This window comes from Ptiloglossa arizonensis, unplaced genomic scaffold, assembly GCF_051014685.1.
Source record: "Ptiloglossa arizonensis isolate GNS036 unplaced genomic scaffold, iyPtiAriz1_principal scaffold0020, whole genome shotgun sequence".
NCBI classification, from domain to species: Eukaryota; Metazoa; Arthropoda; class Insecta; order Hymenoptera; family Colletidae; genus Ptiloglossa; species Ptiloglossa arizonensis.
In genome coordinates, this window is record NW_027478390.1 from 601,282 (window position 1) to 745,460 (window position 144,179).

The window sequence follows — 144,179 nt, forward strand, 5'->3', positions numbered from 1 at the left end:
TACCGTTGTAATCGGGCGAGTTTCTACTTTCAGACGCAACAGGAATATTTGGGTTTGGTCAATCCGTTCGCGAGATATGGGAGTCTGAAGCTAAGAAATGGTAGAGAAGACATCAAATTTTTCGCACTTCTGCTGCTGCAAACGCTTAACCAGAATGGCCTAGGGAAAAAATACACATTCCGTTGTAATCGGGCAAGTTTCTATTTTCAGACGCAACAGGAATATTTGGGTTTGGTCAATCCGTTCGCGAGATATGGGAGTTTGAAGCTATGAAATGGTTGAGAAGACAACAAATTTTACGCACTTCTGCTGCTCCAAACGCTTAACCACAATGGCCTAGGGAAAAAATACACATTCCGTAGTAATCGTATGAGTTTCTAATTTCAGACGCAGCAGGAATTTTTGGGTTTGGTCAATCCGTTCGCGAGATATGGGAGTCTGAAGCTAAGAAAGGGTTGAGCAGACAACAAATTTTTCGCACTTCTGCTGCTCCAAACGCTTAACCAGAATGGCCTAGGGAAAAAATACACATACCGTTGTAATCGGGCAAGTTTCTACTTTCAGACGCAACAGGAATATTTGGGTTTGGTCAATCCTTTCGCGAGATATGGGAGTCTGAAGCTAAGAAATGGTTGAGAAGACATCAAATTTTTCGCACTTCTGCTGCTGCAAACGCTTAACCAGAATGGCCTAGGGAAAAAATACACATACCGTTGTAATCGGGCAAGTTTCTACTTTCAGACGCAACAGGAACATTTGGGTTTGGTCAATCCGTTCGCGAGATATGGGAGTTTGAAGCTATGAAATGGTTGAGAAGACAACAAATTTTTCGCACTTCTGCTGCTCCAAGCGCTTAACAAGAATGGCCTAGGGAAAAAATACACATACCGTTGTAATCGGGCGTGTTACTACTTTCAGGCGCAACAGGAATTTTTGGGTTTGGTCGATCCGTTCGCGAGATATGGGAGTTTGAAGCTAAGAAATGGTTGAGAACACAACAAATTTTTCGCACTTCTGCTGCTCCAAACGCTTAACCAGATTGCCTCATGAAAACATACACATAGCGTTGCAATCGGGCGAGTTTTTACTTTCAGACGCAACAGGAATATTTGGGTTTGGTCAATCCGTTCGCCAGATATAGGCGTTTGAAGCTAAGAAATGGTTGAGAAGACCACAAATTTTTCGCACTTCTGCAGCTCCGAACGCATAACCAGAATGGCCTAGGGAAAAAATACACATACCGTTGTAATCGGGCAAGTTTCTACTTTCAGACGCAACAGGAATATTTGGGTTTGGTCAATCCGTTCGCGAGATATGGGAGTTTGAAGCTATGAAATGGTTGAGAAGGCAACAAATTTTTCGCACTTCTGCTACTCCAAACGCTTAACCAGAATGGCCAAGGGAAAAAATTCACATACCGTTGTAATCGGGCGAGTTTCTACTTTCAGACGCAACAGGAATTTTTGGGTTTGGTCAGTCCGTTCGCGAGATATGGGAGTCTGAAGCTAAGAAAGGGTTGAGCAGACAACAAATTTTTCGCACTTCTGCTGCTCCAAACGCTTAACCAGAATGGCCTAGGGAAAAAATACACATACCGTTGTAATCGGGCGAGTTACTACTTTCAGGCTCAACAGGAATTTTTGTGTTTGGTCAATCCGTTCGCCAGATATGGGAGTTTGAAGCTAAGAAATGGTTGAGAAGGCAACAAATTTTTCGCACTTCTGCTACTCCAAACGCTTAACCAGAATGGCCAAGGGAAAAAATTCACATACCGTTGTAATCGGGCGAGTTTCCACTTTCAGACGCAACAGGAATATTTGGGTTTGGTCAATCCGTTCGCGAGATATGGGAGTCAGAAGCTAAGAAATGGTTGAGAAGACATCAAATTTTTCGCACTTCTGCTGCTGCAAACGCTTAACCAGAATGGCCTAGGGAAAAAATACACATTCCGTTGTAATCGGGCAAGTTTCTACTTTCAGACGCAACAGGAATATTTGGGTTTGGTCAATCCGTTCGCGAGATATGGGAGTTTGAAGCTATGAAATGGTTGAGAAGACAACAAATTTTACGCACTTCTGCTGCTCCAAACGCTTAACCACAATGGCCTAGGGAAAAAAAAAACATTCCGTAGTAATCGTATGAGTTTCTAATTTCAGACGCAGCAGGAATTTTTGGGTTTGGTCAATCCGTTCGCGTGATATGGGAGTCTGAAGCTAAGAAAGGGTTGAGCAGACAATAAATTTTTCGCACTTCTGCTGCTCCAAACGCTTAACAAGAATGGCCTAGGGAAAAAATACACATACCGTTGTAATCGGGCGAATTACTACTTTCAGGCTCGACAGGAATTTTTGGGTTTGGTCAATCCGTTCGCCAGATATGGGAGTTTGAAGCTAAGAAATGGTTGAGAAGGCAACAAATTTTTCGCACTTCTGCTACTCCAAACGCTTAACCAGAATGGCCAAGGGAAAAAATTCACATACCGTTGTAATCGGGCGAGTTTCTACTTTCTGGCGCAACAGGAATTTTTGGGTTTGGTCAATCCGTTCGCCAGATATAGGCGTTTGAAGCTAAGAAATGGTTGAGAAGACCACAAATTTTTCGCACTTCTGCAGCTCCGAACGCATAACCAGAATGGCCTAGGGAAAAAATACACATACCGTTGTAATCGGGCGAGTTTCCACTTTCAGACGCAACAGGAATTTTTGGGTTTGGTCAGTCCGTTCGCGAGATATGGGAGTCTGAAGCTAAGAAAGGGTTGAGCAGACAACAAATTTTTCGCACTTCTGCTGCTCCAAACGCTTAACCAGAATGGCCTAGGGAAAAAATACACATACCGTTGTAATCGGGCGAGTTACTACTTTCAGGCTCAACAGGAATTTTTGTGTTTGGTCAATCCGTTCGCCAGATATGGGAGTTTGAAGCTAAGAAATGGTTGAGAAGGCAACAAATTTTTCGCACTTCTGCTACTCCAAACGCTTAACCAGAATGGCCAAGGGAAAAAATTCACATACCGTTGTAATCGGGCGAGTTTCTACTTTCAGACGCAACAGGAATATTTGGGTTTGGTCAATCCGTTCGCGAGATATGGGAGTCTGAAGCTAAGAAATGGTAGAGAAGACATCAAATTTTTCGCACTTCTGCTGCTGCAAACGCTTAACCAGAATGGCCTAGGGAAAAAATACACATTCCGTTGTAATCGGGCAAGTTTCTATTTTCAGACGCAACAGGAATATTTGGGTTTGGTCAATCCGTTCGCGAGATATGGGAGTTTGAAGCTATGAAATGGTTGAGAAGACAACAAATTTTACGCACTTCTGCTGCTCCAAACGCTTAACCACAATGGCCTAGGGAAAAAATACACATTCCGTAGTAATCGTATGAGTTTCTAATTTCAGACGCAGCAGGAATTTTTGGGTTTGGTCAATCCGTTCGCGAGATATGGGAGTCTGAAGCTAAGAAAGGGTTGAGCAGACAACAAATTTTTCGCACTTCTGCTGCTCCAAACGCTTAACCAGAATGGCCTAGGGAAAAAATACACATACCGTTGTAATCGGGCAAGTTTCTACTTTCAGACGCAACAGGAATATTTGGGTTTGGTCAATCCTTTCGCGAGATATGGGAGTCTGAAGCTAAGAAATGGTTGAGAAGACATCAAATTTTTCGCACTTCTGCTGCTGCAAACGCTTAACCAGAATGGCCTAGGGAAAAAATACACATACCGTTGTAATCGGGCAAGTTTCTACTTTCAGACGCAACAGGAACATTTGGGTTTGGTCAATCCGTTCGCGAGATATGGGAGTTTGAAGCTATGAAATGGTTGAGAAGACAACAAATTTTTCGCACTTCTGCTGCTCCAAGCGCTTAACAAGAATGGCCTAGGGAAAAAATACACATACCGTTGTAATCGGGCGTGTTACTACTTTCAGGCGCAACAGGAATTTTTGGGTTTGGTCGATCCGTTCGCGAGATATGGGAGTTTGAAGCTAAGAAATGGTTGAGAACACAACAAATTTTTCGCACTTCTGCTGCTCCAAACGCTTAACCAGATTGCCTCATGAAAACATACACATAGCGTTGCAATCGGGCGAGTTTTTACTTTCAGACGCAACAGGAATATTTGGGTTTGGTCAATCCGTTCGCCAGATATAGGCGTTTGAAGCTAAGAAATGGTTGAGAGGACCACAAATTTTTCGCACTTCTGCAGCTCCGAACGCATAACCAGAATGGCCTAGGGAAAAAATACACATACCGTTGTAATCGGGCAAGTTTCTACTTTCAGACGCAACAGGAATATTTGGGTTTGGTCAATCCGTTCGCGAGATATGGGAGTTTGAAGCTATGAAATGGTTGAGAAGGCAACAAATTTTTCGCACTTCTGCAGCTCCGAACGCATAACCAGAATGGCCTAGGGAAAAAATACACATACCGTTGTAATCGGGCAAGTTTCTACTTTCAGACGCAACAGGAATATTTGGGTTTGGTCAATCCGTTCGCGAGATATGGGAGTTTGAAGCTATGAAATGGTTGAGAAGGCAACAAATTTTTCGCACTTCTGCTGCTCCAAACGCTTAACAAGAATGGCCTAGGGAAAAAATACACATACCGTTGTAATCGGGCGAATTACTACTTTCAGGCTCGACAGGAATTTTTTGGTTTGGTCAATCCGTTCGCCAGATATGGGAGTTTGAAGCTAAGAAATGGTTGAGAAGGCAACAAATTTTTCGCACTTCTGCTACTCCAAACGCTTAACCAGAATGGCCAAGGGAAAAAATTCACATACCGTTGTAATCGGGCGAGTTTCTACTTTCTGGCGCAACAGGAATTTTTGGGTTTGGTCAATCCGTTCGCCAGATATAGGCGTTTGAAGCTAAGAAATGGTTGAGAAGACCACAAATTTTTCGCACTTCTGCAGCTCCGAACGCATAACCAGAATGGCCTAGGGAAAAAATACACATACCGTTGTAATCGGGCAAGTTTCTACTTTCAGACGCAACAGGAATATTTGGGTTTGGTCAATCCGTTCGCGAGATATGGGAGTTTGAAGCTATGAAATGGTTGAGAAGGCAACAAATTTTTCGCACTTCTGCTACTCCAAACGCTTAACCAGAATGGCCAAGGGAAAAAATTCACATACCGTTGTAATCGGGCGAGTTTCTACTTTCAGACGCAACAGGAATATTTGGGTTTGGTCAATCCGTTCGCCAGATATAGGCGTTTGAAGCTAAGAAATGGTTGAGAAGACAACAAATTTTTCGCACTTCTGCAGCTCCGAACGCATAACCAGAATGGCCTAGGGAAAAAATACACATACCGTTGTAATCGGGCGAGTTTCCACTTTCAGACGCAACAGGAATTTTTGGGTTTGGTCAGTCCGTTCGCGAGATATGGGAGTCTGAAGCTAAGAAAGGGTTGAGCAGACAACAAATTTTTCGCACTTCTGCTGCTCCAAACGCTTAACCAGAATGGCCTAGGGAAAAAATACACATACCGTTGTAATCGGGCGAGTCACTACTTTCAGGCTCAACAGGAATTTTTGTGTTTGGTCAATCCGTTCGCCAGATATGGGAGTTTGAAGCTAAGAAATGGTTGAGAAGGCAACAAATTTTTCGCACTTCTGCTACTCCAAACGCTTAACCAGAATGGCCAAGGGAAAAAATTCACATACCGTTGTAATCGGGCGAGTTTCTACTTTCAGACGCAACAGGAATATTTGGGTTTGGTCAATCCGTTCGCGAGATATGGGAGTCTGAAGCTAAGAAATGGTAGAGAAGACATCAAATTTTTCGCACTTCTGCTGCTGCAAACGCTTAACCAGAATGGCCTAGGGAAAAAAAAAACATTCCGTAATAATCGTATGAGTTTCTAATTTCAGACGCAGCAGGAATTTTTGGGTTTGGTCAATCCGTTCGCGAGATATGGGAGTCTGAAGCTAAGAAAGGGTTGAGCAGACAACAAATTTTTCGCACTTCTGCTGCTCCAAACGCTTAACAAGAATGGCCTAGGGAAAAAATACACATACCGTTGTAATCGGGCGAATTACTACTTTCAGGCTCGACAGGAATTTTTGGGTTTGGTCAATCCGTTCGCCAGATATGGGAGTTTGAAGCTAAGAAATGGTTGAGAAGGCAACAAATTTTTCGCACTTCTGCTACTCCAAACGCTTAACCAGAATGGCCAAGGGAAAAAATTCTCATACCGTTGTAATCGGGCGAGTTTCTACTTTCTGGCGCAACAGGAATTTTTGGGTTTGGTCAATCCGTTCGCCAGATATAGGCGTTTGAAGCTAAGAAATGGTTGAGAAGACCACAAATTTTTCGCACTTCTGCAGCTCCGAACGCATAACCAGAATGGCCTAGGGAAAAAATACACATACCGTTGTAATCGGGCAAGTTTCTACTTTCAGACGCAACAGGAATATTTGGGTTTGGTCAATCCGTTCGCGAGATATGGGAGTTTGAAGCTATGAAATGGTTGAGAAGGCAACAAATTTTTCGCACTTCTGCTACTCCAAACGCTTAACCAGAATGGCCAAGGGAAAAAATTCACATACCGTTGTAATCGGGCGAGTTTCTACTTTCAGACGCAACAGGAATATTTGGGTTTGGTCAATCCGTTCGCCAGATATAGGCGTTTGAAGCTAAGAAATGGTTGAGAAGACAACAAATTTTTCGCACTTCTGCAGCTCCGAACGCATAACCAGAATGGCCTAGGGAAAAAATACACATACCGTTGTAATCGGGCGAGTTTCCACTTTCAGACGCAACAGGAATTTTTGGGTTTGGTCAGTCCGTTCGCGAGATATGGGAGTCTGAAGCTAAGAAAGGGTTGAGCAGACAACAAATTGTTCGCACTTCTGCTGCTCCAAACGCTTAACCAGAATGGCCTAGGGAAAAAATACACATACCGTTGTAATCGGGCGAGTTACTACTTTCAGGCTCAACAGGAATTTTTGTGTTTGGTCAATCCGTTCGCCAGATATGGGAGTTTGAAGCTAAGAAATGGTTGAGAAGGCAACAAATTTTTCGCACTTCTGCTACTCCAAACGCTTAACCAGAATGGCCAAGGGAAAAAATTCACATACCGTTGTAATCGGGCGAGTTTCTACTTTCAGACGCAACAGGAATATTTGGGTTTGGTCAATCCGTTCGCGAGATATGGGAGTCTGCAGCTAAGAAATGGTAGAGAAGACATCAAATTTTTCGCACTTCTGCTGCTGCAAACGCTTAACCAGAATGGCCTAGGGAAAAAATACACATTCCGTTGTAATCGGGCAAGTTTCTATTTTCAGACGCAACAGGAATATTTGGGTTTGGTCAATCCGTTCGCGAGATATGGGAGTTTGAAGCTATGAAATGGTTGAGAAGACAACAAATTTTACGCACTTCTGCTGCTCCAAACGCTTAACCACAATGGCCTAGGGAAAAAATACACATTCCGTAGTAATCGTATGAGTTTCTAATTTCAGACGCAGCAGGAATTTTTGGGTTTGGTCAATCCGTTCGCGAGATATGGGAGTCTGAAGCTAAGAAAGGGTTGAGCAGACAACAAATTTTTCGCACTTCTGCTGCTCCAAACGCTTAACCAGAATGGCCTAGGGAAAAAATACACATACCGTTGTAATCGGGCAAGTTTCTACTTTCAGACGCAACAGGAATATTTGGGTTTGGTCAATCCTTTCGCGAGATATGGGAGTCTGAAGCTAAGAAATGGTTGAGAAGACATCAAATTTTTCGCACTTCTGCTGCTGCAAACGCTTAACCAGAATGGCCTAGGGAAAAAATACACATACCGTTGTAATCGGGCAAGTTTCTACTTTCAGACGCAACAGGAACATTTGGGTTTGGTCAATCCGTTCGCGAGATATGGGAGTTTGAAGCTATGAAATGGTTGAGAAGACAACAAATTTTTCGCACTTCTGCTGCTCCAAGCGCTTAACAAGAATGGCCTAGGGAAAAAATACACATACCGTTGTAATCGGGCGAGTTACTACTTTCAGGCGCAACAGGAATTTTTGGGTTTGGTCGATCCGTTCGCGAGATATGGGAGTTTGAAGCTAAGAAATGGTTGAGAACACAACAAATTTTTCGCACTTCTGCTGCTCCAAACGCTTAACCAGATTGCCTCATGAAAACATACACATAGCGTTGCAATCGGGCGAGTTTTTACTTTCAGACGCAACAGGAATATTTGGGTTTGGTCAATCCGTTCGCCAGATATAGGCGTTTGAAGCTAAGAAATGGTTGAGAAGACCACAAATTTTTCGCACTTCTGCAGCTCCGAACGCATAACCAGAATGGCCTAGGGAAAAAATACACATTCCGTTGTAATCGGGCAAGTTTCTACTTTCAGACGCAACAGGAATTTTTGGGTTTGGTCAATCCGTTCGCGAGATATGGGAGTTTGAAGCTATGAAATGGTTGAGAAGACAACAAATTTTACGCACTTCTGCTGCTCCAAACGCTTAACCACAATGGCCTAGGGAAAAAATACACATTCCGTAGTAATCGTATGAGTTTCTAATTTCAGACGCAGCAGGAATTTTTGGGTTTGGTCAATCCGTTCGCGAGATATGGGAGTCTGAAGCTAAGAAAGGGTTGAGCAGACAACAAATTTTTCGCACTTCTGCTGCTCCAAACGCTTAACAAGAATGGCCTAGGGAAAAAATACACATACCGTTGTAATCGGGCGAGTTACTACTTTCAGGCTCGACAGGAATTTTTGGGTTTGGTCAATCCGTTCGCCAGATATGGGAGTTTGAAGCTAAGAAATGGTTGAGAAGGCAACAAATTTTTCGCACTTCTGCTACTCCAAACGCTTAACCAGAATGGCCAAGGGAAAAAATTCACATACCGTTGTAATCGGGCGAGTTTCTACTTTCTGGCGCAACAGGAATTTTTGGGTTTGGTCAATCCGATCACGAGATATGGGAGTTTGAAGCTAAGAAATGGTTGAGAGGACAACAAATTTTTCGCACTTCTGCAGCTCCGAACGCATAACCAGAATGGCCTAGGGAAAAAATACACATACCGTTGTAATCGGGCGAGTTTCTACTTTCAGACGCAAAAGGAATTTTTGGGTTTGGTCAGTCCGTTCGCGAGATATGGGAGTCTGAAGCTAAGAAAGGGTTGAGCAGACAACAAATTTTTCGCACTTCTGCTGCTCCAAACGCTTAACCAGAATGGCCTAGGGAAAAAATACACATACCGTTGTAATCGGGCGAGTTACTACTTTCAGGCTCAACAGGAATTTTTGTGTTTGGTCAATCCGTTCGCCAGATATGGGAGTTTGAAGCTAAGAAATGGTTGAGAAGGCAACAAATTTTTCGCACTTCTGCTACTCCAAACGCTTAACCAGAATGGCCAAGGGAAAAAATTCACATACCGTTGTAATCGGGCGAGTTTCTACTTTCAGACGCAACAGGAATATTTGGGTTTGGTCAATCCGTTCGCGAGATATGGGAGTCTGAAGCTAAGAAATGGTAGAGAAGACATCAAATTTTTCGCACTTCTGCTGCTGCAAACGCTTAACCAGAATGGCCTAGGGAAAAAATACACATTCCGTTGTAATCGGGCAAGTTTCTATTTTCAGACGCAACAGGAATATTTGGGTTTGGTCAATCCGTTCGCGAGATATGGGAGTTTGAAGCTATGAAATGGTTGAGAAGACAACAAATTTTACGCACTTCTGCTGCTCCAAACGCTTAACCACAATGGCCTAGGGAAAAAATACACATTCCGTAGTAATCGTATGAGTTTCTAATTTCAGACGCAGCAGGAATTTTTGGGTTTGGTCAATCCGTTCGCGAGATATGGGAGTCTGAAGCTAAGAAAGGGTTGAGCAGACAACAAATTTTTCGCACTTCTGCTGCTCCAAACGCTTAACCAGAATGGCCTAGGGAAAAAATACACATACCGTTGTAATCGGGCAAGTTTCTACTTTCAGACGCAACAGGAATATTTGGGTTTGGTCAATCCTTTCGCGAGATATGGGAGTCTGAAGCTAAGAAATGGTTGAGAAGACATCAAATTTTTCGCACTTCTGCTGCTCCAAACGCTTATCCAGAATGGCCTAGGGAAAAAATACACAAACCCTTGTAATCGGGCGAGTTTCTACTTTCAGACGCAGCAGGTATTTTTGGGTTTGGTCGATCCGTTCGCGAGATATGGGAGTTTGAAGCTAAGAAATGGTTGAGAACACAACAAATTTTTCGCACTTCTGCTGCTCCAAACGCTTAACCAGAATTGCCTAATGAAAAAATACACATAGCGTTGCAATCGGGCGAGTTTTTACTTTCAGACGCAACAGGAATATTTGGGTTTGGTCAATCCGTTCGCCAGATATGGGCGTTTGAAGCTAAGATATGGTTGAGAAGACAACAAATTTTTCGCACTTCTGCTGCTCCAAGCGCTTAACCAGAATTGCCTAGGGACAAAATACACATACCGTTGTAATCGGGCGAGCTTCTACTTTTAGGCGCAACAGGAATTTTGCGTTTGGTCAATACGTTCGCCAGATATGGGAGTTTGAAGCTAAGAAATGGTTGAGAAGACCACAAATTTTACGCTCTTCTGCTGCTCCAAACACTTAACCAGATTGGCCTAGGAAAAAAATACACATACCTTTGTAATCGGGCGAGTTTCTACTTTCAGACGCAACAGGAATTTTTGTGTTTGGTCAATCCGTTCGCGAGATATGGGAGTCTGAAGCTATGAAATGGTTGAGAAGACAACAAATTTTTAGCAATTCTGCTGGTCCAAACGCTTAACCAGAATTGCCTAGGGAAACAATACACATACCGTTGTAATCGTACGAGTTTCTACTTTCAGACGCAGCAGGAATTTTTGGGTTTGGTCAATCCGTTCGCGAGATATGGGAGTCTGAAGCTATGAAATGCATGAGAAGACAACAAATTTTTAGCACTTCTGCTGCTCCAAACGCTTAACCAGAATGGCCTAGGGAAACAATACACATATCGTTGTAATCGTACGAGTTTCTACTTTCAGACGCAGGAGGAGTTTTTGGGTTTGGTCAATCCGTTCGCGAGATATGGGAGTTAGAAGCTAAGAAATGGTTGAGAAGGCAACAAATTTTTCGCACTTCTGCTGCTCCAAACGCTTAACCAGAATGGCCTAGGGAAAAAATACACATACCGTTGTAATCGGGCGAGTTTCTACTTTCAGACGCAACAGGAATTGTTGGGTTTGGTCAATCCGTTCGCGAGATATGGGAGTTTGAAGCCAAGAAATGGTTGAGAAGGCAACAAATTTTTCGCACTTCTGCTGCTCCAAACGCTTAACCGGAATGGTCTAAGGAAAATATACGAATACCATTGTAATCGGGCGAGTTTCTACTTTCAGACGCAACAGGAATTTTTGGGTTTGGTTAATCCGTTCGCTAGATATGGGAGTTTGAAGCTAAGAAATGGTTGAGAACACAACAAATTTTTCGCACTTCTGCTGCTCCAAACGCTTAACCAGAATGGCCTAGGGAAAAAATACACATAACGTTGTAATCGGGCGAGTTTCTACTTTCAGACGCAACAGGAATATTTGGGTTTGGTCAATCCGTTCGCCAGATATGATAGTTTGAAGCTATGAAATGGTTGAGAAGACAACAAATTTTACGCACTTCTGCTGCTCCAAACGCTTAACCAGAATGGCCTAGGGAAAAAATACACATACCGTTGTAATCGGGCGAGTTTCTACCTTTAGGCGCAACAGGAATTTTTGTGTTTGGTCAATCCGTTCGTGAGATATGGGAGTCTGAAGCTAAGAGATGGTTGAGAAGACAACAAATTTTTCGCTCTTCTGCTGCTCCAAACGCTTAACCAGAATGGCCTAGGGAAAAAATACACATACCGTTGTAATCGGGCGAATTTCTACTTTCAGACGCAACAGGAATATTTGGGTTTGGTCAATCCGTTCGCCAGATATGGGCGTTTGAAGCTAAGAAATGGTTGAGAAGACAACAAATTTTTCGCACTTCTGCTGCTTCAAACGCTTAACCAGAATGGCCTAGGGAAAAAATTACACATACCGTTGTAATCGGGCGAGTTTCTACTTTCAGACGCAACAGGAATATTTGGGTTTGGTCAATCCGTTCGCCAGATATGGTAGTTTGAAGCTATGAAATTGTTGAGAAGACAACAAATTTTACGCACTTCTGCTGCTCCAAACACTTAACCGGATTGGCCTAAGGAAAATATACACATACCATTGTAATCGGGCGAGTTTCTACTTTCAGACGCAACAGGAATTTTTGGATTTGTTCAATCCGTTCGCTTGATATGGGAGTTTGAAGCTAAGAAATGGTTGAGAACACAACAAATTTTTCGCACTTCTGCTACTCCAAACGCTTAACCAGAATGGCCTAGGGAAACAATACACATTCCGTAGTAATCGTATGAGTTTCTAATTTCAGACGCAGCAGGAATTTTGGGTTTGGTCAATCCGTTCGCGTGATATAGGAGTTTGAAGCTAAGAAATGGTTGAGAAGACAACAAATTTTTCGCACTTCTGCTGCTCCAAACGCTTAACCGAAATGGCCTAGGGAAAAATAACAATACCGTTGTAATCGGGCGAGTTTCTAATTTCAGACGCAACAGGAATTTTTGGGTTTGGTTAATCCGTTCGCTAGATATGGGAGTTTGAAGCTAAGAAATGGTTGAGAACACAACAAATTTTTCGCACTTCTGCTGCTCCAAACGCTTAACCAGAATGGCCTAGGGAAAAAATACACATACCGTTGTAATCGGGCGAGTTTATACTATCAGACGCAACAGGAATTTTTGGGTTTGGTCAATCCGTTCGCGAGATATGGGAGTTTGAAGCCAAGAAATGGTTGAGAAGGCAACAAATTTTTCGCACTTCTGCTGCTCCAAACGCTTAACCGGAATGGCCTAAGGAAAATATACGAATACCATTGTAATCGGGCGAGTTTCTACTTTCAGACGCAACAGGAATTTTTGGGTTTGGTTAACCGTTCGCTAGATATGGGAGTTTGAAGCTAAGAAATGGTTGAGAACACAACAAATTTTTCGCACTTCTGCTGCTCCAAACGCTTAACCAGAATGGCCTAGGGAAAAAATACACATACCGTTGTAATCGGGCGAGTTTCTACTTTCAGACACAACAGGAATATTTGGGTTTGGTCAATCCGTTCGCCAGATATGATAGTTTGAAGCTATGAAATGGTTGAGAAGACAACAAATTTTACGCACTTCTGCTGCTCCAAACGCTTAACCAGAATGGCCTAGGAAAAAAATACCCATACCGTTGTAATCGGGCGAGTTTCTACCTTTAGGCGCAACAGGAATTTTTGTGTTTGGTCAATCCGTTCGTGAGATATGGGAGTCTGAAGCTAAGAGATGGTTGAGAAGACAACAAATTTTTCGCTCTTCTGCTGCTCCAAACGCTTAACCAGAATGGCCTAGGGAAAAAATACACATACCGTTGTAATCGGGCGAATTTCTACTTTCAGACGCAACAGGAATATTTGGGTTTGGTCAATCCGTTCGCCAGATATGGGCGTTTGAAGCTAAGAAATGGTTGAGAAGACAACAAATTTTTCGCACTTCTGCTTCTTCAAACGCTTAACCAGAATGGCCTAGGGAAAAAATACACATACCGTTGTAATCGGGCGAGTTTCTACTTTCAGACGCAACAGGAATATTTGGGTTTGGTCAATCCGTTCGCCAGATATGGTAGTTTGAAGCTATGAAATGGTTGAGAAGACAACAAATTTTACGCACTTCTGCTACTCCAAACGCTTAACCAGAATGGCCTAGGGAAAAAATACACATACCGTTGTAATCGGGCGAGTTTCTACCTTTAGGCGCAACAGGAATTTTTGTGTTTGGTCAATCCGTTCGCGAGATATGGGAGTCTGAAGCTATGAAATGGTTGAGAAGACAACAAATTTTTAGCACTTCTGCTGCTCCAAACGCTTAACCAGAATGGCCTAGGGAAACAATACACATACCGTTGTAATCGTACGTGTTTCTACTTTCAGACGCAGCGGGAATTTTTGGGTTTGATCAATCCGTTCGCGAGATATGGGAGTTTGAAACTAAGAAATGGTTGAGAACGCAACAAATTTTTCGCACTTCTGCTGCTCCAAACGCTTAACCAGAATGGCCTAAGGAACAAATACACATACCGTTGTAATCGGGCGAGTTTCTACTTTCAGACGCAACAGGAATTTTTGGGTTTGGTCAAACCGTATGCGAGATATGGGAGTTTGAAGCTAAGAAGTGGTTGAGAGGGCAACAAATTTTTCGCACTTCTGCTGCTCCAATCGCTTAACCAGAATGGCCTAGGGAAAAAACACACATACCGTTGTAATTGGGCGAGTTTCTACTTTCAGACGCAACTGGAAAATTTGGGTTTGGTCAATCCGTTCGCTTGATATGGGAGTTTGAAGCTAAGAAATGGTTGAGAACACAACAAATTTTTCGCACTTCTGCTACTCCAAACGCTTAACCAGAATGGCCTAGGGAAAGAATACACATTCCGTAGTAATCGTATGAGTTTCTAATTTCAGACGCAGCAGGAATTTTTGGGTTTGGTCAATCCGTTCGCGAGATTTAGGAGTTTGAAGCTAAGAAATGGTTGAGAAGACAACAAATTTTTCGCACTTCTGCTTATCCAAACGCTTAACCGAAAAGGCCTAGGGAAAAATAACAATACCGTTGTAATCGGGCGAGTTTCTACTTTCAGACGCAACAGGAATTTTTGGGTTTGGTTAATCCGTTCGCTAGATATGGGAGTTTGAAGCTAAGAAATGGTTGAGAACACAACAAATTTTTCGCACTTCTGCTGCTCCAAACGCTTAACCAGAATGGCCTAGGGAAAAAATTCACATACCGTTGTAATCGGGCGAGTTTCTACTTTCAGACGCAACAGGAATTTTTGGGTTTGGTCAAACCGTACGCGAGATATGGGAGTTTGAAGCTAAGAAATGGTTGAGAAGGCAACAAATTTTTCGCACTTCTGCTGCTCTAATCGCTTAACCAGAATGGCCTAGGGAAAAAACACACATACCGTTGTAATCGGGCGAGTTTCTACTTTCAGATGCAACAGGGATATTTGGGTTTGGTCAATCCGTTCGCCAGATTTGGACGATTGAAGCTAAGAAATGGTTGAGAAGACAACAAATTTTTCGCAATTCTGCTGCTCCAAACACTTAACCGGAATGGCCTAAGGAAAATATACACATACCATTGTAATCGGGCGAGTTTCTACTTTCAGACGCAACAGGAATTTTTGGATTTGTTCAATCCGTTCGCTTGATATGGGAGTTTGAAGCTAAAAAATGGTTGAGAACACAACAAATTTTTCGCACTTCTGCTACTCCAAACGCTTAACCGGAATGGCATAGGGAAACAATACACATTCCGTAGTAATCGTATGAGTTTCTAATTTCAGACGCAGCAGGAATTTTTGGGTTTGGTCAATCCGTTCGCGAGATATAGGAGTTTGAAGCTAAGAAATGGTTGAGAAGACAACAAATTTTTCGCACTTCTGCTGCTCCAAACGCTTAACCGAAATGGCCTAGGGAAAAATAACAATACCGTTGTAATCGGGCGAGTTTCTACTTTCAGAGTCAACAGGAATTTTTGGGTTTAGTCAATCCGTTCGCGAGATATGGGAGTCTGAAGCTAAGAAATGGTTCAGAAGACAACAAATTTTTCGCACTTCTGCAGCTCCAAACGCTTAACCCGAATGGCCTAGGGAAAAAATACACATAACGTTGTAATCGGGCGAGTTTCTACTTTCAGACGCAACCGGAATTTTTGGGTTTGGTCAAACCGTACGCGAGATATGGGAGTTTGAAGCTAAGAAATGGTTGAGAAGGCAACAAATTTTTCGCACTTCTGCTGCTCCAATCGCTTAACCAGAATGGCCTAGGGAGAAAACACATATACCGTTGTAATCGGGCGAGTTTCTACATTCAGATGCAACAGGGATATTTGGGTTTGGTCAATCCGTTCGCCAGATTTGGACGTTTGAAGCTAAGAAATGGTTGAGAAGACAACAAATTTTTCGCAATTCTGCTGCTCCAAACACTTAACCGGAATGGCCTAAGGAAAATATACACATACCATTGTAATCGGGCGAGTTTCTACTTTCAGACGCAACAGGAATTTTTGGATTTGTTCAATCCGTTCGCTTGACATGGGAGTTTGAAGCTAAGAAATGGTTGAGAACACAACAAATTTTTCGCACTTCTGCTACTCCAAACGCTTAACCAGAATGGCATAGGGAAACAATACACATTCCGTAGTAATCGTATGAGTTTCTAATTTCAGACGCAGCAGGAATTTTTGGGTTTGGTCAATCCGTTCGCGAGATATAGGAGTTTGAAGCTAAGAAATGGTTGAGAAGACAACAAATTTTTCTTACTTCTGCTGCTCCAAACGCTTAACCGAAATGGCCTAGGGAAAAATAACAATACCGTTGTAATCGGGCGAGTTTCTACTTTCAGAGTCAACAGGAATTTTTGGGTTTAGTCAATCCGTTCGCGAGATATGGGAGTCTGAAGCTAAGAAATGGTTGAGAAGACAACAAATTTTTCGCACTTCTGCTGCTCCAAACGCTTAACCAGAATGGCCTAGGGAAGAAATACACATAGCGTTGTAATCGGGCGAGTTTCTACTTTCAGACGCAACAGGAATTTTTGGGTTTGGTCAAACCGTACGCGAGATATGGGAGTTTGAAGCTAAGAAATGGTTGAGAAGGCAACAAATTTGTCGCACTTCTGCTGCTCCAATCGCTTAACCAGAATGGCCTAGAGAAAAAATACACATACCGTTGTAATCGGGCGAGTTCCTACTTTCAGACGCAACAGGAATATTTGGGTTTGGTCAATCCGTTAGCCAGATATGGGAGTTTGAAGCTAAGAAATGCTGGAGAAGACAACAAATTTTTCGCACTTCTGCTGCTCCAAACGCTTAACAGGAATGGCCTAAGGAAAATATACACATACCGTTGTAATCGTACGAGTTTCTACTTTCAGGCGCAGCAGGAATTTTTGGGTTTGGCCAATCCGTTCGCGGGATATGGGAGTTTGAAACTAAGAAATGGTTGAGAACACAACAAATTTTTCGCACTTTTGCTGCTCCTAACGCTTAACCAGAATGGCCTAGGGAAAAAATACACAAAGCGTTGTAATCGGGCGCGTTTATTCTTTCAGACGCAACAGGAATATTTGGGTTTGGTCAATCCGTTCGCGTGATATGGGAGTCTGAAGCTAAGAAATGGTTGAGAAGACAACAAATTTTTCGCACTTCTGCTGCTCCAATCGCTTAACCAGAATGGCCTAGGCAAAAAATACACATACCGTTGTAATCGGGCGAGTTTCTACTTTCAGACGCAACAAGAATTTTTGTGTTTGGTCAATCCGTTCGCGAGATATGGGAGTCTGATGCTAAGAAATGGTTAAGAAGACAACAAATTTTGCGCACTTCTGCTGCTTCAAACGCGTGACCAGAATGGCCTAGGGAAAGAATACACATACCGTTGTAATCGGGCGAGTTTCTACTTTCAGACGCAACAGGAATTTTTGGGTTTGGTCAATCCGTTCGCGAGATATAGGAGTTTGTAGCTAAGAAATGGTTGAGAAGACAACAAATTTTTCGCACTTCTGCTGCTCCAATCGCTTAACCAGAATGGCCTAGTGAAAGAATACACATACCGTTGTAATCGGGCGAGTTTCTACTTTCAGACGCAACAGGAATATTTGGGTTCGGTCAATCCGTTAGCGAGATATGGGAGTCTGAAGCTAAGAAATGGTTGAGAAGACAACAAATTTTGCGCACTTCTGCTGCTCTAACCGCTTAACCAGAATGGCCTAGGGAAAAAATACACATACCGTTGTAATCGGGCGAGTTTCTACTTTCAGACGCAACAGGAATTTTTGGGTCGGGTCAATCCGTTCGCGAGATATGGGAGTTTGAAACTAAGAAATGGTTGAGAAGACAACAAATTTTTCGCACTTCTGCTGCCTCTAACGCTTAACCAGAATGGCCCAGAGAAAACAAAAACATACCGTTGCAATCGGGCGAGTTTCTACTTTCCGACGCAACAGGAATTTTTGGGTTTGGTCAATCCGTTCGCGAGATATGGGAGTCTGAAGCTAAGAAATGGTTGAGAAGGCAACAAATTTTTCGCACTTCTGCTGCTCCAAACGCTTAACCAGAATGGCCTAGGGAAAAAATACACAAACCGTTGTAATCGGGCGAGTTTCTACTTTCAAACGCAACAGGAATTTTTGTGTTTGGTAAATCCGTTCGCGAGATATGGGAGTCTGATGCTAAGAAATGGTTGAGAAGACAACAAATTTTTGGCACTTCTGCTGCTCCAAACGCGTGACCAGAATGGCCTAGGGAAAAAATACACATACCGTTGTAATCGGGCGAGATTCTTCTTTCAGACGCGACAGGAATTTTTTGGTTTGGTGAATTCGTTCGCGAGATATGGGAGTTTCAAGCTAAGAAATGGTTGAGAAGGCAAAAAATTTTTCGCACTTCTGCTGCTCCAAACGCTTAACCAGAATGGCCTAGGGAAACAATACACATACCGTTGTAATCGGGCGAGTTTCTACTTTCAGACGCAACAGGAATATTTGGGTTTGGTCAATCCGTTAGCGAGATATGGGAGTCTGAAGCTAAGAAGTGGTTGAGAAGACAACAAATTTTGCGCACTTCTGCTGCTCTAACCGCTCAACCAGAATGGCCTAGGGAAAAAATACACATACCGTTGTTATCGGGCGAATTTCTACTGTCAGACGCAACAGGAATATTTGGGTTTGGTCAATCCGTTCGCGAGATATGGGAGTTTGAAGCTAAGAAATAGTGGAGAAGACAACAAATTTTGCGCACTTCTGCTGCTCCAAACGCGTGACCAGGAAGGCCTAGGGAAAAAATACACATACCGTTGTAATCGGGCGAGATTCTTCTTTCAGACGCAACAGGAATTTTTGGGTTTGGTCAACCCGTTAGCGAGATATGGGAGTCTGAAGCTAAGAAATGGTTGAGAAGACAAAAAATTTTTCGCACTTCTGCTGCTCCAAACGCTTAACCAGAATGGCCTAGGGAAAAAATACACATACCGTTGTAATCGGGCGAGTTTCTACTTTCAGACGCAACAGGAATTTTTGGGTCGGGTCAATCCGTTCGCGAGATATGGGAGTTTGAAACTAAGAAATGGTTGAGAAGACAACAAATTTTTCGCACTGCTGCTGCTCCAAACGCTTAACCAGAATGGCCTAAGGGAAAAATAGACATAACGTTGTAATCGGGCGAGTTTCTACTTTCAGACGCAACAGGAATATTTGGGTTTGGTCAATCCGTTCGCCAGATATGGGAGTTTGAAGCTATGAAATGGTTGAGAAGACAACAAATTTTTCGCCCTTCTGCTGCTCCAAACGCTTAACCGGAATGGCCTAAGGAAAATATACAAATACCATTGTAATCGGGCGAGTTTCTACTTTCAGACGCAACAGGAATTTTTGGGTTTGGTTAATCCGTTCGCTAGATATGGGAGTTTGAAGCTAAGAAATGGTTGAGAAAGCAACAAATTTTTCCCACTTCTGCTGCCTCTAACGCTTAACCAGAATGGCCCAGAGAAAACAAAAACATACCGTTGCAATCGGGCGAGTTTCTACTTTCCGACGCAACAGGAATTTTTGGGTTTGGTCAATCCGTTCGCGAGATATGGGAGTCTGAAGCTAAGAAATGGTTGAGAAGGCAACAAATTTTTCGCACTTCTGCTGCTCCAAACGCTTAACCAGAATGGCCTAGGGAAAAAATACACAAACCGTTGTAATCGGGCGAGTTTCTACTTTCAAACGCAACAGGAATTTTTGTGTTTGGTCAATCCGTTCGCGAGATATGGGAGTCTGATGCTAAGAAATGGTTGAGAAGACAACAAATTTTTGGCACTTCTGCTGCTCCAAACGCGTGACCAGAATGGCCTAGGGAAAAAATACACATACCGTTGTAATCGGGCGAGATTCTTCTTTCAGACGCGACAGGAATTTTTTGGTTTGGTGAATTCGTTCGCGAGATATGGGAGTTTCAAGCTAAGAAATGGTTGAGAAGGCAAAAAATTTTTCGCACTTCTGCTGCTCCAAACGCTTAACCAGAATGGCCTAGGGAAACAATACACATACCGTTGTAATCGGGCGAGTTTCTACTTTCAGACGCAACAGGAATATTTGGGTTTGGTCAATCCGTTAGCGAGATATGGGAGTCTGAAGCTAAGAAGTGGTTGAGAAGACAACAAATTTTGCGCACTTCTGCTGCTCTAACCGCTCAACCAGAATGGCCTAGGGAAAAAATACACATACCGTTGTTATCGGGCGAATTTCTACTGTCAGACGCAACAGGAATATTTGGGTTTGGTCAATCCGTTCGCGAGATATGGGAGTTTGAAGCTAAGAAATAGTGGAGAAGACAACAAATTTTGCGCACTTCTGCTGCTCCAAACGCGTGACCAGGAAGGCCTAGGGAAAAAATACACATACCGTTGTAATCGGGCGAGATTCTTCTTTCAGACGCAACAGGAATTTTTGGGTTTGGTCAACCCGTTAGCGAGATATGGGAGTCTGAAGCTAAGAAATGGTTGAGAAGACAAAAAATTTTTCGCACTTCTGCTGCTCCAAACGCTTAACCAGAATGGCCTAGGGAAAAAATACACATACCGTTGTAATCGGGCGAGTTTCTACTTTCAGACGCAACAGGAATTTTTGGGTCGGGTCAATCCGTTCGCGAGATATGGGAGTTTGAAACTAAGAAATGGTTGAGAAGACAACAAATTTTTCGCACTGCTGCTGCTCCAAACGCTTAACCAGAATGGCCTAAGGGAAAAATAGACATAACGTTGTAATCGGGCGAGTTTCTACTTTCAGACGCAACAGGAATATTTGGGTTTGGTCAATCCGTTCGCCAGATATGGGAGTTTGAAGCTATGAAATGGTTGAGAAGACAACAAATTTTTCGCCCTTCTGCTGCTCCAAACGCTTAACCGGAATGGCCTAAGGAAAATATACAAATACCATTGTAATCGGGCGAGTTTCTACTTTCAGACGCAACAGGAATTTTTGGGTTTGGTTAATCCGTTCGCTAGATATGGGAGTTTGAAGCTAAGAAATGGTTGAGAAAGCAACAAATTTTTCCCACTTCTGCTGCTCCAAACGCTTAGCCAGAATGGCCTAGGGAAAAAATACACATACCGTTGTAATCGGGCGAGTTTCTACCTTTAGGCGCAACAGGAATTACTGTGTTTGGTCAATCCGTTCGCGAGATATGGGAGTCTGAAGCTAAGAAATGGTTGAGAAGACAACAAATTTTTAGCACTTCTGCTGCTCCAAACGCTTAACCAGAAAGGCCTAAGGAACAAATAGACATACTGTTATAATCGGGCGAGTTTCTACTTTCAGACGCAACAGGAATATTTGGGTTTGGTCAATCCGTTCGCCAGATATGGGAGCTTGAAGCTATGAAATCGTTGACAAGACCACAAATTTTACGCTCTTCTGCTGCTCCAAACGCTTAACCAGAATGGCCTAGGGAAAAAATACACATACCGTTGTAATCGGGCGAATTTCTGCTATCAGACGCAACAGGAATATTTGGGTTTGGTCAATCCATTCGCGAGATATGGGAGTTTGAAGCTATGAAATGGTTGAGAAGACAACAAATTTTACGCTCTTCTGCTGCTCCAAACGCTTAACCAGAATGTCCTAGGGAAAAAATACACATACCGTTGTAATCGGGCGAGTTTCTACTATCAGACGCAATAGGAATATTTGGGTTTGGTCAATCCATTCGCGAGATATGGGAGTTTGAAGCTATGAAATGGTTGAGAAGACAACAAATTTTACGCTCTTCTGCTGCTCCAAACGATTAACCAAAATGACCTAGGGAAAAAATACACATACCGTTGTAATCGGGCGAATTTCTACTATCAGACGCAACAGGAATATTTGGGTTTGGTCAATCCATTCGCGAGATATGGGAGTTTGAAGCTATGAAATGGTTGAGAAGACAACAAATTTTACGCTCTTCTGCTGCTCCAAACGCTTAACCAGAATGGCCCAGGGAAAAAATACACATACCGTTGTAATCGGGCGAGTTTCTACTTTCAGACGCAGCAGGAATTTTTGGGTTTGGTCAATCCGTTCGCGAGATATGGGAGTTTGAAGCTAAGAAGTGGTTGAGAAGACCACAAATTTTACGCTCGTCTGCTGCTCCAAACGCTTAACCAGAATGGCCTAGGAAAAAAATACACATACCGTTGTAATCGGACGAATTTCTACTTTCAGACGCAACAGGAATATTCGTGTTTGGTCAATCCGTTCGCGAGATATGGGAGTTTGAAGCTATGAAATGGTTGAGAAGACAACAAGTTTTACGCACTTCTGCTGCTCCAAACGCTTAACCAGAATGGCCTAGGGAAAAAATACACATTCCGTAGTAATAGTATGGGTTTCTAATTTCAGACGCAGCAGGAACTTTTGGGTTTGGTCAATCCGTTCGCGAGATATAGGAGTTTGAAGCTAAGAAATGGTTGAGAAGACAACAAATTTTTCGCACTTCTGCTGCTCCAAACGCTTAACCAGAATGGCCTAGGGAAAAAATACACATGCCGTTGTAATCGGGCGAATTTCTACTTTGAGACGCAACAGGAATATTTGGGTTTGGTCAATCCGTTCGCCAGATATGGGCGTTTGAAGCTAAGAAATGGTTGAGAAGACAACAAATTTTTCGCACTTCTGCTGCTCCAAACGCTTAACCAGGATGGCATAGGGAAAAAATACACATACCGTTGTAATCGGGCGAGTTTCTACTTTCAGACGCAACAGGAACATTTGGGTTTGGTCAATCCGTTGGCCAGATATGGGCGTTTGAAGCTAAGAAATGGTTGAGAAGACCACAAATTTTACGCTCTTCTGCTGCTCCAAACGCTTAACCGGAATGGCCTAAGGAAAATATACACATACCATTGTAATCGGGGGAGTTTCTACCTTTAGGCGCAAGAGGAATTTTTGTGTTTGGTAAATCCGTTCGCGAGATATGGGAGTCTGGGCTAAGAAATGGTTGAGAAGACAACAAATTTTTCGCACTTCTGCTGCTCCAAACGCTTAACCAGAATGGCCTAGGGAAAAAATACACATACCGTTGTAATCGGGCGAGTTTCTACCTTTAGGCGCAACAGGAATATTTGGGTTTGGTCAATCCGTCCGCCAGATATGGGAGTCTGAAGCTAAGAAGTGGTTGAGAAGACAACAAATTTTTAGCACTTCTGCTGCTCCAAACGCTTAACCAGAATGGCCTAGGGAGACAATACACATACCGTTGTAATCGTACGAGTTTCTACTTTCAGACGCAGCAGGAATTTTTGGGTTTGATCAATCCGTTCGCGAGATATGGGAGTTTGAAACTAAGAAATGGTTGAGAACGCAACAAATTTTTCGCACTTCTGCTGCTCCAAACGCTTAACCAGAATGGCCTAAGGAACAAATAGACATACTGTTGTAATCGGGCGAGTTTCTACTTTCAGACGCAACAGGAATATTTGGGTTTGGTCAATCCGTTCGCCAGATATGGGAGCTTGAAGCTATGAAATGGTTGAGAAGACCACAAATTTTACGCTCTTCTGCTGCTCCAAACGCTTAACCAGAATGGCCTAGGGAAAAAATACACATACCGTTGTAATCGGGCGAATTTCTACTCTCAGACGCAACAGGAATATTTGGGTTTGGTCAATCCGTTCGCGAGATATGGGAGTTTGAAGCTATGAAATGGTTGAGAAGACAACAAATTTTACGCTCTTCTGCTGCTCCAAACGCTTAACCAGAATGGCCTAGGGAAAAAATACACATACCATTGTAATCGGGCGAGTTTCTACCTCTAGGCGCAACAGGAATTTTTGTGTTTGGTCAATCGGTTCGCGAGATATGAGGGTCTGAAGCTATGAAATGGTTGAGAAGACAACAAATTTTTAGCACTTCTGCTGCTCCAAACGCTTAACCAGAATGGCCTAGGGAAACAATAGACATACTGTTGTAATCGGGCGAGTTTCTACTTTCAGACGCAGCAGGAATATTTGGGTTTGGTTAATCCGTTCGCTAGATATGGGAGTTTGAAGCTAAGAAATGGTTGAGAAAGCAACAAATTTTTCCCACTTCTGCTGCTCCAAACGCTTAACCAAAATGACCTAGGGAAAAAATACACATACCGTTGTAATCGGGCGAATTTCTACTATCAGACGCAACAGGAATATTTGGGTTTGGTCAATCCATTCGCGAGATATGGGAGTTTGAAGCTATGAAATGGTTGAGAAGACAACAAATTTTACGCTCTTCTGCTGCTCCAAACGCTTAACCAGAATGGCCTAGGGAAAAAATACACATACCGTTGTAATCGGGCGAGTTTCTACTTTCAGACGCAGCAGGAATTTTTGGGTTTGGTCAATCCGTTCGCGAGATATGGGAGTTTGAAGCTAAGAAGTGGTTGAGAAGACCACAAATTTTACGCTCGTCTGCTGCTCCAAACGCTTAACCAGAATGGCCTAGGGAAAAAATACACATACCGATGTAATCGGGCGAATTTCTACTTTCAGACGCAACAGGAATATTCGTGTTTGGTCAATCCGTTCGCGAGATATGGGAGTTTGAAGCTATGAAATGGTTGAGAAGACAACAAGTTTTACGCACTTCTGCTGCTCCAAACGCTTAACCAGAATGGCCTAGGGAAAAAATACACATTCCGTAGTAATAGTATGGGTTTCTAATTTCAGACGCAGCAGGAACTTTTGGGTTTGGTCAATCCGTTCGCGAGATATAGGAGTTTGAAACTAAGAAATGGTTGAGAAGACAACAAATTTTTCGCACTTCTGCTGCTCCAAACGCTTAACCAGAATGGCCTAGGGAAAAAATACACATACCGTTGTAATCGGGCGAGTTTCTACCTTTAGGCGCAACAGGAATTTTTGTGTTTGGTCAATCCGTTCGCGAGATATGGGAGTCTGAAACTAAGAAATGGTTGAGAAGACAACAAATTTTTCGCCCTTCTGCTGCTCCAAACGCTTAACCAGAATGGCATAGGGAAAAAATACAAATACCGTTGTAATCGGGCGAGTTTCTACTTTCAGACGCAACAGGAATATTTGGGTTTGGTCAATCCGTTCGCGAGATATGGGGGTCTGAAGCTATGAAATGGTTGAGAAGACAACAAATTTTACGCTCTTCTGCTGCTCCAAACGCTTAACCAGAATGGCCTAGGGAAAAAATACACATACCGTTGTAATCGGGCGAGTTTCTACCTTTAGGCGCAACAGGAATTTTTGTGTTTGGTCAATCGGTTCGCGAGATATGAGGGTCTGAAGCTATGAAATGGTTGAGAAGACAACAAATTTTTAGCACTTCTGCTGCTCCAAACGCTTAACCAGAATGGCCTAGGGAAACAATAGACATACTGTTGTAATCGGGCGAGTTTCTACTTTCAGACGCAACAGGAATATTTGGGTTTGGTTAATCCGTTCGCTAGATATGGGAGTTTGAAGCTAAGAAATGGTTGAGAAAGCAACAAATTTTTCCCACTTCTGCTGCTCCAAACGCTTAACCAAAATGACCTAGGGAAAAAATACACATACCGTTGTAATCGGGCGAATTTCTACTATCAGACGCAACAGGAATATTCGTGTTTGGTCAATCCGTTCGCGAGATATGGGAGTTTGAAGCTATGAAATGGTTGAGAAGACAACAAGTTTTACGCACTTCTGCTGCTCCAAACGCTTAACCAGAATGGCCTAGGGAAACTATACACATACCGTTGTAATCGTACGAGTTTCTACTTTCAGACGCAGCAGGAATTTTTGGGTTTGATCAATCCGTTCGCGAGATATGGGAGTTTGAAACTAAGAAATGGTTGAGAACGCAACAAATTTTTCGCACTTCTGCTGCTCCAAACGCTTAACCAGAATGGCCAAAGGAACAAATAGACATACTGTTGTAATCGGGCGAGTTTCTACTTTCAGACGCAACAGGAATATTTGGGTTTGGTCAATCCGTTCGCGAGATATGGGAGTTTGAAGCTATTAAATGGTTGAGAAGACAACAAATTTTAAGCTCTTCTGCTGCTCCAAACGCTTAACCAGAATGGCCTAGGGAAAAAATACACATACCGTTGTAATCGGGCGAGTTTCTACCTTTAGGCGCAACAGGAATTTTTGTGTTTGGTCAATCCGTTCGCGAGATATGGGAGTCTAAATCTAAGAAATGGTTGAGAAGACAACAAATTTTTCTCCCTTCTGCTGCTCCAAACGCTTAACCAGAATGGCCTAGGGAAAAAATACACATACCGTTGTAATCGGGCGAATTTCTACTTTCAGACGCAACAGGAATATTTGTGTTTGGTCAATCCGTTGGCCAGATATGGGCGTTTGAAGCTAAGAAATGGTTGAGAAGACCACAAATTTTACGCTCTTCTGCTGCTCCAAACGCTTAACCGGAATGGCCTAAGGAAAATATACTCATACCATTGTAATCGGGCGAGTTTCTACCTTTAGGCGCAACAGGAATTTTTGTGTTTGGTCAATCCGTTCGCGAGATATGGGAGTTTGAAGCTATGAAATGGTTGTGAAGACAACAAATTTTACGCACTTCTGCTGCTCCAAACGCTTAACCAGAATGGCCTAGGGAAAAAATACACATTCCGTAGTAATAGTATGGGTTTCTAATTTCAGACGCAACAGGAATATTTGGGTTTGGTCAATCCGTTCGCGAGATATAGGAGTTTGAAGGTAAGAAATGGTTGAGAAGACAACAAATTTTTCGCACTTCTGCTGCTCCAAACGCTTAACCAGGATGGCATAGGGAAAAAATACACATACCGTTGTAATCGTGCGAGTTTCTACTTTCAGACGCCACAGGAATATTTGGGTTTGGTCAATCCGTTGGCCAGATATGGGCGTTTGAAGCTAAGAAATGGTTGAGAAGACCACAAATTTTACGCTCTTCTGCTGCTCCAAACGCTTAACCGGAATGGCCTAAGGAAAATATACATATACCATTGTAATCGGGCGAGTTTCTACCTTTAGGCGCAACACGAATTTTTGTGTTTGGTCAATCCGTTCGCGAGATATGGGAGTCTGGGCTAAGAAATGGTTGAGAAGACAACAAAATTCCGCACTTCTGCTGCTCCAAACGCTTAACCAGAATGGCCTAGGGAAAAAATACACATACCGTTGTAATCGGGCGAGTTTCTACTTTCAGACGCAGCAGGAATTTTTGGGTTTGATCAATCCGTTCGCGAGATATGGGAGTTTGAAACTAAGAAATGGTTGAGAACGCAACAAATTTTTCGCACTTCTGCTGCTCCAAACGCTTAACCAGAATGGCCAAAGGAACAAATAGACATACTGTTGTAATCGGGCGAGTTTCTACTTTCAGACGCAACAGGAATATTTGGGTTTGGTCAATCCGTTCGCGAGATATGGGAGTTTGAAGCTATTAAATGGTTGAGAAGACAACAAATTTTAAGCTCTTCTGCTGCTCCAAACGCTTAACCAGAATGGCCTAGGGAAAAAATACACATACCGTTGTAATCGGGCGAGTTTCTACCTTTAGGCGCAACAGGAATTTTTGTGTTTGGTCAATCCGTTCGCGAGATATGGGAGTCTAAATCTAAGAAATGGTTGAGAAGACAACAAATTTTTCGCCCTTCTGCTGCTCCAAACGCTTAACCAGAATGGCCTAGGGAAAAAATACACATACCGTTGTAATCGGGCGAATTTCTACTTTCAGACGCAACAGGAATATTTGTGTTTGGTCAATCCGTTGGCCAGATATGGGCGTTTGAAGCTAAGAAATGGTTGAGAAGACCACAAATTTTACGCTCTTCTGCTGCTCCAAACGCTTAACCGGAATGGCCTAAGGAAAATATACTCATACCATTGTAATCGGGCGAGTTTCTACCTTTAGGCGCAACAGGAATTTTTGTGTTTGGTCAATCCGTTCGCGAGATATGGGAGTTTGAAGCTATGAAATGGTTGTGAAGACAACAAATTTTACGCACTTCTGCTGCTCCAAACGCTTAACCAGAATGGCCTAGGGAAAAAATACACATTCCGTAGTAATAGTATGGGTTTCTAATTTCAGACGCAACAGGAATATTTGGGTTTGGTCAATCCGTTCGCGAGATATAGGAGTTTGAAGGTAAGAAATGGTTGAGAAGACAACAAATTTTTCGCACTTCTGCTGCTCCAAACGCTTAACCAGGATGGCATAGGGAAAAAATACACATACCGTTGTAATCGTGCGAGTTTCTACTTTCAGACGCCACAGGAATATTTGGGTTTGGTCAATCCGTTGGCCAGATATGGGCGTTTGAAGCTAAGAAATGGTTGAGAAGACCACAAATTTTACGCTCTTCTGCTGCTCCAAACGCTTAACCGGAATGGCCTAAGGAAAATATACATATACCATTGTAATCGGGCGAGTTTCTACCTTTAGGCGCAACACGAATTTTTGTGTTTGGTCAATCCGTTCGCGAGATATGGGAGTCTGGGCTAAGAAATGGTTGAGAAGACAACAAAATTCCGCACTTCTGCTGCTCCAAACGCTTAACCAGAATGGCCTAGGGAAAAAATACACATACCGTTGTAATCGGGCGAGTTTCTACTTTCAGACGCAGCAGGAATTTTTGGGTTTGATCAATCCGTTCGCGAGATATGGGAGTTTGAAACTAAGAAATGGTTGAGAACGCAACAAATTTTTCGCACTTCTGCTGCTCCAAACGCTTAACCAGAATGGCCAAAGGAACAAATAGACATACTGTTGTAATCGGGCGAGTTTCTAATTTCAGACGCAACAGGAATATTTGGGTTTGGTCAATCCGTTCGCGAGATATGGGAGTTTGAAGCTATGAAATGTTTGAGAAGACAACAAATTTTACGCTCTTCTGCTGCTCCAAACGCTTAACCAGAATGGCCTAGGGAAAAAATACACATACCGTTGTAATCGGGCGAGTTTCTACCTTTAGGCGCAACAGGAATTTTTGTGTTTGGTCAATCCGTTCGCGAGATATGGGAGTCTAAATCTAAGAAATGGTTGAGAAGACAACAAATTTTTCGCCCTTCTGCTGCTCCAAACGCTTAACCAGAATGGCCTAGGGAAAAAATACACATACCGTTGTAATCGGGCGAATTTCTACTTTCAGACGCAACAGGAATATTTGTGTTTGGTCAATCCGTTCGCGAGATATGGGAGTTTGAAGCTATGAAATGGTTGAGAAGACAACAAGTTTTACGCACTTCTGCTGCTCCAAACGCTTAACCAGAATGGCCTAGGGAAAAAATACACATTCCGTAGTAATAGTATGGGTTTCTAATTTCAGACGCAACAGGAATATTTGGGTTTGGTCAATCCGTTCGCGAGTTATAGGAGTTTGAAGCTAAGAAATGGTTGAGAAGACAACAAATTTTACGCTCTTCTGCTGCTCCAAACGCTTAACCAGAATGGCCTAGGGAAAAAATACACATACCGTTGTAATCGGGCGAGTTTCTACCTTTAGGCGCAACAGGAATTTTTGTGTTTGGTCAATCGGTTCGCGAGATATGAGGGTCTGAAGCTATGAAATGGTTGAGAAGACAATAAATTTTTAGCACTTCTGCTGCTCCAAACGCTTAACCAGAATGGCCTAGGGAAACAATAGACATACTGTTGTAATCGGGCGAGTTTCTACTTTCAGACGCAACAGGAATATTTGGGTTTGGTTAATCCGTTCGCTAGATATGGGAGTTTGAAGCTAAGAAATGGTTGAGAAAGCAACAAATTTTTCCCACTTCTGCTGCTCCAAACGCTTAACCAAAATGACCTAGGGAAAAAATACACATACCGTTGTAATCGGGCGAATTTCTACTATCAGACGCAACAGGAATATTCGTGTTTGGTCAATCCGTTCGCGAGATATGGGAGTTTGAAGCTATGAAATGGTTGAGAAGACAACAAGTTTTACGCACTTCTGCTGCTCCAAACGCTTAACCAGAATGGCCTAGGGAAAAAATACACATTCCGTAGTAATAGTATGGGTTTCTAATTTCAGACGCAGCAGGAACTTTTGGGTTTGGTCAATCCGTTCGCGAGATATAGGAGTTTGAAGCTAAGAAATGGTTGAGAAGACAACAAATTTTTCGCACTTCTGCTGCTCCAAACGCTTAACCAGAATGGCCTAGGGAAAAAATACACATACCGTTGTAATCGGGCGAATTTCTACTCTCAGACGCAACAGGAATATTTGGGTTTGGTCAATCCGTTCGCGAGATATGGGGGTCTGAAGCTATGAAATGGTTGAGAAGACAACAAATTTTTAGCACTTCTGCTGCTCCAAACGGTTAACCAGAATGGCCAAAGGAACAAATAGACATACTGTTGTAATCGGGCGTGTTTCTACTTTCAGACGCAACAGGAATATTTGGGTTTGGTCAATCCGTTCGCGAGATATGGGGGTCTGAAGCTATGAAATGGTTGAGAAGACAACAAGTTTTACGCACTTCTGCTGCTCCAAACGCTTAACCAGAATGGCATAGGGAAAAAATACACATTCCGTAGTAATAGTATGGGTTTCTGATTTCAGACGCAGCAGGAACTTTTGGGTTTGGTCAATCCGTTCGCGAGATATAGGAGTTTGAAGCTAAGAAATGGTGGAGAAGACAACAAATTTTTCGCACTTCTGCTGCTCCAAACGCTTAACCAGAATGGCCTAGGGAAAAAATACACATTCCGTTGTAATCGGGCGAATTTCTACTTTGAGACGCAACAGGAATATTTGGGTTTGGTCAATCCGTTCGCCAGATATGGGCGTTTGAAGCTAAGAAATGGTTGAGAAGACAACAAATTTTTCGCATTTCTGCTGCTCCAAACGCTTAACCAGGATGGCATAGGGAAAAAATACAAATACCGTTGTAATCGGGCGAGTTTCTACTTTCAGACGCAACAGGAATATTTGGGTTTGGTCAATCCGTTCGCGAGATATGGGGGTCTGAAGCTATGAAATGGTTGAGAAGACAACAAATTTTTAGCACTTCTGCTGCTCCAAACGCTTAACCAGAATGGCCAAAGGAACAAATAGACATACTGTTGTAATCGGGCGTGTTTCTACTTTCAGACGCAACAGGAATATTTGGGTTTGGTCAATCCGTTCGCCAGATATGGGAGCTTGAAACTATGAAATGGTTGAGAAGACCACAAATTTTACGCTCTTCTGCTGCTCCAAACGCTTAACCAGAATGGCCTAGGGAAAAAATACACATACCGTTGTAATCGGGCGAATTTCTACTCTCAGACGCAACAGGAATATTTGGGTTTGGTCAATCCGTTCGCGAGATATGGGAGTTTGAAGCTATGAAATGGTTGAGAAGACAACAAATTTTACGCTCTTCTGCTGCTCCAAACGCTTAACCAGAATGGCCTAGGGAAAAAATACACATACCGTTGTAATCGGGCGAGTTTCTACCTTTAGGCGCAACAGGAATTTTTGTGTTTGGTCAATCGGTTCGCGAGATATGAGGGTCTGAAGCTATGAAATGGTTGAGAAGACAACAAATTTTTAGCACTTCTGCTGCTCCAAACGCTTAACCAGAATGGCCTAGGGAAACAATAGACATACTGTTGTAATCGGGCGAGTTTCTACTTTCAGACGCAACAGGAATATTTGGGTTTGGTTAATCCGTTCGCTAGATATGGGAGTTTGAAGCTAAGAAATGGTTGAGAAAGCAACAAATTTTTCCCACTTCTGCTGCTCCAAACGCTTAACCAAAATGACCTAGGGAAAAAATACACATACCGTTGTAATCGGGCGAATTTCTACTATCAGACGCAACAGGAATATTCGTGTTTGGTCAATCCGTTCGCGAGATATGGGAGTTTGAAGCTATGAAATGGTTGAGAAGACAACAAGTTTTACGCACTTCTGCTGCTCCAAACGCTTAACCAGAATGGCCTAGGGAAAAAATACACATTCCGTAGTAATAGTATGGGTTTCTAATTTCAGACGCAGCAGGAACTTTTGGGTTTGGTCAATCCGTTCGCGAGATATAGGAGTTTGAAGCTAAGAAATGGTTGAGAAGACAACAAATTTTTCGCACTTCTGCTGCTCCAAACGCTTAACCAGAATGGCCTAGGGAAAAAATACACATACCGTTGTAATCGGGCGAGTTTCTACCTTTAGGCGCAACAGGAATTTTTGTGTTTGGTCAATCCGTTCGCGAGATATGGGAGTCTGAAACTAAGAAATGGTTGAGAAGAAAACAAATTTTTCGCCCTTCTGCTGCTCCAAACGCTTAACCAGAATGGCCTAGGGAAAAAATACACATTCCGTTGTAATCGGGCGAATTTCTACTTTGAGACGCAACAGGAATATTTGGGTTTGGTCAATCCGTTCGCCAGATATGGGAGCTTGAAGCTATGAAATGGTTGAGAAGACCACAAATTTTACGCTCTTCTGCTGCTCCAAACGCTTAACCAGAAAGGCCTAGGGAAAAAATACACATACCGTTGTAATCGGGCGAGTTTCTACCTTTAGGCGGAACAGGAATTTTTGTGTTTGGTCAATCCGTTCGCGAGATATGGGAGTCTGAAGCTAAGAAATGTTTGAGAAGACAACAAATTTTTCGCACTTCTGCTGCTCCAAACGCTTAACCAGAATGGCCTAGGGAGAAAATACACATACCGTTGTAAACGGGCGAGTTTCTACCTTTAGGCGCAACAGGAATTATTGTGTTTGGTCAATCCGTTCGCGAGATATGGGGGTCTGAAGCTATGAAATGGTTGAGAAGACAACAAATTTTTAGCACTTCTGCTGCTCCAAACGCTTAACCAGAATGGCCTAGGGAAACAATACACATACCGTTGTAATCCTACGAGTTTCTACTTTCAGACGCAGCAGGAATTTTTGGGTTTGATCAATCCGTTCGCGAGATATGGGAGTTTGAAACTAAGAAATGGTTGAGAACGCAACAAATTTTTCGCACTTCTGCTGCTCCAAACGCTTAACCAGAATGGCCAAAGGAACAAATAGACATACTGTTGTAATCGGGCGAGTTTCTACTTTCAGACGCAACAGGAATATTTGGGTTTGGTCAATCCGTTCGCGAGATATGGGAGTTTGAAGCTATTAAATGGTTGAGAAGACAACAAATTTTAAGCTCTTCTGCTGCTCCAAACGCTTAACCAGAATGGCCTAGGGAAAAAATACACATACCGTTGTAATCGGGCGAGTTTCTACCTTTAGGCGCAACAGGAATTTTTGTGTTTGGTCAATCCGTTCGCGAGATATGGGAGTCTAAATCTAAGAAATGGTTGAGAAGACAACAAATTTTTCTCCCTTCTGCTGCTCCAAACGCTTAACCAGAATGGCCTAGGGAAAAAATACACATACCGTTGTAATCGGGCGAATTTCTACTTTCAGACGCAACAGGAATATTTGTGTTTGGTCAATCCGTTGGCCAGATATGGGCGTTTGAAGCTAAGAAATGGTTGAGAAGACCACAAATTTTACGCTCTTCTGCTGCTCCAAACGCTTAACCGGAATGGCCTAAGGAAAATATACTCATACCATTGTAATCGGGCGAGTTTCTACCTTTAGGCGCAACAGGAATTTTTGTGTTTGGTCAATCCGTTCGCGAGATATGGGAGTTTGAAGCTATGAAATGGTTGTGAAGACAACAAATTTTACGCACTTCTGCTGCTCCAAACGCTTAACCAGAATGGCCTAGGGAAAAAATACACATTCCGTAGTAATAGTATGGGTTTCTAATTTCAGACGCAACAGGAATATTTGGGTTTGGTCAATCCGTTCGCGAGATATAGGAGTTTGAAGGTAAGAAATGGTTGAGAAGACAACAAATTTTTCGCACTTCTGCTGCTCCAAACGCTTAACCAGGATGGCATAGGGAAAAAATACACATACCGTTGTAATCGTGCGAGTTTCTACTTTCAGACGCCACAGGAATATTTGGGTTTGGTCAATCCGTTGGCCAGATATGGGCGTTTGAAGCTAAGAAATGGTTGAGAAGACCACAAATTTTACGCTCTTCTGCTGCTCCAAACGCTTAACCGGAATGGCCTAAGGAAAATATACATATACCATTGTAATCGGGCGAGTTTCTACCTTTAGGCGCAACACGAATTTTTGTGTTTGGTCAATCCGTTCGCGAGATATGGGAGTCTGGGCTAAGAAATGGTTGAGAAGACAACAAAATTCCGCACTTCTGCTGCTCCAAACGCTTAACCAGAATGGCCTAGGGAAAAAATACACATACCGTTGTAATCGGGCGAGTTTCTACTTTCAGACGCAGCAGGAATTTTTGGGTTTGATCAATCCGTTCGCGAGATATGGGAGTTTGAAACTAAGAAATGGTTGAGAACGCAACAAATTTTTCGCACTTCTGCTGCTCCAAACGCTTAACCAGAATGGCCTAGGGAAAAAATACACATACCGTTGTAATCGGGCGAATTTCTACTCTCAGACGCAACAGGAATATTTGGGTTTGGTCAATCCGTTCGCGAGATATGGGGGTCTGAAGCTATGAAATGGTTGAGAAGACAACAAATTTTTAGCACTTCTGCTGCTCCAAACGCTTAACCAGAATGGCCTAGGGAAACAATAGACATACTGTTGTAATCGGGCGAGTTTCTACTTTCAGACGCAACAGGAATATTTGGGTTTGGTTAATCCGTTCGCTAGATATGGGAGTTTGAAGCTAAGAAATGGTTGAGAAAGCAACAAATTTTTCCCACTTCTGCTGCTCCAAACGCTTAACCAAAATGACCTAGGGAAAAAATACACATACCGTTGTAATCGGGCGAATTTCTACTATCAGACGCAACAGGAATATTCGTGTTTGGTCAATCCGTTCGCGAGATATGGGAGTTTGAAGCTATGAAATGGTTGAGAAGACAACAAGTTTTACGCACTTCTGCTGCTCCAAACGCTTAACCAGAATGGCCTAGGGAAAAAATACACATTCCGTAGTAATAGTATGGGTTTCTAATTTCAGACGCAGCAGGAACTTTTGGGTTTGGTCAATCCGTTCGCGAGATATAGGAGTTTGAAGCTAAGAAATGGTTGAGAAGACAACAAATTTTTCGCACTTCTGCTGCTCCAAACGCTTAACCAGAATGGCCTAGGGAAAAAATACACATACCGTTGTAATCGGGCGAATTTCTACTCTCAGACGCAACAGGAATATTTGGGTTTGGTCAATCCGTTCGCGAGATATGGGGGTCTGAAGCTATGAAATGGTTGAGAAGACAACAAATTTTTAGCACTTCTGCTGCTCCAAACGGTTAACCAGAATGGCCAAAGGAACAAATAGACATACTGTTGTAATCGGGCGTGTTTCTACTTTCAGACGCAACAGGAATATTTGGGTTTGGTCAATCCGTTCGCGAGATATGGGGGTCTGAAGCTATGAAATGGTTGAGAAGACAACAAGTTTTACGCACTTCTGCTGCTCCAAACGCTTAACCAGAATGGCATAGGGAAAAAATACACATTCCGTAGTAATAGTATGGGTTTCTGATTTCAGACGCAGCAGGAACTTTTGGGTTTGGTCAATCCGTTCGCGAGATATAGGAGTTTGAAGCTAAGAAATGGTTGAGAAGACAACAAATTTTTCGCACTTCTGCTGCTCCAAACGCTTAACCAGAATGGCCTAGGGAAAAAATACACATTCCGTTGTAATCGGGCGAATTTCTACTTTGAGACGCAACAGGAATATTTGGGTTTGGTCAATCCGTTCGCCAGATATGGGCGTTTGAAGCTAAGAAATGGTTGAGAAGACAACAAATTTTTCGCATTTCTGCTGCTCCAAACGCTTAACCAGGATGGCATAGGGAAAAAATACAAATACCGTTGTAATCGGGCGAGTTTCTACTTTCAGACGCAACAGGAATATTTGGGTTTGGTCAATCCGTTCGCGAGATATGGGGGTCTGAAGCTATGAAATGGTTGAGAAGACAACAAATTTTTAGCACTTCTGCTGCTCCAAACGCTTAACCAGAATGGCCAAAGGAACAAATAGACATACTGTTGTAATCGGGCGTGTTTCTACTTTCAGACGCAACAGGAATATTTGGGTTTGGTCAATCCGTTCGCCAGATATGGGAGCTTGAAACTATGAAATGGTTGAGAAGACCACAAATTTTACGCTCTTCTGCTGCTCCAAACGCTTAACCAGAATGGCCTAGGGAAAAAATACACATACCGTTGTAATCGGGCGAATTTCTACTCTCAGACGCAACAGGAATATTTGGGTTTGGTCAATCCGTTCGCGAGATATGGGAGTTTGAAGCTATGAAATGGTTGAGAAGACAACAAATTTTACGCTCTTCTGCTGCTCCAAACGCTTAACCAGAATGGCCTAGGGAAAAAATACACATACCGTTGTAATCGGGCGAGTTTCTACCTTTAGGCGCAACAGGAATTTTTGTGTTTGGTCAATCGGTTCGCGAGATATGAGGGTCTGAAGCTATGAAATGGTTGAGAAGACAACAAATTTTTAGCACTTCTGCTGCTCCAAACGCTTAACCAGAATGGCCTAGGGAAACAATAGACATACTGTTGTAATCGGGCGAGTTTCTACTTTCAGACGCAACAGGAATATTTGGGTTTGGTTAATCCGTTCGCTAGATATGGGAGTTTGAAGCTAAGAAATGGTTGAGAAAGCAACAAATTTTTCCCACTTCTGCTGCTCCAAACGCTTAACCAAAATGACCTAGGGAAAAAATACACATACCGTTGTAATCGGGCGAATTTCTACTATCAGACGCAACAGGAATATTCGTGTTTGGTCAATCCGTTCGCGAGATATGGGAGTTTGAAGCTATGAAATGGTTGAGAAGACAACAAGTTTTACGCACTTCTGCTGCTCCAAACGCTTAACCAGAATGGCCTAGGGAAAAAATACACATTCCGTAGTAATAGTATGGGTTTCTAATTTCAGACGCAGCAGGAACTTTTGGGTTTGGTCAATCCGTTCGCGAGATATAGGAGTTTGAAGCTAAGAAATGGTTGAGAAGACAACAAATTTTTCGCACTTCTGCTGCTCCAAACGCTTAACCAGAATGGCCTAGGGAAAAAATACACATACCGTTGTAATCGGGCGAGTTTCTACCTTTAGGCGCAACAGGAATTTTTGTGTTTGGTCAATCCGTTCGCGAGATATGGGAGTCTGAAACTAAGAAATGGTTGAGAAGAAAACAAATTTTTCGCCCTTCTGCTGCTCCAAACGCTTAACCAGAATGGCCTAGGGAAAAAATACACATTCCGTTGTAATCGGGCGAATTTCTACTTTGAGACGCAACAGGAATATTTGGGTTTGGTCAATCCGTTCGCCAGATATGGGAGCTTGAAGCTATGAAATGGTTGAGAAGACCACAAATTTTACGCTCTTCTGCTGCTCCAAACGCTTAACCAGAAAGGCCTAGGGAAAAAATACACATACCGTTGTAATCGGGCGAGTTTCTACCTTTAGGCGGAACAGGAATTTTTGTGTTTGGTCAATCCGTTCGCGAGATATGGGAGTCTGAAGCTAAGAAATGTTTGAGAAGACAACAAATTTTTCGCACTTCTGCTGCTCCAAACGCTTAACCAGAATGGCCTAGGGAGAAAATACACATACCGTTGTAAACGGGCGAGTTTCTACCTTTAGGCGCAACAGGAATTATTGTGTTTGGTCAATCCGTTCGCGAGATATGGGGGTCTGAAGCTATGAAATGGTTGAGAAGACAACAAATTTTTAGCACTTCTGCTGCTCCAAACGCTTAACCAGAATGGCCTAGGGAAACAATACACATACCGTTGTAATCCTACGAGTTTCTACTTTCAGACGCAGCAGGAATTTTTGGGTTTGATCAATCCGTTCGCGAGATATGGGAGTTTGAAACTAAGAAATGGTTGAGAACGCAACAAATTTTTCGCACTTCTGCTGCTCCAAACGCTTAACCAGAATGGCCAAAGGAACAAATAGACATACTGTTGTAATCGGGCGAGTTTCTACTTTCAGACGCAACAGGAATATTTGGGTTTGGTCAATCCGTTCGCGAGATATGGGAGTTTGAAGCTATTAAATGGTTGAGAAGACAACAAATTTTAAGCTCTTCTGCTGCTCCAAACGCTTAACCAGAATGGCCTAGGGAAAAAATACACATACCGTTGTAATCGGGCGAGTTTCTACCTTTAGGCGCAACAGGAATTTTTGTGTTTGGTCAATCCGTTCGCGAGATATGGGAGTCTAAATCTAAGAAATGGTTGAGAAGACAACAAATTTTTCTCCCTTCTGCTGCTCCAAACGCTTAACCAGAATGGCCTAGGGAAAAAATACACATACCGTTGTAATCGGGCGAATTTCTACTTTCAGACGCAACAGGAATATTTGTGTTTGGTCAATCCGTTGGCCAGATATGGGCGTTTGAAGCTAAGAAATGGTTGAGAAGACCACAAATTTTACGCTCTTCTGCTGCTCCAAACGCTTAACCGGAATGGCCTAAGGAAAATATACTCATACCATTGTAATCGGGCGAGTTTCTACCTTTAGGCGCAACAGGAATTTTTGTGTTTGGTCAATCCGTTCGCGAGATATGGGAGTTTGAAGCTATGAAATGGTTGTGAAGACAACAAATTTTACGCACTTCTGCTGCTCCAAACGCTTAACCAGAATGGCCTAGGGAAAAAATACACATTCCGTAGTAATAGTATGGGTTTCTAATTTCAGACGCAACAGGAATATTTGGGTTTGGTCAATCCGTTCGCGAGATATAGGAGTTTGAAGGTAAGAAATGGTTGAGAAGACAACAAATTTTTCGCACTTCTGCTGCTCCAAACGCTTAACCAGGATGGCATAGGGAAAAAATACACATACCGTTGTAATCGTGCGAGTTTCTACTTTCAGACGCCACAGGAATATTTGGGTTTGGTCAATCCGTTGGCCAGATATGGGCGTTTGAAGCTAAGAAATGGTTGAGAAGACCACAAATTTTACGCTCTTCTGCTGCTCCAAACGCTTAACCGGAATGGCCTAAGGAAAATATACATATACCATTGTAATCGGGCGAGTTTCTACCTTTAGGCGCAACACGAATTTTTGTGTTTGGTCAATCCGTTCGCGAGATATGGGAGTCTGGGCTAAGAAATGGTTGAGAAGACAACAAAATTCCGCACTTCTGCTGCTCCAAACGCTTAACCAGAATGGCCTAGGGAAAAAATACACATACCGTTGTAATCGGGCGAGTTTCTACTTTCAGACGCAGCAGGAATTTTTGGGTTTGATCAATCCGTTCGCGAGATATGGGAGTTTGAAACTAAGAAATGGTTGAGAACGCAACAAATTTTTCGCACTTCTGCTGCTCCAAACGCTTAACCAGAATGGCCAAAGGAACAAATAGACATACTGTTGTAATCGGGCGAGTTTCTAATTTCAGACGCAACAGGAATATTTGGGTTTGGTCAATCCGTTCGCGAGATATGGGAGTTTGAAGCTATGAAATGTTTGAGAAGACAACAAATTTTACGCTCTTCTGCTGCTCCAAACGCTTAACCAGAATGGCCTAGGGAAAAAATACACATACCGTTGTAATCGGGCGAGTTTCTACCTTTAGGCGCAACAGGAATTTTTGTGTTTGGTCAATCCGTTCGCGAGATATGGGAGTCTAAATCTAAGAAATGGTTGAGAAGACAACAAATTTTTCGCCCTTCTGCTGCTCCAAACGCTTAACCAGAATGGCCTAGGGAAAAAATACACATACCGTTGTAATCGGGCGAATTTCTACTTTCAGACGCAACAGGAATATTTGTGTTTGGTCAATCCGTTCGCGAGATATGGGAGTTTGAAGCTATGAAATGGTTGAGAAGACAACAAGTTTTACGCACTTCTGCTGCTCCAAACGCTTAACCAGAATGGCCTAGGGAAAAAATACACATTCCGTAGTAATAGTATGGGTTTCTAATTTCAGACGCAACAGGAATATTTGGGTTTGGTCAATCCGTTCGCGAGTTATAGGAGTTTGAAGCTAAGAAATGGTTGAGAAGACAACAAATTTTTCGCACTTCTGCTGCTCCAAACGCTTAACCAGGATGGCATAGGGAAAAAATACACATACCGTTGTAATCGGGCGAGTTTCTACTTTCAGACGCCACAGGAATATTTGGGTTTGGTCAATCCGTTGGCCAGATATGGGCGTTTGAAGCTAAGAAATGGTTGGGAAGACCACAAATTTTACGCCCTTCTGCTGCTCCAAACGCTTAACCGGAATGGCCTAAGGAAAATATACACATACCATTGTAATCGGGCGAGTTTCTACCTTTAGGCGCAACAGGAATTTTTGTGTTTGGTCAATCCGTTCGCGAGATATGGGAGTCTGGGCTAAGAAATGGTTGAGAAGACAACAAATTTTTCGCACTTCTGCTGCTCCAAACGCTTAACCAGAATGGCCAAAGGAACAAATAGACATACTGTTGTAATCGGGCGAGTTTCTACTTTCAGACGCAACAGGAATATTTGGGTTTGGTCAATCCGTTCGCGAGATATGGGAGTTTGAAGCTATGAAATGTTTGAGAAGACAACAAATTTTACGCTCTTCTGCTGCTCCAAACGCTTAACCAGAATGGCCTAGGGAAAAAATACACATACCGTTGTAATCGGGCGAGTTTCTACCTTTAGGCGCAACAGGAATTTTTGTATTTGGTCAATCCGTTCGCGAGATATGGGAGTCTAAATCTAAGAAATGGTTGAGAAGACAACAAATTTTTCGCCCTTCTGCTGCTCCAAACGCTTAACCAGAATGGCCTAGGGAAAAAATACACATACCGTTGTAATCGGGCGAATTTCTACTTTCAGACGCAACAGGAATATTTGTGTTTGGTCAATCCGTTCGCGAGATATGGGAGTTTGAAGCTATGAAATGGTTGAGAAGACAACAAGTTTTACGCACTTCTGCTGCTCCAAACGCTTAACCAGAGTGGCCTAGGGAAAAAATACACATTCCGTAGTAATAGTATGGGTTTCTAATTTCAGACGCAACAGGAATATTTGGGTTTGGTCAATCCGTTCGCGAGTTATAGGAGTTTGAAGCTAAGAAATGGTTGAGAAGACAACAAATTTTTCGCACTTCTGCTGCTCCAAACGCTTAACCAGGATGGCATAGGGAAAAAATACACATACCGTTGTAATCGGGCGAGTTTCTACTTTCAGACGCCACAGGAATATTTGGGTTTGGTCAATCCGTTGGCCAGATATGGGCGTTTGAAGCTAAGAAATGGTTGGGAAGACCACAAATTTTACGCCCTTCTGCTGCTCCAAACGCTTAACCGGAATGGCCTAAGGAAAATATACACATACCATTGTAATCGGGCGAGTTTCTACCTTTAGGCGCAACAGGAATTTTTGTGTTTGGTCAATCCGTTCGCGAGATATGGGAGTCTGGGCTAAGAAATGGTTGAGAAGACAACAAATTTCCGCACTTCTGCTGCTCCAAACGCTTAACCAGGATGGCCTAGGGAAAAAATACACATACCGTTGTAATCGGACGAGTTTCTACCTTTAGGCGCAACAGGAATTTCTGTGTTTGGTCAATCCGTTCGCGAGATATGGGAGTTTGAAGCTATGAAATGGTTGTGAAGACAACAAATTTTACGCTCTTCTGCTGCTCCAAACGCTTAACCAGAATGGCCTAGGGAAAAAATACACATACCGTTGTAATCGGGCGAGTTTCTACCTTTAGGCGCAACAGGAATTTTTGTGTTTGGTCAATCCGTTCGCGAGATATGGGAGTCTAAATCTAAGAAATGGTTGAGAAGACAACAAATTTTTCGCCCTTCTGCTGCTCCAAACGCTTAACCAGAATGGCCTAGGGAAAAAATACACATACCGTTGTAATCGGGCGAATTTCTACTTTCAGACGCAACAGGAATATTTGTGTTTGGTCAATCCGTTCGCGAGATATGGGAGTTTGAAGCTATGAAATGGTTGAGAAGACAACATGTTTTACGCACTTCTTCTGCTCCAAACGCTTAACCAGAATGGCCTAGGGAAAAAATACACATTCCGTAGTAATAGTATGGGTTACTAATTTCAGACGCAACAGGAATATTTGGGTTTGGTCAATCCATTCGCGAGATATAGGAGTTTGAAGCTAAGAAATGGTTGAGAAGACAAAATTTTTCGCACTTCTGCTGCTCCAAACGCTTAACCAGGATGGCATAGGGAAAAAATACACATACCGTTGTAATCGGGCGAGTTTCTACTTTCAGACGCCACAGGAATATTTGGGTTTGGTCAATCCGTTGGCCAGATATGGGCGTTTGAAGCTAAGAAATGGTTGAGAAGACCACAAATTTTACGCTCTTCTGCTGCTCCAAACGCTTAACCGGAATGGCCTAAGGAAAATATACACATACCAATGTAATCGGGCGAGTTTCTACCTTTAGGCGCAACAGGAATTTTTGTGTTTGGTCAATCCGTTCGCGAGATATGGGAGTCTGGGCTAAGAAATGGTTGAGAAGACAACAAACTTCCGCACTTCTGCTGCTCCAAACGCTTAACCAGAATGGCCTAGGGAAAAAATACACATACCGTTGTAATCGGGCGAGTTTCTACCTTTAGGCGCAACAGGAATTTTTGTGTTTGGTCAATCCGTTCGCGAGATATGGGAGTTTGAAGCTATGAAATGGTTGTGAAGACAACAAATTTTACGCACTTCTGCTGCTCCAAACGCTTAACCAGAATGGCCTAGGGAAAAAATACACATTCCGTAGTAATAGTATGGGTGTCTAATTTCAGGCGCAGCAGGAACTTTTGGGTTTGGTCAATCCGTTCGCGAGATATAGGAGTTTGAAGCTAAGAAATGGTTGAGAAGACAACAAATTTTTCGCACTTCTGCTGCTCCAAACGCTTAACCAGGATGGCATAGGGAACAAATACACATACCGTTGTAATCGGGCGAGTTTCTACTTTCAGACGCAACAGGAATATTTGAGTTTGGTCAATCCGTTCGCCAGATATGGGCGTTTGAAGCTAAGAAATGGTTGAGAAGACCACAAATTTTACGCTCTTCTGCTGCTCCAAACGCTTAACCAGGATGGCCTAGGGAAAAAATACACATACCGTTGTAATCGGGCGAGTTTCTACTTTCAGACGCAACAGGAATATTTGGGTTTGGTCAATCCATTCGCGAGATATAGGAGTTTGAAGCTAAGAAATGGTTGAGAAGACAAAATTTTTCGCACTTCTGCTGCTCCAAACGCTTAACCAGGATGGCATAGGGAAAAAATACACATACCGTTGTAATCGGGCGAGTTTCTACTTTCAGACGCCACAGGAATATTTGGGTTTGGTCAATCCGTTGGCCAGATATGGGCGTTTGAAGCTAAGAAATGGTTGAGAAGACCACAAATTTTACGCTCTTCTGCTGCTCCAAACGCTTAACCGGAATGGCCTAAGGAAAATATACACATACCAATGTAATCGGGCGAGTTTCTACCTTTAGGCGCAACAGGAATTTTTGTGTTTGGTCAATCCGTTCGCGAGATATGGGAGTCTGGGCTAAGAAATGGTTGAGAAGACAACAAACTTCCGCACTTCTGCTGCTCCAAACGCTTAACCAGAATGGCCTAGGGAAAAAATACACATACCGTTGTAATCGGGCGAGTTTCTACCTTTAGGCGCAACAGGAATTTTTGTGTTTGGTCAATCCGTTCGCGAGATATGGGAGTTTGAAGCTATGAAATGGTTGTGAAGACAACAAATTTTACGCACTTCTGCTGCTCCAAACGCTTAACCAGAATGGCCTAGGGAAAAAATACACATTCCGTAGTAATAGTATGGGTGTCTAATTTCAGGCGCAGCAGGAACTTTTGGGTTTGGTCAATCCGTTCGCGAGATATAGGAGTTTGAAGCTAAGAAATGGTTGAGAAGACAACAAATTTTTCGCACTTCTGCTGCTCCAAACGCTTAACCAGGATGGCATAGGGAACAAATACACATACCGTTGTAATCGGGCGAGTTTCTACTTTCAGACGCAACAGGAATATTTGAGTTTGGTCAATCCGTTCGCCAGATATGGGCGTTTGAAGCTAAGAAATGGTTGAGAAGACCACAAATTTTACGCTCTTCTGCTGCTCCAAACGCTTAACCAGGATGGCCTAGGGAAAAAATACACATACCGTTGTAATCGGGCGAGTTTCTACTTTCAGACGCAACAGGAATATTTGGGTTTGGTCAATCCATTCGCGAGATATGGGAGTTTGAAGCTATGAAATGGTTGAGAAGACAACAAATTTTACGCACTTCTGCTGCTCCAAACGTTTAGCCAGAAGGGCCTAGGGAAAAAATACACATACCGTAGTAATCGTATTAGTTTCTAATTTCAGACGCAGCAGGAGGTTTTGGGTTTGGTCAATCCGTTCGCGAGATATAGGAGTTTGAAGCTAAGAAATGGTTGTGAAGACAACAAATTTTTCGCACTTCTGCTGCTCCAATCGCTTAACCAGAATGGCCTAGGGAAAAAACACACATACCGCTGTAATCGGGCGAGTTTCTACCTTTAGGCGCAACAGGAATTTTTGTGTTTGGTCAATCGGTTCGCGAGATATGAGGGTCTGAAGCTATGAAATGGTTGAGAAGACAACAAATTTTTAGCACTTCTGCTGCTCCAAACGCTTAACCAGAATGGCCTAGGGAAACAATAGACATACTGTTGTAATCGGGCGAGTTTCTACTTTCAGACGCAACAGGAATATTTGGGTTTGGTTAATCCGTTCGCTAGATATGGGAGTTTGAAGCTAAGAAATGGTTGAGAAAGCAACAAATTTTTCCCACTTCTGCTGCTCCAAACGCTTAACCAAAATGACCTAGGGAAAAAATACACATACCGTTGTAATCGGGCGAATTTCTACTATCAGACGCAACAGGAATATTCGTGTTTGGTCAATCCGTTCGCGAGATATGGGAGTTTGAAGCTATGAAATGGTTGAGAAGACAACAAGTTTTACGCACTTCTGCTGCTCCAAACGCTTAACCAGAATGGCCTAGGGAAAAAATACACATTCCGTAGTAATAGTATGGGTTTCTAATTTCAGACGCAGCAGGAACTTTTGGGTTTGGTCAATCCGTTCGCGAGATATAGGAGTTTGAAGCTAAGAAATGGTTGAGAAGACAACAAATTTTTCGCACTTCTGCTGCTCCAAACGCTTAACCAGAATGGCCTAGGGAAAAAATACACATACCGTTGTAATCGGGCGAGTTTCTACCTTTAGGCGCAACAGGAATTTTTGTGTTTGGTCAATCCGTTCGCGAGATATGGGAGTCTGAAACTAAGAAATGGTTGAGAAGAAAACAAATTTTTCGCCCTTCTGCTGCTCCAAACGCTTAACCAGAATGGCCTAGGGAAAAAATACACATTCCGTTGTAATCGGGCGAATTTCTACTTTGAGACGCAACAGGAATATTTGGGTTTGGTCAATCCGTTCGCCAGATATGGGAGCTTGAAGCTATGAAATGGTTGAGAAGACCACAAATTTTACGCTCTTCTGCTGCTCCAAACGCTTAACCAGAAAGGCCTAGGGAAAAAATACACATACCGTTGTAATCGGGCGAGTTTCTACCTTTAGGCGGAACAGGAATTTTTGTGTTTGGTCAATCCGTTCGCGAGATATGGGAGTCTGAAGCTAAGAAATGTTTGAGAAGACAACAAATTTTTCGCACTTCTGCTGCTCCAAACGCTTAACCAGAATGGCCTAGGGAGAAAATACACATACCGTTGTAATCGGGCGAGTTTCTACCTTTAGGCGCAACAGGAATTATTGTGTTTGGTCAATCCGTTCGCGAGATATGGGGGTCTGAAGCTATGAAATGGTTGAGAAGACAACAAATTTTTAGCACTTCTGCTGCTCCAAACGCTTAACCAGAATGGCCTAGGGAAACAATACACATACCGTTGTAATCCTACGAGTTTCTACTTTCAGACGCAGCAGGAATTTTTGGGTTTGATCAATCCGTTCGCGAGATATGGGAGTTTGAAACTAAGAAATGGTTGAGAACGCAACAAATTTTTCGCACTTCTGCTGCTCCAAACGCTTAACCAGAATGGCCAAAGGAACAAATAGACATACTGTTGTAATCGGGCGAGTTTCTACTTTCAGACGCAACAGGAATATTTGGGTTTGGTCAATCCGTTCGCGAGATATGGGAGTTTGAAGCTATTAAATGGTTGAGAAGACAACAAATTTTAAGCTCTTCTGCTGCTCCAAACGCTTAACCAGAATGGCCTAGGGAAAAAATACACATACCGTTGTAATCGGGCGAATTTCTACTTTCAGACGCAACAGGAATATTTGTGTTTGGTCAATCCGTTGGCCAGATATGGGCGTTTGAAGCTAAGAAATGGTTGAGAAGACCACAAATTTTACGCTCTTCTGCTGCTCCAAACGCTTAACCGGAATGGCCTAAGGAAAATATACTCATACCATTGTAATCGGGCGAGTTTCTACCTTTAGGCGCAACAGGAATTTTTGTGTTTGGTCAATCCGTTCGCGAGATATGGGAGTTTGAAGCTATGAAATGGTTGTGAAGACAACAAATTTTACGCACTTCTGCTGCTCCAAACGCTTAACCAGAATGGCCTAGGGAAAAAATACACATTCCGTAGTAATAGTATGGGTTTCTAATTTCAGACGCAACAGGAATATTTGGGTTTGGTCAATCCGTTCGCGAGATATAGGAGTTTGAAGGTAAGAAATGGTTGAGAAGACAACAAAATTCCGCACTTCTGCTGCTCCAAACGCTTAACCAGAATGGCCTAGGGAAAAAATACACATACCGTTGTAATCGGGCGAATTTCTACTTTCAGACGCAACAGGAATATTTGTGTTTGGTCAATCCGTTCGCGAGATATGGGAGTTTGAAGCTATGAAATGGTTGAGAAGACAACAAGTTTTACGCACTTCTGCTGCTCCAAACGCTTAACCAGAATGGCCTAGGGAAAAAATACACATTCCGTAGTAATAGTATGGGTTTCTAATTTCAGACGCAACAGGAATATTTGGGTTTGGTCAATCCGTTCGCGAGTTATAGGAGTTTGAAGCTAAGAAATGGTTGAGAAGACAACAAATTTTTCGCACTTCTGCTGCTCCAAACGCTTAACCAGGATGGCATAGGGAAAAAATACACATACCGTTGTAATCGGGCGAGTTTCTACTTTCAGACGCCACAGGAATATTTGGGTTTGGTCAATCCGTTGGCCAGATATGGGCGTTTGAAGCTAAGAAATGGTTGGGAAGACCACAAATTTTACGCCCTTCTGCTGCTCCAAACGCTTAACCGGAATGGCCTAAGGAAAATATACACATACCATTGTAATCGGGCGAGTTTCTACCTTTAGGCGCAACAGGAATTTTTGTGTTTGGTCAATCCGTTCGCGAGATATGGGAGTCTGGGCTAAGAAATGGTTGAGAAGACAACAAATTTTTCGCACTTCTGCTGCTCCAAACGCTTAACCAGAATGGCCAAAGGAACAAATAGACATACTGTTGTAATCGGGCGAGTTTCTACTTTCAGACGCAACAGGAATATTTGGGTTTGGTCAATCCGTTCGCGAGATATGGGAGTTTGAAGCTATGAAATGTTTGAGAAGACAACAAATTTTACGCTCTTCTGCTGCTCCAAACGCTTAACCAGAATGGCCTAGGGAAAAAATACACATACCGTTGTAATCGGGCGAGTTTCTACCTTTAGGCGCAACAGGAATTTTTGTATTTGGTCAATCCGTTCGCGAGATATGGGAGTCTAAATCTAAGAAATGGTTGAGAAGACAACAAATTTTTCGCCCTTCTGCTGCTCCAAACGCTTAACCAGAATGGCCTAGGGAAAAAATACACATACCGTTGTAATCGGGCGAATTTCTACTTTCAGACGCAACAGGAATATTTGTGTTTGGTCAATCCGTTCGCGAGATATGGGAGTTTGAAGCTATGAAATGGTTGAGAAGACAACAAGTTTTACGCACTTCTGCTGCTCCAAACGCTTAACCAGAGTGGCCTAGGGAAAAAATACACATTCCGTAGTAATAGTATGGGTTTCTAATTTCAGACGCAACAGGAATATTTGGGTTTGGTCAATCCGTTCGCGAGTTATAGGAGTTTGAAGCTAAGAAATGGTTGAGAAGACAACAAATTTTTCGCACTTCTGCTGCTCCAAACGCTTAACCAGGATGGCATAGGGAAAAAATACACATACCGTTGTAATCGGGCGAGTTTCTACTTTCAGACGCCACAGGAATATTTGGGTTTGGTCAATCCGTTGGCCAGATATGGGCGTTTGAAGCTAAGAAATGGTTGGGAAGACCACAAATTTTACGCCCTTCTGCTGCTCCAAACGCTTAACCGGAATGGCCTAAGGAAAATATACACATACCATTGTAATCGGGCGAGTTTCTACCTTTAGGCGCAACAGGAATTTTTGTGTTTGGTCAATCCGTTCGCGAGATATGGGAGTCTGGGCTAAGAAATGGTTGAGAAGACAACAAATTTCCGCACTTCTGCTGCTCCAAACGCTTAACCAGGATGGCCTAGGGAAAAAATACACATACCGTTGTAATCGGACGAGTTTCTACCTTTAGGCGCAACAGGAATTTCTGTGTTTGGTCAATCCGTTCGCGAGATATGGGAGTTTGAAGCTATGAAATGGTTGTGAAGACAACAAATTTTACGCTCTTCTGCTGCTCCAAACGCTTAACCAGAATGGCCTAGGGAAAAAATACACATACCGTTGTAATCGGGCGAGTTTCTACCTTTAGGCGCAACAGGAATTTTTGTGTTTGGTCAATCCGTTCGCGAGATATGGGAGTCTAAATCTAAGAAATGGTTGAGAAGACAACAAATTTTTCGCCCTTCTGCTGCTCCAAACGCTTAACCAGAATGGCCTAGGGAAAAAATACACATACCGTTGTAATCGGGCGAATTTCTACTTTCAGACGCAACAGGAATATTTGTGTTTGGTCAATCCGTTCGCGAGATATGGGAGTTTGAAGCTATGAAATGGTTGAGAAGACAACATGTTTTACGCACTTCTTCTGCTCCAAACGCTTAACCAGAATGGCCTAGGGAAAAAATACACATTCCGTAGTAATAGTATGGGTTACTAATTTCAGACGCAACAGGAATATTTGGGTTTGGTCAATCCATTCGCGAGATATAGGAGTTTGAAGCTAAGAAATGGTTGAGAAGACAAAATTTTTCGCACTTCTGCTGCTCCAAACGCTTAACCAGGATGGCATAGGGAAAAAATACACATACCGTTGTAATCGGGCGAGTTTCTACTTTCAGACGCCACAGGAATATTTGGGTTTGGTCAATCCGTTGGCCAGATATGGGCGTTTGAAGCTAAGAAATGGTTGAGAAGACCACAAATTTTACGCTCTTCTGCTGCTCCAAACGCTTAACCGGAATGGCCTAAGGAAAATATACACATACCAATGTAATCGGGCGAGTTTCTACCTTTAGGCGCAACAGGAATTTTTGTGTTTGGTCAATCCGTTCGCGAGATATGGGAGTCTGGGCTAAGAAATGGTTGAGAAGACAACAAACTTCCGCACTTCTGCTGCTCCAAACGCTTAACCAGAATGGCCTAGGGAAAAAATACACATACCGTTGTAATCGGGCGAGTTTCTACCTTTAGGCGCAACAGGAATTTTTGTGTTTGGTCAATCCGTTCGCGAGATATGGGAGTTTGAAGCTATGAAATGGTTGTGAAGACAACAAATTTTACGCACTTCTGCTGCTCCAAACGCTTAACCAGAATGGCCTAGGGAAAAAATACACATTCCGTAGTAATAGTATGGGTGTCTAATTTCAGGCGCAGCAGGAACTTTTGGGTTTGGTCAATCCGTTCGCGAGATATAGGAGTTTGAAGCTAAGAAATGGTTGAGAAGACAACAAATTTTTCGCACTTCTGCTGCTCCAAACGCTTAACCAGGATGGCATAGGGAACAAATACACATACCGTTGTAATCGGGCGAGTTTCTACTTTCAGACGCAACAGGAATATTTGAGTTTGGTCAATCCGTTCGCCAGATATGGGCGTTTGAAGCTAAGAAATGGTTGAGAAGACCACAAATTTTACGCTCTTCTGCTGCTCCAAACGCTTAACCAGGATGGCCTAGGGAAAAAATACACATACCGTTGTAATCGGGCGAGTTTCTACTTTCAGACGCAACAGGAATATTTGGGTTTGGTCAATCCATTCGCGAGATATGGGAGTTTGAAGCTATGAAATGGTTGAGAAGACAACAAATTTTACGCACTTCTGCTGCTCCAAACGTTTAGCCAGAAGGGCCTAGGGAAAAAATACACATACCGTAGTAATCGTATTAGTTTCTAATTTCAGACGCAGCAGGAGGTTTTGGGTTTGGTCAATCCGTTCGCGAGATATAGGAGTTTGAAGCTAAGAAATGGTTGTGAAGACAACAAATTTTTCGCACTTCTGCTGCTCCAATCGCTTAACCAGAATGGCCTAGGGAAAAAACACACATACCGCTGTAATCGGGCGAGTTTCTACCTTCAGACGCAACAGGAATATTTGGGTTTGGTCAATCCGTTCGCCAGATATGGGCGTTTGAAGCTAAGAAATGGTTGAGAAGACAACAAATTTTTCGCACTTCTGCTGCTCCAAACGCTTAACCGGAATTGCCTAAGGAGAATATACACATACCATTGTAATCGAGCGAGTTTCTACTTTCAGACGCAACAGGAATTTTTTGGTTTGGTCAATCCGTTCGCTTGATATGGGAGTTTGAAGCTAAGAAATGGTTGAGAACACAACAAATTTTACGCACTTCTGCTGCTCCAAACGCTTACCCGGAATGGCCTAGGGAAAAAAACCATACTGTTGTAATCGGGCGAGTTTCTACTTTCAGACTCAACAGGAATTTTTGGGTTTGGTCAATCCGTTCGCGAGATATGGGAGTCTGAAACTAAGAAATGGTTGAGACGACAACAAATTTTTCGCACTTCTGCTGCTCCAAACGCTTAACCAGAATGGCCTAGGGAAAAAATACACATACCGTTGTAATCGGGCGAGTTTCTACTTTCAGACTCAACAGGAATTTTTGGGTTTGGTCAATCCGTTCGCGAGATATGGGAGTCTGAAGCTAAGAAATGGTTGAGAAGACAACAAATTTTTCGCACTTCTGCGGCTCCAAACGCTTAACCAGAATGGCCTAGGGAAAAAATACACATACCGTTGTAGTCGGGCGAGTTTCTACTTTCAGACGCAACAGGAATTTTTGGGTTTGGTCAAACCGTACGCGAGATATGGGAGTTTGAAGCTGAGAAATGGTTGAGAAGGCAACAAATTCTTCGCACTTCTGCTGCTCCAAACGCTTAACCAGAATGGCCTAGGGAAAAAATACACATACCGTTGTAATCGGGCGAGTTTCTACTTTCAGACTCAACAGGAATTTTTGGGTTTGGTCAATCCGTTCGCGAGATATGGGAGTCTGAAGCTAAGAAATGGTTGAGAAGACAACAAATTTGACGCTCTTCTGCTGCTCCAAACGCTTAACCAGAATGGCCTTGGGAAAAAATACACATACCGTTGTAATCGGGCGAGTTTCTACCTTTAGGCGCAACAGGAATTTTTGTGTTTGGTCAATCCGTTCGCTTGATATGGGAGTTTGAAGCTAAGAAATGGTTGAGAACACAACAAATTTTTCGCACTTCTGCAGCTCCAAGCGTTTAACCAGAATGGCCTAGGGAAAAAATACACATACCGTAGTAATCGTATGAGTTTCTCATTTCAGACGCAGCAGGAATTTTTTGGTTTGGTCAATCCGTTCGCGAGATATAGGAGTTTGAAGCTAAGAAATGGTTGAGAAGACAACAAATTTTTCGCACTTCTGCTGCTCCAAACGCTTAACCGGAATGGCCTAGGGAAAAATAACCATACCGTTGTAATCGGGCGAGTTTCTACTTTCAGACTCAACAGGAATTTTTGGGTTTAGTCAATCCGTTCGCGAGATATGGGAGTCTGAAGCTAAGAAATGGTTGAGAAGACAACAAATTTTTCGCACTTCTGCTGCGCCAATCGCTTAACCAGAATGGCCTACGGAAAAAATACATATACCGTTGTAATCGGGCGAGTTTCTACTTTCAGGCGCAACAGGAAGTTTTGGGTTTGGTCAATCCGTTCGCGAGATATGGGCGTTTGAAGCTAAGAAATGGTTGAGAAGACAACAAATATTTCGCACTTCTGCTGCTCCAAACGCTTAACCGGAATGACCTAAGGAGAATATACACATACCATTGTAATCGAGCGAGTTTCTACTTTCAGGCGCAACAGGAATTTTTGGGTTTGGTCAATCCGTTCGCTTGATATGGGAGTTTGAGGCTAAGAAATGGTTGAGAACACAACAAATTTTTCGCACTTCTGCTGCTCCAAACGCTTAACCAGAATGGCCTAGGGGAAAAATACACATACCTTTGTAATCGGGCGAGATTCTACTTTTAGGCGCAACAGGAAAATTTGGGTTTGGTCAATCCGTTCGCGAGATATGGGAGTTTGAAGCTATGAAATGGTTGAGAAGACCACAAATTTTACGCACTTCTGCTGCTCCAAACGCTTAACCGGAATGGCCTAGGGAAAAATAACCATACCGTTGTAATCGGGCGAGTTTCTACTTTCAGGCGCAACAGGAAGTTTTGGGTTTGGTCAATCCGATCACGAGATATGGGAGTTTGAAGCTAAGAAATGGTTGAGAAGACCACAAATTTTACGCTCTTCTGCTGCTCCAAACGCTTAACCGGAATGGCCTAAGGAAAATATACTCATACCATTGTAATCGGGCGAGTTTCTACCTTTAGGCGCAACAGGAATTTTTGTGTTTGGTCAATCCGTTCGCGAGATATGGGAGTTTGAAGCTATGAAATGGTTGTGAAGACAACAAATTTTACGCACTTCTGCTGCTCCAAACGCTTAACCAGAATGGCCTAGGGAAAAAATACACATTCCGTAGTAATAGTATGGGTTTCTAATTTCAGACGCAACAGGAATATTTGGGTTTGGTCAATCCGTTCGCGAGATATAGGAGTTTGAAGGTAAGAAATGGTTGAGAAGACAACAAATTTTTCGCACTTCTGCTGCTCCAAACGCTTAACCAGGATGGCATAGGGAAAAAATACACATACCGTTGTAATCGTGCGAGTTTCTACTTTCAGACGCCACAGGAATATTTGGGTTTGGTCAATCCGTTGGCCAGATATGGGCGTTTGAAGCTAAGAAATGGTTGAGAAGACCACAAATTTTACGCTCTTCTGCTGCTCCAAACGCTTAACCGGAATGGCCTAAGGAAAATATACATATACCATTGTAATCGGGCGAGTTTCTACCTTTAGGCGCAACACGAATTTTTGTGTTTGGTCAATCCGTTCGCGAGATATGGGAGTCTGGGCTAAGAAATGGTTGAGAAGACAACAAAATTCCGCACTTCTGCTGCTCCAAACGCTTAACCAGAATGGCCTAGGGAAAAAATACACATACCGTTGTAATCGGGCGAGTTTCTACTTTCAGACGCAGCAGGAATTTTTGGGTTTGATCAATCCGTTCGCGAGATATGGGAGTTTGAAACTAAGAAATGGTTGAGAACGCAACAAATTTTTCGCACTTCTGCTGCTCCAAACGCTTAACCAGAATGGCCAAAGGAACAAATAGACATACTGTTGTAATCGGGCGAGTTTCTACTTTCAGACGCAACAGGAATATTTGGGTTTGGTCAATCCGTTCGCGAGATATGGGAGTTTGAAGCTATTAAATGGTTGAGAAGACAACAAATTTTAAGCTCTTCTGCTGCTCCAAACGCTTAACCAGAATGGCCTAGGGAAAAAATACACATACCGTTGTAATCGGGCGAGTTTCTACCTTTAGGCGCAACAGGAATTTTTGTGTTTGGTCAATCCGTTCGCGAGATATGGGAGTCTAAATCTAAGAAATGGTTGAGAAGACAACAAATTTTTCGCCCTTCTGCTGCTCCAAACGCTTAACCAGAATGGCCTAGGGAAAAAATACACATACCGTTGTAATCGGGCGAATTTCTACTTTCAGACGCAACAGGAATATTTGTGTTTGGTCAATCCGTTGGCCAGATATGGGCGTTTGAAGCTAAGAAATGGTTGAGAAGACCACAAATTTTACGCTCTTCTGCTGCTCCAAACGCTTAACCGGAATGGCCTAAGGAAAATATACTCATACCATTATAATCGGGCGAGTTTCTACCTTTAGGCGCAACAGGAATTTTTGTGTTTGGTCAATCCGTTCGCGAGATATGGGAGTTTGAAGCTATGAAATGGTTGTGAAGACAACAAATTTTACGCACTTCTGCTGCTCCAAACGCTTAACCAGAATGGCCTAGGGAAAAAATACACATTCCGTAGTAATAGTATGGGTTTCTAATTTCAGACGCAACAGGAATATTTGGGTTTGGTCAATCCGTTCGCGAGATATAGGAGTTTGAAGGTAAGAAATGGTTGAGAAGACAACAAATTTTTCGCACTTCTGCTGCTCCAAACGCTTAACCAGGATGGCATAGGGAAAAAATACATATACCGTTGTAATCGTGCGAGTTTCTACTTTCAGACGCCACAGGAATATTTGGGTTTGGTCAATCCGTTGGCCAGATATGGGCGTTTGAAGCTAAGAAATGGTTGAGAAGACCACAAATTTTACGCTCTTCTGCTGCTCCAAACGCTTAACCGGAATGGCCTAAGGAAAATATACATATACCATTGTAATCGGGCGAGTTTCTACCTTTAGGCGCAACACGAATTTTTGTGTTTGGTCAATCCGTTCGCGAGATATGGGAGTCTGGGCTAAGAAATGGTTGAGAAGACAACAAAATTCCGCACTTCTGCTGCTCCAAACGCTTAACCAGAATGGCCTAGGGAAAAAATACACATACCGTTGTAATCGGGCGAGTTTCTACTTTCAGACGCAGCAGGAATTTTTGGGTTTGATCAATCCGTTCGCGAGATATGGGAGTTTGAAACTAAGAAATGGTTGAGAACGAAACAAATTTTTCGCACTTCTGCTGCTCCAAACGCTTAACCAGAATGGCCAAAGGAACAAATAGACATACTGTTGTAATCGGGCGAGTTTCTAATTTCAGACGCAACAGGAATATTTGGGTTTGGTCAATCCGTTCGCGAGATATGGGAGTTTGAAGCTATGAAATGTTTGAGAAGACAACAAATTTTACGCTCTTCTGCTGCTCCAAACGCTTAACCAGAATGGCCTAGGGAAAAAATACACATACCGTTGTAATCGGGCGAGTTTCTACCTTTAGGCGCAACAGGAATTTTTGTGTTTGGTCAATCCGTTCGCGAGATATGGGAGTCTAAATCTAAGAAATGGTTGAGAAGACAACAAATTTTTCGCCCTTCTGCTGCTCCAAACGCTTAACCAGAATGGCCTAGGGAAAAAATACACATACCGTTGTAATCGGGCGAATTTCTACTTTCAGACGCAACAGGAATATTTGTGTTTGGTCAATCCGTTCGCGAGATATGGGAGTTTGAAGCTATGAAATGGTTGAGAAGACAACAAGTTTTACGCACTTCTGCTGCTCCAAACGCTTAACCAGAATGGCCTAGGGAAAAAATACACATTCCGTAGTAATAGTATGGGTTTCTAATTTCAGACGCAACAGGAATATTTGGGTTTGGTCAATCCGTTCGCGAGTTATAGGAGTTTGAAGCTAAGAAATGGTTGAGAAGACAACAAATTTTTCGCACTTCTGCTGCTCCAAACGCTTAACCAGGATGGCATAGGGAAAAAATACACATACCGTTGTAATCGGGCGAGTTTCTACTTTCAGACGCCACAGGAATATTTGGGTTTGGTCAATCCGTTGGCCAGATATGGGCGTTTGAAGCTAAGAAATGGTTGGGAAGACCACAAATTTTACGCCCTTCTGCTGCTCCAAACGCTTAACCGGAATGGCCTAAGGAAAATATACACATACCATTGTAATCGGGCGAGTTTCTACCTTTAGGCGCAACAGGAATTTTTGTGTTTGGTCAATCCGTTCGCGAGATATGGGAGTCTGGGCTAAGAAATGGTTGAGAAGACAACAAATTTTTCGCACTTCTGCTGCTCCAAACGCTTAACCAGAATGGCCAAAGGAACAAATAGACATACTGTTGTAATCGGGCGAGTTTCTACTTTCAGACGCAACAGGAATATTTGGGTTTGGTCAATCCGTTCGCGAGATATGGGAGTTTGAAGCTATGAAATGTTTGAGAAGACAACAAATTTTACGCTCTTCTGCTGCTCCAAACGCTTAACCAGAATGGCCTAGGGAAAAAATACACATACCGTTGTAATCGGGCGAGTTTCTACCTTTAGGCGCAACAGGAATTTTTGTATTTGGTCAATCCGTTCGCGAGATATGGGAGTCTAAATCTAAGAAATGGTTGAGAAGACAACAAATTTTTCGCCCTTCTGCTGCTCCAAACGCTTAACCAGAATGGCCTAGGGAAAAAATACACATACCGTTGTAATCGGGCGAATTTCTACTTTCAGACGCAACAGGAATATTTGTGTTTGGTCAATCCGTTCGCGAGATATGGGAGTTTGAAGCTATGAAATGGTTGAGAAGACAACAAGTTTTACGCACTTCTGCTGCTCCAAACGCTTAACCAGAATGGCCTAGGGAAAAAATACACATTCCGTAGTAATAGTATGGGTTTCTAATTTCAGACGCAACAGGAATATTTGGGTTTGGTCAATCCGTTCGCGAGTTATAGGAGTTTGAAGCTAAGAAATGGTTGAGAAGACAACAAATTTTTCGCACTTCTGCTGCTCCAAACGCTTAACCAGGATGGCATAGGGAAAAAATACACATACCGTTGTAATCGGGCGAGTTTCTACTTTCAGACGCCACAGGAATATTTGGGTTTGGTCAATCCGTTGGCCAGATATGGGCGTTTGAAGCTAAGAAATGGTTGGGAAGACCACAAATTTTACGCCCTTCTGCTGCTCCAAACGCTTAACCGGAATGGCCTAAGGAAAATATACACATACCATTGTAATCGGGCGAGTTTCTACCTTTAGGCGCAACAGGAATTTTTGTGTTTGGTCAATCCGTTCGCGAGATATGGGAGTCTGGGCTAAGAAATGGTTGAGAAGACAACAAATTTCCGCACTTCTGCTGCTCCAAACGCTTAACCAGAATGGCCTAGGGAAAAAATACACATACCGTTGTAATCGGGCGAGTTTCTACCTTTAGGCGCAACAGGAATTTCTGTGTTTGGTCAATCCGTTCGCGAGATATGGGAGTTTGAAGCTATGAAATGGTTGTGAAGACAACAAATTTTACGCTCTTCTGCTGCTCCAAACGCTTAACCAGAATGGCCTAGGGAAAAAATACACATACCGTTGTAATCGGGCGAGTTTCTACCTTTAGGCGCAACAGGAATTTTTGTGTTTGGTCAATCCGTTCGCGAGATATGGGAGTCTAAATCTAAGAAATGGTTGAGAAGACAACAAATTTTTCGCCCTTCTGCTGCTCCAAACGCTTAACCAGAATGGCCTAGGGAAAAAATACACATACCGTTGTAATCGGGCGAATTTCTACTTTCAGACGCAACAGGAATATTTGTGTTTGGTCAATCCGTTCGCGAGATATGGGAGTTTGAAGCTATGAAATGGTTGAGAAGACAACATGTTTTACGCACTTCTTCTGCTCCAAACGCTTAACCAGAATGGCCTAGGGAAAAAATACACATTCCGTAGTAATAGTATGGGTTACTAATTTCAGACGCAACAGGAATATTTGGGTTTGGTCAATCCGTTCGCGAGATATAGGAGTTTGAAGCTAAGAAATGGTTGAGAAGACAAAATTTTTCGCACTTCTGCTGCTCCAAACGCTTAACCAGGATGGCATAGGGAAAAAATACACATACCGTTGTAATCGGGCGAGTTTCTACTTTCAGACGCCACAGGAATATTTGGGTTTGGTCAATCCGTTGGCCAGATATGGGCGTTTGAAGCTAAGAAATGGTTGAGAAGACCACAAATTTTACGCTCTTCTGCTGCTCCAAACGCTTAACCGGAATGGCCTAAGGAAAATATACACATACCAATGTAATCGGGCGAGTTTCTACCTTTAGGCGCAACAGGAATTTTTGTGTTTGGTCAATCCGTTCGCGAGATATGGGAGTCTGGGCTAAGAAATGGTTGAGAAGACAACAAACTTCCGCACTTCTGCTGCTCCAAACGCTTAACCAGAATGGCCTAGGAAAAAAATACACATACCGTTGTAATCGGGCGAGTTTCTACCTTTAGGCGCAACAGGAATTTTTGTGTTTGGTCAATCCGTTCGCGAGATATGGGAGTTTGAAGCTATGAAATGGTTGTGAAGACAACAAATTTTACGCACTTCTGCTGCTCCAAACGCTTAACCAGAATGGCCTAGGGAAAAAATACACATTCCGTAGTAATAGTATGGGTGTCTAATTTCAGGCGCAGCAGGAACTTTTGGGTTTGGTCAATCCGTTCGCGAGATATAGGAGTTTGAAGCTAAGAAATGGTTGAGAAGACAACAAATTTTTCGCACTTCTGCTGCTCCAAACGCTTAACCAGGATGGCATAGGGAACAAATACACATACCGTTGTAATCGGGCGAGTTTCTACTTTCAGACGCAACAGGAATATTTGAGTTTGGTCAATCCGTTCGCCAGATATGGGCGTTTGAAGCTAAGAAATGGTTGAGAAGACCACAAATTTTACGCTCTTCTGCTGCTCCAAACGCTTAACCAGGATGGCCTAGGGAAAAAATACACATACCGTTGTAATCGGGCGAGTTTCTACTTTCAGACGCAACAGGAATATTTGGGTTTGGTCAATCCATTCGCGAGATATGGGAGTTTGAAGCTATGAAATGGTTGAGAAGACAACAAATTTTACGCACTTCTGCTGCTCCAAACGTTTAGCCAGAAGGGCCTAGGGAAAAAATACACATACCGTAGTAATCGTATTAGTTTCTAATTTCAGACGCAGCAGGAGGTTTTGGGTTTGGTCAATCCGTTCGCGAGATATAGGAGTTTGAAGCTAAGAAATGGTTGTGAAGACAACAAATTTTTCGCACTTCTGCTGCTCCAATCGCTTAACCAGAATGGCCTATGGAAAAAACACACATACCGCTGTAATCGGGCGAGTTTCTACCTTCAGACGCAACAGGAATATTTGGGTTTGGTCAATCCGTTCGCCAGATATGGGCGTTTGAAGCTAAGAAATGGTTGAGAAGACAACAAATTTTTCGCACTTCTGCTGCTCCAAACGCTTAACCGGAATTGCCTAAGGAGAATATACACATACCATTGTAATCGAGCGAGTTTCTACTTTCAGACGCAACAGGAATTTTTTGGTTTGGTCAATCCGTTCGCTTGATATGGGAGTTTGAAGCTAAGAAATGGTTGAGAACACAACAAATTTTACGCACTTCTGCTGCTCCAAACGCTTACCCGGAATGGCCTAGGGAAAAAAACCATACTGTTGTAATCGGGCGAGTTTCTACTTTCAGACTCAACAGGAATTTTTGGGTTTGGTCAATCCGTTCGCGAGATATGGGAGTCTGAAACTAAGAAATGGTTGAGACGACAACAAATTTTTCGCACTTCTGCTGCTCCAAACGCTTAACCAGAATGGCCTAGGGAAAAAATACACATACCGTTGTAATCGGGCGAGTTTCTACTTTCAGACTCAACAGGAATTTTTGGGTTTGGTCAATCCGTTCGCGAGATATGGGAGTCTGAAGCTAAGAAATGGTTGAGAAGACAACAAATTTTTCGCACTTCTGCGGCTCCAAACGCTTAACCAGAATGGCCTAGGGAAAAAATACACATACCGTTGTAGTCGGGCGAGTTTCTACTTTCAGACGCAACAGGAATTTTTGGGTTTGGTCAAACCGTACGCGAGATATGGGAGTTTGAAGCTGAGAAATGGTTGAGAAGGCAACAAATTCTTCGCACTTCTGCTGCTCCAAACGCTTAACCAGAATGGCCTAGGGAAAAAATACACATACCGTTGTAATCGGGCGAGTTTCTACTTTCAGACTCAACAGGAATTTTTGGGTTTGGTCAATCCGTTCGCGAGATATGGGAGTCTGAAGCTAAGAAATGGTTGAGAAGACAACAAATTTGACGCTCTTCTGCTGCTCCAAACGCTTAACCAGAATGGCCTTGGGAAAAAATACACATACCGTTGTAATCGGGCGAGTTTCTACCTTTAGGCGCAACAGGAATTTTTGTGTTTGGTCAATCCGTTCGCTTGATATGGGAGTTTGAAGCTAAGAAATGGTTGAGAACACAACAAATTTTTCGCACTTCTGCAGCTCCAAGCGTTTAACCAGAATGGCCTAGGGAAAAAATACACATACCGTAGTAATCGTATGAGTTTCTCATTTCAGACGCAGCAGGAATTTTTTGGTTTGGTCAATCCGTTCGCGAGATATAGGAGTTTGAAGCTAAGAAATGGTTGAGAAGACAACAAATTTTTCGCACTTCTGCTGCTCCAAACGCTTAACCGGAATGGCCTAGGGAAAAATAACCATACCGTTGTAATCGGGCGAGTTTCTACTTTCAGACTCAACAGGAATTTTTGGGTTTAGTCAATCCGTTCGCGAGATATGGGAGTCTGAAGCTAAGAAATGGTTGAGAAGACAACAAATTTTTCGCACTTCTGCTGCTCCAATCGCTTAACCAGAATGGCCTACGGAAAAAATACATATACCGTTGTAATCGGGCGAGTTTCTACTTTCAGGCGCAACAGGAAGTTTTGGGTTTGGTCAATCCGTTCGCGAGATATGGGCGTTTGAAGCTAAGAAATGGTTGAGAAGACAACAAATATTTCGCACTTCTGCTGCTCCAAACGCTTAACCGGAATGACCTAAGGAGAATATACACATACCATTGTAATCGAGCGAGTTTCTACTTTCAGGCGCAACAGGAATTTTTGGGTTTGGTCAATCCGTTCGCTTGATATGGGAGTTTGAGGCTAAGAAATGGTTGAGAACACAACAAATTTTTCGCACTTCTGCTGCTCCAAACGCTTAACCAGAATGGCCTAGGGGAAAAATACACATACCTTTGTAATCGGGCGAGATTCTACTTTTAGGCGCAACAGGAAAATTTGGGTTTGGTCAATCCGTTCGCGAGATATGGGAGTTTGAAGCTAAGAAATGGTTGAGAAGACAACAAATTTTTCGTACTTCTGCAGCTCCGAACGCATAACCAGAATGGCCTAGGGAAAAAATACACATTCCGTTGTAATCGGGCGCGTTTCTACTGTCAGACGCAACATGAATTTTTAGGTTTTGTCAATCCGTTCGCGAGATATGGGAGTTTGAAACTAAGAAGTGGTTGAGAAGACAAAAAATTTTTCGCACTTCTGCTGCTCCAAACGCATAACCAGAATGTCCTGGCGAAAAAATACACATACCGTTGTAATCGGAAGAGCTTCTACTTTCAGACGCAACAGGAATTTTTGGGTCCGGTCAATCTGTTCGCGACATATGGGAGTTTGAAGCTAAGAAATGGTTGAGAAGAGAACAAATTTTTCGCACTTCTGTTGCTCCAAACGTTTAACCAGAATGGCCTAGGGAAACAATACACACACCGTTATAATCGGGCGAGTTTCTACTTTCAGACGCAATAGGAATTTTTGGGTTTGGTCACTCCGTTCGCGAGATATGGGAGTTTCAATCTAAGAAATGGTTGCGACGACAACAAATTTTCCGCACTTCTGCTGCTCCAAACACTTAACCAGAATGGCCTAGGGAAAAAACACACATACCGTTGTAATCGTACGAGTTTCTACTTTCAGGGGCAATAGGAATTTTTTGGGTTAGGTCAATCCGTTCGCGAGATATGGGAGTTTGAAGCTAAGAAATGGTTAGGAAGACAACAAATTTTGCGCACTTCTGCTGCTCCAAACGCTTAGTCAGAATGGTCTAGGGAGAAAATACACATGCCGTTGTAATAGTACGAGTTTCTACTTTCAGACGCTCCAGGAATTTCGGGTCTGGTCAATCCGTTCGCGAGATATGGGAGCTTGAAACTAAGAAATGGTTGAGAAGACAACAAATTTTTCGCACTTCTGTTGCTCCAAACGCTTAATCAGAGTGTCCTAGGGAAAAAATACACATACCGCAGTAATCGTACGGGTTTCTACATTCAGACGCAATAGGAATTTTTTGGGTTTGCTCAATCCGTTCGCGAGACATGGGAGTTTGGAGCTAAGAAATGGTTGAGAAGACAACAAATTCTTCGCACCTCTGCTGCTCCAAACGCTTAACCAGAATGGCCCCGGGGAAAAATACACATACCGTTGTAATCGGGCGCGTTTCTACTTTCCGACGCACCAGGAATTTTTGGGTTGTGTCAATCCGTTCCCGAGATATGAGAGTTTGAAGCTAAGAAATGGTTGAGAAGGCAACAAATTTTTCGCACTTCTGCTGCTCCAAACGCTTAACCAGACAGGCCTAGGGAAAAATACACATACCGTTGTGATCGCACGAGTTTCTACTTTCAGACGCAATAGGAATTTTTTGGGTTTGGTCATTCCGTTCCCGAGATATGGGAGTTTGCAGCTAAGAAATGGTTACGAAGACAACAAATTTTTCGCACTTCTGCTGCTCCAAACGCTTAACCAGAATGGCCTCGGGTGAAAATACACATACCGTTGTAATCGGGCGCGTTTCTACTTTCCGACGCACCAGGAATTTTTGGGTTGTGTCAATCCGTTCGCGAGATATGGGAGTTTGAAACTAAGAAATGGTTGAGAAGGCAACAAATTTTTCGCACTTCTGCTGCTCCAAACGCTTAACCAGAATGGCCTCGGGTGAAAATACACATACCGTTGTAATAGGGCGAGTTTCTACTTTCAGACGCAATAGGAATTTTTGTGTTTGGTCTATTTCTTCGCGAGATATGGAAGATTGAAGCTAAGAAATGGTTGCGGAGACAACAAATTCTTCGCACTTCTGCTGCTCCAAACGCTTAACAAGACAGGCCTAGGGAAAAATACACATATCGTTGTAATCGTACGAGTTTCTACTTTCAGACGCAATAGGAATTTTTAGGGTTTGATCAATCCGTTCGCGAGATATGGGAGTTTGAAGCTAAGAAATGGTTGAGAAGACAACAAATTCTTCGCACCTCTGCTGCTCCAAACGCTTAACCAGAATGGCCTCGGGGAAAAATACACATACCGTTGTAATCGGGCGCGTTTCTACTTTCAGACGCACCAGGAATTTTTGGGTTGGGTCAATCCATTCGCGAGATATGGGAGTTTGAAACTAACAAATGGTTGAGAAGACAACAAATTTTTCGCACTTCTGCTGCTCCAAACGCTTAACCAGAATGGCCTCGGGGGAAAATACACGTACCGTTGTAATCGGGCGAGTTTCTACTTTCAGACGCAACAGGAATTTTTGGGTTTGGTCATTCCGTTCGCGAGATATGGGAGTTTGAAGGTAAGAAATGGTTGAGAAGGCAACAAATTTTGCGCACTTCTGCTGCTCCAAACGCTTATCCAGAATGGCCTAGGGAGAGAATACACATACTGTTGTAATCGTACGAGTTTCTACTTTCAGACGCAATAGGAATTTTTTGGGTTTGGTCAATCCGTTCGCGAGAAATGGGAGTTTGAAGCTAAGAAATGGTTGAGAAGACAACAACTTTTGCGCACTTCTGCTGCTCCAAACGCTTAACCAGAATGGCCTCGGGGAAAAATACACATACCGTTGTAATCGGGCGCGTTTCTACTTTCAGACGCACCAGGAATTTTTGGGTTGGGTCAATCCATTCGCGAGATATGGGAGTTTTAAACTAAGAAATGGTTGAGAAGACAACAAACTTTTCGCACTTCTGCTGCTCCAAACGCTTAACCAGAATGGCCTCGGGGAAAAATACATATACCGTTGGAATCGGGCGAGTTTCTACTTTCAGATGCAATAGGAATTTTTTGGTTTGGTCTATCCGTTCGCGAGATATGGGAGTTTGAAGCTAAGAAATGTTTGAGAAGGCAACAAATTTTGCGCAATTCTGCTGCTCCAAACGCTTAACCAGAATGGCCTAGGGAAAAAATACACATACCGTTGTAATCGTACGAGTTTCTTCTTTCAGGCGCAACAGGAATTTTTGGGTCTGGTCAATCCGTTCGCGAGATATGGGAGTTTAACACTAAGAAATGGTTGAGAAGGCAACAAATTTTGCGCACTTCTGCTGCTCCAAACGCTTAACCAGAATGGGCTAGGGAAAAAATACACATACCGTTGTAATCGGGCTAGCTTCTACTTGCAGACGCAATAGGAATTTTTGGGTCTGGTCAATCCGTTCGCGAGATATGGGAGTTTGAAGCTAAGAAATGGTTGCGAAGACAACAAATTTTTCGCACTTCTGCTGCTCCAAACGCTTAACCAGAATGGCCTGGGGAAAATATACACATGCCGTTGTATTCGTACGGGTTTCCACATACAGACGCACCTGGAATTTTTGGGTTTGGTCAATCCGTTCGCGAGATATGGGAGTTAGAATGTAAGAAATGGTTGAGAAGACAACAAGTTTTGCGCACTTCTGCTGCTCCAAACGCTTATCCAGAATGGCCTAGGGAGAGAATACACATACTGTTGTAATCGTACGAGTTTCTACTTTCAGACGCAATAGGAATTTTTTGGGTTTGGTCAATCCGTTCGCGAGAAATGGGAGTTTGAAGGTATGAAATGGTTGAGAAGGCATCTAATTTTGCGCACTTCTGCTGCTCCAAACGCTTAACCAGAATGGCCTCAGGGGAAATACACATACCGTTGTAATCGGGCGAGTTTCTACTTTCAGACGCAATAGGAATTTTTGGGTTTGGTCAATCCGTTCGCGAGATATGGGAGTTTGAAGGTAAGAAATGGTTGAGAAGGCATCAAATTTTGCGCACTTCTGCTGCTCCAAACGCTTAACCAGAATGGCCTAGGGAAAAAATACACATACCGTTGTAACCGTATGAGTTTCTTCTTTCAGGCGCAACAGGAATTTTTAGGGTTTGATCAATCCGTTCGCGAGATATGGGAGTTTGAAGCTAAGAAATGGTTGAGAAGACAACAAATTTTTCGCACTTCTGCTGCTCCAAACGCTTAACCAGAAGGGCCTCGGGGAAAAATACACATACCGTTGTAATCGGGCGCGTTTCTACTTTCAGATGCAATAGGAATTTTTTGGGTTTGGTCAATCCGTTCCCGAGAAATGGGAGTTTGCAGCTAAGAAACGGTTACGAAGACGACAAATTTTGCGCAATTCTGCTGCTCCAAACGCTTAACCAGAATGGTCTAGGTAAAAAATACCCATACCGTTGTAACCGGACGAGCTTCTACTTTCAGACGCAACAGGAATTTTTGGGTCTGGGCAATCCGTTCGCGAGATATGGGAGTTTGAAGGTAAGAAATGGTTGAGAAGGCAACAAATTTTGCGCACTTCTGCTGCTCCAAACGCTTAACCCGAATGGCCTAGGGAAAAAATACACATACCGTTGTAATCGTACGAGTTTCTTCTTTCAGGCGCAACAGGAATTTTTGGGTCTGGTCAACCCGTTCGCGAGATATGGGAGTTTAAAACTAAGAAATGGTTGAGAAGGCAACAAATTTTGCACACTTCTGCTGCTCCAAACGCTTAACCAGAATGGCCTCAGGGAAAAATACATATACCGTTGTAATCGGGCGAGTTTCTACTTTCAGATGCAATAGGAATTTTTGGGTTTGGTCTATCCGTTCGCGAGATATTGGAGTTTGAAGCTAAGAAATGTTTGAGAAGGCAACAAATTTCGCGCAATTCTGCTGCTCCAAACGCTTAACCAGAATGGCCTAGGGAAAAAATACACATACCGTTGTAATCGTACGAGTTTCTTCTTTCAGGCGCAACAGGAATTTTTGGGTCTGGTCAATCCGTTCGCGAGATATGGGAGTTTAAAACTAAGAAATGGTTGAGAAGGCAACAAATTTTGCGCACTTCTGCTGCTCCAAACGCTTAACCAGAATGGGCTAGGGAAAAAATACACATACCGTTGTAATCGGGCAAGCTTCTACTTGCAGACGCAATAGGAATTTTTGGGTCTGGTCAATCCGTTCGCGAGATATGGGAGTTTGAAGGTAAGAAATGGTTGAGAAGGCAACAAATTTTGCGCACTTCTGCTGCTCCAAACGCTTAACCCGAATGGCCTAGGGAAAAAATACACACACCGTTGTAATCGGGCGAGTTTCTACATTCAGACGCGACAGGAATTTTTTGGTCTGGTCAATACGTTCGCGAGGCATGGGAGTTTGAAACTAAGAAGTGGTTGAGAAGACAAAAAATTTTTCGCACTTCTGCTGCTCCAAACGCATAACCAGAATGTCCTGGCGAAAAAATACACATACCGCAGTAATCGTACGGGTTTCTACATTCAGACGCAATAGGAATTTTTTGGGTTTGCTCAATCCGTTCGCGAGACATGGGAGTTTGGAGCTAGGAAATGGTTGAGAAGACAACAAATTCTTCGCACCTCTGCTGCTCCAAACGCTTAACCAGAATGGCCTCGGGGAAAAATACACATACCGTTGTAATCGGGCGCGTTTCTACTTTCCGACGCACCAGGAATTTTTGGGTTGTGTCAATCCGTTCCCGAGATATGAGAGTTTGAAGCTAAGAAATGGTTGAGAAGGCAACAAATTTTTCGCACTTCTGCTGCTCCAAACGCTTAACCAGACAGGCCTAGGGAAAAATACACATACCGTTGTGATCGCACGAGTTTCTACTTTCAGACGCAATAGGAATTTTTTGGGTTTGGTCATTCCGTTCCCGAGATATGGGAGTTTGCAGCTAAGAAATGGTTACGAAGACAACAAATTTTTCGCACTTCTGCTGCTCCAAACGCTTAACCAGAATGGCCTCGGGTGAAAATACGCATACCGTTGTAATCGGGCGCGTTTCTACTTTCCGACGCACCAGGAATTTTTGGGTTGTGTCAATCCGTTCGCGAGATATGGGAGTTTGAAACTAAGAAATGGTTGAGAAGGCAACAAATTTTTCGCACTTCTGCTGCTCCAAACGCTTAACCAGAATGGCCTCGGGTGAAAATACACATACCGTTGTAATAGGGCTAGTTTCTACTTTCAGACGCAATAGGAATTTTTGTGTTTGGTCTATTTCTTCGCGAGATATGGAAGATTGAAGCTAAGAAATGGTTGCGGAGACAACAAATTCTTCGCACTTCTGCTGCTCCAAACGCTTAACAAGACAGGCCTAGGGAAAAATACACATATCGTTGTAATCGTACGAGTTTCTACTTTCAGACGCAATAGGAATTTTTAGGGTTTGATCAATCCGTTCGCGAGATATGGGAGTTTGAAGCTAAGAAATGGTTGAGAAGACAACAAATTCTTCGCACCTCTGCTGCTCCAAACGCTTAACCAGAATGGCCTCGGGGAAAAATACACATACCGTTGTAATCGGGCGCGTTTCTACTTTCAGACGCACCAGGAATTTTTGGGTTGGGTCAATCCATTCGCGAGATATGGGAGTTTGAAACTAAGAAATGGTTGAGAAGACAACAAATTTTTCGCACTTCTGCTGCTCCAAACGCTTAACCAGAATGGCCTCGGGGGAAAATACACGTACCGTTGTAATCGGGCGAGTTTCTACTTTCAGACGCAACAGGAATTTTTGGGTTTGGTCATTCCGTTCGCGAGATATGGGAGTTTGAAGGTAAGAAATGGTTGAGAAGGCAACAAATTTTGCGCACTTCTGCTGCTCCAAACGCTTATCCAGAATGGCCTAGGGAGAGAATACACATACTGTTGTAATCGTACGAGTTTCTACTTTCAGACGCAATAGGAATTTTTTGGGTTTGGTCAATCCGTTCGCGAGAAATGGGAGTTTGAAGCTAAGAAATGGTTGAGAAGACAACAACTTTTGCGCACTTCTGCTGCTCCAAACGCTTAACCAGAATGGCCTCGGGGAAAAATACACATACCGTTGTAATCGGGCGCGTTTCTACTTTCAGACGCACCAGGAATTTTTGGGTTGGGTCAATCCATTCGCGAGATATGGGAGTTTTAAACTAAGAAATGGTTGAGAAGACAACAAACTTTTCGCACTTCTGCTGCTCCAAACGCTTAACCAGAATGGCCTCGGGGAAAAATACATATACCGTTGGAATCGGGCGAGTTTCTACTTTCAGATGCAATAGGAATTTTTTGGTTTGGTCTATCCGTTCGCGAGATATGGGAGTTTGAAGCTAAGAAATGTTTGAGAAGGCAACAAATTTTGCGCAATTCTGCTGCTCCAAACGCTTAACCAGAATGGCCTAGGGAAAAAATACACATACCGTTGTAATCGTACGAGTTTCTTCTTTCAGGCGCAACAGGAATTTTTGGGTCTGGTCAATCCGTTCGCGAGATATGGGAGTTTAACACTAAGAAATGGTTGAGAAGGCAACAAATTTTGCGCACTTCTGCTGCTCCAAACGCTTAACCAGAATGGGCTAGGGAAAAAATACACATACCGTTGTAATCGGGCTAGCTTCTACTTGCAGACGCAATAGGAATTTTTGGGTCTGGTCAATCCGTTCGCGAGATATGGGAGTTTGAAGCTAAGAAATGGTTGCGAAGACAACAAATTTTTCGCACTTCTGCTGCTCCAAACGCTTAACCAGAATGGCCTGGGGAAAATATACACATGCCGTTGTATTCGTACGGGTTTCCACATACAGACGCACCTGGAATTTTTGGGTTTGGTCAATCCGTTCGCGAGATATGGGAGTTAGAATGTAAGAAATGGTTGAGAAGACAACAAGTTTTGCGCACTTCTGCTGCTCCAAACGCTTATCCAGAATGGCCTAGGGAGAGAATACACATACTGTTGTAATCGTACGAGTTTCTACTTTCAGACGCAATAGGAATTTTTTGGGTTTGGTCAATCCGTTCGCGAGAAATGGGAGTTTGAAGCTAAGAAATGGTTGAGAAGACAACAACTTTTGCGCACTTCTGCTGCTCCAAACGCTTAACCAGAATGGCCTCGGGGAAAAATACACATACCGTTGTAATCGGGCGCGTTTCTACTTTCAGACGCACCAGGAATTTTTGGGTTGGGTCAATCCATTCGCGAGATATGGGAGTTTTAAACTAAGAAATGGTTGAGAAGACAACAAACTTTTCGCACTTCTGCTGCTCCAAACGCTTAACCAGAATGGCCTCGGGGAAAATACACATACCGTTGTAATCGGGCGAGTTTCTACTTTCAGACGCAATAGGAATTTTTGGGTTTGGTCAATCCGTTCGCGAGATATGGGAGTTTGAAGGTATGAAATGGTTGAGAAGGCATCTAATTTTGCGCACTTCTGCTGCTCCAAACGCTTAACCAGAATGGCCTCAGGGGAAATACACATACCGTTGTAATCGGGCGAGTTTCTACTTTCAGACGCAATAGGAATTTTTGGGTTTGGTCAATCCGTTCGCGAGATATGGGAGTTTGAAGGTAAGAAATGGTTGAGAAGGCATCAAATTTTGCGCACTTCTGCTGCTCCAAACGCTTAACCAGAATGGCCTAGGGAAAAAATACACATACCGTTGTAACCGTATGAGTTTCTTCTTTCAGGCGCAACAGGAATTTTTAGGGTTTGATCAATCCGTTCGCGAGATATGGGAGTTTGAAGCTAAGAAATGGTTGAGAAGACAACAAATTTTTCGCACTTCTGCTGCTCCAAACGCTTAACCAGAAGGGCCTCGGGGAAAAATACACATACCGTTGTAATCGGGCGCGTTTCTACTTTCAGATGCAATAGGAATTTTTTGGGTTTGGTCAATCCGTTCCCGAGAAATGGGAGTTTGCAGCTAAGAAACGGTTACGAAGACGACAAATTTTGCGCAATTCTGCTGCTCCAAACGCTTAACCAGAATGGTCTAGGGAAAAAATACCCATACCGTTGTAACCGGACGAGCTTCTACTTTCAGACGCAACAGGAATTTTTGGGTCTGGGCAATCCGTTCGCGAGATATATGGGAGTTTGAAGGTAAGAAATGTTTGAGAAGGCAACAAATTTTGCGCACTTCTGCTGCTCCAAACGCTTAACCCGAATGGCCTAGGGAAAAAATACACATACCGTTGTAATCGTACGAGTTTCTTCTTTCAGGCGCAACAGGAATTTTTGGGTCTGGTCAACCCGTTCGCGAGATATGGGAGTTTAAAACTAAGAAATGGTTGAGAAGGCAACAAATTTTGCACACTTCTGCTGCTCCAAACGCTTAACCAGAATGGCCTCAGGGAAAAATACATATACCGTTGTAATCGGGCGAGTTTCTACTTTCAGATGCAATAGGAATTTTTGGGTTTGGTCTATCCGTTCGCGAGATATTGGAGTTTGAAGCTAAGAAATGTTTGAGAAGGCAACAAATTTCGCGCAATTCTGCTGCTCCAAACGCTTAACCAGAATGGCCTAGGGAAAAAATACACATACCGTTGTAATCGTACGAGTTTCTTCTTTCAGGCGCAACAGGAATTTTTGGGTCTGGTCAATCCGTTCGCGAGATATGGGAGTTTAAAACTAAGAAATGGTTGAGAAGGCAACAAATTTTGCGCACTTCTGCTGCTCCAAACGCTTAACCAGAATGGGCTAGGGAAAAAATACACATACCGTTGTAATCGGGCAAGCTTCTACTTGCAGACGCAATAGGAATTTTTGGGTCTGGTCAATCCGTTCGCGAGATATGGGAGTTTTAAACTAAGAAATGGTTGAGAAGACAACAAATTTTTCGCACTTCTGCTGCTCCAAACGCTTAACCAGAATGGCCTGGGGAAAATATACACATGCCGTTGAATTCGTACGGGTTTCCACATACAGACGCACCTGGAATTTTTGGGTTTGGTCAATCCGTTCGCGAGATATGGGAGTTAGAATGTAAGAAATGGTTGAGAAGACAACAACTTTTGCGCACTTCTGCTGCACCAAACGTTTAACCAGAATGGCCTAGGGAAAAAATACACACAACGTTGTAATCGTACGAGTTTCTACTTTCAGACGCAACAGGAATTTTTAGGTCTGGTCAATCCGTTCGCGGGATATGGGATTTTGAAGCTAAGAAATGGTTGCGAAGACAACAAATTTTTCGCACTTCTGCTGCTCCAAACGCTTAACCAGAATGGCCTGGGGAAAATATACACATGCCGTTGAATTCGTACGGGTTTCCACATACAGACGCAACTGGAATTTTTGGGTTTGGTCAATCCGTTCGCGAGATATGGGAGTTAGAATGTAAGAAATGGTTGAGAAGACAACAACTTTTGCGCACTTCTGCTGCTCCAAACGCTTATCCAGAATGGCCTCAGGGTCAAATACACATACCGTTGTAATCGGGCGAGTTTCTACTTTCAGACGTAGCAGGAATTTTTGGGTCTGGGCAATCCGTTCACGAGATATTGGAGTTTGAAACTAAGAAATGGTTGAGAAGACAAAAAATTTTTCGCACTTCTGCTGCTCCAAACGCTTAACCAGAATGGCCTCGGGGGAAAATACACATACCGTTGTAATCGGGCGAGCTTCTACTTTCAGACGCAACAGGAATGATTGGGTCAGGTCAATCCGTTCACGAGATATTGGAGTTTGAAACTAAGAAATGGTTGAGAAGACAACAAATTTTTCGCACTTCTGCTGCTCCAAACGCTTAACCAGAATAGCCTCGGGGGAAAATACACATACCTTTGTAATCGGGCGAGGTGCTACTTTCAGACGCAATAGGAATTTTTGGGTTTGGTCAATCCGTTCGCGAGATATGGGAGTTTGAAACTATGAAATGGTTGCGAAGACAAAAAATTTTTCGCACTTCTGCTGCTCCAAACGCTTAACCAGAATGGCCTCAGGGGAAAATACACATACCGTTGTAATCGGGCGAGTTTCTACTTTCAGATGCAATAGGTATTTTTGGGTTAGGTCAATCCGTTCGCGAGATATGGGAGTTTGAAGCTAAGAAATGGTTGAGAAGGCAACAAATTTTGCGCACATCTGCTGCTGCAAACGCTTAACCAGAATCGCCTAGGGGAAAAAAAACATACCGTTGTAATCGTACGAGTTTCTACTTTCAGACGCACCTGGAATTATTGGGTTTGGTCAATCCGTTCGCGAGATGTGGGAGTTTGAAACAAAGAAATGGTTGAGAAGACAACAAATTTTTCGCACTTCTGCTGCTCCAAACGCTTAACCAGAATGGTCTAGGGAAAAAATACCCATACCGTTGTAATCGGGCGAGTTTCTACCTTTAGGCGCAACAGGAATTTTTGTGTTTGGTCAATCCGTTCGCGAGATATGGGAGTCTAAATCTAAGAAATGGTTGAGAAGACAACAAATTTTTCGCCCTTCTGCTGCTCCAAACGCTTAACCAGAATGGCCTAGGGAAAAAATACACATACCGTTGTAATCGGGCGAGTTTCTACCTTTAGGCGCAACAGGAATTTTTGTGTTTGGTCAATCCGTTCGCGAGATATGGGAGTCTAAATCTAAGAAATGGTTGAGAAGACAACAAATTTTTCGCCCTTCTGCTGCTCCAAACGCTTAACCAGAATGGCCTAGGGAAAAAATACACATACCGTTGTAATCGGGCGAATTTCTACTTTCAGACGCAACAGGAATATTTGTGTTTGGTCAATCCGTTCGCGAGATATGGGAGTTTGAAGCTATGAAATGGTTGAGAAGACAACATGTTTTACGCACTTCTGCTGCTCCAAACGCTTAACCAGAATGGCCTAGGGAAAAAATACACATTCCGTAGTAATAGTATGGGTTACTAATTTCAGACGCAACAGGAATATTTGGGTTTGGTCAGTCCGTTCGCGAGATATAGGAGTTTGAAGCTAAGAAATGGTTGAGAAGACAAAATTTTTCGCACTTCTGCTGCTCCAAACGCTTAACCAGGATGGCATAGGGAAAAAATACACATACCGTTGTAATCGGGCGAGTTTCTACTTTCAGACGCCACAGGAATATTTGGGTTTGGTCAATCCGTTGGCCAGATATGGGCGTTTGAAGCTAAGAAATGGTTGAGAAGACCACAAATTTTACGCTCTTCTGCTGCTCCAAACGCTTAACCGGAATGGCCTAAGGAAAATATACACATACCATTGTAATCGGGCGAGTTTCTACCTTTAGGCGCAACAGGAATTTTTGTGTTTGGTCAATCCGTTCGCGAGATATGGGAGTCTGGGCTAAGAAATGGTTGAGAAGACAACAAATTTCCGCACTTCTGCTGCTCCAAACGCTTAACCAGAATGGCCTAGGGAAAAAATACACATACCGTTGTAATCGGGCGAGTTTCTACCTTTAGGCGCAACAGGAATTTTTGTGTTTGGTCAATCCGTTCGCGAGATATGGGAGTTTGAAGCTATGAAATGGTTGTGAAGACAACAAATTTTACGCACTTCTGCTGCTCCAAACGCTTAACCAGAATGGCCTAGGGAAAAAATACACATTCCGTAGTAATAGTATGGGTGTCTAATTTCAGGCGCAGCAGGAACTTTTGGGTTTGGTCAATCCGTTCGCGAGATATAGGAGTTTGAAGCTAAGAAATGGTTGAGAAGACAACAAATTTTTCGCACTTCTGCTGCTCCAAACGCTTAACCAGGATGGCATAGGGAACAAATACACATACCGTTGTAATCGGGCGAGTTTCTACTTTCAGACGCAACAGGAATATTTGGGTTTGGTCAATCCATTCGCGAGATATGGGAGTTTGAAGCTATGAAATGGTTGAGAAGACAACAAATTTTACGCACTTCTGCTGCTCCAAACGTTTAGCCAGAAGGGCCTAGGGAAAAAATACACATACCGTAGTAATCGTATGAGTTTCTAATTTCAGACGCAGCAGGAGGTTTTGGGTTTGGTCAATCCGGTCGCGAGATATAGGAGTTTGAAGCTAAGAAATGGTTGTGAAGACAACAAATTTTTCGCACTTCTGCGGCTCCAAACGCTTAACCAGAATGGCCTAGGGAAAAAATACACATACCGTTGTAGTCGGGCGAGTTTCTACTTTCAGACGCAACAGGAATTTTTGGGTTTGGTCAAACCGTACGCGAGATATGGGAGTTTGAAGCTGAGAAATGGTTGAGAAGGCAACAAATTTTTCGCACTTCTGCTGCTCCAAACGCTTAACCAGAATGGCCTAGGGAAAAAATACACATACCGTTGTAATCGGGCGAGTTTCTACTTTCAGACTCAACAGGAATTTTTGGGTTTGGTCAATCCGTTCGCGAGATATGGGAGTCTGAAGCTAAGAAATGGTTGAGAAGACAACAAATTTGACGCTCTTCTGCTGCTCCAAACGCTTAACCAGAATGGCCTTGGGAAAAAATACACATACCGTTGTAATCGGGCGAGTTTCTACCTTTAGGCGCAACAGGAATTTTTGTGTTTGGTCAATCCGTTCGCTTGATATGGGAGTTTGAAGCTAAGAAATGGTTGAGAACACAACAAATTTTTCGCACTTCTGCAGCTCCAAGCGTTTAACCAGAATGGCCTAGGGAAAAAATACACATACCGTAGTAATCGCATGAGTTTCTCATTTCAGACGCAGCAGGAATTTTTTGGTTTGGTCAATCCGTTCGCGAGATATAGGAGTTTGAAGCTAAGAAATGGTTGAGAAGACAACAAATTTTTCGCACTTCTGCTGCTCCAAACGCTTAACCGGAATGGCCTAGGGAAAAATAACCATACCGTTGTAATCGGGCGAGTTTCTACTTTCAGACTCAACAGGAATTTTTGGGTTTAGTCAATCCGTTCGCGAGATATGGGAGTCTGAAGCTAAGAAATGGTTGAGAAGACAACAAATTTTTCGCACTTCTGCTGCTCCAATCGCTTAACCAGAATGGCCTACGGAAAAAATACATATACCGTTGTAATCGGGCGAGTTTCTACTTTCAGGCGCAACAGGAAGTTTTGGGTTTGGTCAATCCGTTCGCGAGATATGGGCGTTTGAAGCTAAGAAATGGTTGAGAAGACAACAAATATTTCGCACTTCTGCTGCTCCAAACGCTTAACCGGAATGACCTAAGGAGAATATACACATACCGTAGTAATCGTATGAGTTTCTCATTTCAGACGCAGCAGGAATTTTTTGGTTTGGTCAATCCGTTCGCGAGATATGGGAGTTTGAATCTATGAAATGGTTGAGAAGACAACAAATTTTACGCACTTCTGCTGCTCCAAACGCTTAACCGGAATGGCCTAAGGAAAATATACACATACCATTGTAATCGGGCGAGTTTCTACTTCCAGACGCAACAGGAAGTTTTGGGTTTGGTCAATCCGTTCGCGAGATATGGGAGTTTGAAGCTAAGAAATGGTTGAGATGGCAACAAATTTTTCGCACTTCTGCTGCTCCAAACGCTTAACCGGAATGGCCTAAGGAAAATATACACATACCATTGTAATCGGGCGAGTTTCTACTTTCAGGCGCAACAGGAATTTTTGTGATTGGTCAATCCGTTCGCTTGATATGGGAGTTTGAAGCTAAGAAATGGTTGAGAACACAACAAATTTTTCGCACTTCTGATGCTCCAAACGCTTAACCAGAATGTCCTAGGGAAGAAATACACATACCGTTGTAATCGGGCGAGTTTCTACTTTCAGACGCAACAGGAAGTTTGGGTTTGGTCAATCCGTTCGCGAGATATGGGAGTTTGAAGCTAAGAAATGGTTGAGATGGCAACAAATTTTTCGCACTTCTGCTGCTCCAAACGCTTAACCAGAATGGCCTAGGGAAAAAATACACATACCGTTGTAATCGGGCGAGTTTCTACTTTCAGACGCAACAGGAATATTTGGTTTGGTCAATCCGTTCGCGAGATATGGGAGTTTGAAGCTAAGAAATGGTTGAGATGGCAACAAACTTTTCGCACTTCTGCTGCTCCAAACGCTTAACCAGAATGGCCTAGGGAAAAAATACACATACCGTTGTAATCGGGCGAGTTTCTACTGTCAGACGCAACAGGAATTTTTGGGTTTGGTCAATCCCTTCGCGAGATATGGGAGTTTGAATGTATGAATTGGTTGAGAAGACAACAAATTTTTCGCACTGCTGCTGCTCCAAACGCTTAACCGGAATGGCCTAGGGAAAAATGACCATACCGTTGTAATCGGGCGAGTTTCTACTTTCAGACTCAACAGGAATTTTTGGGTTTAGTCAATCCGTTCGCGAGATATGGGAGCCTGAAGCTAAGAAATGGTTGAGAACACAACAAATTTTCCGCACTTCTGCTGCTCCAAACGCTTAACCAGAATGGCCTAGGGAAAAAATACACATTCCGTAGTAATAGTATGGGTTTCTAATTTCAGACGCAACAGGAATATTTGGGTTTGGTCAATCCGTTCGCGAGTTATAGGAGTTTGAAGCTAAGAAATGGTTGAGAAGACAACAAATTTTACGCTCTTCTGCTGCTCCAAACGCTTAACCAGAATGGCCTAGGGAAAAAATACACATACCGTTGTAATCGGGCGAGTTTCTACCTTTAGGCGCAACAGGAATTTTTGTGTTTGGTCAATCCGTTCGCGAGATATGGGAGTCTAAATCTAAGAAATGGTTGAGAAGACAACAAATTTTTCGCCCTTCTGCTGCTCCAAACGCTTAACCAGAATGGCCTAGGGAAAAAATACACATACCGTTGTAATCGGGCGAATTTCTACTTTCAGACGCAACAGGAATATTTGTGTTTAGTCAATCCGTTCGCGAGATATGGGAGTTTGAAGCTATGAAATGGTTGAGAAGACAACAAGTTTTACGCACTTCTGCTGCTCCAAACGCTTAACCAGAATGGCCTAGGGAAAAAATACACATTCCGTAGTAATAGTATGGGTTTCTAATTTCAGACGCAACAGGAATATTTGGGTTTGGTCAATCCGTTCGCGAGTTATAGGAGTTTGAAGCTAAGAAATGGTTGAGAAGACAACAAATTTTTCGCACTTCTGCTGCTCCAAACGCTTAACCAGGATGGCATAGGGAAAAAATACACATACCGTTGTAATCGGGCGAGTTTCTACTTTCAGACGCCACAGGAATATTTGGGTTTGGTCAATCCGTTGGCCAGATATGGGCGTTTGAAGCTAAGAAATGGTTGGGAAGACCACAAATTTTACGCCATTCTGCTGCTCCAAACGCTTAACCGGAATGACCTAAGGAAAATATACACATACCATTGTAATCGGGCGAGTTTCTACCTTTAGGCGCAACAGGAATTTTTGTGTTTGGTCAATCCGTTCGCGAGATATGGGAGTCTGGGCTAAGAAATGGTTGAGAAGACAACAAATTTCCGCACTTCTGCTGCTCCAAACGCTTAACCAGAATGGCCTAGGGAAAAAATACACATACCGTTGTAATCGGGCGAGTTTCTACCTTTAGGCGCAACTGGAATTTCTGTGTTTGGTCAATCCGTTCGCGAGATATGGGAGTTTGAAGCTATGAAATGGTTGTGAAGACAACAAATTTTACGCTCTTCTGCTGCTCCAAACGCTTAACCAGAATGGCATAGGGAAAAAATACACATACCGTTGTAATCGGGCGAGTTTCTACCTTTAGGCGCAACAGGAATTTTTGTGTTTGGTCAATCCGTTCGCGAGATATGGGAGTCTAAATCTAAGAAATGGTTGAGAAGACAACAAATTTTTCGCCCTTCTGCTGCTCCAAACGCTTAACCAGAATGGCCTAGGGAAAAAATACACATACCTTTGTAATCGGGCGAATTTCTACTTTCAGACGCAACAGGAATATTTGTGTTTGGTCAATCCGTTCGCGAGATATGGGAGTTTGAAGCTATGAAATGGTTGAGAAGACAACATGTTTTACGCACTTCTGCTGCTCCAAACGCTTAACCAGAATGGCCTAGGGAAAAAATACACATTCCGTAGTAATAGTATGGGTTACTAATTTCAGACGCAACAGGAATATTTGGATTTGGTCAATCCGTTCGCGAGATATAGGAGTTTGAAGCTAAGAAATGGTTGAGAAGACAAAATTTTTCGCACTTCTGCTGCTCCAAACGCTTAACCAGGATGGCATAGGGAAAAAATACACATACCGTTGTAATCGGGCGAGTTTCTACTTTCAGACGCCACAGGAATATTTGGGTTTGGTCAATCCGTTGGCCAGATATGGGCGTTTGAAGCTAAGAAATGGTTGAGAAGACCACAAATTTTACGCTCTTCTGCTGCTCCAAACGCTTAACCGGAATGGCCTAAGGATAATATACACGTACCATTGTAATCGGGCGAGTTTCTACCTTTAGGCGCAACAGGAATTTTTGTGTTTGGTCAATCCGTTCGCGAGATATGGGAGTCTGGGCTAAGAAATGGTTGAGAAGACAACAAATTTCCGCACTTCTGCTGCTCCAAACGCTTAACCAGAATGGCCTAGGGAAAAAATACACATACCGTTGTAATCGGGCGAGTTTCTACCTTTAGGCGCAACAGGAATTTTTGTGTTTGGTCAATCCGTTCGCGAGATATGGGAGTTTGAAGCTATGAAATGGTTGTGAAGACAACAAATTTTACGCACTTCTGCTGCTCCAAACGCTTAACCAGAATGGCCTAGGGAAAAAATACACATTCCGTAGTAATAGTATGGGTGTCTAATTTCAGGCGCAGCAGGAACTTTTGGGTTTGGTCAATCCGTTCGCGAGATATAGGAGTTTGAAGCTAAGAAATGGTTGAGAAGACAACAAATTTTTCGCACTTCTGCTGCTCCAAACGCTTAACCAGGATGGCATAGGGAACAAATACACATACCGTTGTAATCGGGCGAGTTTCTACTTTCAGACGCAACAGGAATATTTGAGTTTGGTCAATCCGTTCGCCAGATATGGGCGTTTGAAGCTAAGAAATGGTTGAGAAGACCACAAATTTTACGCTCTTCTGCTGCTCCAAACGCTTAACCAGGATGGCCTAGGGAAAAAATACACATACCGTTGTAATCGGGCGAGTTTCTACTTTCAGACGGAACAGGAATATTTGGGTTTGGTCAATCCATTCGCGAGATATGGGAGTTTGAAGCTATGAAATGGTTGAGAAGACAACAAATTTTACGCACTTCTGCTGCTCCAAACGTTTAGCCAGAAGGGCCTAGGGAAAAAATACACATACCGTAGTAATCGTATGAGTTTCTAATTTCAGACGCAGCAGGAGGTTTTGGGTTTGGTCAATCCGTTCGCGAGATATAGGAGTTTGAAGCTAAGAAATGGTTGTGAAGACAACAAATTTTTCGCACTTCTGCTGCTCCAATCGCTTAACCAGAATGGCCTAGGGAAAAAACACACATACCGTTGTAATCGGGCGAGTTTCTACCTTCAGACGCAACAGGAATATTTGGGTTTGGTCAATCCGTTCGCCAGATATGGGCGTTTGAAGCTAAGAAATGGTTGAGAAGACAACAAATTTTTCGCACTTCTGCTGCTCCAAACGCTTAACCGGAATTGCCTAAGGAGAATATACACATACCATTGTAATCGAGCGAGTTTCTACTTTCAGACGCAACAGGAATTTTTTGGTTTGGTCAATCCGTTCGCTTGATATGGGAGTTTGAAGCTAAGAAATGGTTGAGAACACAACAAATTTTACGCACTTCTGCTGCTCCAAACGCTTACCCGGAATGGCCTAGGGAAAAAAAACCATACCGTTGTAATCGGGCGAGTTTCTACTTTCAGACTCAACAGGAATTTTTGGGTTTGGTCAATCCGTTCGCGAGATATGGGAGTCTGAAACTAAGAAATGGTTGAGACGACAACAAATTTTTCGCACTTCCGCTGCTCCAAACGCTTAACCAGAATGGCCTAGGGAAAAAATACACATACCGTTGTAATCGGGCGAGTTTCTACTTTCAGACTCAACAGGAATTTTTGGGTTTGGTCAATCCGTTCGCGAGATATGGGAGTCTGAAGCTAAGAAATGGTTGAGAAGACAACAAATTTTTCGCACTTCTGCGGCTCCAAACGCTTAACCAGAATGGCCTAGGGAAAAAATACACATACCGTTGTAGTCGGGCGAGTTTCTACTTTCAGACGCAACAGGAATTTTTGGGTTTGGTCAAACCGTACGCGAGATATGGGAGTTTGAATCTGAGAAATGGTTGAGAAGGCAACAAATTTTTCGCACTTCTGCTGCTCCAAACGCTTAACCAGAATGGCCTAGGGAAAAAATACACATACCGTTGTAATCGGGCGAGTTTCTACTTTCAGACTCAACAGGAATTTTTGGGTTTGGTCAATCCGTTCGCGAGATATGGGAGTCTGAAGCTAAGAAATGGTTGAGAAGACAACAAATTTGACGCTCTTCTGCTGCTCCAAACGCTTAACCAGAATGGCCTTGGGAAAAAATACACATACCGTTGTAATCGGGCGAGTTTCTACCTTTAGGCGCAACAGGAATTTTTGTGTTTGGTCAATCCGTTCGCTTGATATGGGAGTTTGAAGCTAAGAAATGGTTGAGAACACAACAAATTTTTCGCACTTCTGCAGCTCCAAGCGTTTAACCAGAATGGCCTAGGGAAAAAATACACATACCGTAGTAATCGTATGAGTTTCTCATTTCAGACGCAGCAGGAATTTTTTGGTTTGGTCAATCCGTTCGCGAGATATAGGAGTTTGAAGCTAAGAAATGGTTGAGAAGACAACAAATTTTTCGCACTTCTGCTGCTCCAAACGCTTAACCGGAATGGCCTAGGGAAAAATAACCATACCGTTGTAATCGGGCGAGTTTCTACTTTCAGACTCAACAGGAATTTTTGGGTTTAGTCAATCCGTTCGCGAGATATGGGAGTCTGAAGCTAAGAAATGGTTGAGAAGACAACAAATTTTTCGCACTTCTGCTGCTCCAATCGCTTAACCAGAATGGCCTACGGAAAAAATACATATACCGTTGTAATCGGGCGAGTTTCTACTTTCAGGCGCAACAGGAAGTTTTGGGTTTGGTCAATCCGTTCGCGAGATATGGGCGTTTGAAGCTAAGAAATGGTTGAGAAGACAACAAATATTTCGCACTTCTGCTGCTCCAAACGCTTAACCGGAATGACCTAAGGAGAATATACACATACCATTGTAATCGAGCGAGTTTCTACTTTCAGGCGCAACAGGAATTTTTGGGTTTGGTCAATCCGTTCGCTTGATATGGGAGTTTGAGGCTAAGAAATGGTTGAGAACACAACAAATTTTTCGCACTTCTGCTGCTCCAAACGCTTAACCAGAATGGCCTAGGGGAAAAATACACATACCTTTGTAATCGGGCGAGATTCTACTTTTAGGCGCAACAGGAAAATTTGGGTTTGGTCAATCCGTTCGCGAGATATGGGAGTTTGAAGCTATGAAATGGTTGAGAAGACCACAAATTTTACGCACTTCTGCTGCTCCAAACGCTTAACCGGAATGGCCTAGGGAAAAATAACCATACCGTTGTAATCGGGCGAGTTTCTACTTTCAGGCGCAACAGGAAGTTTTGGGTTTGGTCAATCCGATCACGAGATATGGGAGTTTGAAGCTAAGAAATGGTTGAGAAGACAACAAATTTTTCGTACTTCTGCAGCTCCGAACGCATAACCAGAATGGCCTAGGGAAAAAATACACATTCCGTTGTAATCGGGCGAGTTTCTACTTTCAGACGCAATCAGGAATTTTTGGGTTTGGTCAATCCGTTCGCCAGATATGGGCGTTCGAGGCTAAGAAATGGTTAAGAAGACCACAAATTTTACGCACTTCTGCTGCTCCAAACGCTTAACCATGATGGCCTAGGGAAAAAATACACATGTCGTTGTAATCGGGCGAGTTTCTACTTTCAGACGCAGCAGGAATTTTTGGGTTTGGTCGATCCGTTCGCCAGATTTGGGAGTTTGAAGCCAAGAAATGGTTGAGAAGGCCACAAATTTTGCGCACTTCTGCTGCTCCAAAAGCGTGACTAGAAAGGCCTAGGGAAAAAATACACATACCGTTGTAATCGGGCGAGTTTCTACTGTCAGACGCAACAGGAATTTTTGGGTTTTGTCAATCCGTTCGCGAGATATGGGAGTTTGAAGCTAAGAAATGGTTGAGAAGACCACAAATTTTACGCTCTTCTGCTTCTCCAAACGCTTAACCAGAATGGCCTAGGGAAAAAATACACATACCGTTGTAATCGGGCGAGTTTCTACTGTCAGACGCAACAGGAATTTTTGGGTTTGGTCAATCCCTTCGCGAGATATGGGAGTTTGAATGTATGAATTGGTTGAGAAGACAACAAATTTTTCGCACTTCTGCTGCTCCAAACGCTTAACCGGAATGGCCTAGGGAAAAATGACCATACCGTTGTAATCGGGCGAGTTTCTACTTTCAGACTCAACAGGAATTTTTGGGTTTAGTCAATCCGTTCGCGAGATATGGGAGTCTGAAGCTAAGAAATGGTTGAGAACACAACAAATTTTCCGCACTTCTGCTGCTCCAAACGCTTAACCAGAATGGCCTAGGGGAAAAATACACATACCTTTGTAATCGGGCGAGTTTCTACTTTCAGACGCAACAGGAATATTTGGGTTTGGTCAATCCGTTCGCCAGATATGGGCGTTTGAAGCTAAGAAATGGTTGAGAAGACAACAAATTTTTTGCACCTCTGCTGCTCCAAACGCTTAACCAGAATGGACTAGGGAAAAAATGCACATACCGTTGTAATCGGGCGAGTTTCTACTTTTAGGCGCAACAGGAAAATTTGGGTTTGGTCAATCCGTTCGCGAGATATGGGAGTTTGAAGCTATGAAATGGTTGAGAAGACCACAAATTTTACGCACTTCTGCTGCTCCAAACGCTTAACCGGAATGGCCTAGGGAAAAATAACCGTACCGTTGTAATCGGGCGAGTTTCTACTTTCAGGCGCAACAGGAAGTTTTGGGTTTGGTCAATCCGATCACGAGATATGGGAGTTTGAAGCTAAGAAATGGTTGAGAAGACAACAAATTTTTCGTACTTCTGCAGCTCCGAACGCATAACCAGAATGGCCTAGGGAAAAAATACACATTCCGTTGTAATCGGGCGAGTTTCTACTTTCAGACGCAATCAGGAATTTTTGGGTTTGGTCAATCCGTTCGCCAGATATGGGCGTTCGAGGCTAAGAAATGGTTATGAAGACCACAAATTTTACGCACTTCTGCTGCTCCAAACGCTTAACCATGATGGCCTAGGGAAAAAATACACATGTCGTTGTAATCGGGCGAGTTTCTACTTTCAGACGCAACAGGAATTTTTGGGTTTGGTCGATCCGTTCGCCAGATTTGGGAGTTTGAAGCCAAGAAATGGTTGAGAAGGCCACAAATTTTGCGCACTTCTGCTGCTCCAAAAGCGTGACTAGAAAGGCCTAGGGAAAAAATACACATACCGTTGTAATCGGGCGAGTTTCTACTGTCAGACGCAACAGGAATTTTTGGGTTTTGTCAATCCGTTCGCGAGATATGGGAGTTTGAAGCTAAGAAATGGTTGAGAAGACCACAAATTTTACGCTCTTCTGCTTCTCCAAACGCTTAACCAGAATGGCCTAGGGAAAAAATACACATACCGTTGTAATCGGGCGAGTTTCTACTTTCAGACGCAACAGGAATATTTGGGTTTGGTCAATCCGTTCGCGAGATATGGGAGTTTGAAGCTATGAAATGGTTGAGAAGACAACAAATTTTACGCACTTCTGCTGCTCCAAACGCTTAACCGGAATGGCCTAAGGAAAATATACACATACCATTGTAATCGGGCGAGTTTCTACTTCCAGACGCAACGGGAAGTTTTGGGTTTGGTCAATCCGTTCGCGAGATATGGGAGTTTGAAGCTAAGAAGTGGTTGAGATGGCAACAAATTTTTCGCAATTCTGCTGCTCCAAACGCTTAACCAGAATGGCCTAGGGAAAAAATACACATACCGTTGTAATCGGGCGAGCTTCTACTTTCAGACGCAACAGGAATATTTGGTTTGGTCAATCCGTTCGCCAGATATGGGCGTTTGAAGCTAAGAAATGGTTGAGAAGACAACAAATTTTTCGCACTTCTGCTGCTCCAAACGCTTAACCGGTATGGCCTAAGGAAAATATACACATACCATTGTAATCGGGTGAGTTTCTACTTTCAGGCGCAACAGGAATTTTTGTGATTGGTCAATCCGTTCGCTTGATATGGGAGTTTGAAGCTAAGAAATGGTTGAGAACACAACAAATTTTTCGCACTTCTGATGCTCCAAACGCTTAACCAGAATGTCCTAGGGAAGAAATACACATACCGTTGTAATCGGGCGAGTTTCTACTTTCAGACGCAACAGGAAGTTTGGGTTTGGTCAATCCGTTCGCGAGAAATGGGAGTTTGAAGCTAAGAAATGGTTGAGATGGCAACAAATTTTTCGCACTTCTGCTGCTCCAAACGCTTAACCAGAATGGCCTAGGGAAAAAATACACATACCGTTGTAATCGGGCGAGTTTCTACTTTCAGACGCAACAGGAATATTTGGTTTGGTCAATCCGTTCGCGAGATATGGGAGTTTGAAGCTAAGAAATGGTTGAGATGGCAACAAACTTTTCGCACTTCTGCTGCTCCAAACGCTTAACCAGAATGGCCTAGGGAAAAAATACACATACCGTTGTAATCGGGCGAGTTTCTACTGTCAGACGCAACAGGAATTTTTGGGTTTGGTCAATCCCTTCGCGAGATATGGGAGTTTGAATGTATGAAATGGTTGAGAAGACAACAAATTTTTCGCACTTCTGCTGCTCCAAACGCTTAACCGGAATGGCCTAGGGAAAAATGACCATACCGCTGTAATCGGGCGAGTTTCTACTTTCAGACTCAACAGGAATTTTTGGGTTTAGTCAATCCGTTCGCGAGATATGGGAGTCTGAAGGTATGAAATGGTTGAGAAGACAACAAATTTTACGAACTTCTGCTGCTCCAAACGCTTAACCAGAATGGCCTAGGGAAAAAATACACATTCCGTGATAATCGTATGAGTTTCTAACTTCATACGCAACAGGAATATTTGGGTTTGGTCAATCCGATCACGAGATATGGGAGTTTGAAGCTAAGAAATGGTTGAGAAGACAACAAATTTTACGCATTTCTGCTGCTCCAAACGCTTAACCAGAATGGCCTAGGGAAGAAATACACATACCGTAGTAACCGTATGAGTTTCTAATTTCAGACGCAGCAGGAATTTTAGGGTTTGGTCAATCCGTTCGCGAGATATAGGAGTTTGAAGCTAAGAAATTGTTGAGAAGACAACCAATTTTTCGCACTGCTGCTGCTCCAAACGCTTAACCGGAATGGCCTAGGGAAAAATAACCATACCGTTGTAATCGGGCGAGTTTCTACTTTCAGGCTCAACAGGAATTTTTGGGTTTAGTCAATCCGTTCGCGAGATATGGGAGTCTGAAGCTAAGAAATGGTTGAGAAGGCAACAAATTTTTCGCACTTCTGCTGCTCCAAACGTTTAACCAGAAAGGCATAGGGAAAAAATACACGTACCGTAGTAATCGTATGAGTTTCTAATTTCAAACGCAGCAGGTATTTTTGGGTTTGGTCAATCCGTTCGCGAGATTTAGGAGTTTGAAGCTAAGAAATGGTAGAGAAGACAACAAATTTTTCGCACTTCTGCTGCTCCAAACGCGTGACCAGAAAGGCCTAGTGGAAAAATACACATACCGTTGTAATCGGGCGAGTTTCTACTGTCAGACGCAACAGGAATTTTTGGGTTTGGTCAATCCGTTAGCGAGATATGGGAGTTTTAAGCTATGAAATTGTTGAGAAGACAACAAATTTTACGCACTTCTGCTGCTCCAAACGCTTAACCAGAAGGCCTAGGGAAAAAATACACATTCCGTAGTAATCGTATGAGTTTCTAATTTCAGACGCAGCAGGAATTTTTGGGTTTGGTCAATCCGTTCGCGAGATATAGGAGTTTGAAGCTAAGAAATGGTAGAGAAGACAACAAATTTTTCGCAATTCTGCTGCTCCAAACGCATAACCAGAATGGCCTAGGGAAAAAATACACATACCGTTGTAATCGGGCGAGTTACTGCTTTCAGGCGCAACAGGAATTTTTGGGTTTGGTCAATCCGATCACGAGATATGGGAGTTTGAAGCTAAGAAATGGTTGAGAAGACAACAAATTTTACGCATTTCTGCTGCTCTAAACGCTTAACCAGAATGGCCTAGGGAAAAAATACACATACCGTAGTAACCGTATGAGTTTCTAATTTCACACGCAGCAGGAATTTTAGGGTTTGGTCAATCCGTTCGCGAGATATAGGAGTTTGAAGCTAAGAAATTGTTGAGAAGACAACCAATTTTTCGCACTGCTGCTGCTCCAAACGCTTAACCGGAATGGCCTAGGGAAAAATAACCATACCGTTGTAATCGGGCGAGTTTCTACTTTCAGACTCAACAGGAATTTTTGTGTTTAGTCAATCCGTTCGCGATATATGGGAGTCTGAAGCTAAGAAATGGTTGAGAAGGCAACAAATTTTTCGCAATTCTGCTGCTCCAAACGCTTAACCAGAATGGCTTAGGGAAAAAATACAGATACCGTTGTAGTCGGCGAGTTTCTACTGTCAGACGCAACAGGAATTTTTGGGTTTAGTCAATCCGTTCGCGAGATATGGGAGTCTGAAGCTAAGAAATGGTTGAGAAGGCAACAAATTTTTCGCACTTCTGCTGCTCCAAACGTTTAACCAGAAAGGCATAGGGAAAAAATACACATACCGTAGTAATCGTATGAGTTTCTAATTTCAAACGCAACAGGAATTTTTGGGTTTGGTCAATCCGTTCGCGAGATTTAGGAGTTTGAAGCTAAGAAATGGTAGAGAAGACAACAAATTTTTCGCACTTCTGCTGCTCCAAACGCGTGACCAGAAAGGCCTAGTGGAAAAATACACATACCGTTGTAATCGGGCGAGTTACTGCTTTCAGGCGCAACAGAAATTTTTGGGTTTGGTCAATCCGATCACGAGATATGGGAGTTTGAAGCTAAGAAATGGTTGAGAAGACAACAAATTTTACGCATTTCTGCTGCTCCAAACGCTTAACCAGAATGGCCTAGGGAAAAAATACACATACCGTAGTAACCGTATGAGTTTCTAATTTCACACGCAGCAGGAATTTTAGGGTTTGGTCAATCCGTTCGCGAGATATAGGAGTTTGAAGCTAAGAAATTGTTGAGAAGACAACCAATTTTTCGCACTGCTGCTGCTCCAAACGCTTAACCGGAATGGCCTAGGGAAAAATAACCATACCGTTGTAATCGGGCGAGTTTCTACTTTCAGACTCAACAGGAATTTTTGTGTTTAGTCAATCCGTTCGCGATATATGGGAGTCTGAAGCTAAGAAATGGTTGAGAAGGCAACAAATTTTTCGCACTTCTGCTGCTCCAAACGCTTAACCAGAATGGCTTAGGGAAAAAATACACATACCGTTGTAATCGGGCGAGTTTCTACTGTCAGACGCAACAGGAATTTTTGGGTTTGGTCAATCCGTTCGCGAGATATGGGAGTTTGAAGGTATGAAATGGTTGAGAAGACAACAAATATTACGAACTTCTGCTGCTCCAAACGCTTAACCAGAATGGCCTAGGGAAAAAATACACATTCCGTGGTAATCGTATGAGTTTCTAACTTCATACGCAACAGGAATATTTGGGTTTGGTCAATCCATTCGCGAGATATGGGAGTTTGAAGCTATGAAATGGTTGAGAAGACAACAAATTTTACGCATTTCTGCTGCTCCAAACGCTTAACCAGAATGGCCTAGGGAAAAAATACACATACCGTAGTAACCGTATGAGTTTCTAATTTCAGACGCAGCAGGAATTTTATGGTTGGGTCAATCCGTTCGCGAGATATAGGAGTTTGAAGCTAAGAAATTGTGGAGAAGACAACCAATTTTTCGCACTGCTGCTGCCCCAAACTCTTAACCGGAATGGCCTAGGGAAAAATAACCATACCTTTGTAATCGGGCGAGTTTCTACTTTCAGACTCAACAGGAATTTTTGGGTTTAGTCAATCCGTTCGCGAGATATGGGAGTCTGAAGCTAAGAAATGGTTGAGAAGGCAACAAATTTTTCGCACTTCTGCTGCTCCAATCGCTTAACCAGAATGGCCTAGGGAAAAAACACACATACCGTAGTAACCGTATGAGTTTCTAATTTCAGACGCAGCAGGAATTTTAGGGTTTGGTCAATCCGATCGCGAGATATAGGAGTTTGAAGCTAAGATATCGTTGAGAAGACAACCAATTTTTCGCACTTCTGCTGCTCCAAACGCTTAACCGGAATGGCCTAGGGAAAAATAACCATACCGTTGTAATCGGGCGAGTTTCTAATTTCAGACTCAACAGGAATTTTTGGGTTTAGTCATTCCGTTCGCGAGATATGGGAGTCTGAAGCTAAGAAATGGTTGAGAAGGCAACAAATTTTTCGCACTTCTGCTGCTCCAATCGCCTAACCAGAATGGGCTAGGGAAAAAACACACATACCGTTGTAATCGGGCGAGTTTCTACTTTCAGACGCAACAGGAATTTTTGTGTTTGGTCAATCCGTTCGCGAGATATGGGAGTCTGAAACTATGAAATGGTTGAGAAGACAACAAATTTTTAGCATTTCTGCTGCTCCAAATGCTTAACCAGAATGGCCTAGGGAAACAATACACATACCGTAGTAACCGTATGAGTTTCTAATTTCAGACGCAGCAGGAATTTTAGGGTTTGGTCAATCCGTTCGCGAGATATAGGAGTTTGAAGCTAAGAAATTGTTGAGAAGACAACCAATTTTTCGCACTGCTGCTGCTCCAAACGCTTAACCGGAATGGCCTAGGGAAAAATAACCATACCGTTGTAATCGGGCGAGTTTCTACTTTCAGACTCAACAGGAATTTTTGTGTTTAGTCAATCCGTTCGCGAGATATGGGAGTCTGAAGGTATGAAATGGTTGAGAAGACAACAAATTTTACGAACTTCTGCTGCTCCAAACGCTTAACCAGAATGGCCTAGGGAAAAAATACACATTCCGTGGTAATCGTATGAGTTTCTAACTTCATACGCAACAGGAATATTTGGGTTTGGTCAATCCATTCGCGAGATATGGGAGTTTGAAGCTATGAAATGGTTGAGAAGACAACAAATTTTACGCATTTCTGCTGCTCCAAACGCTTAACCAGAATGGCCTAGGGAAAAAATACACATACCGTAGTAACCGTATGAGTTTCTAATTTCAGAAGCAGCAGGAATTTTAGGGTTGGGTCAATCCGTTCGCGAGATATAGGAGTTTGAAGCTAAGAAATTGTGGAGAAGACCACAAATTTTTCGCACTGCTGCTGCTCCAAACTCTTAACCGGAATGGCCTAGGGAAAAATAACCATACCGTTGTAATCGGGCGAGTTTCTAATTTCAGACTCAACAGGAATTTTTGGGTTTAGTCAATCCGTTCGCGAGATATGGGAGTCTGAAGCTAAGAAATGGTTGAGAAGGCAACAAATTTTTCGCACTTCTGCTGCTCCAATCGCCTAACCAGAATGGGCTAGGGAAAAAACACACATACCGTTGTAATCGGGCGAGTTTCTACTTTCAGACGCAACAGGAATATTTGGGTTTGGTGAATCCATTCGCGAGATATGGGAGTTTGAAGCTATGAAATGGTTGAGAAGACAACAAATTTTACGCATTTCTGCTGCTCCAAACGCTTAACCAGAATGGCCTAGGGAAAAAATACACATACCGTAGTAACCGTATGAGTTTCTAATTTCAGACGCAGCAGGAATTTTAGGGTTTGGTCAATCCGTTCGCGAGATATAGGAGTTTGAAGCTAAGAAATTGTTGAGAAGACAACCAATTTTTCGCACTGCTGCTGCTCCAAACGCTTAACCGGAATGGCCTAGGGAAAAATAACCATACCGTTGTAATCGGGCGAGTTTCTACTTTCAGACTCAACAGGAATTTTTGTGTTTAGTCAATCCGTTCGCGAGATATGGGAGTCTGAAGCTAAGAAATGGTTGAGAAGGCAACAAATTTTTCGCACTTCTGCTGCTCCAAACGCTTAACCAGAATGGCTTAGGGAAAAAATACACATACCGTTGTAGTCGGCGAGTTTCTACTGTCAGACGCAACAGGAATTTTTGGGTTTAGTCAATCCGTTCGCGAGATATGGGAGTCTGAAGCTAAGAAATGGTTGAGAAGGCAACAAATTTTTCGCAATTCTGCTGCTCCAAACGCTTAACCAGAATGGCTTAGGGAAAAAATACACATACCGTTGTAGTCGGCGAGTTTCTACTGTCAGACGCAACAGGAATTTTTGGGTTTAGTCAATCCGTTCGCGAGATATGGGAGTCTGAAGCTAAGAAATGGTTGAGAAGGCAACAAATTTTTCGCACTTCTGCTGCTCCAAACGTTTAACCAGAAAGGCATAGGGAAAAAATACACATACCGTAGTAATCGTATGAGTTTCTAATTTCAAACGCAACAGGAATTTTTGGGTTTGGTCAATCCGTTCGCGAGATTTAGGAGTTTGAAGCTAAGAAATGGTAGAGAAGACAACAAATTTTTCGCACTTCTGCTGCTCCAAACGCGTGACCAGAAAGGCCTAGTGGAAAAATACACATACCGTTGTAATCGGGCGAGTTACTGCTTTCAGGCGCAACAGAAATTTTTGGGTTTGGTCAATCCGATCACGAGATATGGGAGTTTGAAGCTAAGAAATGGTTGAGAAGACAACAAATTTTACGCATTTCTGCTGCTCCAAACGCTTAACCAGAATGGCCTAGGGAAAAAATACACATACCGTAGTAACCGTATGAGTTTCTAATTTCACACGCAGCAGGAATTTTAGGGTTTGGTCAATCCGTTCGCGAGATATAGGAGTTTGAAGCTAAGAAATTGTTGAGAAGACAACCAATTTTTCGCACTGCTGCTGCTCCAAACGCTTAACCGGAATGGCCTAGGGAAAAATAACCATACCGTTGTAATCGGGCGAGTTTCTACTTTCAGACTCAACAGGAATTTTTGTGTTTAGTCAATCCGTTCGCGATATATGGGAGTCTGAAGCTAAGAAATGGTTGAGAAGGCAACAAATTTTTCGCACTTCTGCTGCTCCAAACGCTTAACCAGAATGGCTTAGGGAAAAAATACACATACCGTTGTAATCGGGCGAGTTTCTACTGTCAGACGCAACAGGAATTTTTGGGTTTGGTCAATCCGTTCGCGAGATATGGGAGTTTGAAGGTATGAAATGGTTGAGAAGACAACAAATATTACGAACTTCTGCTGCTCCAAACGCTTAACCAGAATGGCCTAGGGAAAAAATACACATTCCGTGGTAATCGTATGAGTTTCTAACTTCATACGCAACAGGAATATTTGGGTTTGGTCAATCCATTCGCGAGATATGGGAGTTTGAAGCTATGAAATGGTTGAGAAGACAACAAATTTTACGCATTTCTGCTGCTCCAAACGCTTAACCAGAATGGCCTAGGGAAAAAATACACATACCGTAGTAACCGTATGAGTTTCTAATTTCAGACGCAGCAGGAATTTTAGGGTTGGGTCAATCCGTTCGCGAGATATAGGAGTTTGAAGCTAAGAAATTGTGGAGAAGACAACCAATTTTTCGCACTGCTGCTGCCCCAAACTCTTAACCGGAATGGCCTAGGGAAAAATAACCATACCTTTGTAATCGGGCGAGTTTCTACTTTCAGACTCAACAGGAATTTTTGGGTTTAGTCAATCCGTTCGCGAGATATGGGAGTCTGAAGCTAAGAAATGGTTGAGAAGGCAACAAATTTTTCGCACTTCTGCTGCTCCAATCGCTTAACCAGAATGGCCTAGGGAAAAAACACACATACCGTAGTAACCGTATGAGTTTCTAATTTCAGACGCAGCAGGAATTTTAGGGTTTGGTCAATCCGATCGCGAGATATAGGAGTTTGAAGCTAAGATATCGTTGAGAAGACAACCAATTTTTCGCACTTCTGCTGCTCCAAACGCTTAACCGGAATGGCCTAGGGAAAAATAACCATACCGTTGTAATCGGGCGAGTTTCTAATTTCAGACTCAACAGGAATTTTTGGGTTTAGTCATTCCGTTCGCGAGATATGGGAGTCTGAAGCTAAGAAATGGTTGAGAAGGCAACAAATTTTTCGCACTTCTGCTGCTCCAATCGCCTAACCAGAATGGGCTAGGGAAAAAACACACATACCGTTGTAATCGGGCGAGTTTCTACTTTCAGACGCAACAGGAATTTTTGTGTTTGGTCAATCCGTTCGCGAGATATGGGAGTCTGAAACTATGAAATGGTTGAGAAGACAACAAATTTTTAGCATTTCTGCTGCTCCAAATGCTTAACCAGAATGGCCTAGGGAAACAATACACATACCGTAGTAACCGTATGAGTTTCTAATTTCAGACGCAGCAGGAATTTTAGGGTTTGGTCAATCCGTTCGCGAGATATAGGAGTTTGAAGCTAAGAAATTGTTGAGAAGACAACCAATTTTTCGCACTGCTGCTGCTCCAAACGCTTAACCGGAATGGCCTAGGGAAAAATAACCATACCGTTGTAATCGGGCGAGTTTCTACTTTCAGACTCAACAGGAATTTTTGTGTTTAGTCAATCCGTTCGCGAGATATGGGAGTCTGAAGGTATGAAATGGTTGAGAAGACAACAAATTTTACGAACTTCTGCTGCTCCAAACGCTTAACCAGAATGGCCTAGGGAAAAAATACACATTCCGTGGTAATCGTATGAGTTTCTAACTTCATACGCAACAGGAATATTTGGGTTTGGTCAATCCATTCGCGAGATATGGGAGTTTGAAGCTATGAAATGGTTGAGAAGACAACAAATTTTACGCATTTCTGCTGCTCCAAACGCTTAACCAGAATGGCCTAGGGAAAAAATACACATACCGTAGTAACCGTATGAGTTTCTAATTTCAGAAGCAGCAGGAATTTTAGGGTTGGGTCAATCCGTTCGCGAGATATAGGAGTTTGAAGCTAAGAAATTGTGGAGAAGACCACAAATTTTTCGCACTGCTGCTGCTCCAAACTCTTAACCGGAATGGCCTAGGGAAAAATAACCATACCGTTGTAATCGGGCGAGTTTCTAATTTCAGACTCAACAGGAATTTTTGGGTTTAGTCAATCCGTTCGCGAGATATGGGAGTCTGAAGCTAAGAAATGGTTGAGAAGGCAACAAATTTTTCGCACTTCTGCTGCTCCAATCGCCTAACCAGAATGGGCTAGGGAAAAAACACACATACCGTTGTAATCGGGCGAGTTTCTACTTTCAGACGCAACAGGAATATTTGGGTTTGGTGAATCCATTCGCGAGATATGGGAGTTTGAAGCTATGAAATGGTTGAGAAGACAACAAATTTTACGCATTTCTGCTGCTCCAAACGCTTAACCAGAATGGCCTAGGGAAAAAATACACATACCGTAGTAACCGTATGAGTTTCTAATTTCAGACGCAGCAGGAATTTTAGGGTTTGGTCAATCCGTTCGCGAGATATAGGAGTTTGAAGCTAAGAAATTGTTGAGAAGACAACCAATTTTTCGCACTGCTGCTGCTCCAAACGCTTAACCGGAATGGCCTAGGGAAAAATAACCATACCGTTGTAATCGGGCGAGTTTCTACTTTCAGACTCAACAGGAATTTTTGTGTTTAGTCAATCCGTTCGCGAGATATGGGAGTCTGAAGCTAAGAAATGGTTGAGAAGGCAACAAATTTTTCGCACTTCTGCTGCTCCAAACGCTTAACCAGAATGGCTTAGGGAAAAAATACACATACCGTTGTAATCGGGCGAGTTTCTACTGTCAGACGCAACAGGAATTTTTGGGTTTGGTCAATCCGTTCGCGAGATATGGGAGTTTGAAGGTATGAAATTGTTGAGAAGACAACAAATTTTACGAACTTCTGCTGCTCCAAACGCTTAACCAGAATGGCCTAGGGAAAAAATACACATTCCGTGGTAATCGTATGAGTTTCTAACTTCATACGCAACAGGAATATTTGGGTTTGGTCAATCCATTCGCGAGATATGGGAGTTTGAAGCTATGAAATGGTTGAGAAGACAACAAATTTTACGCATTTCTGCTGCTCCAAACGCTTAACCAGAATGGCCTAGGGAAAAAATACACATACCGTAGTAACCGTATGAGTTTCTAATTTCAGACGCAGCAGGAATTTTAGGGTTGGGTCAATCCGTTCGCGAGATATAGGAGTTTGAAGCTAAGAAATTGTGGAGAAGACAACCAATTTTTCGCACTGCTGCTGCTCCAAACTCTTAACCGGAATGGCCTAGGGAAAAATAACCATACCGTTGTAATCGGGCGAGTTTCTACTTTCAGACTCAACAGGAATTTTTGGGTTTAGTCAATCCGTTCGCGAGATATGGGAGTCTGAAGCTAAGAAATGGTTGAGAAGGGAACAAATTTTTCGCACTTCTGCTGCTCCAATCGCTTAACCAGAATGGACTAGGGAAAAAACACACATACCGTAGTAACCGTATGAGTTTCTAATTTCAGACGCAGCAGGAATTTTCGGGTTTGGTCAATCCGATCGCGAGATATAGGAGTTTGAAGCTAAGAAATCGTTGAGAAGACAACCAATTCTTCGCACTTCTGCTGCTCCAAACGCTTAACCGGAATGGCCTAGGGAAAAATAACCATACCGTTGTAATCGGGCGAGTTTCTAATTTCAGACTCAACAGGAATTTTTGGGTTTAGTCAATCCGTTCGCGAGATATGGGAGTCTGAAGCTAAGATATGTTTGAGAAGGCAACAAATTTTTCGCACTTCTACTGCTCCAAACGCTTAACCAGAATGGCCTAGGGGAAAAATACACATTCCGTAGTAATCGTATGAGTTTCTAACTTCATACGCAACAGGAATTTTTGGGTTTGGTCAATCCATTCGCGAGATATGGGAGTTTGAAGCTATGAAATGGTTGAGAAGACAACAAATTTTTCGCATTTCTGCAGCTCCGAAAGCATAACCAGAATGGCCTAGGGAAAAAATACACATACCGTTGTAATCGGGCGAGTTTCTACTGTCAGACGCAGCAGGAATTTTTGGGTTTGGTCAATCCGTTCGCGAGATATGGGAGTTTGAAGCTAAGAAATGGTTGAGAACGCAACAAATTTTTCGCACTTCTGCTGCTCCAAACGCTTAACCAGTAAGGCCTAGGGAAAAAATACACATACCGTTGTAATCGGGCGAGTTTCTACTGTCAGACGCAACAGGAATTTTTGGGTTTGGTCAATCCGTTAGGGAGATATGGGAGTTTGAAGCTATGAAATGGTTGAGAAGACAACAAATTTTACGCACTTCTGCAGCTCCGAACGCATAACCAGAATGGCCTAGGGAAAAAACACACATTCCGTAGTAATCGTATGAGTTTCTAACTTCAGACGCAACAGGAATATTTGGGTTTGGTCAATCCATTCGCGAGATATGGGAGTTTGAAGCTATGAAATGGTTGAGAAGACAACAAATTTTACGCATTTTTGCTGCTCCAAACGCTTAACCAGAATGGCGTAGGGAAAAAATACACATACCGTAGTAACCGTATGAGTTTCTAATTTCAGACGCAGCAGCAATATTAGGGTTTGGTCAATCCGTTCGCGAGATATATGAGTTTGAAGCTAAGAAATGGTTGAGAAGACCACAAATTTTACGCACTTCTGCTGCTCCAAACGCTTAACCAGGATGGCCTAGGGAAAAAAATACAAATACCGTTGTAATCGGGCGAGTTTCTACTTTCAGACGCAACAAGAATATTTGGGTTTGGTCAATCCATTCGCGAGATATGGGAGTTTGAAGCTATGATATGGTTGAGAAGACATCAAATTTTACGCACTTCTGCTGCTCCAATCGCTTAACCGGAATGGCCTAGGGAAGCAATACACATACCGTTGTAATCGTACGAGTTTCTACTTTCTGACGCAACAGGAATATTTGGGTTTGGTCAATCCATTCGCGAGATATGGGAGTTTGAAGCTAAGAAATGGTAGAGAAGACAACAAATTTTACGCACTTCTGCAGCTCCGAACGCATAACCAGAATGGCCTAGGGAAAAAATACACATTCCGTAGTAATCGTATGAGTTTCTAATTTCAGACGCAACAGGAATTCTAGGGTTTGGTCAATCCGTTCGCGAGATATGGGAGTCTGAAGCTAAGAAATGGTTGAGAATGCAACAAATTTTTCGCACTTCTGCTGCAACAATCGCTTAACCAGAATGGCCTAGGGAAACAATACACATACCGTTGTAATCGTACGAGTTTCTACTTTCAGACGCAGCAGGAATTTTTGGGTTTGGTCAATCCGTTCGCGAGATATGGGAGTTTGAAGCTAAGAAATGGTTGAGAACGCAACAAATTTTTCGCAATTCTGCTGCTCCAAACGCTTAACCAGAATGGCCTAGGGAAAAAATACACATACCGTAGTAACCGTATGAGTTTCTAATTTCAGACGCAACAGGAATTTTTGGGTTTGGTCAATCCGTTCGCGAGATATGGGAGTCTGAAGCTATGAAATGGTTGAGAAGGCAACAAATTTTTCGCACTTCTGCTGCTCCAATCGCTTAACCGGAATGGCCTAGGGAAGCAATACACATACCGTTGTAATCGTACGAGTTTCTACTTTCTGACGCAACAGGAATATTTGGGTTTGGTCAATCCATTCGCGAGATATGGGAGTTTGAAGCTAAGAAATGGTAGAGAAGACAACAAGTTTTTCGCACTTCTGCTGCTCCAAACGCTTAACCAGAATAGCCTAGGGAAAAAATTCACATACCGTTGTAATCGGGCGAGTTTCTACATTCAGACGCAACAGGAATATTTGGGTTTGGTCAATCCGATCACGAGATATAGGAGTTTGAAGCTAAGAAATGGTTGAGAAGACAACAAATTTTTCGCACTTCTGCTGCTCCAATCGCTTGACCAGAATGGCCTAGGGAAAATATACACATTCCATAGTAATCGTATGAGTTTCTAATTTCAGACGCAGCAGGAATTTTTGGGTTTGGTCAATCCGTTCGCGAGATATGGGAGTTTGAAGCTATGAATTGGTTGAGAAGACAACAAATTTTTCGCACTTCTGCTGCTCCAATCGCTTAACCGGAATTGCCTAAGGAAAATATACACATACCGTTGTAATCGAGCGAGTTTCTACTTTCAGACGTCACAGGAATATTTGGGTTTGGTCAATCCGATCACGAGATATAGGAGTTTGAAGCTAAGAAATGGTTGAGAAGACAACAAATTTTTCGCACTTCTGCTGCTCCAATCGCTTGACCAGAATGGCCTAGGGAAAATATACACATTCCATAGTAATCGTATGAGTTTCTAATTTCAGACGCAGCAGGAATTTTTGGGTTTGGTCAATCCGTTCGCGAGATATGGGAGTTTGAAGCTATGAAATGGTTGAGAAGACAACAAATTTTTCGCAATTCTGCTGCTCCAATCGCTTAACCAGAATGGCCTAGGGAAAATATACACATCCCGTAGTAATCGTATGAGTTTCTAATTTCAGACGCAGCAGGAATTTTTGGGTTTGGTCAATCCGTTCGCGAGATATAGGAGTTTGAAGCTAAGAAATGGTAGAGAAGACAACAAGTTTTTCGCACTTCTGCTGCTCCAAACGCTTAACCAGAAAGGCCTAGGGAAAAAATACACATACCGTAGTAATCGTATGAGTTTCTAATTTTAGACGCAGCAGGAATTTTTGGGTTTGGTCAATCCGTTCGCGAGATATGGGAGTTTGAAGCTAAGAAATGGTTGAGAACGCAACAAATTTTTCGCACTTCTGCTGCTCCAATCGCTTAACCAGAATGGACTAGGGAAAAAATACACATACCGTTGTAATCGGGCGAGTTTCTACATTCAGACGCAACAGGAATATTTGGGTTTGGTCAATCCGTTCGCCAGATATGGGCGTTTGAAGCTAAGAAATGGTTGAGAAGACAACAAATTTTTTGCACTTCTGCGTGCTCCAAACGCTTAACCGGAATGGCCTAGGGAAAAATAACCATACCGTTGTAATCGGGCGAGTTTCTACTTTCAGACGCAACAGGAATATTAGGGTTTGGTCAATCCGTTCGCGAGATATAGGAGTTTGAAGCTAAGAAATGGTTGAGAACACAACAAATTTTTCGCACTTCTGCTGCTCCAAACGCTTAACCAGAATAGCCTAGGGAAAAAATTCACATACCGTTGTAATCGGGCGAGTTTCTATATTCAGACGCAACAGGAATATTTGGGTTTGGTCAATCCGTTCGCCAGATATGGGCGTTTGAAGCTAAGAAATGGTTGAGAAGACAACAAATTTTTTGCACCTCTGCTGCTCCAAACGCTTAACCAGAATGGCCTAGGGAAAAAATGCACATACCGTTGTAATCGGGCGAGTTTCTACTTTTAGGCGCAACAGGAATTTTTGTGTTTGGTCAATCCGTTCGCGAGATATGGGAGTCTGAAACTATGAAATGGTTGAGAACGCAACAAATTTTTCGCACTTCTGCTGCTCCACACGCTTAACCAGAAAGGCCTAGGGAAAAAATACACATACCGTAGTAATCGTATGAGTTTCTAATTTCAGACGCAGCAGGAATTTTTGGGTTTGGTCAATCCGTTCGCGAGATATGGGAGTTTGAAGCTAAGAAATGGTTGAGAACGCAACAAATTTTTCGCACTTCTGCTGCTCCAATCGCTTAACCAGAATGGCCTAGGGAAAAAATACACATACCGTTGTAATCGGGCGAGTTTCTACTATCAGGTGCAACAGGAATATTTGGGTTTGGTCAATCCGTTCGCCAGGTATGGGAGTTTGAAGCTAAGAAATGGTTGAGAAGGCATCAAATTTTGCGCATTTCTGCTGCTCCAAACGCTTAACTAGAATGGCCTAGGGAAAAAATACACATACCGTAGTAACCGTATGAGTTTCTAATTTCAGACGCAGCAGGAATTTTAGGGTTTGGTCAATCCGTTCGCGAGATATAGGAGTTTGAAGCTAAGAAATGGTTGAGAAGACAACAAATTTTTCGCATTTCTGCAGCTCCGAAAGCATAACCAGAATGGTCTAGGGAAAAAATACACATTCCGTAGTAATCGTATGAGTTTCTAACTTCAGACGCAACAGGAATATTTGGGTTTGGTCAATCCATTCGCGAGATATGGGAGTTTGAAGCTATGAAATGGTTGAGAAGAAAACAAATTTTACGCATTTCTGCTGCTCCAAACGCTTAACCAGAATGGCCTAGGGAAAAAATACACATACCGTAGTAACCGTATGAGTTTCTAATTTCAGACGCAGCAGGAATTTTAGGGTTTGGTCAATCCGTTCGCGAGATATAGGAGTTTGAAGCTAAGAAATCGTTGAGAAGACAACCAATTTTTCGCACTGCTGCTGCTCCAAACGCTTAACCGGAATGGCCTAGGGAAAAATAACCATACCGTTGTAATCGGGCGAGTTTCTAATTTCAGACTCAACAGGAATTTTTGGGTTTAGTCAATCCGTTCGCGAGATATGGGAGTCTGAAACTAAGAAATGGTTGAGAAGGCAACAAATTTTTCGCACTTCTGCTGCTCCAATCGCTTAACCAGAATGGCCTAGGGAAAAAACACACATACCGTTGTAATCGGGCGAGTTTCTAATTTCAGACGCAACAGGAATATTTGGGTTTGGTCAATCCGTTCGCCAGATATGGGCGTTAGATGCTAAGAAATGGTTGAGAAGACCACAAATTTTACGCACTTCTGCTGCTCCAAACGCTTAACCAGGATGGCCTAGGGAAAAAATACAAATACCGTTGTAATCGGGCGAGTTTCTACTTTCAGACGCAGCAGGAATTTTTGGGTTTGGACAATGCGTTCGCGAGATATGGGAGTTTGAAACTAAGAAATGGTTGAGAAGACAACAAATGTTTCGCACTTCTGCTGCTCCAACCGCTTAACCAGAATGGCCTAGGGAAAAAATACACATAGCGTTGTATTCGGGCGAGTTTCTACTTTCAGACGCAACAGGAATTTTTGGGATTGGCCAATCCATTCTCCGAGATATGGGAGTTTGAAACTAAGAAATGGTTGAGAACACAACAAATTTTTCGCACTTCGGCTGCTCCAAACGCTTAACCAGAATGGCCTAGAGAAAAAATACACATACCGTTGTAATCGGGCGAGTTTCTACTGTCAGACGCAACAGGAATTTTTGTGTTTGGTCAATCTGTTCGCGAGATATGGGAGTTTGAAGCTAAGAAATGGTAGAGAAGACAACAAATTTTGCGCACTTCTGCTGCTCCAAACGCGTGACCAGAAAGGCCTAGGGAAAAAATACACATAACGTTGTAATCGGGCGAGTTTCTACTTTCAGACGCAACAGGAATATTTGGGTTTGGTCAATCCGTTCGCCAGATATGGGCGTTTGAAGCTAAGAAATGGATGAGAAGACCACAAATTTTTCGCACTTCTGCTGCTCCAATCGCTTAACCAGAATGTCCTAGGGAAAAAATACACATACCGTTGTAATCGGGCGAGTTTCTACTATCAGGTGCAACAGGAATATTTGGGTTTTGTCAATCCGTTCGCGAGATATGGGAGTCTGAAGGGAAGAAATGGTTGAGAATGCAACAAATTTTTCGCACTTCTGCTGCTCCAATCGCTTAACCGGAATGGCCTAGGGAAAAACAACCATACCGTTGTAATCGGGCGAGTTTCTACTTTCAGACACAACAGGAATTTTTGGGTTTAGTCAATCCGTTCGCGAGATATGGGAGTTTGAAGCTAAGAAATGGTTGAGAAGGCAACAAATTTTGCGCACTTCTGCTGCTCCAAATGCGTGACCAGAAAGGCCTAGGGAAAAAATACACATACCGTTATAATCGGGCGAGTTTCTACTTTCAGACGCAACATGAGTATTAGGGGTTTGGTCAATCCGTTCGCCAGATATGGGCGTTTGAAGCTAAGAAATGGTTGAGAAGACCACAAATTTTACGCAATTCAGCTGCTCCAATCGCTTAACCAGGATGGCCTAGGGAAAAAATACACATACCGTTGTAATCGGGCGAGTTTCTGCTTTCAAACGCAACAGGAATATTTGGGTTTGGTCAATCCATTCGCGAGATATGGGAGTTTGAAGCTATGAAATGGTTGAGAAGACAACAAATTTTACGCACTTCTGCTGCTCCAAACGCTTAACCAGAATGGCCTAGGGAAAAAATACACACACCGTAGTAAGCGTATGAGTTTCTAATCTCAGACGCAGCAGGAATTTTAGGGTTTGGTTAATCCGTACGCGCGATATAGGAGTTTGAATCTAAGAAATGGTTGAGAAGACAACCAATTTTTCGCACTTCTGCTGCTCCAAACGCTTAACCGGAATGGCCTAGGGAAGAATAACCATACCGTTGTAATCGGGCGAGTTTCTACTTTCAGACTCAACAGGAATTTTTGGGTTTGGTCAATCCATTCGAGAGATATGGGAGTTTGAAGCTATGAAATGGTTGAGAAGACAACCAATTTTTCGCACTTCTGCTGCTCCAAACGCTTAACCGGAATGGGCGAGGGAAAAATAACCATACCGTTGTAATCGTGCGAGTTTCTACTTTCAGACTCAACAGGAATTTTTGGGTTTAGTCAATCCGATCGCGAGATATGGGAGTCTGAAGCTAAGAAATGGTTGAGAAGACAACAAATTTGTCGCACTTCTGCTGCTCCAATCCCTTAACCAGAATGGCCTAGGGAAAAAATACACATACCGTTGTAATCGGGCGAGTTTCTACTATCAGATGCAACAGGAATATTTGGGTTTAGTCAATCCGTTCGCGAGATACGGGAGTCTGAAGGGAAGAAATGGTTGAGAATGCAACAAATTTTTCGCACTTCTGCTGCTCCAATCGCTTAACCGGAATGGCCTAGGGAAAAACAACCATACCGTTGTAATCGGGCGAGTTTCTACTTTCAGACCCAACAGGAATATTTGGGTTTGGTCAATCCATTCGCGAGATATGGGAGTTTGAAGCTATGAAATGGTTGAGAAGACATCAAATTTTACGCACTTCTGCTGCTCCAAACGCTTAACCAGAATGGCCTAGGGAAAAAATACACATACCGTAGTAACCGTATGAGTTTCTAATTTCAGACGCAACAGGAATTTTAGGGTTTGGTTAATCCGTTCGCGAGATATGGGAGTCTGAAGCTAAGAAATGGTTGAGAATGCAACAAATTTTTCGCACTTCTGCTGCTCCAAACGCTTAACCAGAATGGCCTAGGGAAAAAATACACATTCCGTAGTAATCGTATGAGTTTCTAATTTCATACGCAGCAGGAATTTTTGGGTTTGGTCAATCCGTTCGCGAGATATAGGAGTTTGAAGCTAAGAAATGGTTGAGAAGACAACAAATTTTTCGCACTTCTGCTGCTCCAATCGCTTAACCAGAATGGCCTGGGGAAAAAATACACACACCGTAGTAAGCGTATGAGTTTCTAATCTCAGACGCAGCAGGAATTTTAGGGTTTGGTTAATCCGTACGCGCGATATAGGAGTTTGAATCTAAGAAATGGTTGAGAAGACAACCAATTTTTCGCACTTCTGCTGCTCCAAACGCTTAACCAGAATGGCCTAGGGAAAAAATACACATTCCGTAGTAATCGTATGAGTTTCTAATTTCATACGCAGCAGGAATTTTTGGGTTTGGTCAATCCGTTCGCGAGATATAGGAGTTTGAAGCTAAGAAATGGTTGAGAAGACAACAAATTTTTCGCACTTCTGCTGCTCCAATCGCTTAACCGGAATGGCCTAGGGAAAAACAACCATACCGTTGTAATCGGGCGAGTTTCTACTTTCAGACACAACAGGAATTTTTGGGTTTAGTCAATCCGTTCGCGAGATATGGGAGTTTGAAGCTAAGAAATGGTTGAGAAGGCATCAAATTTTGCGCACTTCTGCTGCTCCAAACGCGTGACCAGAAAGGCCTAGGGAAAAAATACACATACCGTTATAATCGGGCGAGTTTCTACTTTCAGACGCAACAGGAATATTTGGGTTTGGTCAATCCATTCGCGAGATATGGGAGTTTGAAGCTATGAAATGGTTGAGAAGACAACAAATATTACGCACTTCTGCTGCTCCAAACGCTTAACCAGAATGGCCTAGGGAAAAAATACACATACCGTAGTAACAGTGTGAGTTTCTAATCTCAGACGCAGCAGGAATTTTATGGTTTGGTCAATCCGTACGCGCGATATAGGAGTTTGAATCTAAGAAATGGTTGAGAAGACAACCAATTTTTCGCACTTCTGCTGCTCCAAACGCTTAACCGGAATGGCCTAGGGAAGAATAACCATACCGTTGTAATCGGGCGAGTTTCTACTTTCAGACTCAACAGGAATTTTTGGGTTTAGTCAATCCGTTCGCGAGATATGGGATTCTGAAGCTAAGGAATTGTTGAGAAGGCAACAAATTTTTTGCACTTCTGCTGCTCCAATCGCTTAACCAGAATGGCCTAGGAAAAAAACACACATACCGTTGTAATCTGGCGAGTTTCTACTTTCAGACGCAACAGGAATATTTGGGTTTGGTCAATCCGTTCGCCAGATATGGGCGTTTGGAGCTAAGAAATGGATGAGAAGACCACAAATTTTTCGCACTTCTGCTGCTCCAAACGCTTAACCAGTAAGGCCTAGGGAAAAAATACACATACCGTTGTAATCGGGCGAGTTTCTACTGTCAGACGCAACAGGAATTTTTGGGTTTGGTCAATCCGTTAGGGAGATATGGGAGTTTGAAGCTATGAAATGGTTGAGAAGACAACCAATTTTTCGCACTTCTGCTGCTCCAAACGCTTAACCAGAATGGCCTAGGGGAAAAATACACATTCCGTAGTAATCGTAAGAGTTTCTAATTTCAGACGCAGCAGGAATTTTTGGGTTTGGTCAATCCGTTCGCGAGATATAGGAGTTTGAAGCTAAGAAATGGTTGAGAAGACAACAAATTCTTCGCAATTCTGCTGATTCAATCGCTTAACCAGAATGGCCTCGGGAAAAAATACACATACCGTTGTAATCGGGCGAGTTTCTACTATCAGATGCAACAGGAATATTTGGGTTTAGTCAATCCGTTCGCGAGATATGGGAGTCTGAAAGGAAGAAATGGTTGAGAATGCAACAAATTTTTCGCACTTCTGCTGCTCCAATCGCTTAACCGGAATGGACTAGGGAAAAACAACCATACCGTTGTAATCGGGCGAGTTTCTACTTTCAGACGCAACAGGAATTTTGGGGTTTAGTCAATCCGTTCGCGAGATATGGGAGTTTGAAGCTAAGAAATGGTTGAGAAGGCAACAAATTTTGCGCACTTCTGCTGCTCCAAACGCGTGACCAGAAAGGCCTAGGGAAAAAATACACATACCGTTGTAATCGGGCGAGTTTCTACTGTCAGACGCAACAGGAATTTTTGGGTTTGGTCAATCCGTTCGCGAGATATGGGAGTTTGAAGCTAAGAAATGGTTGAGATGGCAACTAATTTTTCGCACTTCTGCTGCTCCAAACGCTTAACCAGAATGGCCTAGGGAAAAAATACACATACCGTTATAATCGGGCGAGTTTCTACTTTCAGACGCAACATGAATATTTGGGTTTGGTCAATCCGTTCGCCAGATATGGGCGTTTGAAGCTAAGAAATGGTTGAGAAGATCACAAATTTTACGCAATTCTGCTGCTCCAAACGCTTAACCAGGATGGCCTAGGGAAAAAATACACATACCGTTGTAATCGGGCGAGTTTCTGCTTTCAAACGCAACAGGAATATTTGGGTTTAGTCAATCCGTTCGCGAGATATGGGAGTTTGAAGCTATGAAATGGTTGAGAAGACAACAAATTTTTCGCACTTCTGCTGCTCCAATCGCTTAACCGGAATGGACTAGGGAAAAACAACCATACCGTTGTAATCGGGCGAGTTTCTACTTTCAGACGCAACAGGAATTTTTGGGTTTAGTCAATCCGTTCGCGAGATATGGGAGTCTGGAGCTAAGAAATGGTTGAGAAGGCAACAAATTTTCCGCACTTCTGCTGCTCCAAACGCGTGACCAGAAAGGCCTAGGGAAAAAATACACATACCGTTATAATCGGGCGAGTATCTACTTTCAGACGCAACATGAATATTTGGGTTTGGTCAATCCGTTCGCCAGATATGGGCGTTTGAAGCTAAGAAATGGTTGAGAAGACCACAAATTTTACGCAATTCTGCTGCTCCAAAAGCTTAACCAGGATGGCCTAGGGAAAAAATACACATACCGTTGTAATCGGGCGAGTTTCTGCTTTCAAACGCAACAGGAATATTTGGGTTTGGTCAATCCATTCGCGAGATATGGGAGTTTGAAGCTATGAAATGGTTGAGAAGACAACAAATATTACGCACTTCTGCTGCTCCAAACGCTTAACCAGAATGGCCTAGGGAAAAAATACACATACCGTAGTAACAGTATGAGTTTCTAATCTCAGACGCAGCAGGAATTTTATGGTTTGGTCAATCCGTACGCGCGATATAGGAGTTTGAATCTAAGAAATGGTTGAGAAGACAACCAATTTTTCGCACTTCTGCTGCTCCAAACGCTTAACCGGAATGGCCTAGGGAAGAATAACCATACCGTTGTAATCGGGCGAGTTTCTACTTTCAGGCTCAACAGGAATTTTTGGGTTTAGTCAATCCGTTCGCGAGATATGGGATTCTGAAGCTAAGAAATTGTTGAGAAGGCAACAAATTTTTTGCACTTCTGCTGCTCCAATCGCTTAACCAGAATGGCCTAGGAAAAAAACACACATACCGTTGTAATCTGGCGAGTTTCTACTTTCAGACGCAACAGGAATATTTGGGTTTGGTCAATCCGTTCGCCAGATATGGGCGTTTGGAGCTAAGAAATGGATGAGAAGACCACAAATTTTTCGCACTTCTGCTGCTCCAAACGCTTAACCAGTAAGGCCTAGGGAAAAAATACACATACCGTTGTAATCGGGCGAGTTTCTACTGTCAGACGCAACAGGAATTTTTGGGTTTGGTCAATCCGTTAGGGAGATATGGGAGTTTGAAGCTATGAAATGGTTGAGAAGACAACCAATTTTTCGCACTTCTGCTGCTCCAAACGCTTAACCAGAATGGCCTAGGGGAAAAATACACATTCCGTAGTAATCGTAAGAGTTTCTAATTTCAGACGCAGCAGGAATTTTTGGGTTTGGTCAATCCGTTCGCGAGATATAGGAGTTTGAAGCTAAGAAATGGTTGAGAAGACAACAAATTCTTCGCAATTCTGCTGATTCAATCGCTTAACCAGAATGGCCTCGGGAAAAAATACACATACCGTTGTAATCGGGCGAGTTTCTACTATCAGATGCAACAGGAATATTTGGGTTTAGTCAATCCGTTCGCGAGATATGGGAGTCTGAAAGGAAGAAATGGTTGAGAATGCAACAAATTTTTCGCACTTCTGCTGCTCCAATCGCTTAACCGGAATGGACTAGGGAAAAACAACCATACCGTTGTAATCGGGCGAGTTTCTACTTTCAGACGCAACAGGAATTTTGGGGTTTAGTCAATCCGTTCGCGAGATATGGGAGTTTGAAGCTAAGAAATGGTTGAGAAGGCAACAAATTTTGCGCACTTCTGCTGCTCCAAACGCGTGACCAGAAAGGCCTAGGGAAAAAATACACATACCGTTGTAATCGGGCGAGTTTCTACTGTCAGACGCAACAGGAATTTTTGGGTTTGGTCAATCCGTTCGCGAGATATGGGAGTTTGAAGCTAAGAAATGGTTGAGATGGCAACTAATTTTTCGCACTTCTGCTGCTCCAAACGCTTAACCAGAATGGCCTAGGGAAAAAATACACATACCGTTATAATCGGGCGAGTTTCTACTTTCAGACGCAACATGAATATTTGGGTTTGGTCAATCCGTTCGCCAGATATGGGCGTTTGAAGCTAAGAAATGGTTGAGAAGATCACAAATTTTACGCAATTCTGCTGCTCCAAACGCTTAACCAGGATGGCCTAGGGAAAAAATACACATACCGTTGTAATCGGGCGAGTTTCTGCTTTCAAACGCAACAGGAATATTTGGGTTTGGTCAATCCATTCGCGAGATATGGGAGTTTGAAGCTATGAAATGGTTGAGAAGACAACAAATTTTTCGCACTTCTGCTGCTCCAAACGCTTAACCGGAATGGCCTAGGGAAAAACAACCATACCGTTGTAATCGGGCGAGTTTCTACTTTCAGACTCAACAGGAATTTTTGGGTTTATTCAATCCGTTCGCGAGATATGGGAGTCTGGAGCTAAGAAATGGTTGAGAAGACAACAAATTTTTCGCACTTCTGCTGCTCCAATCGCTTAACCAGAATGGCCTAGGGAAAAAATACACATACCGTTGTAATCGGGCGAGTTTCTACTATCAGATGCAACAGGAATTTTTGGGTTTAGTCAATCCGTTCGCGAGATATGGGAGTTTGAAGCTAAGAAATGGTTGAGAAGGCAACAAATTTTCCGCACTTCTGCTGCTCCAATCGCTTAACCAGAATGGCCTAGGGAAAAAATACACACACCGTTGTAATCGGGCGAGTTTCTACTATCAGATGCAACAGGAATATTTGGGTTTAGTCAATCCGTTCGCGAGATATGGGAGTCTGAAAGGAAGAAATGGTTGAGAATGCAACAAATTTTTCGCACTTCTGCTGCTCCAATCGCTTAACCGGAATGGCCTAGGGAAAAACAACCATACCGTTGTAATCGGGCGAGTTTCTACTTTCAGACTCAACAGGAATTTTTGGGTTTATTCAATCCGTTCGCGAGATATGGGAGTCTGGAGCTAAGAAATGGTTGAGAAGACAACAAATTTTTCGCACTTCTGCTGCTCCAAACGCGTGACCAGAAAGGCCTAGGGAAAAAATACACATACCGTTATAATCGGGCGAGTATCTACTTTCAGACGCAACATGAATATTTGGGTTTGGTCAATCCGTTCGCCAGATATGGGCGTTTGAAGCTAAGAAATGGTTGAGGAGACCACGAATTTTACGCAATTCTGCTGCTCCAAACGCTTAACCAGGATGGCCTAGGGAAAAAATACACATACCGTTGTAATCGGGCGAGTTTCTGCTTTCAAACGCAACAGGAATATTTGGGATTGGTCAATCCATTCGCGAGATATGGGAGTTTGAAGCTATGGAATGGTTGAGAAGACAACAAATTTTACGCACTTCTGCTGCTCCAAACGCTTAACCGGAATGGCCTAGGGAAGAATAACCATACCGTTGTAATCGGGCGAGTTTCTACTTTCAGTCTTAACAGGAATTTTTGGGTTTGGTCAATCCGTTCGCCAGATATGGGCGTTTGAAGCTAAGAAATGGATGAGAAGACCACAAATTTTACGCACTTCTGCTGCTCCAAACGCTTAACCAGGATGGCCTAGGGAAAAAATACACATACCGTTGTAATCGGGCGAGTTTCTACTTTCAGACGCAACATGAATATTTGGGTTTGGTCAATCCGTTGGCCAGATATGGGCGTTTGAAGCTAAGAAATGGTTGAGAAGACCACAAATTTTACGCAATTCTGCTGCTCCAAAAGCTTAACCAGGATGGCCTAGGGAAAAAATACACATACCGTTGTAATCGGGCGAGTTTCTGCTTTCAAACGCAACAGGAATATTTGGGTTTGGTCAATCCATTCGCGAGATATGGGAGTTTGAAGCTATGAAATGGTTGAGAAGACAACAAATATTACGCACTTCTGCTGCTCCAAACGCTTAACCAGAATGGCCTAGGGAAAAAATACACATACCGTAGTAACAGTATGAGTTTCTAATCTCAGACGCAGCAGGAATTTTATGGTTTGGTCAATCCGTACGCGCGATATAGGAGTTTGAATCTAAGAAATGGTTGAGAAGAAAACCAATTTTTCGCACTTCTGCTGCTCCAAACGCTTAACCGGAATGGCCTAGGGAAGAATAACCATACCGTTGTAATCGGGCGAGTTTCTACTTTCAGGCTCAACAGGAATTTTTGGGTTTAGTCAATCCGTTCGCGAGATATGGGATTCTGAAGCTAAGAAATTGTTGAGAAGGCAACAAATTTTTTGCACTTCTGCTGCTCCAATCGCTTAACCAGAATGGCCTAGGAAAAAAACACACATACCGTTGTAATCTGGCGAGTTTCTACTTTCAGACGCAACAGGAATATTTGGGTTTGGTCAATCCGTTCGCCAGATATGGGCGTTTGGAGCTAAGAAATGGATGAGAAGACCACAAATTTTTCGCACTTCTGCTGCTCCAAACGCTTAACCAGGATGGCCTAGGGAAAAAATACACATACCGTTGTAATCGGGCGAGTTTCTACTTTCAGACGCAACAGGAATATTTGGGTTTGGTCAATCCATTCGAGAGATATGGGAGTTTGAAGCTATGAAATGGTTGAGAAGACAACCAATTTTTCGCACTTCTGCTGCTCCAAACGCTTAACCGGAATGGGCGAGGGAAAAATAACCATACCGTTGTAATCGGGCGAGTTTCTACTTTCAGACTCAACAGGAATTTTTGGGTTTAGTCAATCCGTTCGCGAGATATCGGAGTCTGAAGCTAAGAAATGGTTGAGAAGACAACAAATTTGTCGCACTTCTGCTGCTCCAATCGCTTAACCAGAATGGCCTAGGGAAAAAATACACATACCGTTGTAATCGGGCGAGTTTCTACTATCAGATGCAACAGGAATATTTGGGTTTAGTTAATCCGTTCGCGAGATATGGGAGTCTGAAGGGAAGAAATGGTTGAGAATGCAACAAATTTTTCGCACTTCTGCTGCTCCAATCGCTTAACCGGAATGGCCTAGGGAAAAACAACCATACCGTTGTAATCGGGCGAGTTTCTACTTTCAGACTCAACAGGAATTTTTGGGTTTAGTCAATCCGTTCGCGAGATATGGGAGTTTGAAGCTAAGAAATGGTTGAGAAGGCAACAAATTTTGCGCACTTCTGCTGCTCCAAACGCTGACCAGAAAGGCCTAGGGAAAAAATACACATACCGTTGTAATCGGGCGAGTTTCTACTGTCAGACGCAACAGGAATTTTTGGGTTTGGTCAATCCGTTCGCGAGATATGGGAGTTTGAAGCTAAGAAATGGTTGAGATGGCAACAAATTTTTCGAACTTCTGCTGCTCCAAACGCTTAACCAGAATGGCCTAGGGGAAAAATACACATTCCGTAGTAATCGTAAGAGTTTCTAATTTCAGACGCAGCAGGAATTTTTGGCTTTGGTCAATCCGTTCGCGAGATATAGGAGTTTGAAGCTAAGAAATCGTTGAGAAGACAACAAATTCTTCGCAATTCTGCTGATCCAATCGCTTAACCAGAATGGCCTCGGGAAAAAATACACATACCGTTGTAATCGGGCGTGTTTCTACTATCAGATGCAACAGGAATATTTGGGTTTAGTCAATCCGTTCGCGAGATATGGGAGTCTGAAAGGAAGAAATGGTTGAGAATGCAACAAATTTTTCGCACTTCTGCTGCTCCAATCGCTTAACCGGAATGGACTAGGGAAAAACAACCATACCGTTGTAATCGGGCGAGTTTCTACTTTCAGACGCAACAGGAATTTTTGGGTTTAGTCAATCCGTTCGCGAGATATGGGAGTTTGAAGCTAAGAAATGGTTGAGAAGGCAACAAATTTTGCGCACTTCCGCTGCTCCAAACGCGTGACCAGAAAGGCCTAGGGAAAAAATACACATACCGTTGTAATCGGGCGAGTTTCTACTGTCAGACGCAACAGGAATTTTTGGGTTTGGTCAATCCGTTCGCGAGATATGGGAGTTTGAAGCTAAGAAATGGTTGAGATGGCAACTAATTTTTCGCACTTCTGCTGCTCCAAACGCTTAACCAGAATGGCCTAGGGAAAAAATACACATACCGTTATAATCGGGCGAGTTTCTACTTTCAGACGCAACATGAATATTTGGGTTTGGTCAATCCGTTCGCCAGATATGGGCGTTTGAAGCTAAGAAATGGTTGAGAAGATCACAAATTTTACGCAATTCTGCTGCTCCAAACGCTTAACCAGGATGGCCTAGGGAAAAAATACACATACCGTTGTAATCGGGCGAGTTTCTGCTTTCAAACGCAACAGGAATATTTGTGTTTGGTCAATCCAGTCGCGAGATATGGGAGTTTGAAGCTATGAAATGGTTGAGAAGACAACAAATTTTTCGCACTTCTGCTGCTCCAAACGCTTAACCGGAATGGCCTAGGGAAAAACAACCATACCGTTGTAATCGGGCGAGTTTCTACTTTCAGACTCAACAGGAATTTTTGGGTTTATTCAATCCGTTCGCGAGATATGGGAGTCTGAAGCTAAGAAATGGTTGAGAAGACAACAAATTTTTCGCACTTCTGCTGCTCCAATCGCTTAACCAGAATGGCCTAGGGAAAAAATACACATACCGTTGTAATCGGGCGAGTTTCTACTATCAGATGCAACAGGAATTTTTGGGTTTAGTCAATCCGTTCGCGAGATATGGGAGTTTGAAGCTAAGAAATGGTTGAGAAGGCAACAAATTTTCCGCACTTCTGCTGCTCCAAACGCGTGACCAGAAAGGCCTAGGGAAAAAATACACATACCGTTATAATCGGGCGAGTATCTACTTTCAGACGCAACATGAATATTTGGGTTTGGTCAATCCGTTCGCCAGATATGGGCGTTTGAAGCTAAGGAATGGTTGAGGAGACCACGAATTTTACGCAATTCTGCTGCTCCAAACGCTTAACCAGGATGGCCTAGGGAAAAAATACACATACCGTTGTAATCGGGCGAGTTTCTGCTTTCAAACGCAACAGGAATATTTGGGTTTGGTCAATCCATTCGCGAGATATGGGAGTTTGAAGCTATGGAATGGTTGAGAAGACAACAAATTTTACGCACTTCTGCTGCTCCAAACGCTTAACCGGAATGGCCTAGGGAAGAATAACCATACCGTTGTAATCGGGCGAGTTTCTACTTTCAGACTCAACAGGAATTTTTGGGTTTGGTCAATCCGTTCGCCAGATATGGGCGTTTGAAGCTAAGAAATGGATGAGAAGACCACAAATTTTGCGCACTTCTGCTGCTCCAAACGCGTGACCAGAAAGGCCTAGGGAAAAAATACACATACCGTTGTAATCGGGCGAGTTTCTACTGTCAGACGCAACAGGAATTTTTGGGTTTGGTCAATCCGTTCGCGAGATATGGGAGTTTGAAGCTAAGAAATGGTTGAGATGGCAACTAATTTTTCGCACTTCTGCTGCTCCAAACGCTTAACCAGAATGGCCTAGGGAAAAAATTCACATACCGTTATAATCGGGCGAGTTTCTACTTTCAGACGCAACATGAATATTTGGGTTTGGTCAATCCGTTCGCCAGATATGGGCGTTTGAAGCTAAGAAATGGTTGAGAAGATCACAAATTTTACGCAATTCTGCTGCTCCAAACGCTTAACCAGGATGGCCTAGGGAAAAAATACACATACCGTTGTAATCGGGCGAGTTTCTGCTTTCAAACGCAACAGGAATATTTGGGTTTGGTCAATCCATTCGCGAGATATGGGAGTTTGAAGTTATGAAATGTTTGAGAAGACAACAAATTTTTCGCACTTCTGCTGCTCCAAACGCTTAACCGGAATGGCCTAGGGAAAAACAACCATACCGTTGTAATCGGGCGAGTTTCTACTTTCAGACTCAACAGGAATTTTTGGGTTTATTCAATCCGTTCGCGAGATATGGGAGTCTGAAGCTAAGAAATGGTTGAGAAGACAACAAATTTTTCGCACTTCTGCTGCTCCAATCGTTTAACCAGAATGGCCTAGGGAAAAAATACACATACCGTTGTAATCGGGCGAGTTTCTACTATCAGATGCAACAGGAATTTTTGGGTTTAGTCAATCCGTTCGCGAGATATGGGAGTTTGAAGCTAAGAAATGGTTGAGAAGGCAACAAATTTTCCGCACTTCTGCTGCTCCAAACGCGTGACCAGAAAGGCCTAGGGAAAAAATACACATACCGTTATAATCGGGCGAGTATCTACTTTCAGACGCAACATGAATATTTGGGTTTTGTCAATCCGTTCGCCAGATATGGGCGTTTGAAGCTAAGAAATGGATGAGAAGACCACAAATTTTGCGCACTTCTGCTGCTCCAAACGCGTGACCAGAAAGGCCTAGGGAAAAAATACACATACCGTTGTAATCGGGCGAGTTTCTACTGTCAGACGCAACAGGAATTTTTGGGTTTGGTCAATCCGTTCGCGAGATATGGGAGTTTGAAGCTAAGAAATGGTTGAGATGGCAACTAATTTTTCGCACTTCTGCTGCTCCAAACGCTTAACCAGAATGGCCTAGGGAAAAAATACACATACCGTTATAATCGGGCGAGTTTCTACTTTCAGACGCAACATGAATATTTGGGTTTGGTCAATCCGTTCGCCAGATATGGGCGTTTGAAGCTAAGAAATGGTTGAGAAGATCACAAATTTTACGCAATTCTGCTGCTCCAAACGCTTAACCAGGATGGCCTAGGGAAAAAATACACATACCGTTGTAATCGGGCGAGTTTCTGCTTTCAAACGCAACAGGAATATTTGGGTTTGGTCAATCCATTCGCGAGATATGGGAGTTTGAAGCTATGAAATGGTTGAGAAGACAACAAATTTTTCGCACTTCTGCTGCTCCAAACGCTTAACCGGAATGGCCTAGGGAAAAACAACCATACCGTTGTAATCGGGCGAGTTTCTACTTTCAGACTCAACAGGAATTTTTGGGTTTGGTCAATCCGTTCGCCAGATATGGGCGTTTGAAGCTAAGAAATGGATGAGAAGACCACAAATTTTACGCACTTCTGCTGCTCCAAACGCTTAACCAGGATGGCTTAGGGAAAAAATACACATACCGTTGTAATCGGGCGAGTTTCTACTATCAGATGCAACAGGAATATTTGGGTTTAGTCAATCCGTTCGTGAGATATGGGAGTCTGAAGGGAAGAAATGGTTGAGAATGCAACAAATTTTTCGCACTTCTGCTGCTCCAAACGCTTAACCAGAATGGCCTAGGGAAAAAATACGCATTCCGTAGTAATCGTAAGAGTTTCTAATTTCAGACGCAGCAGGAATTTTTGGGTTTGGTCAATCCGTTCGCGAGATATAGGAGTTTGAAGCTAAGAAATGGTTGAGAAGGCAACAAATTTTCCGCACTTCTGCTGCTCCAAACGCGTGACCAGAAAGGCCTAGGGAAAAAATACACATACCGTTATAATCGGGCGAGTATCTACTTTCAGACGCAACATGAATATTTGGGTTTGGTCAATCCGTTCGCCAGATATGGGCGTTTGAAGCTAAGAAATGGTTGAGGAGACCACGAATTTTACGCAATTCTGCTGCTCCAAACGCTTAACCAGGATGGCCTAGGGAAAAAATACACATACCGTTGTAATCGGGCGAGTTTCTGCTTTCAAACGCAACAGGAATATTTGGGTTTGGTCAATCCATTCGCGAGATATGGGAGTTTGAAGCTATGGAATGGTTGAGAAGACAACAAATTTTACGCACTTCTGCTGCTCCAAACGCTTAACCGGAATGGCCTAGGGAAGAATAACCATACCGTTGTAATCGGGCGAGTTTCTACTTTCAGACTCAACAGGAATTTTTGGGTTTGGTCAATCCGTTCGCCAGATATGGGCGTTTGAAGCTAAGAAATGGATGAGAAGACCACAAATTTTACGCACTTCTGCTGCTCCAAACGCTTAACCAGGATGGCTTAGGGAAAAAATACACATACCGTTGTAATCGGGCGAGTTTCTACTATCAGATGCAACAGGAATATTTGGGTTTAGTCAATCCGTTCGTGAGATATGGGAGTCTGAAGGGAAGAAATGGTTGAGAATGCAACAAATTTTTCGCACTTCTGCTGCTCCAAACGCTTAACCAGAATGGCCTAGGGAAAAAATACGCATTCCGTAGTAATCGTAAGAGTTTCTAATTTCAGACGCAGCAGGAATTTTTGGGTTTGGTCAATCCGTTCGCGAGATATAGGAGTTTGAAGCTAAGAAATGGTTGAGAAGGCAACAAATTTTGCGCACTTCTGCTGCTCCAAACGCGTGACCAGAAAGGCCTAGGGAAAAAATACACATACCGTTGTAATCGGGCGAGTTTCTACTGTCAGACGCAACAGGAATTTTTGGGTTTGATCAATCCGTTCGCGAGATATGGGAGTTTGAAGCTGAGATATGGTTGAGATGGCAACAAATTTTTCGCACTTCTGCTGCTCCAAACGCTTAACCAGAATGGCTTTGGGAAAAAATATACATACCGTTATAATCGGGCGAGTTTCTACTTTCAGACGCAACATGAATATTTGGGTTTGGTCAATCTGTTCGTCAGATATGGGCGTTTGAAGCTAAGAAATGTTTGAGAAGACCACAAATTTTACGCACTTCTGCTGCTCCAAACGCTTAACCAGGATGGCCTAGGGAAAAAATACACATACCGTTGTAATCGGGCGAGTTTCTGCTTTCAAACGCAACAGGAATATTTGGGTTTGGTCAATCCATTCGCGAGATATGGGAGTTTGAAGCTATGAAATGGTTGAGAAGACAACAAATTTTACGCACTTCTGCTGCTCCAAACGCTTAACCAGAATGGCCTAGGGAAAAAGTACACATACCGTAGTAACCGTATGAGTTTCTAATTTCAGACGCAGCAGGAATTTTAGGGTTTGGTCAATCCGTACGCGCGATATAGGAGTTTCAATCGAAGAAATGGTTGAGAAGACAACCAATTTTTCGCACTTCTGCTGCTCCAAACGCTTAACCGGAATGGCCTAGGGAAGAATAACCATACCGTTGTAATCGGGCGAGTTTCTACTTTCAGACTCAACAGGAATTTTTGGGTTTAGTCAGTCCGTTCGCGAGATATGGGAGTCTGAAGCTAAGAAATTGTTGAGAAGGCAACAAATTTTTTGCACTTCTGCTGCTCCAATCGCTTAACCAGAATGGCCTAGGGAAAAAACACACATACCGTTGTAATCTGGCGAGTTCCTACTTTCAGACGCAACAGGAATATTTGGGTTTGGTCAATCCGTTCGCCAGATATGGGCGTTTGAAGCTAAGAAATGGATGAGAAGACCACAAATTTTACGCACTTCTGCTGCTCCAAACGCTTAACCGGAATGGGCGAGGGAAAAATAACCATACCGTTATAATCGGGCGAGTTTCTGCTTTCAGACTCAACTGGAATTTTTGGGTTTAGTCAATCCGTTCGCGAGATATGGGAGTTTGAAGCTAAGAAATGGTTGAGAAGGCAACAAATTTTGCGCACTTCTGCTGCTCCAAACGCGTGACCAGAAAGGCCTAGGGAAAAAATACACACCGTAGTAACCGTATGAGTTTCTAATCTCAGACGCAGCAGGAATTTTAGGATTTGGTCAATCCGTTCGCGAGATATGGGAGTCTGAAGCTAAGAAATGGTTGAGAAGACAACAAATTTTTCGCAATTCTGCAGCTCCAATTGCTTAACCAGAATGGCCTAGGGAAAAAATACGCATGCCGTTGTAATCGGGCGAGTTTCTACTATCAGATGCAACAGGAATATTTGGGTTTAGTCAATCCGTTCGCGAGATATGGGAGTCTGAAGGGAAGAAATGGTTGAGAATGCAACAAATTTTTCGCACTTCTGCTGCTCCAATCGCTTAACCGGAATGGCCTAGGGAAAAACAACCATACCGTTGTAATCGGGCGAGTTTCTACTTTCAGACACAACAGGAATTTTTGGGTTTAGTCAATCCGTTCGCGAGATATGGGAGTTTGAAGCTAAGAAATGGTTGAGAAGGCAACAAATTTTGCGCACTTCTGCTGCTCCAAACGCGTGACCAGAAAGGCCTAGGGAAAAAATACACATACCGTTATAATCGGGCGAGTTTCTACTTTCAGACGCAACATGAATATTTGGGTTTGGTCAATCCGTTCGCCAGATATGGGCGTTTGAAGCTAAGAAATTGTTGAGAAGACCACAAATTTTACGCAATTCTGCTGCTCCAAAAGCTTAACCAGGATGGCCTAGGGAAAAAATACACATACCGTTGTAATCAGGCGAGTTTCTGCTTTCAAACGCAACAGGAATATTTGGGTTTGGTCAATCCATTCGCGAGATATGGGAGTTTGAAGCTATGAAATGGTTGAGAAGACAACAAATATTACGCACTTCTGCTGCTCCAAACGCTTAACCAGAGTGGCCTAGGGAAAAAATACACATACCATAGTAACAGTATGAGTTTCTAATCTCAGACGCAGCAGGAATTTTATGGTTTGGTCAATCCGTACGCGCGATATAGGAGTTTGAATCTAAGAAATGGTTGAGAAGACAACCAATTTTTCGCACTTCTGCTGCTCCAAACGCTTAACCGGAATGGCCTAGGGAAGAATAACCATACCGTTGTAATCGGGCGAGTTTCTACTTTCAGACTCAACAGGAATTTTTGGGTTTAGTCAATCCGATCGCGAGATATGGGATTCTGAAGCTAAGAAATTGTTGAGAAGGCAACAAATTTTTTGCACTTCTGCTGCTCCAATCGCTTAACCAGAATGGCCTAGGGAAAAAACACACATACCGTTGTAATCTGGCGAGTTTCTACTTTCAGACGCAACAGGAATATTTGGGTTTGGTCAATCCGTTCGCCAGATATGGGCGTTTGGAGCTAAGAAATGGATGAGAAAACCACAAATTTTACGCACTTCTGCTGCTCCAAACGCTTAACCAGGATGGCCTATGGAAAAAATACACATACCGTTGTAATCGGGCGAGTTTCTACTTTCAGACGCAACAGGAATATTTGGGTTTGGTCAATCCATTCGAGAGATATGGGAGTTTGAAGCTATGAAATGGTTGAGAAGACAACCAATTTTTCGCACTTCTGCTGCTCCAAACGCTTAACCGAAATGGGCGAGGGAAAAATAACCATACCGTTGTAATCGGGCGAGTTTCTACTTTCAGACTCAACAGGAATTTTTGGGTTTAGTCAATCCGTTCGCGAGATATGGGAGTCTGAAGCTAAGAAATGGTTGAGAAGACAACAAATTTGTCGCACTTCTGCTGCTCCAATCGCTTAACCAGAATGGCCTAGGGAAAAAATACACATACCGTTGTAATCGGGCGAGTTTCTACTATCAGATGCAACAGGAATATTTGGGTTTATTCAATCCGTTCGCGAGATATGGGAGTCTGAAGGGAAGAAATGGTTGAGAATGCAATAAATTTTTCGCACTTCTGCTGCTCCAATCGCTTAACCGGAATGGACTAGGGAAAAACAACCATACCGTTGTAATCGGGCGAGTTTCTGCTTTCAAACGCAACAGGAATATTTGGGTTTGGTCAATCCATTCGCGAGATATGGGAGTTTGAAGCTATGGAATGGTTGAGAAGACAACAAATTTTACGCACTTCTGCTGCTCCAAACGCTTAACCGGAATGGCCTAGGGAAGAATAACCATACCGTTGTAATCGGGCGAGTTTCTACTTTCAGACTCAACAGGAATTTTTGGGTTTGGTCAATCCGTTCGCCAGATATGGGCGTTTGAAGCTAAGAAATGGATGAGAAGACCACAAATTTTGCGCACTTCTGCTGCTCCAAACGCGTGACCAGAAAGGCCTAGGGAAAAAAATACACATACCGTTGTAATCGGGCGAGTTTCTACTGTCAGACGCAACAGGAATTTTTGGGTTTGGTCAATCCGTTCGCGAGATATGGGAGTTTGAAGCTAAGAAATGGTTGAGATGGCAACTAATTTTTCGCACTTCTGCTGCTCCAAACGCTTAACCAGAATGGCCTAGGGAAAAAATTCACATACCGTTATAATCGGGCGAGTTTCTACTTTCAGACGCAACATGAATATTTGGGTTTGGTCAATCCGTTCGCCAGATATGGGCGTTTGAAGCTAAGAAATGGTTGAGAAGATCACAAATTTTACGCAATTCTGCTGTCCAAACGCTTAACCAGGATGGCCTAGGGAAAAAATACACATACCGTTGTAATCGGGCGAGTTTCTGCTTTCAAACGCAACAGGAATATTTGGGTTTGGTCAATCCATTCGCGAGATATGGGAGTTTGAAGTTATGAAATGTTTGAGAAGACAACAAATTTTTCGCACTTCTGCTGCTCCAAACGCTTAAACGGAATGGCCTAGGGAAAAACAACCATACCGTTGTAATCGGGCGAGTTTCTACTTTCAGACTCAACAGGAATTTTTGGGTTTATTCAATCCGTTCGCGAGATATGGGAGTCTGAAGCTAAGAAATGGTTGAGAAGACAACAAATTTTTCGCACTTCTGCTGCTCCAATCGTTTAACCAGAATGGCCTAGGGAAAAAATACACATACCGTTGTAATCGGGCGAGTTTCTACTATCAGATGCAACAGGAATTTTTGGGTTTAGTCAATCCGTTCGCGAGATATGGGAGTTTGAAGCTAAGAAATGGTTGAGAAGGCAACAAATTTTCCGCACTTCTGCTGCTCCAAACGCGTGACCAGAAAGGCCTAGGGAAAAAATACACATACCGTTATAATCGGGCGAGTATCTACTTTCAGACGCAACATGAATATTTGGGTTTGGTCAATCCGTTCGCCAGATATGGGCGTTTGAAGCTAAGAAATGGATGAGAAGACCACAAATTTTGCGCACTTCTGCTGCTCCAAACGCGTGACCAGAAAGGCCTAGGGAAAAAATACACATACCGTTGTAATCGGGCGAGTTTCTACTGTCAGACGCAACAGGAATTTTTGGGTTTGGTCAATCCGTTCGCGAGATATGGGAGTTTGAAGCTAAGAAATGGTTGAGATGGCAACTAATTTTTCGCACTTCTGCTGCTCCAAACGCTTAACCAGAATGGCCTAGGGAAAAAATACACATACCGTTATAATCGGGCGAGTTTCTACTTTCAGACGCAACATGAATATTTGGGTTTGGTCAATCCGTTCGCCAGATATGGGCGTTTGAAGCTAAGAAATGGTTGAGAAGATCACAAATTTTACGCAATTCTGCTGCTCCAAACGCTTAACCAGGATGGCCTAGGGAAAAAATACACATACCGTTGTAATCGGGCGAGTTTCTGCTTTCAAACGCAACAGGAATATTTGGGTTTGGTCAATCCATTCGCGAGATATGGGAGTTTGAAGCTATGAAATGGTTGAGAAGACAACAAATTTTTCGCACTTCTGCTGCTCCAAACGCTTAACCGGAATGGCCTAGGGAAAAACAACCATACCGTTGTAATCGGGCGAGTTTCTACTTTCAGACTCAACAGGAATTTTTGGGTTTGGTCAATCCGTTCGCCAGATATGGGCGTTTGAAGCTAAGAAATGGATGAGAAGACCACAAATTTTACGCAATTCTGCTGCTCCAAACGCTTAACCAGGATGGCTTAGGGAAAAAATACACATACCGTTGTAATCGGGCGAGTTTCTACTATCAGATGCAACAGGAATATTTGGGTTTAGTCAATCCGTTCGTGAGATATGGGAGTCTGAAGGGAAGAAATGGTTGAGAATGCAACAAATTTTTCGCACTTCTGCTGCTCCAAACGCTTAACCAGAATGGCCTAGGGAAAAAATACGCATTCCGTAGTAATCGTAAGAGTTTCTAATTTCAGACGCAGCAGGAATTTTTGGGTTTGGTCAATCCGTTCGCGAGATATAGGAGTTTGAAGCTAAGAAATGGTTGAGAAGGCAACAAATTTTGCGCACTTCTGCTGCTCCAAACGCGTGACCAGAAAGGCCTAGGGAAAAAATACACATACCGTTATAATCGGGCGAGTATCTACTTTCAGACGCAACATGAATATTTGGGTTTGGTCAATCCGTTCGCCAGATATGGGCGTTTGAAGCTAAGAAATGGTTGAGGAGACCACGAATTTTACGCAATTCTGCTGCTCCAAACGCTTAACCAGGATGGCCTAGGGAAAAAATACACATACCGTTGTAATCGGGCGAGTTTCTGCTTTCAAACGCAACAGGAATATTTGGGTTTGGTCAATCCATTCGCGAGATATGGGAGTTTGAAGCTATGGAATGGTTGAGAAGACAACAAATTTTACGCACTTCTGCTGCTCCAAACGCTTAACCGGAATGGCCTAGGGAAGAATAACCATACCGTTGTAATCGGGCGAGTTTCTACTTTCAGACTCAACAGGAATTTTTGGGTTTGGTCAATCCGTTCGCCAGATATGGGCGTTTGAAGCTAAGAAATGGATGAGAAGACCACAAATTTTACGCACTTCTGCTGCTCCAAACGCTTAACCAGGATGGCTTAGGGAAAAAATACACATACCGTTGTAATCGGGCGAGTTTCTACTATCAGATGCAACAGGAATATTTGGGTTTAGTCAATCCGTTCGTGAGATATGGGAGTCTGAAGGGAAGAAATGGTTGAGAATGCAACAAATTTTTCGCACTTCTGCTGCTCCAAACGCTTAACCAGAATGGCCTAGGGAAAAAATACGCATTCCGTAGTAATCGTAAGAGTTTCTAATTTCAGACGCAGCAGGAATTTTTGGGTTTGGTCAATCCGTTCGCGAGATATAGGAGTTTGAAGCTAAGAAATGGTTGAGAAGGCAACAAATTTTGCGCACTTCTGCTGCTCCAAACGCGTGACCAGAAAGGCCTAGGGAAAAAATACACATACCGTTGTAATCGGGCGAGTTTCTACTGTCAGACGCAACAGGAATTTTTGGGTTTGATCAATCCGTTCGCGAGATATGGGAGTTTGAAGCTGAGATATGGTTGAGATGGCAACAAATTTTTCGCACTTCTGCTGCTCCAAACGCTTAACCAGAATGGCTTTGGGAAAAAATATACATACCGTTATAATCGGGCGAGTTTCTACTTTCAGACGCAACATGAATATTTGGGTTTGGTCAATCTGTTCGTCAGATATGGGCGTTTGAAGCTAAGAAATGTTTGAGAAGACCACAAATTTTACGCACTTCTGCTGCTCCAAACGCTTAACCAGGATGGCCTAGGGAAAAAATACACATACCGTTGTAATCGGGCGAGTTTCTGCTTTCAAACGCAACAGGAATATTTGGGTTTGGTCAATCCATTCGCGAGATATGGGAGTTTGAAGCTATGAAATGGTTGAGAAGACAACAAATTTTACGCACTTCTGCTGCTCCAAACGCTTAACCAGAATGGCCTAGGGAAAAAGTACACATACCGTAGTAACCGTATGAGTTTCTAATTTCAGACGCAGCAGGAATTTTAGGGTTTGGTCAATCCGTACGCGCGATATAGGAGTTTCAATCGAAGAAATGGTTGAGAAGACAACCAATTTTTCGCACTTCTGCTGCTCCAAACGCTTAACCGGAATGGCCTAGGGAAGAATAACCATACCGTTGTAATCGGGCGAGTTTCTACTTTCAGACTCAACAGGAATTTTTGGGTTTAGTCAGTCCGTTCGCGAGATATGGGAGTCTGAAGCTAAGAAATTGTTGAGAAGGCAACAAATTTTTTGCACTTCTGCTGCTCCAATCGCTTAACCAGAATGGCCTAGGGAAAAAACACACATACCGTTGTAATCTGGCGAGTTCCTACTTTCAGACGCAACAGGAATATTTGGGTTTGGTCAATCCGTTCGCCAGATATGGGCGTTTGAAGCTAAGAAATGGATGAGAAGACCACAAATTTTACGCACTTCTGCTGCTCCAAACGCTTAACCGGAATGGGCGAGGGAAAAATAACCATACCGTTATAATCGGGCGAGTTTCTGCTTTCAGACTCAACTGGAATTTTTGGGTTTAGTCAATCCGTTCGCGAGATATGGGAGTTTGAAGCTAAGAAATGGTTGAGAAGGCAACAAATTTTGCGCACTTCTGCTGCTCCAAACGCGTGACCAGAAAGGCCTAGGGAAAAAATACACACCGTAGTAACCGTATGAGTTTCTAATCTCAGACGCAGCAGGAATTTTAGGATTTGGTCAATCCGTTCGCGAGATATGGGAGTCTGAAGCTAAGAAATGGTTGAGAAGACAACCAATTATTCGCACTTCTGCTGCTCCAATCGCTTAACCGGAATGGCCTAGGAAAAAATAACCATACCGTTATAATCGGGCGAATTTCTACTTTCAGACTCAACAGGAATTTTTGGGTTTAGTCAATCCGTTCGCGAGATATGGGAGTCTGAAGCTAAGAAATGGTTGAGAAGACAACAAATTTTTCGCAATTCTGCAGCTCCAATTGCTTAACCAGAATGGCCTAGGGAAAAAATACGCATGCCGTTGTAATCGGGCGAGTTTCTACTATCAGATGCAACAGGAATATTTGGGTTTAGTCAATCCGTTCGCGAGATATGGGAGTCTGAAGGGAAGAAATGGTTGAGAATGCAACAAATTTTTCGCACTTCTGCTGCTCCAATCGCTTAACCGGAATGGCCTAGGGAAAAACAACCATACCGTTGTAATCGGGCGAGTTTCTACTTTCAGACACAACAGGAATTTTTGGGTTTAGTCAATCCGTTCGCGAGATATGGGAGTTTGAAGCTAAGAAATGGTTGAGAAGGCAACAAATTTTGCGCACTTCTGCTGCTCCAAACGCGTGACCAGAAAGGCCTAGGGAAAAAATACACATACCGTTATAATCGGGCGAGTTTCTACTTTCAGACGCAACATGAATATTTGGGTTTGGTCAATCCGTTCGCCAGATATGGGCGTTTGAAGCTAAGAAATGGTTGAGAAGACCACAAATTTTACGCAATTCTGCTGCTCCAAAAGCTTAACCAGGATGGCCTAGGGAAAAAATACACATACCGTTGTAATCAGGCGAGTTTCTGCTTTCAAACGCAACAGGAATATTTGGGTTTGGTCAATCCATTCGCGAGATATGGGAGTTTGAAGCTATGAAATGGTTGAGAAGACAACAAATATTACGCACTTCTGCTGCTCCAAACGCTTAACCAGAGTGGCCTAGGGAAAAAATACACATACCATAGTAACAGTATGAGTTTCTAATCTCAGACGCAGCAGGAATTTTATGGTTTGGTCAATCCGTACGCGCGATATAGGAGTTTGAATCTAAGAAATGGTTGAGAAGACAACCAATTTTTCGCACTTCTGCTGCTCCAAACGCTTAACCGGAATGGCCTAGGGAAGAATAACCATACCGTTGTAATCGGGCGAGTTTCTACTTTCAGACTCAACAGGAATTTTTGGGTTTAGTCAATCCGATCGCGAGATATGGGATTCTGAAGCTAAGAAATTGTTGAGAAGGCAACAAATTTTTTGCACTTCTGCTGCTCCAATCGCTTAACCAGAATGGCCTAGGGAAAAAACACACATACCGTTGTAATCTGGCGAGTTTCTACTTTCAGACGCAACAGGAATATTTGGGTTTGGTCAATCCGTTCGCCAGATATGGGCGTTTGGAGCTAAGAAATGGATGAGAAAACCACAAATTTTACGCACTTCTGCTGCTCCAAACGCTTAACCAGGATGGCCTATGGAAAAAATACACATACCGTTGTAATCGGGCGAGTTTCTACTTTCAGACGCAACAGGAATATTTGGGTTTGGTCAATCCATTCGAGAGATATGGGAGTTTGAAGCTATGAAATGGTTGAGAAGACAACCAATTTTTCGCACTTCTGCTGCTCCAAACGCTTAACCGAAATGGGCGAGGGAAAAATAACCATACCGTTGTAATCGGGCGAGTTTCTACTTTCAGACTCAACAGGAATTTTTGGGTTTAGTCAATCCGTTCGCGAGATATGGGAGTCTGAAGCTAAGAAATGGTTGAGAAGACAACAAATTTGTCGCACTTCTGCTGCTCCAATCGCTTAACCAGAATGGCCTAGGGAAAAAATACACATACCGTTGTAATCGGGCGAGTTTCTACTATCAGATGCAACAGGAATATTTGGGTTTATTCAATCCGTTCGCGAGATATGGGAGTCTGAAGGGAAGAAATGGTTGAGAATGCAATAAATTTTTCGCACTTCTGCTGCTCCAATCGCTTAACCGGAATGGACTAGGGAAAAACAACCATACCGTTGTAATCGGGCGAGTTTCTACTTTCAGACTCAACAGGAATTTTTGGGTTTATTCAATCCGTTCGCGAGATATGGGAGTTTGAAGCTAAGGAATGGTTGAGAAGATCACAAATTTTACGCAATTCTGCTGCTCCAAACGCTTAACCAGGATGGCCTAGGGAAAAAATACACATACCGTTGTAATCGGGCGAGTTTCTGCTTTCAAACGCAACAGGAATATTTGGGTTTGTTCAATCCATTCGCGAGATATGGGAGTTTGAAGCTATGAAATGGTTGAGAAGACAACAAATTTTTCGCACTTCTGCTGCTCCAAACGCTTAACCGGAATGGCCTAGGGCAAAACAACCATACCGTTGTAATCGGGCGAGTTTCTACTTTCAGACTCAACAGGAATTTTTGGATTTATTCAATCCGTTCGCGAGATATGGGAGTCTGAAGCTAAGAAATGGTTGAGAAGACAACAAATTTTTCGCAATTCTGCTGCTCCAATCGCTTTACCAGAATGGCCTAGGGAAAAAATACACATACCGTTGTAATCGGGCGAGTTTCTACTATCAGATGCAACAGGAATATTTGGGTTTGGTCAATCCATTCGAGAGATATGGGAGTTTGAAGCTATGAAATGGTTGAGAAGACAAACAATTTTTCGCACTTCTGCTGCTCCAAACGCTTAACCAGGATGGCCTAGGGAAAAAATACACATACCGTAGTAATCGTATGAGTTTCTAATTTCAGTCGCAGCAGGAATTTTTGGGTTTTGTCAATCCGTTCGCGAGATATAGGAGTTTGAAGCTAAGAAATGGTTGAGAAGACATCAAATTTTTCGCAGTTCTGCTGCTCCAAACGCTTAACCGGAATGGCCTAGGCAAAAACAACCATACCGTTGTAATCGGGCGAGTATCTACTTTCAGACTCAACAGGAATTTTTGGGTTTAGACAATCCGTTCGCGAGATATGGGAGTCTGAAGCTAAGAAATGGTTGAGAAGACAACAAATTTTTCGCACTTCTGCTGCTCCAATCGCTTAACCAGAATGGCCTAGGGAAAAAATACACATACCGTTGTAATCGGGCGAGTTTCTACTATCAGATGCAACAGGAATATTTGGGTTTAGTCAATCCGTTCGTGAGATATGGGAGTCTGAAGGGAAGAAATGGTTGAGAATGCAACAAATTTTTCGCACTTCTGCTGCTCCAAACGCTTAACCAGAATGGCCTAGGGAAAAAATACACATTCCGTAGTAATCGTAAGAGTTTCTAATTTCAGACGCAGCAGGAATTTTTGGGTTTGGTCAATCCGTTCGCGAGATATAGGAGTTTGAAGCTAAGAAATGGTTGAGAAGGCAACAAATTTTGCGCAATTCTGCTGCTCCAAACGCGTGACCAGAAAGGCCTAGGGAAAAAATACACATACCGTTGTAATCGGGCGAGTTTCTACTGTCAGACGCAACAGGAATTTTTGGGTTTGATCAATCCGTTCGCGAGATATGGGAGTTTGAAGCTGAGATACGGTTGAGATGGCAACAAATTTTTCGCAATTCTGCTGCTCCAAACGCTTAACCAGAATGGCCTTGGGAAAAAATACACATACCGTTATAATCGGGCGAGTTTCTACTTTCAGACGCAACATGAATATTTGGGTTTGGTCAATCTGTTCGCCAGATATGGGCGTTTGAAGCTAAGAAATGTTTGAGAAGACCACAAATTTTACGCACTTCTGCTGCTCCAAACGCTTAACCAGGATGGCCTAGGGAAAAAATACACATACCGTTGTAATCGGGCGAGTTTCTGCTTTCAAACGCAACAGGAATATTTGGGTTTGGTCAACCAATTCGCGAGATATGGGAGTTTGAAGCTATGAAATGGTTGAGAAGACAACAAATTTTACGCACTTCTGCTGCTCCAAACGCTTAACCAGAATGGCCTAGGGAAAAAGTACACATACCGTAGTAACCGTATGAGTTTCTAATCTCAGACGCAGCAGGAATTTTAGGGTTTGGTCAATCCGTACGCGCGATATAGGAGTTTCAATCTAAGAAATGGTTGAGAAGACAACCAATTTTTCGCACTTCTGCTGCTCCAAACGCTTAACCGGAATGGCCTAGGGAAGAATAACCATACCGTTGTAATCGGGCGAGTTTCTACTTTCAGACTCAACAGGAATTTTTGGGCTTAGTCCGTCCGTTCGCGAGATATGGGAGTCTGAAGCTAAGAAATTGTTGAGAAGGCAACAAATTTTTTGCACTTCTGCTGCTCCAATCGCTTAACCATAATGGCCTAGGGAAAAAACACACATACCGTTGTAATCTGGCGAGTTCCTACTTTCAGACGCAACAGGAATATTTGGGTTTGGTCAATCCGTTCGCCAGATATGGGCGTTTGAAGCTAAGAAATGGTTGAGAAGACAACCAATTATTCGCACTTCTGCTGCTCCAATCGCTTAACCGGAATGGCCTAGGAAAAAATAACCATACCGTTATAATCGGGCGAGTTTCTACTTTCAGACTCAACAGGAATTTTTGGGTTTAGTCAATCCGTTCGCGAGATATGGGAGTCTGAAGCTAAGAAATGGTTGAGAAGACAACAAATTTTTCGCAATTCTGCAGCTCCAATTGCTTAACCAGAATGGCCTAGGGAAAAAATACGCATGCCGTTGTAATCGGGCGAGTTTCTACTATCAGATGCAACAGGAATATTTGGGTTTAGTCAATCCGTTCGCGAGATATGGGAGTCTGAAGGGAAGAAATGGTTGAGAATGCAACAAATTTTTCGCACTTCTGCTGCTCCAATCGCTTAACCGGAATGGCCTAGGGAAAAACAACCATACCGTTGTAATCGGGCGAGTTTCTACTTTCAGACACAACAGGAATTTTTGGGTTTAGTCAATCCGTTCGCGAGATATGGGAGTTTGAAGCTAAGAAATGGTTGAGAAGGCAACAAATTTTGCGCACTTCTGCTGCTCCAAACGCGTGACCAGAAAGGCCTAGGGAAAAAATACACATACCGTTATAATCGGGCGAGTTTCTACTTTCAGACGCAACATGAATATTTGGGTTTGGTCAATCCGTTCGCCAGATATGGGCGTTTGAAGCTAAGAAATGGTTGAGAAGACCACAAATTTTACGCAATTCTGCTGCTCCAAAAGCTTAACCAGGATGGCCTAGGGAAAAAATACACATACCGTTGTAATCAGGCGAGTTTCTGCTTTCAAACGCAACAGGAATATTTGGGTTTGGTCAATCCATTCGCGAGATATGGGAGTTTGAAGCTATGAAATGGTTGAGAAGACAACAAATATTACGCACTTCTGCTGCTCCAAACGCTTAACCAGAGTGGCCTAGGGAAAAAATACACATACCATAGTAACAGTATGAGTTTCTAATCTCAGACGCAGCAGGAATTTTATGGTTTGGTCAATCCGTACGCGCGATATAGGAGTTTGAATCTAAGAAATGGTTGAGAAGACAACCAATTTTTCGCACTTCTGCTGCTCCAAACGCTTAACCGGAATGGCCTAGGGAAGAATAACCATACCGTTGTAATCGGGCGAGTTTCTACTTTCAGACTCAACAGGAATTTTTGGGTTTAGTCAATCCGATCGCGAGATATGGGATTCTGAAGCTAAGAAATTGTTGAGAAGGCAACAAATTTTTTGCACTTCTGCTGCTCCAATCGCTTAACCAGAATGGCCTAGGGAAAAAACACACATACCGTTGTAATCTGGCGAATTTCTACTTTCAGACGCAACAGGAATATTTGGGTTTGGTCAATCCGTTCGCCAGATATGGGCGTTTGGAGCTAAGAAATGGATGAGAAAACCACAAATTTTACGCACTTCTGCTGCTCCAAACGCTTAACCAGGATGGCCTATGGAAAAAATACACATACCGTTGTAATCGGGCGAGTTTCTACTTTCAGACGCAACAGGAATATTTGGGTTTGGTCAATCCATTCGAGAGATATGGGAGTTTGAAGCTATGAAATGGTTGAGAAGACAACCAATTTTTCGCACTTCTGCTGCTCCAAACGCTTAACCGAAATGGGCGAGGGAAAAATAACCATACCGTTGTAATCGGGCGAGTTTCTACTTTCAGACTCAACAGGAATTTTTGGGTTTAGTCAATCCGTTCGCGAGATATGGGAGTCTGAAGCTAAGAAATGGTTGAGAAGACAACAAATTTGTCGCACTTCTGCTGCTCCAATCGCTTAACCAGAATGGCCTAGGGAAAAAATACACATACCGTTGTAATCGGGCGAGTTTCTACTATCAGATGCAACAGGAATATTTGGGTTTATTCAATCCGTTCGCGAGATATGGGAGTCTGAAGGGAAGAAATGGTTGAGAATGCAATAAATTTTTCGCACTTCTGCTGCTCCAATCGCTTAACCGGAATGGACTAGGGAAAAACAACCATACCGTTGTAATCGGGCGAGTTTCTACTTTCAGACTCAACAGGAATTTTTGGGTTTAGTCAATCCGTTCGCGAGATATGGGAGTTTGAAGCTAAGGAATGGTTGAGAAGATCACAAATTTTACGCAATTCTGCTGCTCCAAACGCTTAACCAGGATGGCCTAGGGAAAAAATACACATACCGTTGTAATCGGGCGAGTTTCTGCTTTCAAACGCAACAGGAATATTTGGGTTTGTTCAATCCATTCGCGAGATATGGGAGTTTGAAGCTATGAAATGGTTGAGAAGACAACAAATTTTTCGCACTTCTGCTGCTCCAAACGCTTAACCGGAATGGCCTAGGGCAAAACAACCATACCGTTGTAATCGGGCGAGTTTCTACTTTCAGACTCAACAGGAATTTTTGGATTTATTCAATCCGTTCGCGAGATATGGGAGTCTGAAGCTAAGAAATGGTTGAGAAGACAACAAATTTTTCGCAATTCTGCTGCTCCAATCGCTTTACCAGAATGGCCTAGGGAAAAAATACACATACCGTTGTAATCGGGCGAGTTTCTACTATCAGATGCAACAGGAATATTTGGGTTTGGTCAATCCATTCGAGAGATATGGGAGTTTGAAGCTATGAAATGGTTGAGAAGACAAACAATTTTTCGCACTTCTGCTGCTCCAAACGCTTAACCAGGATGGCCTAGGGAAAAAATACACATACCGTAGTAATCGTATGAGTTTCTAATTTCAGTCGCAGCAGGAATTTTTGGGTTTTGTCAATCCGTTCGCGAGATATAGGAGTTTGAAGCTAAGAAATGGTTGAGAAGACATCAAATTTTTCGCAGTTCTGCTGCTCCAAACGCTTAACCGGAATGGCCTAGGCAAAAACAACCATACCGTTGTAATCGGGCGAGTATCTACTTTCAGACTCAACAGGAATTTTTGGGTTTAGACAATCCGTTCGCGAGATATGGGAGTCTGAAGCTAAGAAATGGTTGAGAAGACAACAAATTTTTCGCACTTCTGCTGCTCCAATCGCTTAACCAGAATGGCCTAGGGAAAAAATACACATACCGTTGTAATCGGGCGAGTTTCTACTATCAGATGCAACAGGAATATTTGGGTTTAGTCAATCCGTTCGTGAGATATGGGAGTCTGAAGGGAAGAAATGGTTGAGAATGCAACAAATTTTTCGCACTTCTGCTGCTCCAAACGCTTAACCAGAATGGCCTAGGGAAAAAATACACATTCCGTAGTAATCGTAAGAGTTTCTAATTTCAGACGCAGCAGGAATTTTTGGGTTTGGTCAATCCGTTCGCGAGATATAGGAGTTTGAAGCTAAGAAATGGTTGAGAAGGCAACAAATTTTACGCACTTCTGCTGCTCCAAACGCTTAACCAGAATGGCCTAGGGAAAAAGTACACATACCGTAGTAACCGTATGAGTTTCTAATCTCAGACGCAGCAGGAATTTTAGGGTTTGGTCAATCCGTACGCGCGATATAGGAGTTTCAATCTAAGAAATGGTTGAGAAGACAACCAATTTTTCGCACTTCTGCTGCTCCAAACGCTTAACCGGAATGGCCTAGGGAAGAATAACCATACCGTTGTAATCGGGCGAGTTTCTACTTTCAGACTCAACAGGAATTTTTGGGCTTAGTCCGTCCGTTCGCGAGATATGGGAGTCTGAAGCTAAGAAATTGTTGAGAAGGCAACAAATTTTTTGCACTTCTGCTGCTCCAATCGCTTAACCATAATGGCCTAGGGAAAAAACACACATACAGTTGTAATCTGGCGAGTTCCTACTTTCAGACGCAACAGGAATATTTGGGTTTGGTCAATCCGTTCGCCAGATATGGGCGTTTGAAGCTAAGAAATGGTTGAGAAGACAACCAATTATTCGCACTTCTGCTGCTCCAATCGCTTAACCGGAATGGCCTAGGAAAAAATAACCATACCGTTATAATCGGGCGAGTTTCTACTTTCAGACTCAACAGGAATTTTTGGGTTTAGTCAATCCGTTCGCGAGATATGGGAGTCTGAAGCTAAGAAATGGTTGAGAAGACAACAAATTTTTCGCAATTCTGCAGCTCCAATTGCTTAACCAGAATGGCCTAGGGAAAAAATACGCATGCCGTTGTAATCGGTCGAGTTTCTACTTTCAGACGCAGCAGGAATTTTTGGGTTTGGACAATGCGTTCGCGAGATATGGGAGTTTGAAGCTAAGAAATGGTTGAGAAGACAACAAATTTTTCGCACTTCTGCTGCTCCAACCGCTTAACCAGAATGGCCTAGGGAAAAAATACACATAGCGTTGTATTCGGGCGAGTTTCTACTTTCAGACGCAACAGGAATTTTTGGGATTGGCCAATCCATTCTCCGAGATATGGGAGTTTGAAGCTAAGAAATGGTTGAGAACACAACAAATTTTTCGCACTTCGGCTGCTCCAAACGCTTAACCAGAATGGCCTAGAGAAAAAATACACATACCGTTGTAATCGGGCGAGTTTCTACTGTCAGACGCAACAGAAATTTTTGGATTTGGTCAATCTGTTCGCGAGATATGGGAGTTTGAAGCTAAGAAATGGTTGAGAAGACAACAAATTTTACGCACTTCTGCTGCTCCAAACGCTTATCCAGAATGGCCTAGGGGAAAAATATACATTCCGTAGTAATCGTATGAGTTTCTAATTTCAGACGCAGCAGGAATTTTTGGGTTTGGTCAATCCGTTCGCGAGATATAGGAGTTTGAAGCTAAGAAATGGTTGAGAAGACAACAAATTTTTCGCACTTCTGCTGCTCCAATCGCTTAACCAGAATGGCCTAGGGAAAAAACACACATACCGTTGTAATCTGGCGAGTTTCTACTTTCAGACGCAACAGGAATATTTGGGTTTGGTCAATCCGTTCGCCAGATATGGGCGTTTGAAGCTAAGAAATGGATGAGAAGACCACAAATTTTACGCACTTCTGCTGCTCCAATCGCTTAACCAGAATGGCCTAGGGAAAAAACACACATACCGTTGTAATCTGGCGAGTTTCTACTTTCAGACGCAACAGGAATATTTGGGTTTGGTCAATACGTTCGCCAGATATGGGCGTTTGAAGCTAAGAAATGGATGAGAAGACCACAAATTTTACGCACTTCTGCTGCTCCAAACGCTTAACCAGGATGGCCTAGGGAAAAAATACACATACCGTTGTAATCGGGCGAGTTTCTACTTTCAGACGCAACAGGAATATTTGGGTTTGGCCAATCCATTCTCCGAGATATGGGAGTTTGAAGCTAAGAAATGGTTGAGAACACAACAAATTTTTCGCACTTCGGCTGCTCCAAACGCTTAACCAGAATGGCCTAGAGAAAAAATACACATACCGTTGTAATCGGGCGAGTTTCTACTGTCAGACGCAACAGAAATTTTTGGATTTGGTCAATCTGTTCGCGAGATATGGGAGTTTGAAGCTAAGAAATGGTTGAGAAGACAACAAATTTTACGCACTTCTGCTGCTCCAAACGCTTATCCAGAATGGCCTAGGGGAAAAATATACATTCCGTAGTAATCGTATGAGTTTCTAATTTCAGACGCAGCAGGAATTTTTGGGTTTGGTCAATCCGTTCGCGAGATATAGGAGTTTGAAGCTAAGAAATGGTTGAGAAGACAACAAATTTTTCGCACTTCTGCTGCTCCAATCGCTTAACCAGAATGGCCTAGGGGAAAAACACACATACCGTTGTAATCTGGCGAGTTTCTACTTTCAGACGCAACAGGAATATTTGGGTTTGGTCAATCCGTTCGCCAGATATGGGCGTTTGAAGCTAAGAAATGGATGAGAAGACCACAAATTTTACGCACTTCTGCTGCTCCAATCGCTTAACCAGAATGGCCTAGGGAAAAAACACACATACCGTTGTAATCTGGCGAATTTCTACTTTCAGACGCAACAGGAATATTTGGGTTTGGTCAATACGTTCGCCAGATATGGGCGTTTGAAGCTAAGAAATGGATGAGAAGACCACAAATTTTACGCACTTCTGCTGCTCCAAACGCTTAACCAGGATGGCCTAGGGAAAAAATACACATACCGTTGTAATCGGGCGAGTTTCTACTTTCAGACGCAACAGGAATATTTGGGTTTGGTCAATCCATTCGAGAGATATGGGAGTTTGAAGCTATGAAATGGTTGAGAAGACAACCAATTTTTCGCACTTCTGCTGCTCCAAACGCTTAACCGGAATGGGCGAGGGAAAAATAACCATACCGTTGTAATCGGGCGAGTTTCTACATTCAGACTCAACAGGAATTTTTGGGTTTAGTCAATCCGTTCGCGAGATATGGGAGTCTGAATCTAAGAAATGGTTGAGTAGGCAACAAATTTTTCGCACTTCTGCAGCTCCAATCGCTTAACCAGAATGGCCCAGGAAAAAAATACACATACCGTTGTAATCGGGCGAGTTTCTACTATCAGATGCAACAGGAATATTTGGGTTTAGTCAATCCGTTCGCGAGATATGGGAGTCTGAAGGGAAGAAATGGTTGAGAATGCAACAAATTTTTCGCACTTCTGCTGCTCCAAACGCTTAACCAGAATGGCCTAGGGAAAAAATACACATTCCGTAGTAATCGTAAGAGTTTCTAATTTCAGACGCAGCAGGAATTTTTGGGTTTGGTCAATCCGTTCGCGAGATATAGGAGTTTGAAGCTAAGAAATGGTTGAGAAGGCAACAAATTTTGCGCACTTCTGCTGCTCCAAACGCGTGACCAGAAAGGCCTAGGGAAAAAATACACATACCGTTGTAATCGGGCGAGTTTCTACTGTCAGACGCAACAGGAATTTTTGGGTTTGATCAATCCGTTCGCGAGATATGGGAGTTTGAAGCTGAGATATGGTTGAGATGGCAACAAATTTTTCGCACTTCTGCTGCTCCAAACGCTTAACCAGATTGGCCTTGGGAAAAAATACACATACCGTTATAATCGGGCGAGTTTCTACTTTCAAACGCAACATGAATATTTGGGTTTGGTCAATCTGTTCGCCAGATATGGGCGTTTGAAGCTAAGAAATGTTTGAGAAGACCACAAATTTTACGCACTTCTGCTGCGCCAAACGCTTAACCAGGATGGCCTAGGGAAAAAATACACATACCGTTGTAATCGGGCGAGTTTCTGCTTTCAAACGCAACAGGAATATTTGGGTTTGGTCAATCCATTCGCGAGATATGGGAGTTTGAAGCTATGAAATGGTTGAGAAGACAACAAATTTTACGCACTTCTGCTGCTCCAAACGCTTAACCAGAATGGCCTAGGGAAAAAGTACACATACCGTAGTAACCGTATGAGTTTCTAATCTCAGACGCAGCAGGAATTTTAGGGTTTGATCAATCCGTACGCGCGATATAGGAGTTTGAATCTAAGAAATGGTTGAGAAGACAACCAATTTTTCGCACTTCTGCTGCTCCAAACGCTTAATCGGAATGGCCTAGGGAAGAATAACCATACCGTTGTAATCGGGCGAGTTTCTACTTTCAGACTCAACAGGAATTTTTGGGTTTAGTCAATCCGTTCGCGAGATATGGGAGTCTGAAGCTAAGAAATTGTTGAGAAGGCAACAAATTTTTTGCACTTCTGCTGCTCCAATCGCTTAACCAGATTGGCCTAGGGAAAAAACACACATACCGTTGTAATCTGGCGAGTTCCTACTTTCAGACGCAACAGGAATATTTGGGTTTGGTCAATCCGTTCGCCAGGTATGGGCGTTTGAAGCTAAGAAATGGATGAGAACACCACAAATTTTACGCACTTCTGCTGCTCCAAACGCTTAACCGGAATGGGCGAGGGAAAAGTAACCATACCGTTATAATCGGGCGAGTTTCTACTTTCAGACTCAACAGGAATTTTTGGGTTTAGTCAATCCGTTCGCGAGATATGGGAGTTTGAAGCTAAGAAATGGTTGAGAAGACAACAAATTTTTCGCAATTCTGCAGCTCCAATTGCTCAACCAGAATGGCCTAGGGAAAAAATACGCATGCCGTTGTAATCGGGCGAGTTTCTACTTTCAGACGCAGCAGGAATTTTTGGGTTTGGACAATGCGTTCGCGAGATATGGGAGTCTGAAGCTAAGAAATGGTTGAGAAGACAACCAATTATTCGCACTTCTGCTGCTCCAATCGCTTAACCGGAATGGCCTAGGAAAAAATAACCATACCGTTATAATCGGGCGAGTTTCTACTTTCAGACTCAACAGGAATTTTTGGGTTTAGTCAATCCGTTCGCGAGATATGGGAGTCTGAAGCTAAGAAATGGTTGAGAAGACAACAAATTTTTCGCAATTCTGCAGCTCCAATTGCTTAACCAGAATGGCCTAGGGAAAAAATACGCATGCCGTTGTAATCGGGCGAGTTTCTACTTTCAGACGCAGCAGGAATTTTTGGGTTTGGACAATGCGTTCGCGAGATATGGGAGTTTGAAACTAAGAAATGGTTGAGAAGACAACAAATTTTTCGCACTTCTGCTGCTCCAACCGCTTAACCAGAATGGCCTAGGGAAAAAATACACATAGCGTTGTATTCGGGCGAGTTTCTACTTTCAGACGCAACAGGAATTTTTGGGATTGGCCAATCCATTCTCCGAGATATGGGAGTTTGAAACTAAGAAATGGTTGAGAAGACAACAAATTTTTCGCACTTCTGCTGCTCCAAACGCTTAACCAGAATGGCCTAGGGAAAAAATACACATTCCGTAGTAATCGTATGAGTTTCTAATTTCAGACGCAGCAGGAATTTTTGGGTTTGGTCAATCCGTTCGCGAGATATAGGAGTTTGAAGCTAAGAAATGGTTGAGAAGACAACAAATTTTTCGCACTTCTGCTGCTCCAATCGCTTAACCAGAATGGCCTAGGGAAAAAACACACATACCGTTGTAATCTGGCGAGTTTCTACTTTCAGACGCAAGAGGAATATTTGGGATTGGCCAATCCATTCTCCGAGATATGGGAGTTTGAAACTAAGAAATGGTTGAGAAGACAACAAATTTTTCGCACTTCTGCTGCTCCAAACGCTTAACCAGAATGGCCTAGAGAAAAAATACACATACCGTTGTAATCGGGCGAGTTTCTACTTTCAGACGCAACAGGAATATTTGGGTTTGGTCAATCCGTTCGCCAGATATGGGCGTTTGAAGCTAAGAAATGGATGAGAAGACCACAAATTTTACGCACTTCTGCTGCTCCAATCGCTTAACCAGAATGGCCTAGGGAAAAAACACACATACCGTTGTAATCTGGCGAGTTTCTACTTTCAGACGCAACAGGAATATTTGGGATTGGCCAATCCATTCTCCGAGATATGGGAGTTTGAAACTAAGAAATGGTTGAGAAGACAACAAATTTTTCGCACTTCTGCTGCTCCAAACGCTTAACCAGAATGGCCTAGGGAAAAAATACACATTCCGTAGTAATCGTATGAGTTTCTAATTTCAGACGCAGCAGGAATTTTTGGGTTTGGTCAATCCGTTCGCGAGATATAGGAGTTTGAAGCTAAGAAATGGTTGAGAAGACAACAAATTTTTCGCACTTCTGCTGCTCCAATCGCTTAACCAGAATGGCCTAGGGAAAAAACACACATACCGTTGTAATCTGGCGAGTTTCTACTTTCAGACGCAACAGGAATATTTGGGTTTGGTCAATCCGTTCGCCAGATATGGGCGTTTGAAGCTAAGAAATGGATGAGAAGACCACAAATTTTACGCACTTCTGCTGCTCCAATCGCTTAACCAGAATGGCCTAGGGAAAAAACACACATACCGTTGTAATCTGGCGAGTTTCTACTTTCAGACGCAACAGGAATATTTGGGTTTGGTCAATCCGTTCGCCAGATATGGGCGTTTGAAGCTAAGAAATGGATGAGAAGACCACAAATTTTACGCACTTCTGCTGCTCCAAACGCTTAACCAGGATGGCCTAGGGAAAAAATACACATACCGTTGTAATCGGGCGAGTTTCTACTTTCAGACGCAACAGGAATATTTGGGTTTGGTCAATCCGTTCGCGAGATATGGGAGTTTGAAGCTAAGAAATGGTTGAGAAGGCAACAAATTTTGCGCACTTCTGCTGCTCCAAACGCGTGACCAGAAAGGCCTATGGAAAAAATACACATACCGTTGTAATCGGGCGAGTTTCTACTTTCAGACTCAATAGGAATTTTTGGGTTTAGTCAATCCGTTCGCGAGATATGGGAGTCTGAATCTAAGAAATGGTTGACTAGGCAACAAATTTTTCGCACTTCTGCTGCTCCAATCGCTTAACCAGAATGGCCTAGGGAGATAATACACATACCGTTGTAATCGGGCGAGTTTCTACTATCAGATGCAACAGGAATATTTGGGTTTGGTCAATCCGTTCGCCAGATATGGGAGTTTGAAGCTAAGAAATGGTTGAGAAGGCAACAAATTTTACGCAATTCTGCTGCTCCAAACGCTTAACCAGAATGGCCCAGGGAAAAAATACACATACCGTTGTAATCGGGCGAGTTTCTACTTTCAGACTCAATAGGAATTTTTGGGTTTAGTCAATCCGTTCGTGAGATATGGGAGTTTGAAGCTAAGAAATGGTTGAGAAGACAACCAATTATTCGCACTTCTGCTGCTCCAAACGCTTAACCGGAATGGCCTAGGGAAGAATAACCATACCGTTGTAATCGGGCGAGTTTCTATTTCAGACGCAACTGCAATTTTTGGGTTTGGTCAATCCGTTCGTGAGATATGGGAGTTTGAAGCTAAGAAATGGTTGAGAAGACAACCAATTATTCGCACTTCTGCTGCTCCAAACGCTTAACCGGAATGGCCTAGGGAAGAATAACCACACCGTTGTAATCGGGCGAGTTTCTACTATCAGACACAACAGGAATTTTTGGGTTTGGTCAATCCGTGCGCGAGATATGGGAGTTTCAAGCTAAGAAATGGTTGAGAAGGCAACAAATTTTGTGCACTTCAGCTGCTCCAAACGCGTGTCCTGAAAGGCCTAGGGAAAAAATACACATACCGTTGTAATCGGGCGAGTTTCTACTTTCAGACGCAACAGGAATATTTGGGTTTGGTCAATCCGTTCGCCAGATATGGTCGTTTGGAGCTGAGAAATCGTTGAGAAGACCACAAATTTTACGCACTTCTGCTGCTCCAAACGCTTAACCAGGATGGCCTAGGGAAAAAATACACATACCGTTGTAATCGGGCGAGTTTCTGCTTTCAAACGCAACAGGAATATTCGGGTTTGGTCAATCCATTCGCGAGATATGGGAGTTTGAAGCTATGAAATGGTTGAGAAGACAACAAATTTTACGCACTTCTGCTGCTCCAAACGCTTAACCAGAATGGCCTAGGGAAAAAATACACATACCGTAGTAACCGTATGAGTTTCTAATCTCAGACGCAGCAGGAATTTTGGGGTTTGGTCAATCCGTACGCGCGATATAGGAGTTTGAATCTAAGAAATGGTTGAGAAGACAACCAATTCTTCGCACTTCTGCTGCTCCAAGCGCTTAACCGGAATGGCCTAGGGAAGAATAACCATACCGTTGTAATCGGGCGAGTTTCTACTTTCAGACTCAACAGGAATTTTTGGGTTTAGTCAATCCGTTCGCGAGATATGGGAGTCTGAAGCTAAGAAATTGTTGAGAAGGCAACAAATTTTTTGCACTTCTGCTGCTCCAATCGCTTAACCAGAATGGCCTAGGGAAAAAACACACATACCGTTGTAATCTGGCGAGTTTCTACTTTCAGACGCAACAGGAATATATGGGTTTGGTCAATCCGTTCGCCAGATATGGGCGTTTGAAGCTAAGAAATGGATGAGAAGACCACAAATTTTACGCACTTCTGCTGCTCCAAACGCTTAACCGGAATGGCCTAGGGAAGAATAACCATACCGTTGTAATCGGGCGAGTTTCTACTATCAGACACAACAGGAATTTTTGGGTTTGGTCAATCCGTGCGCGAGATATGGGAGTCTGAAGCTAAGAAATGGTTGAGAAGACAACCAATTTTTCGCACTTCTGCTGCTCCAAACGCATAACCAGAATGGCCTAGGGAAAAAATTCCCATACCGTTGTAATCGGGCGAGTTTCTACTTTCAGACTCAACAGGAATTTTTGGGTTTAGTCAATCCGTTCGCGAGATATGGGAGTCTGAAGCTAAGAAATGATTGAGAAGGCAACAAATTTTTCGCACTTCTGCTGCTCCAAACGCTTAACCAGGATGGCCTAGGGAAAAAATACACATACCGTTGTAATCGGGCGAGTTTCTGCTTTCAAACGCAACAGGAATATTCGGGTTTGGTCAATCCATTCGCGAGATATGGGAGTTTGAAGCTATGAAATGGTTGAGAAGACAACAAATTTTACGCACTTCTGCTGCTCCAAACGCTTAACCGGAATGGCCTAAGGAAAATATACACATACCATTGTAATCGGGCGAGTTTCTACTTTCAGACGCAACAGGAATTTTTGGGTTTGGTCAATCCGTTCGCTTGATATGGGAGTTTGAAGCTAAGAAATGGTTGAGAAGACAACCAATTATTCGCACTTCTGCTGCTCCAAACGCTTAACCGGAATGGCCTAGGGAAGAATAACCATACCGTTGTAATCGGGCGAGTTTCTACTATCAGACGCAACAGGAATTTTTGGGTTTGGTCAATCCGTGCGCGAGATATGGGAGTTTCAAGCTAAGAAATGGTTGAGAAGGCAACAAACTTTTCGCCCTTCTGCTGCTCCAAACGCTTAACCAGAATGGCCTAGGGAAACAATACACATACCATTGTAATCGGGCGAGTTTCAACTTTCAGGCGCAGCAGGAATTTTTGTGTTTGGTCAATCCGTTCGCGAGATATGGGAGTTTGAAGCTAAGAAATGGTTGAGAAGGCAACATATTTTACGCACTTCTGCTGCCCCAAACGCGTGACCAGAATGGCCTAGGGCAAAAATACACATGCCGTTGTAATCGGGCGAGTTTGTAGTTTCTGACGCGACAGGAATTTTTGGATCTGGCCAATCCGTTCGCGAGATATGGGAGTTTGAAACTAAGAAATGGTTGAGAAGACAACAAATTTTTCGCACTACTGCTGCTGCAAACGCTTAACCAGAATGGCCTATGGAAACAATACACATACCGTAGTAATCGTATGAGTTTCTAATTTCAGACGCAGCAGGAATTTTTGGGTTTGGTCAATCCGTTCGCGAGATATAGGAGTTTGAAGCTAAGAAATGGTTGAGAAGGCAACAAATTTTTCGCACTTCTGCTGCTCCAAACGCTTAACCGGAATGGCCTAGGGAAGAACAACCATACCGTTGTAATCGGGCGAGTTTCTACTTTCAGCCTCAACAGGAACTTTTGGGTTTAGTCAATACGTTCGCGAGATATGGGAGTCTGAAGCTAAGAAATGGTTGAGAAGACAACCAATTTTTCGCACTTCTGCTGCTCCAAACGCATAACCAGAATGGCCTAGGGAAAAAATTCCCATACCGTTGTAATCGGGCGAGTTTCTACTTTCAGACTCAACAGGAATTTTTGGGTTTAGTCAATCCGTTCGCGAGATATGGGAGTCTGAAGCTAAGAAATGATTGAGAAGGCAACAAATTTTTCGCACTTCTGCTGCTCCAATCGCTTAACCAGAATGGCCTAGGGAAAAAACACACATACCGTTGTAATCGGGCGAGTTTCTACTTTCAGACGCAACAGGAATATTTGGGTTTGGTCAATCCGTTTGCCAGATATGGGCGTTTGAAGCTAAGAAATGGTTGAGAAGACAACAAATTTTTCGCACTTCTGCTGCACCAATCGCTTAACCAGAATGGCCTAGGGAAAAAATACACATACCGTTGTAATCGGGCGAGTTTCTACTTTCAGACACAACAGGAATTTTTGGGTTTTGTTAATCCGTTCGCGAGATATAGGACTTTGAAGCTAAGAAATGGTTGAGAAGACAACCAATGTTTCGCACTTCTGCTGCTCCAAACGCTTAACCGGAATGGCCTAGGGAAGAATAACCATACCGTTGTAATCGGGCGAGTTTCTACTATCAGACACAACAGGAATTTTTGGGTTTGGTCAATCCGTGCGCGAGATATGGGAGTTTCAAGCTAAGAAATGGTTGAGAAGGCAACAAATTTTGCGCACTTCTGCTGCTCCAAACGCGTGTCCTGAAAGGCCTAGGGAAAAAATACACATACCGTTGTAATCGGGCGAGTTTCTACTTTCAGACGCAACAGGAATATTTGGGTTTGGTCAATCCGTTCGCCAGATATGGTCGTTTGAAGCTGAGAAATCGTTGAGAAGACCACAAATTTTACGCACTTCTGCTGCTCCAAACGCTTAACCAGGATGGCCTAGGGAAAAAATACACATACCGTTGTAATCGGGCGAGTTTCTGCTTTCAAACGCAACAGGAATATTCGGGTTTGGTCAATCCATTCGCGAGATATGGGAGTTTGAAGCTATGAAATGGTTGAGAAGACAACAAATTTTACGCACTTCTGCTGCTCCAAACGCTTAACCAGAATGGCCTAGGGAAAAAATACACATACCGTAGTAACCGTATGAGTTTCTAATCTCAGACGCAGCAGGAATTTTGGGGTTTGGTCAATCCGTACGCGCGATATAGGAGTTTGAATCTAAGAAATGGTTGAGAAGACAACCAATTCTTCGCACTTCTGCTGCTCCAAGCGCTTAACCGGAATGGCCTAGGGAAGAATAACCATACCGTTGTAATCGGGCGAGTTTCTACTTTCAGACTCAACAGGAATTTTTGGGTTTAGTCAATCCGTTCGCGAGATATGGGAGTCTGAAGCTAAGAAATTGTTGAGAAGGCAACAAATTTTTTGCACTTCTGCTGCTCCAATCGCTTAACCAGAATGGCCTAGGGAAAAAACACACATACCGTTGTAATCTGGCGAGTTTCTACTTTCAGACGCAACAGGAATATATGGGTTTGGTCAATCCGTTCGCCAGATATGGGCGTTTGAAGCTAAGAAATGGATGAGAAGACCACAAATTTTACGCACTTCTGCTGCTCCAAACGCGTGACCAGAAAGGCCTATGTAAAAAATACACATACCGTTGTAATCGGGCGAGTTTCTACTTTCAGACTCAATAGGAATTTTTGGGTTTAGTCAATCCGTTCGCGAGATATGGGAGTTTGAAGCTAAGAAATGGTTGAGAAGACAACAAATTTTACGCACTTCTGCTGCACCAATCGCTTAACCAGAATGGCCTAGGGAAAAAATACACATACCGTTGTAATCGGGCGAGTTTCTACTTTCAGACGCAACAGGACTTTTTGGGTTTTGTTAATCCGTTCGCGAGATATAGGAGTTTGAAGCTAAGAAATGGTTGAGAAGACAACCAATTTTTCGCACTTCTGCTGCTCCAAACGCTTAACCGGAATGGCCTAAGGAAAATATACACATACCATTGTAATCGGGCGAGTTTCTACTTTCAGACGCAACAGGAATTTTTGTGTTTGGTCAATCCGTTCGCTTGATATGGGAGTTTGAAGCTAAGAAATGGTTGAGAAGACAACCAATTATTCGCACTTCTGCTGCTCCAAACGCTTAACCGGAATGGCCTAGGGAAGAATAACCATACCGTTGTAATCGGGCGAGTTTCTACTATCAGACGCAACAGGAATTTTTGGGTTCGGTCAATCCGTGCGCGAGATATGGGAGTTTCAAGCTAAGAAATGGTTGAGAAGGCAACAAACTTTTCGCCCTTCTGCTGCTCCAAACGCTTAACCAGAATGGCCTAGGGAAACAATACACATACCATTGTAATCGGGCGAGTTTCTACTTTCAGGCGCAGCAGGAATTTTTGTGTTTGGTCAATCCGTTCGCGAGATATGGGAGTTTGAAGCTAAGAAATGGTTGAGAAGGCAACATATTTTACGCACTTCTGCTGCCCCAAACGCGTGACCAGAATGGCCTAGGGCAAAAATACACATGCCGTTGTAATCGGGCGAGTTTGTAGTTTCTGACGCGACAGGAATTTTTGGATCTGGCCAATCCGTTCGCGAGATATGGGAGTTTGAAACTAAGAAATGGTTGAGAAGACAACAAATTTTTCGCACTACTGCTGCTGCAAACGCTTAACCAGAATGGCCTATGGAAACAATACACATACCGTAGTAATCGTATGAGTTTCTAATTTCAGACGCAGCAGGAATTTTTGGGTTTGGTCAATCCGTTCGCGAGATATAGGAGTTTGAAGCTAAGAAATGGTTGAGAAGGCAACAAATTTTTCGCACTTCTGCTGCTCCAAACGCTTAACCGGAATGGCCTAGGGAAGAACAACCATACCGTTGTAATCGGGCGAGTTTCTACTTTCAGACTCAACAGGAACTTTTGGGTTTAGTCAATCCGTTCGCGAGATATGGGAGTCTGAAGCTAAGAAATGGTTGAGAAGACAACCAATTTTTCGCACTTCTGCTGCTCCAAACGCATAACCAGAATGGCCTAGGGAAAAAATTCCCATACCGTTGTAATCGGGCGAGTTTCTACTTTCAGACTCAACAGGAATTTTTGGGTTTAGTCAATCCGTTCGCGAGAT